The 127,287-nt window shown below is 45.6% G+C and overlaps 5 protein-coding genes and 3 long non-coding RNA genes across 9 annotated transcripts; 5 read left to right on the top strand and 3 right to left on the bottom strand.

Annotated features, from left to right (window-relative positions):
- Nucleotides 1-11,159: 11,159 nt before the first annotated feature.
- Nucleotides 11,160-17,766, top strand: LOC310711333 (arylacetamide deacetylase-like 4). 2 transcript variants are annotated; one of them, XM_083513172.1, is made up of 4 exons: nt 11,160-11,282; nt 13,792-14,008; nt 15,074-15,137; nt 16,866-17,766. In XM_083513172.1, exons 1-4 carry the CDS (start codon nt 11,163-11,165, stop codon nt 17,644-17,646), a joined length of 1,182 nt encoding a protein of 393 aa, XP_083369298.1. In that variant the 5' UTR covers nt 11,160-11,162; the 3' UTR covers nt 17,647-17,766. The 2 variants fall into 2 exon arrangements, with proteins under 2 accessions (XP_083369298.1, XP_083369297.1); XM_083513171.1 differs by having other exon boundaries at nt 11,191-11,439.
- Nucleotides 17,767-29,518: 11,752 nt separating this feature from the next.
- LOC310711341 (arylacetamide deacetylase-like 4) lies at nt 29,519-40,730 on the top strand. The gene is made up of 4 exons (XM_083513185.1): nt 29,519-30,027; nt 35,556-35,766; nt 38,443-38,506; nt 39,136-40,730. Exons 1-4 carry the CDS (start codon nt 29,851-29,853, stop codon nt 39,905-39,907), a joined length of 1,224 nt encoding a protein of 407 aa, XP_083369311.1. The 5' UTR covers nt 29,519-29,850; the 3' UTR covers nt 39,908-40,730.
- Nucleotides 40,731-41,660: 930 nt separating this feature from the next.
- Nucleotides 41,661-53,398, top strand: LOC310711336 (arylacetamide deacetylase-like 3). The gene is made up of 4 exons (XM_083513175.1): nt 41,661-42,399; nt 48,164-48,380; nt 50,027-50,090; nt 51,719-53,398. Exons 1-4 carry the CDS (start codon nt 42,223-42,225, stop codon nt 52,491-52,493), a joined length of 1,233 nt encoding a protein of 410 aa, XP_083369301.1. The 5' UTR covers nt 41,661-42,222; the 3' UTR covers nt 52,494-53,398.
- LOC310711487 lies at nt 45,810-48,213 on the bottom strand. The gene is made up of 2 exons (XR_014528493.1): nt 48,086-48,213; nt 45,810-46,639 (listed from the first exon to the last, which is right to left on the bottom strand). It is a non-coding gene; the product is annotated as an uncharacterized lncRNA (long non-coding RNA).
- A 1,342-nt stretch (nt 53,399-54,740) lies between the features above and the next one.
- On the top strand, nt 54,741-59,004 carry CFAP107 (cilia and flagella associated protein 107). The gene is made up of 4 exons (XM_083513332.1): nt 54,741-54,975; nt 56,949-57,062; nt 57,167-57,344; nt 58,738-59,004. The coding sequence occupies exons 1-4, from the start codon at nt 54,865-54,867 to the stop codon at nt 58,932-58,934; spliced, it is 600 nt and encodes a 199-aa protein (XP_083369458.1). The 5' UTR covers nt 54,741-54,864; the 3' UTR covers nt 58,935-59,004.
- Nucleotides 59,005-62,622: 3,618 nt separating this feature from the next.
- On the bottom strand, nt 62,623-65,204 carry LOC310710485. The gene is made up of 2 exons (XR_014528088.1): nt 65,046-65,204; nt 62,623-62,847 (listed from the first exon to the last, which is right to left on the bottom strand). It is a non-coding gene; the product is annotated as an uncharacterized lncRNA (long non-coding RNA).
- Nucleotides 65,205-74,304: 9,100 nt separating this feature from the next.
- On the top strand, nt 74,305-83,443 carry LOC310711477. The gene is made up of 2 exons (XR_014528482.1): nt 74,305-74,433; nt 80,271-83,443. It is a non-coding gene; the product is annotated as an uncharacterized lncRNA (long non-coding RNA).
- LRRC38 (leucine rich repeat containing 38) lies at nt 81,010-114,728 on the bottom strand. Its single transcript, XM_083513281.1, has 2 exons — nt 112,951-114,728; nt 81,010-84,081 (listed from the first exon to the last, which is right to left on the bottom strand). Exons 1-2 carry the CDS (start codon nt 113,576-113,578, stop codon nt 83,831-83,833), a joined length of 879 nt encoding a protein of 292 aa, XP_083369407.1. The 5' UTR covers nt 113,579-114,728; the 3' UTR covers nt 81,010-83,830.
- Between the last annotated feature and the right edge of the window lie 12,559 nt (nt 114,729-127,287).

A 127,287-nucleotide genomic window follows, 5' to 3' on the forward strand; every position in this document is an offset into this window, starting at 1 on the left:
TTGTAACCATTAAACACAGGAACAATCTGAACATTGTTTCCACATTTGCAAATTTTCACCTGGAATATTATTTGATACATATATTATGGGGCTGAAATTTTATTTTTCAGGTTGAGCTTGCTTGGTGTACAAGTGGAACTGCAAGAGTTCATCAGCCAGAACAAGGTCAACACCATTTGAATACTCTTGCATCAACATCTCGATGCAATTGTGAACCTGTTCCTTGGTTGTTGCAGGTTTATCAAAAATAAAAAACTGTCAGCCGCACTCCTTTACACTGTTGCTCTTCTGTCTAGGTTGGCTTCCAGAACTACCATGACAGGGATAAATGAATTTATCCTAAAATTGTCTCTTGCAGAAAATTTGTCTAAGGCTTCAGGTGCTGTCCAATCATTGGTGGGTGTTGTGTGTTGTTGTTGTTTTGTACTCCCTTCCTTCTTTTGATAGTTTTGTACTCTGCATCTGATAAGAGTAAATTTTGCTTGCTGTTCAATTTCAATCCTGTTCTCAAAATGGAACTGCCTATTGGTCTTGCAAATATTTCATGATGTCTTCTTTCTAACTATATCATTGTTTTTTGTGCTCATGAGAGAGGCATTGTATGTGGTTCATGGCGGCTTACTCTGCCAGATCGGAGCCCCATTTTCCATAAAACACTGAACAGTTGACGTTGCTTGAAATGCATTGAAAGTGACACGTTTCCTTTATAAAATAATAAGAATAAGTATAATTCTATTATTTATTCCCCAACATGCTATGTTTGACCTCACCCAGACAAACACCCCAGGTATCTGTGCTTTGGGTTGTCCCTTTTAAAAATAAAATTAAATGGGGGGGGGTTATTGGGTTGTTTTTGCTTTGATCATGGATTTTTTGTTTTTATATTTGTGATACAAAGCTCATTGTTGCATAGAAGCAGCTGTATAGTGGCATGCCACTCGTGGCTTTGTGTCGGAGGCTGTGGACAACTTAGGGTTGTCGGCCAAAAGTGGGAGTTCCTGCACCTCTTTTTCTAGAAAAAGAGCTCTGGCAATTAGTAATTACCAAGCAAACCAATGATGATGATGATGATGATGAAGATGATGATGATAATTGATTTGTACCTCGTGGCAATTAGTAATTACCAAGCAAACCAATGATGATGATGATGAAGATGATGATGATAATTGATTTGTACCTTGCCCATCTATGGGGTGGCCCCAGCCACTCTGGGCAGCTTCCAGCAAATATAAAAGCATTATAAACATCGAACATTAAAAAATACCTGAAGGGCTGTCTTTTGATGTCTTTGTTTGACATCTGATGGGAGGGCATTCCACAGGGCGGGCACCACTACCGAGAAGGCCCTCTGCCTAGTTCCCTGTAATCTCACATCTCACAGTGAGGGAACCACTAGAAGGCCCTCGGAGCTGGACCTCAGTGTCCGGACTGAATAACAAGGGTAGAGCCACTCCTTCAGGTATACAGAGCTGAGGCCATTTAGGCCTTTAAAGGTCAGCACATATATGAGCTGAGGGAGTGAGTTCCATGGTTTAACTTCTCATGGAATTCTACTCACTATTGATCCAGAGTAGATTCCAATATATAATTAGCAGTTGTTGTTGTTGTTTAGTCATTTAGTCGTGTCCGACTCTTCGTGACCCCATGGACCAGAGCACACAGGGCACTTCTGTCTTCCACTGCCTCCCGAAGTTTGGTCAAACTCATGCTGGTAGCTTCGAGAACACTATCCAACCATCTCGTCCTCTGTCGTCCCCTTGTCCTTGTGTCCTCCATCTTTCCCAGCATCAGGGTCTTTTCCAGGGAGTCTTCTCTTCTCATGAGGTGGCCAAAGTATTGGAGCCTCAGCTTCAGGATCTGTCCTTCCAGTGAGCACTCAGGGCTGATTTCCTTAAGAATGGATAGGTTTGTTCTTCTTGCAGTCCATGGGACTCTCAAGAGTCTCCTCCAGCACCATAATTAAAAAGCATCAATTCTTCAGCAATCAGCCTTCTTTATGGTCCAGCTCTCACTTCCATACATCACTACTGGGAAAATCATAGCTTTTACTATACGGACCTTTGTTGGCAAGGTGATGTCTTTACTTTTTAAGATGCTGTCTAGGTTTGTCATTGCTTTTCTCCCAAGAAGCAGGCGTCTTTTAATTTCGTGGCTGCTGTCACCATATGTAGTGATCATGGAGCCCAAGAAAGTAAATTCTCTCACTGCCTCCATTTCTTCCCCTTCTATTTGCCAGGAGGTATGGGACCAGTGGCCATGATCTTCGTTTTTTTGATGTTGAGCTTCAGACCATATTTTGCACTCTCCTCTTTCACCCTCATTAAAAGGTTCTTTAATTCCTCTTCACTTTCTGCCATCAAGGTTGTGTCATCTGCATATCTGAGGTTGTTGATATTTCTTTTGGCAATCTTAATTCCGGCATGGGATTCATCCCAGCCTTTCGCATGATGAATTCTGCATATAAGTTAAATAAGCAGGGAGACAATATACAGCCTTGTCGTACTCCTTTCCCAATTTTGAACCAATCAGTTGTTCCGTATCCAGTTCTAACTGTAGCTTCTTGTCCCACATAGAGATTTCTCAGGAGACAGATGAGGTGATCAGGCACTCCCATTTCTTAAAGAACTTGCCATAGTTTGCTGTGGTTGACACAGTCAAAGGCTTTTGCATAGTCAATGAAGCAAAAGTAGATGTCTTTCTGGAACTCTCTAGCTTTCTCCATAATCCAGTGCATGCTTGCAATTCGGTCTCTGGTTCCTCTGCCTCTTCTAAATCCAGCTTGCACTTCTGGGAGTTCTCGGTCCACATACTGATGAGCCTTCCTTGTAGAATTTTAAGCATAACCTTGTTAGCGTGTGAAATGAGTGCAATTGTGCAGTAGTTGGAGCATTCTTTGGCACTGCCCTTCTTTGGGATTGGGATGTAAACTGGTCTTCTCCAATCCTCTGGCCACTGCTGAGTTTTCCAAACTTGCTGGCATATTGAGTGTAGCACCTTAACAGCATCATCTTTTAAAATTTTAAATAGTTCAGCTGGAATACCATCACTTCCACTGGCCTTGTTATTTGCAGTGCTTTCTAAGGCAGAGTAACAACCTAAACATGTTGCAGGATTCCCAAACTATAGACCAGAGGCAATTGTGTTTCATCCAGCAGAGCTTTACTGCCACTGAAGGCAAATGAGCATAATGGTCACAAATCCAATACATTCAGGTTTGGCACTGTCCATAAGAAATCCAGTTGCAGCAGACTTTACTTAAACTGTGAGCTCCTAGCTATAGCAACCACAAATTAATTGCAGAGCTATCTTGAGTGCCAAGATGGTGTAAGCACAGCTTCCAGAACAGTTCACTTTTGGTGCAGCACACATTTCAACCGCCCGGCCTTCAACCACGAAGAGTTGAAATCACAGGTGTTAAACGTGTGTAAGTTGCGCACTACCTGTACTTTATCAACGTTGTCCACCATTGCTACTGAAGGCCACCTTCTGGACTGAACTCCATGAAGGTAGAGTGCCAATGACAGAGGTGAAAGATCTCATGGGGTTTAGAGAGGAGGGGACCGGGGACTAAGGAAAAGCAAACAGGTGCAATGGGTCAGTGCGTCTGATGGTTAGCCAGAAGTTTGGTGGTTTGAGCCCACCCAGGGACAGCTGTGGGCAGTATTCCTGCATTGCAGGGGTTGACCCTTGAGGTTCCTTCCAACTCTATGTCTATGATTCTATGAAAATATCAGCAAAGTGCTCTACAATGAATGACCCAATGCCCACATACACTCCTGCTATTTTTCTAACTTGACCATAAGGTGTTGGGGAGGAGATATGGGAGAAAGGGGACAGGAAAGGGTTGCATTCTTATCCCCTTATGTTCTCTAGGGTAATTGTTGATCACCCTAATACGCTGCTGATGGATAACAACAGAGTGCCTGAACAATGCCTTTCAGAACATTGTAATTGGAGTGCTATTTTGTATCATGCAGACTGATGAAGTGTGTAGCGAAACCTGTAATATATCCAGAGAACAGGCCTCCTTTTGCCCACTTGGGTTATTCTCACCAGGGTGGTGGCTTTGATTTGCCTTCCCGTGACTGATCCATGCACACGGCTTTGTGTTTCCAACTCAAGACCCATTGAAGAACATCTCATCCAGTTCAATCTTTGAAAAACAGCTTTGAAAAACTTTTTCATATTCTCCAGTGTGCTACCCTTGCCGTTGTGGCGACACGGGGTTGCCGTTCTGTGACTGGACTTACGCTACTTGTTGAACAGTTCATTTATCCAGTCTGTATAACGTTTACTGCACATGTAACTTGTTAAGATAGAGTTGTACATTTATCCCCTCCATGTTTACAGTATCTCCAGGCTTTGTCTTGCACATGGTACCTTAGGATGTTTGTTGTTTGAATGGTTATAAGTCTATCTCTAGTCTAGCTATTATTCTAGTAAATTTGGTTTTATACTTATAAGCCAGTTTGTGGTGGTGTTGTTTTGTTGTATTTCAGAACGATCTGCCTTTGAGAAGGGTACAAAGTTTTGATCGCTACTAACCGCTGAGGTCATCAGGGTCAACTAGGATTATCTGTTCTGTATTATATTGATTATGTCTTGTACGTGTCAGGTCAAAGCATAAGAGTGCTGGTGGAAGAATGAATGAGATTCAGATCTGGGATTGGGAGGTTCTGGATAGATGCTCTGATAGTGAAGATTCCTTATGCCTAGGTCACACTTGCTAGTTTACAACAGTGGAGGAAGTATTATTCTCCTTTGCCCAGGGCTAATATCCCAACCCTGCAACCAAGCCACAATGATGCCCAGGGAAATTTCTATAATGACCACATGTTAGTCATGCCCATTAATTTTTATAAACACCTTAGACAGGTCAGCTACATTAGGTGACAGGCCAGCTAAACCAAACCCTCGGTGAATTAGGGACTTCACCTGCATGAGAAGACAGGCTCCAGCGGATTGAGTAAACAATACCAATAGCGGGCCCAACGGTCAAGGAGCTGGTTTCTGCATGTGCTGTTGAAGGAAGTGAGAGGCAGGTGGGGCACATCAATCTAGGACGCTAACCCATCTAGTAGAAGGAAAACTCTGGGACTAAACCTAAGCTGCCTTTCAGGAAATCTTTGGGAGAAGAAAAGACTAAGGAGTAAACCCTACACAAATTCTGAGTGGAGTCCCTAAGATGGTCGTATGTCACCTTTTACACCTCCTTCCAGCAACTTAGAATCAGCTTGTTAAAATCAAGGTATCATTCATTATCAGAGTTTACAGCCAAGAGATTATTTATGGGAGGGAAAGCAGCGCCAGGAAGTTCCTGAGTGCAATGATATCAGGAAGTTCTATTTACCAGAAGCCTCACTTGTGCCAACTCTGTGTAATTCAACTGGGTTTTGCAAGAGTTTCTCCTTATGGCTTTCAACTTGTGATTAAAGTATCAGATGTGACCATGGTCATTAAGCATAGGTACGGAAACAGTAATTAACTATGAAACATACACGTGGGGAAGCTGTGATGACACATCTTGTTTTATTGATTTAGAGCCTACCGTATTTTTCGCTCTATTAGACGCACCGGACCATAAGACACACCTAGTTTTTAGGGGAGGATAACAAGAAATAAGAAAGCAACGCAAAGCCTCATGAGTGAAGAGGGAGCGCGCCTCCCTCTCCGCTCAGGAGGCTTTGCAGGGCTATCCCTGAAGCCAGGAGAGCAAGCAGGATCGCTGCACACCCATCCCTCTTGCCCTCCTGGCTTCAGCGAAAGCAAGCCTCCTGACTTCCCCCCCACCTCCCACAAGAGCCGCACGCTCTGTCCCTTCCCCCACCTTCCGCAAAAGCCAGTGATAGCCGCACAAAGCCTCCACGGGGTAGCGGGATGAAGGCTCCCTGCTGCCCTGTGGAGGCTTCACGCCGCTAAGGCAGAAGTTAGAACAACTAGAGGGAGCACTGCGCAGCACTCCCTCTAGCTGTTCTGGCTTCTGGGGTAGCCCACAAAGCCTCCGCAGGGCAGTGGGGAGCTTTCATCCCACTGCCCTGCAGAGGCTTCACGGGCTACCCCAGAGCTGCTCAGGAGTGCAGGGCATCTGCGCACAGCCTGCCCGCTGCTCCCAGGGCTCGAGGGGGAATCCCGGGTTTCCCCCGCCAGCCCCAAAGAGCAGCTCAGGAGCATGCCGCACTCTGGCAATTTAGCTCCAGGGACCACACATTCGCTCCATAAGATGCACAGACATTTCCCCTTAGTTTTTGAGTGCGTCTTATAGAGCGAAAAATAGTGCGTCTTATAGAGCGAAAAATACGGTACTTTTCTTCCAAGGTTCTTACCCTTCCCATTTTCATTCCCACAACAGTACTGTGTGTGAGGTATGAAAAGTTGGAAGGGACCCTAAAGGACCATCTAGTCCACCCCCCCTGGCAATGCTGGGATCTCAACTAATGCATCCCTGACAGGAGGCCATCCAACCTCTGCTTAAGAAAACCTCCAAGGAAGGAGATCCCATCACTTTCCGAGGGAATCTGTTAAAAGCTCTTACCATCAGAAAGTTCTTCCTAATATTAGACAGAATCTCCTGTTTTGTCCTTTGAGTCCATTGTTTCAGGTCCTAAGCTGTGCAGCAGCAGAAAACAAGCCTTCTCCATCTTCCATGTGGCAGCCCTTCAGATATTTGAAGAAAACCTCTGTCTTCCCTTCTCCAGACTAAACATACCCAACTCCCTCAATCATTCTTCACAAGGCTTGGTTGCCAGACTTTGTTTTGTTTTTTAAAGCACAACTTTGGCTGAAACTGAAATGATCTTGGAAAGGCACCAGAACAAATACTCATTAAAGGGTGTGTCCTACTCAGTGTAGACCCATTGAAATCATTAATTTCAAGGGGGCTACTCTGAGTAGATGAACCCTAAGAATGCAATGTGTCTAAACAGCAATAGGCAGCCTGTAGCCTTCTAAATGTGGTTGGATTCCAACTCTCATCGTCCCTACTCATTGACCATGCTGGCTGGGGATGATGGGACTTGCAAGTCAGACATCTGACAGAGCGGCTGACAGAGTGGTGCAGAGCTAACAACTTGCTCATAAATACAAGGAAGACAAAGGAGCTTGTGGTGGACTTCAGGAGACAGAAGAGCAACGTCCAGCCACTTTTGATTGATGGGGTCTGTGTGGAGAGGGTAACAACGTTCAGATTTTTGGGCATTGAATTACAAGAGGATCTGTCCTGGAGTGTCAACACAAGGGGGCTTGTGAAGAAGGCGCAGCAGAGACTGTACTTTTTGAGAATACTAAGGAAAAACCATCTTCCGCAGAAACTGCTGCTTGCCTTCTATCACTGTGCCATTGAGAGCGTGCTCACCTATGGCTTATGTGTGTGGTACGGAAGCTGTACTACCCAGGACAGGATGGGGTTGTGCAGGGTTGTTAAGGCAGCAGAGAGCATTGTTGGCTGCCCACTCTCCACCTTAGAGCAGATTTATGCCACAAGGTGCCATAGGAAGGCACTGGACATAGTAAAAGATCCATCGCATCCTGGTCACTGTCTCTTCGAGCTCCTGCCGTCGGGACGGAGATACAGGACGATGAAGACAAGAACGAGCCGTCTTAAGAACAGCTTCTTCTCCAGAGCCATCTTGGCCCTGAATGGGAAGCCCGGACTTTGAAAGTCATCTAATCTCCCTTGCTGTATTATACTGTATTGTTTAATTAGTGTTTTTATGGAGCAGTCAAGTAATTTCGTTGTCCCCGAAGGGGGCAATGACAATAAAGACATTATTATTATTATTATTATTATTATTATTATTATTATTATTATTATTATTATTATTATTATCTGGAGAGCCACAGGTTTCTGACCCCTGACTTAAAGACACTCACTGGTTTGTAGAACACGCTTGAACTCATTGTGGCTTTTGAGAGAGGACATGTTCATAGGACTGTAGTTCATCCTTGGCTTGTTTACGCATGGCCTCATTAATTAAGAACTGATAGGCACATATGCAAATACAACAGCTTTATAAGACTGTTTGGCCTGATAATGACATGGCTTGGTGTGTTTTGCAATCTAGGACTTCTTGTCATCTAATGGGAGCATGATATTAGTCTTCACATGTACGGTTCAGGAGGAGGGCAGTAGTACAGTTGCAGAACATCTGCTTTGTATATAGAAGGCCCCAGGTTCGATCCCCAGCATCTTCAGGTACACCACAGTTTCCCAGACTTGGGTCTTCAGCTGTTGTTGGACTACAACTCCCACCCTCCCTAGCTAGCAGCACCAGTGGTCAAGGATGATGGAAATTGTAGTCCAAAAGCAGTCTCCCTTCTTGTGGCTTCCAGCAGCTAGCATTCAGGCCATTGCTGACGCCAGCTATGGAGGCAAAGCACAGCCAATGTGGCTAGTAGCGGTTGTTAGTCTTCTCCTCCATGGATTTGCCTAATTCTCTTTTATAGCTATCCCTACCTCCTGAGGGAGCGAGTTCCATGATTTAACTTCTTGTGGAATTCTACTCAATATTGATCCAGAGTAGATTCCAATGTATAGTTAGCAGAGTAACAACCTAACCATGTTAAAGGATTCCCAAACTATAGACCAGAGGCAATTGCATTTCATCCTTGAGAGCTTTACTCGCACTGAAGGCAAATGAGAATAATGGTCACAAATCCAATACATTCAGGATTGACACTGTCCATAAGAAATCCAGTTGCAGCAGACTTTACTTAAACTTACAATAACTTATAATAAGTCTAAACCCTAACACTAAGCGTACTATGTACAGAACACCACACCAGAAGGAAAAAGATAGAAAGAGAAAGTGAAACCCAGGCTCCTTCTGGCCTTACTTTTATAGTCAGAATGACCTTGACAGAAAGAGATAAGGGAACCAGCTTAAGCCAGCTGTACTCAGCTTCTCTGAAGAAATAAGCCAAACATCACGAACCTTCTGCCTGCTTCTTTCACACAGAGAAGCTTCCAGAAGCTTCTAGAACCCTCTTGAATTAATTAGAATAGGAAAGATCTCTACACATCAGATCAATACTTTCTGTACTAAGACATGCAAACTGACATAACTAAGCACAGCATGAAGAAGGAAATCTTTTAATCCAGACAGTATTTTCCAACATCCAGTTTTCTTGGATGTTTCTGAATGTTTACAGCCAGCTCTATCAAACATTATGCTGTAGCTATATCAGATGGGCTCCATTCCTGGTACTGTTGAGCTAAGGAACATTCCACCAACAGAGCCTGCTCTTTGTCATGGTAATTATGTGGTGGGTGGACAGGACTCATCACCTGGTCATTCCACATCCAGAGGCAGGTTGTAGTTAGGAGAAATAAGCCAACTGCTCTAATACTACAGAAATGCTCCTTTGATCTGACTTGTCCTACATTCTATGGAGAATCCATTAGCTCACTAGCAGAGGTCTACTATTATTACTTTCTTTTGTAAACAACGAACACTGCCACACAGGCAGTATTTATTTATCGTTTTTTTCAGAAAATGCTTGTATTGTGTTTTAAACACACACGCCAACCTCAAAGCAGTTTGCAAAAAGATAAAAGAAGAAAATCAAGGCGTGGAGGGGGGGTACCTAATATTTTAAAACAATGCCGTGGTTAAAATACAATAGTTAATATACTAAAGCAGATTAAAATTACCTCAACTTCCTAAGCATCTAGGCAGGCTTGTCTAAAGAAGAAGGCAACTGAAATAGTACAGTGAAGGCACCTATAATCTCAATAGACAGGGAGTTCCAAAGTGTAGGTGCTGCAACACTCAACAATTGCAGACTGGGTATTATGTCACCCCCAAAGTGGTGTGGGGTTGCCATACGTCCAGATTTTCCCAGAGACGTCCTCTTTCTATGGGACTGTGCTTTGGGGGACTGAACTCCAGGTTCCCTGATCCTGGATTGGCTGCCGAGGCGGGTACCTGGCCTGACGTGGCTGGCTGTATTGAACCTGGACCTGTTAGACTGCTGGACCACTCACTAGCATTTGCTCTTGGGACTGTGTACATCAGTGGGACTGGTTGCCAGGTACGCTGGGGTTCAGGGCATGCAGGAACTTATCCGGTCCTTATGTAACCAGTGTGTGAACTCCTGTGGCAAGGCTTTACAGGTCCGGGAATGGCTGAAGCTGTCAAACCATCCACACTTGGTCAAAGGCACTTCTAGCCACGGAGACTACCTGAGCTTCCAGTGACAGAGCTGGATGCAGAAGCACCCCAAACTGCGAACCTGCTCCTTCAGGGTGGGTGCATCCTGCGTAGGCAAGATACCATGGTCGATGATATTGAATGCTGATGAGAGAGTAAGAAGCAGGAGCAAGGTTGCACTCCAGAAGTCCCGCTCTCTGCATCAGGGTGACCAAGGCCAATTCAGTTCTATGGCCAGGCTGGATTGGAATGGATCTAAACAGCACGACAGTGCCCATTTTAGGTTAGGATCCTACTAATTCCTCCTTAGATCTCACTTGACTTCACTAGGTCTACTCTGAATAGGACTACTGTTGACTGCAACCTATTATGCTGAAATGACCTCATGTGAAGGATCTGTTCTCTTGTCTTCTATAAAGCAACCTGCACACTAATGGTGATGTCTGTGTATAAATACAGAGAAACACACACTTTCTAGACCTGTGTTTCCCAAACCTGGGTCTCCAGCTGTTTTTGGACTACAACTTCCATCATCCCTAGCTAGCAAGACCAGTGAGCAAGGATGATGGGAATTGTATCCCAAAAACAGCTGGAGACCCAAGTCTGGGAAACACTCTTCTAGACTAAGCAGGGATGAGCAATATCTGTGTCCCTGCAGATGATTTTGGACTCCCATGAGCCCCAGCCAGCATGGCCAAGAGCGATGGGAGTTGTAGTCCAGCAACATCTGGAGGGCCACAGGTTCCCCATCCCTGCCCTCTTCATAACTCTGTCTATTTCTCTATATAAACATATGAGTGCAAATTTAATAAATAATAAAGTTTGGAATATTAATTTCCTTAGAAATGAAGTCCATTTTTCCTATCTAACTTGCTCCCCATTGCAACCTCCTTTGATTTATTGATGAGTAACTCTTTGTTGTCATATGGGTGTTTTGCATCATGGGCAGGGGTGGAGCCAGGCTGATACTGTCTATTCTAATTTGTCCATCAGACCTTTTGCCCTATGACAAATATGTGTCGAAGCTCTTTCATCGCCTACATAAAGAAACAACTGGTTGACACGGCAGGAGGAGCTGCCATAACCACAGCATTTGCTTTGTCCACAGCAAAGTGGAAGGATGTCCTTTGGCAGGTTCGTAGCATCTGCTCTTGTTACAGTTTGCATCTATCCAGCCTTGTTTCTGGTCTCCATTGTCGCCCACTTTGCTCAAGCTGTCTTGCCTCCTGGAATTGACCAGCCATTAAAGCTCCGTCTTTGTCATATTATATTCATCTCCTTGTTCCCTCTGGTAAGTGTTCCTTAATTCTGAGTACTCAGAAGCTCTTAATCTCAGAGTTATAGGTTCAAGCCCCATGTTGGGCAAAAGATTCCTGCACTCCTAAGCCTATTGCGGAATGGTATTATAGCCTCCAGGGTCAGGGAAAGTCTAGCAGTGCCTATTAACTATTTGAGAACATTAGCAGGGTAGGGTTGAACTAGATATACTCTTGGTCTGAACTGGAATGGGAGGAACTGTCAATTTTGTTTTCTCACCTTTCCAATCTTAACTTCACTCTACTTTTGCCTCAGTTTCTGGTGCATGTTTGCTTGTTCTTTTTAGAATTTTTTTCAAAAAACTTCATGCATATTTTTTAGCTCATTTGCTCATTCTTAGTGTCAGTGAAGTTAATCCTCTTTATTCAAAGAAGCTCAGGAGGCCAAGTGAGCACAGCAACTCTTCCCCAAAGAGGGGAAGTTCTTGCCCCAATGAAGCTGTTGTGAGGACTGAAGGTCCCTGCCTTCCCACAGATCCCTAAGTCTCTTCCCCCACCCAGGTCCTTCTCAAGCAATCTGAGACTCCATTGCCTTATCTGTCTCTGCTCTGCTCCCTTCATACCTCTTCTGCTCCTGGGAAACCAGGGGAGAAGGAAGCTGATTGCAGGAGGAGGAGAAGACTCGCTGTCTTCTTCAGCAGCCTGCTTGGCCTCCCTCCCTTGTAGCCTTTGCTTCTACCTCTGCTTCTGGACTCTTCCTGCTCACCAAACCCTGTTACCTCTTCAGCTCCCAACCTCTTCTGCTCCCTCTTCTCCCTCTGACCACGTATTGTGGTCCCACTACAACTCTCCAGTACATGACAGAGGACCGGATGAACCAGGGAGCTAGTCTTCTTGTGTCCTTACCTGTCTCCTTACCTGTTTAGTACAACCCCTATCATCTGCAACCTTCAGCCATGCTGGCTGCAACTGATCTGAGTTGAAATCCTGCCACTGGCTCCCCAAATTTGATTTGTATAATGGAAATGAAATGGAGGGCAAGTTGATGGCAAAACACAAACAGGATTCTGCTTGTTTCAGTTTTCCATTTATTGCAACTCTTTTTTATGCCTTATTGGTTGAAAACTTTATAATGGAAATATGCAATAGATGTTACAGGCAAAATGAGAAATACAAATAAACAATTATTCATTCTTTAACTAATATTTGCTTTGTAGATTTGACAAGACCTCCAATCTTCCCCTTGCGTTCCCAAATTAAGTTCCTTAAATACGCATTTAAACTTTACTTTCTCTATGTTATTTGACTTACTATAAATTTTATTTTATAAAATTAACCTAGTTACACACCAAAGCTCAAACAAGACCTGCCAATTGATTTTTTTTGACAGTGTTCTTTTACATATACTCTGTATGTATCCCACTCTTGGATACATTTTTCATCTGTAACATCTCTTAACCTTTCTGATCTCACCAGCTCAGTGTACTCTCTTATTTTGTTTTGCCATTCTAATTTAGATGGAATCTCTTCCTTCCAGCCTTTTGCAATTAGCATACTAGCAGCAGCTATAACATACATGAAGACTCTCCTGAACTTTTTGGGGATTTCATTACCCATAATTTCTAGCAGGAAGGCTTCAGGTTTTTTAGGGAAGGAGCAATTGAACATTTTCTTGAGCTCATTATAAATCATTTCCCAAAATTGTCTGATCTTTTTACAGTTCCACCACATGTGGATCCATGTGCCTTCAGCCTCCCTGCATTTCCAGCAAGCATTTGTCTTAGATCTGAACATTTTGGCAAGCTTAACAGGCATTAGATGCCACCTGGAAAGCATTTTCATGCGATTTTCTTTTAAATCATAGAAGGGTAAAGGTAAAGGGACCCCTGACCATTAGGTCCAGTAGTGGCTGACTCTGGGGTTGCGGCGCTAATCTCGCTTTATTGGCCGAGGGAGCCGGCATACATCTTCCAGGTCATGTGGCCAGAATGACTAAGCTGCTTCTGGTGAACCAGAGCAGCGCACGGAAACACCATTTACCTTCCTGCCAGAGCAGTACCTATTTATCTACTTGCACTTTGACGTGCTTTCGAACTGCTAGGTTGGCAGGAGCAGGGATTGAGCAACGGGAGCTCACCCTGTCGCGGGGATTTGAACCGCCGGCCTTCTGATCGGCAATTCCTAGGCTCTGTGGTTTAACCCACAGTGCCACCTGCATGTTAAATCATAACATGCTGTAATTTTGATGTCTTCCTTCCAGAGTCTCTCCCAACTTTCCATGTAGATGTTGCAGCAGTGGCGGTTCCATTTATTGCAACTCTATAGTCATCTGACCTTCTCAAACAAATAGTTCACATCTTTTTCTTTCTTTTTCTTTTTGCAAACAGGGAGCAATTGGGAAGAAACTGGGACTGTTCTCTGTTTTGGATCTTTGGAGACTTATAGCAAATGGAACCTCACTCTCCGCAGATGCATCCCTTCTAATTCAGAACCAGCAGTTTGACGAGGTGCCGGTCAGGGTTTATCAGCCTAAGAAAACAACTACTGGGAAAAGGAAAGCTTTTGTTTATATTCATGGAGGGTCTGGTGTCTTTGGAAGTCCTGGTAAGAAAAAAAGGCTTCTTTATATGCCGACTGAGCAAACAAAATTACAGAGTGATCTTTTTAGGTCAAAACGAAAATGAACCCCCATCAGTGCTGTGCTACATTTTTGGGTGATTTAGTTTTTTCAGCTGGGGGGGGGGGCTGCAGAGGTGTGCTGAAAAAGTTGCGACCTACCCTTAAGGTCCAACTCTTTCTTTCTCTCCACTGGAGGTTTTTAAACAGAGGTTAGATGGCCATCTGTCAGGGATTCTTTAGCTGTGATTCCAGCTTTTCAGGGGGTTGAACTAGTTGATCCCTGGGATCCCTTCCCGCTCCATGATTCTATTATTCATTCACACCCTGCATATTCTGCTTGTCTGCCCTGCTTTTGTAGAAGCATATTACTTATCGACTGCCTATCCCTAACCCACACCCCTTCTCCTTAGGCCACATCTTTCCCTTGCTCTGCTCCATGCTCTCCCCAAATATATGGGGATAGCTCACTCAGTAGAGCATGAGACTCTTAAGCTCAAGGTCACAGGTTCACGTCCCATGTTGGGCAAAAGATTCCTGCAGTGGGTTGGACTAGATGACACTCATGGTCCCTTCCAACTGCACAGTTCCATGATCCTAAGTGTCCTGAACTGTGATGAAGCTTTCTGCTTGACTATCTGCACGGACCTCTAGGTCTGTAGGCTACATTCCAGCCAGAGTTAGCCTACAGCAGTACAAATGTAAGATCTTTGTCCATTGCTCCATCTAATTTGTTTGTTTGTCTGGTTGTTGGATGTTTGCATCAGGCCCTCCCCACCACCCTTAGCCTGTGCCCTCTAATGATAATTACCCAGCCACTCTGGGCAGCTTCCAACAAAGATTAAACATACATTAAAACATGAGTCCTTAGTTCCCTAAACAGGGCTGCCTCCTAGAAAGTTTCCTAAGAGGGAATCTAGGACCTGGGCTGAGAATAAAAGATCCCCCTACCCCTCACTTTAGGAGATCACCTGGGCATCTCTCTGAAAACTCTTTAAGGGGCTATAGTTGGTTTGATTGACCTTGTATGTATTGCAACTGTCTCACTTTTAGAGGGCTACGAGAGATTATTGCGGTATATTGCCAAGGAATGTGGAGTGGTGGTTGTAGCTGTTAGGTAAGTGCCATTTCCATCTTGCCATTGCTCCCTGATTACGCTCTTAAAACCCAAGGCATTGCAGCACCTGTGGCAAAACATCCATTGCTGCACCTGCGATGGGAATGCAAGCTGCTAAAGGAGTCTCGCCTGCTCTCCTCAGCAATAGGGGAAGCTATTCCCCCTAGAGACAAGGAAGACCAGCGGCAAAGCTGCATGCAGGAATGGCTTTGCTGCCCCTTCAGGGTTGCCGCCTGAGGCAGCCATCTCACCCAGCCTCATGTATAGGTTGACTCTGGTGAGGTGGCCGATCAGATGTCTGTGGGAACCAGCAAGAAGGATTTGAGGATATAAAAGCACTCTGGCCTTCTATGGGTCTTCCAGCAAGTCCTATTCAGAAGCATTGCTACGTCCAACTATGGAAGCAGAGCGGAGACATCTTCAAGCGTAGCCCTCAATAGCCCCCTCCTCTATTAATTTGTGCAATCTTCTTTTAAAGCCATCCAAGATGGTGGCCATCACTGCCTCCTGTGGGATAGCATTCCGTAGATTAACTATGGACTGCGTGAAGAGCCCTTCCAACATTCAGCTTCATTGAATGTCTACGAGTTCTAGCGTCACAAGAGAGGGAGAAAAACCTTTCTCCATGTTTTACCTCTTACCTTGTAAGAGCCAGCTGTGACCATCAAACTCGCTCTCTAGCCTTCTGCATCTCCCTCCTCACACCAAGGTTTGCTATTTCATAGCTTAAAAATGGAACATGTGTGCCTTCGCCAGACCTTACTAGGGATGCGGGTGGTGCTGTGGTCCAAACCACTAAGCCTCTTGGGCTTGCTGATTGGAAGGTTGGCAGTTTGAATCCCCTTGACAGAGTGAGCTCCTGTTGCTCTATCCCAGTTCCTGCCAACCTAGCAGTTTGAAAGCACACCAGTGAAAGTAAATAAATAAGTACCACTGTGGCGGGAAGGTAAAGGGCGTTTCCGTGCCCTCTGGTTTCTGTCATAGTGTTCCGTTGCACCAGAAGCAGTTTAGTCATGCGGGACACATTACCCCAAAGGCTGTCTGTGGACAAACGCCAGCTCCCTCGGCCTGAAAGCAGAGATGAGCGCCGCACCCCACAGTTGCCTTTGATTGGACTTAATCATTCAGGGGTACTTTACCTCCCCCCCTTTATGGTTCATGGTATGTTTTCTGAACCAGGATGTTTATTTAAAAGAGAGACCAAATGTTTCTGAGTACTCAAGATCACCTCCATGTCCATGGCTGCACTGCTCTTGGAGGATCAGCCCCTAGTTCTAATTTCAGTACCTCTACCACCAATTGAAAGGCATGCAGGTGGCGCTGTGGGTTAAACCACAGAGCCTAGGACTTGCCGATCAGAAGGTCGGTGGTTCAAATCCCCACAACGGGGTGAGCTCCCGTTGCTTGGTCCCTGCTCCTGCCAACCTAGCAGTTCAAAAGCACATCAAAGTGCAAGTAGATAAATAGGTACCACTCCGGCGGGAAGGTAAACAGCGTTTCCGTGCTTTGGTTCGCCAGAAGTGGCTTAGTGATGCTGGCCACATGACCCGGAAGCTGTACGCCGGCTCCCTCGGCCAATAAAGCGAGATGAGCACCGCAACCCCAGAGTCGGCCATGACTGGACCTAATGGTCAGGGGTCCCTTTAACTTTACCACCAATTGAAACAGGATAATAATTCTTCTGCACATATGATAAGAAGCAATGACACCCCTTTTTCTTCTCTCCAGGTATGGGCTTGGTCCAGAGAACCCTTACCCAAACCAGTATGTCGAATGTCTCAGGGCCCTTGTCTACTTCATGAGGAATGTTGCTGATTATCATGTGGACTCCTCCCGTATTATTGTTGGGGGGGACAGCTGTGGGGCCAATTTTGCTGCCTGGCTTTGCCAGTTGCTGGTGGACAGAAAAGATCTCCCCAAGGTTCGTGCCCAGGTGTTGATTTATCCAGCACTGCAGGGAATGGACTTCAACCTGCCTTCCTATCAGCAGAACAGCCAGGTGCCTATCTTGTTCAGGCAGATGGTAGGCCATTTTGCATGCCTTTACCTGAATAAGAATACTTCCCTTGCGAATGACATCCTGGAAGGCTGCCATGTTCCTGAGCATATCAGACTGAAGTACCAGAAATGGGTAAATGGAGACCTCATTCCTGAAGAATTCAAAGTCAGGGGCTACAAACCGCAAGACCCCAAAATATGTAAATTTAAACCTAAGGTGTATGAAGAAATGAAACAACTATTGGAGTTGACGTTTTCACCACTTTTTGCTGAAGATGCTGTCATCTGCAAGCTTCCACAGACATACATTTTGACCTGTGAGTTTGATGTGCTTAGGGATGACGGGCTTCTGTACAAGAAGCGGTTAGAGGACAATGGTGTGTCTGTAAAATGGGTCCATCTTGCAAATGGCTTTCATGCGGTGGTCACTAGTTTCGGCTATGGGAATCTGTCATTTCCGACGGCAGATCAGATTGCGGAAAGTGTAGTGGAATTTGTCAAATCTTTATAAGGCAAAGGGACAAGGAAACAAATTGTCTTGTCCCACCCTCTCCTGAAATGTTGAGCCCACATTACATCTCTAAAGAAATGGTGTTGGCTAAGGCCCCCTGCCACTCACCAAACCCCCCCCCTAAACCAATGGTGTAGTACAAATGGTTGCATCCCATTAAATCCAACACAGAGTAGACCTATTGAGATGAATGTACCTAAGTTAGTCATGCTCACCAATTTCAGTGTGTCTACTCCGAGTAGGGCTATCATAATAGAAACCAAATTGTTGGCATACATCTGTCTCGGGAGACAATGGAAGAGTGTGCCTTTGATTGTGAGGTCAAACTGTTGGAAGGTCGCAGTGCCTGCTGTGGCTGTAGGGACCGATGCAGGAGAGACATGTTTTGTTGCATCTGGGGCAGATGGAGGCATCCGGCTGTGCTGCTGTAGATACACCATGGTGTTTCTTCTCTCTGAGCTCCTCCCAGGGAACATTCATCCTCTGGTCACTGCTATGGACACAACCTGACTGTCTGACTCCAGGCACTGTGGTTGTCTGCAAGGGATTATCACATGGCTGGGTTGATGTTGCCAACCTTCACAACTTTGTTTGGGACTGTCCTGCCATGTGATACCCCAAATCCTCCTGAGACAGTGCATGTGGAAGGTGTTGTAGCATTGCTTGACTCACTTCCATAAAGTAGCATGCTCAACACACAAGCGGTCTTGTATACGTGAAGGAGCGTCTCCACTCCCATCATTCAGCCTGGACACTGAGATCCAGCACCGAGGGACTTCTGGCAGTTCCCTCATTGTGAGAAGTGAGGTTACAGGGAACCAGGCAGAGGGCCTTCTCGGTAGTGGCACCCACCCTGTGGAGCGCCCTCCCATCAGATGTGAAAGAAATAAGCAGCTATCCTGTTTTTAAAAGACATCTGAAGGCAGCCCTGTTTAGGGAAGTTTTTAATATTTAATGCTTTAATGTTTTTAACACTCGGTTGGGAGCTGCTCAGAGTGGCTGGGGAAACTCAGCCATATGGGCGGGTTAATAAATTATTATTATTATTATTATTATTATTATTATTATTATTATTATTATTATTATTAGCTTGGTAGACCTTCATCTTGATATTGGATGCTAGTATCATATTCCCCCATACCCTTTTGGAGAGGTGCCATAATTGCCTTGCCAATATGCTTGTCCAGCTAAGCATCGATGGAGAGGTTGCTGGTTATGGTGGAACCCGGCTAGACAAATTTGTCTGCCATCTTGCCTACTCTGAGCTAACATAATATAAACCAAACAATGCATTATTTATTCAGGGACAAAACAAGGATTTCTTTCACCCAGGTCAAAAACTCAGATCAGCACCATCCCATGTGTGATTGCATGCACATGTACACACACACACACACACACACAGCTCAACAAGTTTGTTCTTGAAGGGCATAAAAAGTAGGTAATATGATATTTGAATACACACAAACACACACAATTTTTATTGGTTTCCAACATAATTTAAGCAACAAAATATCCAACAGGATATTTGGGGGTGAATAGGAGTCGCAGGGGAGGGTGCCTGGGAAGGGAGGACAGGGCAGAAGAGAAGCCCAGACAGTAAGATAGTTGGGAGGCTGAAAGCAGCTATGGCGCCTTCTGAAGGCTTCACTCCGGGCAAAATTCCTGGCTAAAATGCCCTTAGTTATGCCACCGATTTATTTCTTTAACATATTCCTATCTGCCTTTCTCCCAAACTGGGATTCAAGGAAGCTTCCAACATATGAGAAACATTATAAAATACAAAGCAATAAAAACAAGCTAGTTATAAGCAATAATTAAAATAATGTACATAAAGAACACATTTAGAACCAGCAATCAAATTATAACTTGCCCTGACAGCAGCCTGGCAGTTAGCATTGTCTGCTCCTTAGTTTCCAAAGGTTTCTTGGAACAAGGAGGTCTAAGCCTGCCAGCTGAAGAATAACAATGAGCAAACCAGTCTAAGAGCGTTTCGGGGAGGGGATTCTGCAACACAGGAGAGGCCTCAGAAAAAGCTTTCCTTTGTGTCACCACCCACTGTGCCTCTGATGTTGACTGGACTAAAAAAAGGTGATCACCTGGGCAGGTTCATACAGGGAATCTTTAAGGTAGCATGGGATAAGCTATTCATCCATCAGTCCTAAGCCTGGTGTGGCAAGAGAGGATGGCAAGTGTGGCAGGAATAATAATAACAACAATAATTTATTATTTATACCCCGCCCATCTGGCTGGGTTTCCCCAGCCACTCTGGGTGGCTTCCAACAAAATATTTAAATACAATAGTCTGTTAAACATTAAAAGCTTCCCTAAACAGGACTGCCTTCAGATGTCTTCTAAAAGTCTGGTAGTTGTTTTTCTCTTTGACATCTTGTGGGAGAGCGTTCCACAGGGTGGGTGCCACTACCGAGAAGGCCCTCTGCCTGGTTCCCTGTAACTTGGCTTCTCACAGCGAGGGAACCGCCAGAAGGCGCTCGGTGCTGGACCTCAGTGTCTGGGCAGAATAATAGGGGTGAAGAACGATCAAAGAAACATTTAAAGATTTCAGTGTAATATAGTGTAGTATCAAAATAATTTAGTTTAGCTGAAGAATATGGAGAGATGCTGTATCTTTTCGAAATCAAATACTGCTAGGAGATTTTTTTCTTTTTGTTTCCAGGATATTTCTTACCAATTAAAAAATTGGTTTTGCATGAGCAAATTCTTATTCTGAAAGTGCGACCCAGAGAAAAATGTCTGAGGACCAGTGATGTAATCCTTTCATTCCTGCATTACAGGGACTTGGACTAGATGACTCTCAGGGTCTGCAATTCTGTGAACCTTTCTGTTTTCAGACAACAGTGTGAAGAAACAAACGCCTGCCTTTGTTTGCAAATTAAATTAAATTAGTTGCACCATTGTTTGGGAAACATATGTGGGACTAGCATTGGGAAATGCAATTTAAACCAGTGATTAATAGGATGAGTAAGATTGCTACTTTGTGGGAACTGTGGGTTCTTAACTGCTGCAACAAATGCAGCAAATGAATGGACTAATTTGCTTGTATATCCATAAACACTTCATAATTCTTTAAATTGACCTTTTATCTTGCTTGATTTTATTTATTTGTTTGTTTGTTTGTTTCCCGCTTTTCGTCTGGGATAGCTCAGTCAGTAGGGCATGAGACTTCGTGTCAGGGTCACGGAATCGAGCCCCACGCTGGGCAGAAGATTCCTGCATTACAGGAGGTTGGACTAGATGACCTTGGTGGTCTCTTCCGACTCCATGATTGTAAAATAATCCCAAAGTGGATTACAATAAAGCAAAATGGGCCATATCCAACTCAGTCCCACTCAAACTAGACCCATCACAATTACTCAAATGGGTTAAGCTGGCATGCATTTTCAAATGTTATTTTCTTCTTTGGATAATGTATATTTTTAACTACTGGTTTTCTTTTTTTAAAAAATGTTTTTATTAATAATTTCAACATAACAAATTATCAAAACATATCATATTCATTATCCCCCCCCAAGACTTCCCTCAGCTCCTCTCTCTGATTTCTCAACACATATTATTCTCTGCATGTTATAAAATTATACATATCCTTACTGTTATCAACCAATAAATTTGTGTATTCAAAACCTGCCAAGGAGTCCAATTCATTTTGTTGTCTGTTTAGATAAATTGTAAAAAGCTCTTCCTTAAAGTCACAATTGTCCTTGTCCCGCAATTTGTATGTCAATTTAGCCAACTCTGAGTAGCTCATCAATTTTTCTTGCCACTGTTCTTTCGTTGGGATTTCCTCATTCTTCCATGCTATCAAAACTGTTGCCGCTGTTGTTGCATACATAAATAAGCTTCTGGTTTTTTTTACAAATGTCATTTTAAACATTTTTTTCAGCTCAAACTACTGGTTTTCTTCATATTTGGAATCAGCTTGCTTTTAGCTTCTTGTGAGATATAATTTCCAAGTGTATTTTATGCTTAATGTAAAATATGCTTAGTAGTTTCAACAATCAAGCATGGTACAAATCTTGTTAAATAGATAGCTGAACTTAAGTTACATGTGCCCATTCCTTTCAGTGGGTTGAAAGCATTTCTCTATAAGCAGGCCTTTGGCTAGTTAACATTCAATGGCCTTTTCAAATGCGGGGGGCGGGGGGAGAGAAGGATATTGGTTTATTTTAGTTTTAGTTTTAATATGTATTTTGTGTTCTCGTTTTGTATTTTTATGTTGTGAACTGCCCAGTGACCTTCAGATGAAGGATGACATACACATCATAATTGTAATCATAATCACAAACACAATCATAAACATATACAGTGGTACCTCAGGTTAAGTACTCAATTCGTTCCAGAGGTCTGTTCTTAACCTGAAACTGTACTTAACCTGAAGCACCACTTTAGCTAATGGGGCCTCCTGCTGCCACCACGCCGCCGGAGCACGATTTCTGTTCTCATCCTGAAGCAAAGTTCTTAACCCGAGGTACTATTTCTGGGTTAGCGGAGGCTGTAACCTGAAGCGTATGTAACCTGAAGCGTCTGTACCACTGTAGATGATTTAATGCTCAGGTCTGTGTGACACAATAATGCACCTCCAAACTTGGCAGCTAGTAAAAGTGTGCATGGTCAAACAGCCAGTTTGCCCTGTGCGGAGCTTCCTGTATACAGTGGTACCTGGGGTTAAGTACCGGTACTTACCGTAATTCATTCCAGAGGTCTGTACTTAACCTGAAACTGTTCTTAACCTGAAGCACCACTTTAGCTAATGGGGCCTCCTGCTGCTGCCGCGCCGCTGGAGCACGATTTCTGTTCTCATTCTGAAGCAAAGTTCTTAACCTGAAGCACTATTTCTGGGTTAGCGGAGTCTGTAACCTGAAGCGTATGTAACCTGAGGTACCACTGTATGTGAAAGTCTGGAGACACAGATATATTTGCCACTAGGTGCCGCCAAAGAACTAACAAAAGTTAAGCATGCTCCTTATATTCCGCCTACAAGCAAGCACGTGTGGGAACTACATTCTCATATTCAGGAAATGCAGAAATACAACCCATGAATTGTTGTTGGGGCCTGGGGTCTACTCCCTCTCCTTTTCCACTGTCCTCCAAAAGTTGGAGGACAACTGTAATGATAGTGTTTGTAACTTATTGACACTCCCTTAGTGTTAAGGACGTGGAGATTTGGGGACTTCCCTTGCATCAACATGACCTGGCCAGTTCCTTAGGCAGTTAGCTTCCATTCTTGCAGAAGGTCTTTGAGGCTCCTCTGAATAAAGCTCTTTATGAACCTATTCCTTGTTCTTGGTGCCTGTTATTGGACCCATGAACATCACATGGTGTCAGAAGGTGGAGAATAAGGGTTGCATTAACCGGCAGCCAGTTTCTGGTTGCAGGGCTACAAAGAGAAGATAAGAAGCTGCAGCAGCCATGCCCAGTGGCAGTAATAAAGCATTCATAGATACTGTCAGGTCTTTGCAAACATGGGAATGTTGTAGCCTTGCTCCAGCCTACAAGTGTCAAGGGCTATTGGACATAACTGGAAGAAGTCTGGACAAAGGTTTGAACTGCACCTGGCAGCAAAATGGTTAAGAGCATATCCTTCATGTGGTGGGAGAGCTGGCTCTAAACAGCTGTCAAAAGGTCTATCAAAACTGAGACCAGCAAATGTCAAAGTTACTGGTTATTGTGCAACACATATTCCAATACTGGTGAGATGCACTGCAAGTACACAAATGCCACATACAACTTGTTCCTTATTGTACTGAAGAAAGTGATACCCATCCTAGGTCTAGCAGCCTGTGGAAACATATATTTGCATTACAGGACCATACTGACCAGGGGTATGAGATTCTTATAGCTGAATGCCAGGACTTGTGTGTTGGTTAGGCTGCTTGCCAGGTGAACACTCCACCCAGATTAATAAGGCATTGCCCTCCAGTTGCTCAGCCATGCAGGAAAGTGCTATTTGCTCTTCAAGACAAAACTACAAACTGAGATTGTTGTTGTTGTTAAAATTTGTATACCGCCCTTCATCCATAGAGCTCAGGGCAGTTCACAGGGTAAGAGGACTTGGAAGTAATTAAGAAAATAAATGAACCAACTGGCTGGTCGAGACTTGTGGAAAAAGCATAATGGCCACGCGGGTATATGCTCAGATTCAAGAGATCTCAACAAGGCAATTGTAAGAGAACTCTTTGAACTGCCAACTTGAAGGGAGATAATGATGCAGTTTGCAAATGCACTTTTAAAAAAATGCAAACTGGGTGCTATTTCAGGATCCTGGCAACTGAAGTTAACAGCTCATAATTATGGGCAGTATAGATTTTTATTATTGCCATTTGCATTTGCACCCAAAGTCTATCATAAAACCATACATATTCTCTATGAGCACATCACTGGGGTGGCTATCTTTGTGGAGGCCATTATCATTTGGAGTGCAACTAAGGAAGAGCATGATCAACAGCTCTAGGTAAAGGTAAGGGGACCCCTGACCATTAGGTCCAGTTGTGACCGACTCTGGGGTTGCGGCGGTCATCTCGCTTTATTGGCCGAGGAGCCAGCGTACAGCTTCCGGGTTATGTGGCCAGCATGACTAAGCTGCTTCTGGCGAACCAGAGCAGCGCATGGAAATGCCGTTTACCTTCCCGCCGTAGTGGTACCTATTTATCTACTTGCACTTTGACGTGCTTTCAAACCGCTGGGTTGGCAGGAGCAGGGACCGAGCAATGGGAGCTCACCCCATCGCAGGGATTTGAACAGCCAACCTTCTGGTTGGCAAGTCCTAGGCTCAGTGGTTTAACCCACAGCACCACCCGCGTCCCTGCAACTAAGTGCAACTAAGTGCAATTAAGGAAGAGCATGATCAACAGCTCTAGCAAGTCCTCAATACTGTGAGAGCCTGAACCCTCAAGCTGAACAGGGATAAACGTATTTTTGGTGTTAGAAAATATGATATTTATAGGAGCCGTTTTTTTCTGATGAAGTTGTGAAACAAGCACAAATAAAATAATGGTTATAAACATGATGCATGTGTCTAGAGGACATTTGCCATTACTTACTACAATGTTCACTATATGCAGACCCAGGAAATCAATTCATAAAACCCATTTTCACGAAGGAAGCAAAACTAATAAGGGTGGGGTGGTTCAAATGGCTCTGTGACTTATAAGGTGGCTCTCTATGCCCTGGCAGCTAGGAAGATTAGGAAGGAAGAACTGGATGGGCTAGCAGTCAATTGCAAAGGGGACTCTGAGATCTAATCTGCACAGTTTATTTGTGTAATGAGAACTTTTGGTGGATTTGACCATGGGTTTTTTGCATATGTAGTGACTGCTGTTTCTTCCCCTCCCCCCCCCCATTTTGGCTAGTGCAATAAAATATCTGAAAATTATATATATATGCCATGCTCAACATTCAAAGAAGTATGTTCAAAGATTTGAGGGGGCAGAGATTACCTTGGGGGGGGGGATACCCCTAATTTATCCACGGCAACGAAACTTCTTTGGCAGCTTCTGGAAGTGAAAAATGTATGGTGCTGGGATGCAGAACAGAAGGCTTCCAGGAATGTTTTGAAGCAACACCATAGAAGACAGCTGGTGTTAAAGTTTACTGACCAACTAGACCTATCCAGATTTCAGCAGCTGTCTCACGGTCTAGTTTGGGTGCTGGGCTCTTACAAAAATATTGGCATATGATGTTTGGCAACCAGTAGCATATGCCTCAAGGTCCCTCGCTGATGCTGAAACTCAGTATGCACAGATTGAGAAAGAGCTACTTAGTATATTGTTTTCCCATGAAAGATTTACTGGATATATATTAATGTCAAGCGACTGTGGAAACAGATCACAATTCTCTCGCAGCTTTTTTCCACAATCCCTTGAATACTGTCCACTATGGATCCAACAAATGATGCTCAAACTGCAGAAGTATCACTTAGAGGTGACTTGCACAACAGTGAAAAAAATTGCTCACAGCAGGCACACTTCCAAGAGCTGTGCTCTGAACTAGTAGAAAACAAGAGGCAGGAATGGGAGCTCATTTAGATATGTTTATTGCTTCCCTTCCTGTGGCAAATGAAAAATTATAACAACTCAATCAGGAAACCGATAAAGACCCATCACTGTAGATCCGGAAACATGTGTGATTTGAGATTCTTCAAATTGCGGGCATGAACTCACAGTGATAGATGAAATTGTCTTCAGTCGAAACTAAGTGGTGATAACTAGTATCCTCTGTAAAGAAATGTTACAACTAATCCGTGAGAGTCATTGTGGCATTAGGAGGTGCACGAGAGGTGATGTATTAGCCTAGGATTAAGAAGGAATTAGCAGCCATTGTAGGAGGTTGTTCTACTTTCTTAAAGTGCAACTCACAGCAACAAGCAGAGCAAGATGATGAATTGGGGCCTACTAGAAGACAGGAACTGACTTATTCTCATGGCATTCCAAGGACTACCTGATAGTCACAGATCTCTCCAGAAATATGCACACTGCAAAGTACCAGCACTTAATCAGTGATTGCCAGCCAACCACATGCATGCCCTCCGACATTTCTCCGAAGAAAAGAGGAATGTCCTCTTCCATAATAATTCCACTCTGGGTGACTTCCAACATATATAAAAACATAATAAAACATTAAACATTTTTTTAAAAAACTTCCCTACACAGGGCTGCTTTCAGGTGTCTTCTAAATGTTGTATAGTTACTTATCTCCTTGACTTGGGGGTCACATAACTCCATACCCTCCAGTGAAAATAGGGACTTCCTACCATACCACCCAACATTTCTCTGATGAAAATAGGGATGTCCTAAGACAAAAGACCCTGATGTTGGGAAAGATGGAGGGCACAAGGAGAAGGTGACAACAGAGGACAAGATGGTTGGACAGTGTTCTCGAAGCTGCCAGCATGAGTTTGACCAAACTGCGGGAGGCAGTGGAAGACAGAAATGCCTGGCATGCTCTGGTCCATGGAGTCACGAAGAGTCAGACACGACTAAATGACTAAACAACAACAAGGCAAAGAGGAACATTCCAATATCAAATAAGAAACCAGGACAGCTTTTGTATATTCAGGAGTGACCCTGGAAAATAGGGACACTTGGAGGGTCTGCAGTTGCTTTCTTGACAGCATGAAAGCAAGACATCAGCTCTATACGCAATATCAGCTCTATGCTTCTGTAGTGGGGAAGGAGAACAGAAAAAACACACATCTGGCAACCAATGCACCCCTTTGGTTTCAAATAGTACATGGGTAGAAACGTATACTTGATTCTGACCAAACTAGACCCCCTAGAGCACAATATATAGCAGGAGGCTTAGTCTGGTCAGAACTGAGTACAGTGGTTCCTTTGCTGTCGAACGGCTTGGCTCCCAAACAAACTTGCTACTGAACGTCGCAAACTCGGAAGTGAGTGTTCCGGTTTGTGAACGTTTTTTGGAAGCCGAACATCCGACGCAGATTCTATGGCTTCCAGTTGAGTGTAGGAAGCTCCTGCAGCCAATCAGAAGCTGTGCCTTGGTTTTCGAATGGTTCTGGGAGTCGAACGGATTAAGTTTGACAACCAAGGTTCCACTGTATACACTTTTAGAGTTAATGCTAAATACATTACTTCTGGTAAATGAACCACCATAGCTGCTAGAGGGCTGTGGAAATTTGTGTCCTGGGCTTCTTAGACTCGACTACCCATGAACCATTTGAAACCAAAGGAGCACATTGGTTGCCAGATGTGAAATATGCAGTATACTGCCTCGGATAGTAAAAGTAGTACCCTTGTCCAGTAGGCGGCAGTCATTGTTGCTACTAGCCACTCATTCTTTTGAAAGAAAATCTGTGCATCCTTATTATTAACAGGCTGTTGAAGGATGATTGCTCAAACTATGCAGTGACAGAAGGAAAGGTTTGATAAGAGAATATACGGATACTGAAGACTGGAGGAGGATCCCAGAGGATCAACTGTAGGGGGAGCTCTTTGTGGTGCACCAAGGTCCAACTTGGACCCTGAAGTCCAAGGCTCAGATGGTGTGGGCCTCCCAGATGCATCAGGTAGGACACTGTGAGAAGCAGGATGCCTATGTAGTTTGGTCTTTGATGTTATTAAGCAGGGTGGCTCTTGGACTCATATGTCATCTGCAATAAGCCTTTGAGGAAATGCCCTTAGGAGACTCCTTGAACAGTTGCATAATTGGAAGCTAAACCTGCTGGGTCTCGTTTGGAGGTGAGGGTGGATGTGCATTGTATTCTTCCAGTCACTCCCAACATCCCTGCAATGTCACTGAAATGCAAGTATATTCCGGCATCACAAAGATTATAAACACTAATATTAATTATTACAATTTTATGAATGCAGGAATCATGTTTCAGATAAGTCCTGAGGCAACCTGCAAGCATGCAATAAAAACAGCTTAAATAAGTTTAAGAATAGTACGAACAAAATCTAAGATTGGCTTTAAAAAAATAACACAAAGAAACACTCAAGGCAGAGACCTAATCACACACACACCCCACACTGATGGAAAAGATAAATGATCTACATTTGTTTCCAGAAAGATCAGATAGTGGATCTCAAGAAGGATGCTGTTCCATTAGGGCTGTCAGGTCATGATCATCCTGAGAATTCAAGGGCTAAACCTGAAACCTGGGAGTTGCTGTGGGCAACAGAGGCAGCAGAACCTAACTCCTGCTGCCGCTCTTCACATATTCTGCTCACGTCTGCCACCCTGCACTAGATGCACAGTCAGACTCATAACCCCACCCTCCCTTTGAGCCTAGCTCAGTTCTTTTCCTTTCTCTGCACTCCCTCTGAGCCCTGGAGTCAGAGGTTAATTGGGGAAAGGGAGGAGGGCAGACTCCCTGGAGTATCTATGCAATAATTTGCAGAGGCGGAGATTAATTGGGAAAGAGAGTCTATGCAGTAATCTGCAGTTGACGCCTGCCAGGCTGAAGCTACATGCACGGTCTACTTTTTTTTTTTTTTAAATGGCATTATCATCCACTTGGAGAGTCAAGCCCTCCACCTGCGACCTGGAAAGGGACAGGCTAATTTTGAGACTTCAGCTCAGTCCTGGAGGTCTGGCAACCCTATGTTCCATAACACAGAGGAATGGGAATGTGGCGTGGACTTTTTCTATTTAAGGGACTGTGTTACAAGCATATGCTTTTGGGGACCACAGTCCACTTTCTCAGATGCATGGGATGCCATCCTAAATTGGCAAGTATATGAATGTGGCCCTCTTGGCTTCTCTGTGTGGCCCTTCGAACTCTCTCCAGACCACACATCTCACCAGCTCTGTTCCAGGTCCTCCATGAGTGACTAAGCTATGTCTCTGTACTGTGGAAATTCCTCTTCCATTTGTTTGTTTTCTGTCCTTTGCCCTAATATTAGAGGGCGGTTTACAGCATAAAATGTAATATTATCTTCTCAAACAAGGTTGCAAGTCCTTGCCTTTCCCCATAATCTGAATTACCCCTGGAGCTGGTTCTAGCTCGGTTCATGCCAAAAAGGCAGGCTTAAATTGCTGTTAGCTCCAAGAGGGTGGAGAGAGTGCAGCAGGGCAGCTCAAACTCTAATTTGGACCCAAATCATGAAAACAAAGAGGGGCATGCTCTGCTGGGTGCTATAAAACTTGAGGGATCTAAAGGAGCCTTCCTCAGAGGCAACCTTAGACACAGATCCCCTACCCACCTAAATCCAGGTAGTGGTTGTCTTGCTAGTTACAGAAATTAGGAGAGGGTTCTGCCCCTTTGCACCACTTGCTCCACCCCTCCGCATCCATTTTCGCAATCGCTCTTGGCATTGCAGTGCCTTTGAAGTGAGTAACCTGGGGACATGCTTGTGTTTAGCACTGGAATTTGCTCTTTCCCAAAAGAAAGCAACAGCACATGGATCACAGGACACGTGAGCTGGGATCAAAACAGTCATGTTTTCCTAACCTTCCTTAGTTGCCCGATTCTTCGACAGGGCTTGCACAACCTTAAAAGAACTCCAGCAGCTCGTTGGCCAACTTCTATTTTCAGACGCTCTTGGGCTTCCTGTGTGTTTGCTGCAACCGGAGCCTAAAAAAAGCCCAGCCACCCTCAGATACTACTACAGTGTTCCAAACAGTATGCAGCTTATAACATTGGGAAACTGCAGACACCGGAGATAACAAGCATCTGGAACCAGGAGATAACAAATAACTGGAAGCACCTGACCAACATTGGAGAACATGCTGCTAATCTTCAACTTTTTCATGATTCTCCTGCAAATACTGATCATTTCCTTTGCCCTGCTGATCACTTGGGTCATTTACTGTGATCTCTCCAAGTCTGAGATTCCTCCTGGCATTGACCAGCCTATGAAGCTTCGCATTGTTAACTGGATCTTGATCTTTGCATCATCCCTGGTAAGTTTTTCATGTGTTTTTTAACGATGGAACCTTTTTGTTTTTAAATTGCCTCTGTGATTAGGAATATAGCAAGCTGCCTTAGAATCACAGAATTGTAGAGCTGGAAGGGACCCCAAGGGCCATCTAGTCCACCCCCTGCAATGCAGGAATAGTGAATCAGACCATTGGACTATTTTGCTCGGTATGCTCCACATTGACTGGAAGGGTCTCTTCCAGGTTTCAGGCAGGAATCTTTCTCAGCCCTACCTGGAAGCGCCAGGGATTGAACTTGGGACTTGCACACAAGGGTGATGCTTTAACACTAAGCTATAGTCTGACTCAAGCTCACATCCATTAGGATATCAGGGTTGCATGTTATATGGAACAGGAATGGACCTTTAAAGCCCTAAAAGGCCTTGGTCCAGTATATCTGAGGAAGCGTCTCCACCCCATCGTTCTACCCGGACACTGAGGTCCAGCACTGAGGGCTTCTGGCGGTTCCCTCACTGCGAGAAGCCAAGTTACAGGGAACCAGGCAGAGGGCCTTCTCGGTAGTGGCGCCCGCCCTGTGGAACACCCTCCCACCAGATGTCAACTACCAGACTTTTAGAAGACATCTGAAGGCAGCCCTGCTTAGGGAAGCTTTTAATGTTTGATGTGTTACAGTATTTTAATATATTTTTTTGGAAGCCGCCCAGAGTGGCTGGGGAAGCCCAGCCAGATGGGCGGGGTATAAATAATAAATTATTATTATTTATTATTTATTATTTATTATTTATTATTTATTATTTATTATTTATTATTTATTATTTATTATTTATTATTTATTATTTATTATTATTTATTATTTATTATTTATTATTTATTAATTATTATTATTATTAATTATTATTATTAATTATTATTAATTATTATTAATTATTTATTTATTGTTATTTATTATTATTATTTATTATTTATTATTATTTATTATTATTTATTTATTTATTCATATTATTATTATTATTATTGTTATTGTTATTATTATTATTATTATTATTATTATTATTATTATTATTATTATTATTATTATGCTGGACTCCAGCTCCCACGAGAGCCAGCAGAGAACATGGGCACTGAAGCCCAACAACAGCTGGCGGTCTCAAGCCCCCCATCCCTAATACACGACAACTCTTTTAACTTCTTGCAAGTCAGTTTGGAAAGAGAGATGGTTTGGTATGAAGCAGTCTATGTCTATAGAATACCCATAGCCCAGTAGCTCAACAACTGCTTTGCATGCAGAAGGTCCCCAAATTCAATCCCAACCATCTCCAGGTCAGGTTGGACTGGGCTTGGGAATGTCCCCTGCCTGGAAAGCCACCCCCAATCAGTGTAGATACTGATGAGCCAGATAGACCAGTGGTCCGACTTAGTATAACAGAGCTTCCTGTTTTCAGATGGAATTAAATACAATAGGAAGGGGAAGTATGTAGGCTGAATGAAAGAACTATGTAAATACAGTTGTGCATGCGATCTTCCCTGGCATAATCTTGAAACTCATCGTGGAGTATTTGTGCTGCACGAAGAAGGTCCCAGATTCATACCCCAGCTTCTCCCACAGCCAAAGCAGGTGCAGGCAATAGTGAACTAGGTGGACTCCACAAAAGCAGCATCCCATGTGTCAATAGGAGGTCATAAAAATTGCGTGGCGCAGAGAAAGTGGATAGGGGAAAGATTTCTCCCCTTCTCTCATAAGACTAGAACTCATGGACCTCCAAGAAAGCTGAATGTTAGGAGATTCTGCACAAATAAAGGAAAGCACTTCTTCACGCAGTGTATAGTTAAGCTATGATACTGCCTCCCACAGGAGGCAGTGATGGCTACCAACTTGGATGGCTTTAGAATAAGATTAGACAGATTCATGGAGGATAAGGCTGTCACTGGCTACTAGCCACAGTGTCTATGTTCTGCCTCCATGGCCAGAGGCAGTAATGCTTCTGAGTACCAGTTTCTGGAAACCACAGGAGGGGAGGATGCTCTTCAATGCTCCTGTGTGTTCAAGTTTCCTTCAGGTCCACCATGGTGAGGCCAAAGTGCCAGACTAGATGGGCTCTTCTTATGTATGCCTGTTGACCATGTGGCTTTCTGGGCTCCATCAAGGGGGGAAAGGGTGACGTATGAGTTCAAAGAATCCATCCTTCCTGATTATACCCCAGCACAAAGGACCATGGCAGGGACTGTGGAGCAGATGGAAGGTTTGGTTCAGAAAGAAGCTACGGAGGAAACGGCAGCCCTAGCAAGGACTGCAGTGGGCAGTCTTGCTTTCCTAGGTTGATGGTTCCCTTGAGCCAGAAGGAGAACTACTGATGAAAGAGGTAGTGGTGGCAGGAAGAGAGCATGGCTGGAGAGCTGGAAGGTTGGAGAGGCTACGGCCGAAGGGGTGCTACAAAGGCCAGCCCTGTTCCATATATAGAGGTACCTCGGGTTACAGACGCTTCAGGTTACAGACTCCGCTAACCCGGAAGTAGTACCTCAGGTTAAGAACTTTGCTGCAGGATGAGAACAGAAATCGCGCAGCGGCAGCGGGAGGCCCCATTAGCTAAAGTGGTACCTCAGGTTAAGAAGAGTTTCAGGTTAAGAACGGACCTTCAGAATGAATTAAGTTCTTAACCAGAGGTACCACTGTAGAGAAGCCAACTAGACTCAACAACCTCGGTCCTGTATACCTGAAGGAGCATCTCCACCCCCATCGTACAGCCCGGACACTGAGATCCAGCACCGAGGGCCTTCTGGTGGTTCCCTCATTGCGAGAAGTGAGGTTACAGGGAACCAGACAGAGGGCCTTCTCAGTAGTGGCGCCCGCCCTGTGGAATGCCCTCCCTTCAGATGTGAAGGAAATAAGCAGCTATCTTATCTTTAAAAGATATCTGAAGGCAGCCCTGTTTAGGGAAGTTTTTAATATTTAATGCTGTATTGTTTTTAACACTCGATTGGAAGCTGCCCAGAGTGGCTGGGGAAACTCAGCCAGATGGGCTTGGTATAAATAATAAATTATTATTATTATTATTATTATTATTATTATTATTATTATTATTATTATTAAACAGGGACAACGTGGCAGTGTCCTCCATGGGACTTGGGGGCCACCCCCAAACACAGCACTCTTTGGAGCAATAGTAGATTATGGTTCACATTGTGTTTTTGTGTCTTCCCTGCTTCTTCAGTCGTGTTCTTGTGGGTGCTTTCAGGAACTACAACCCCAGGAGATATAAGACTTTCACCAAAGTACTGACCAGCACAAACAGAGCTTCCAGTGCAGCACAGTCTAAACAAACCCAGTTTAAACATAGGGGGGCAGTGTGTGTCCACACACCAGAAGTAAGGGAAAGGTCAATATCACAGGGTGCCACGCAAGGTATAACACACCAGAGCAGAGTAACTAGACTCGGGATATAAGACAGAGATCCGTGTTGCTTCCAGAACCAGGAAGGCATTATATACCCTGGCCTCCTGACAGGAGGAACACAAGAGCCTGCTGGAACAGGCCAATGGTCTAGCATCCTGTACACCCAGATGCCTGTGGGAAACCAGCAAGTGGCATTTGAGCACAAGAGCCTCTGCCCTTCTTTCGCTTCCCAGCAATTGGTATTCAGAAGCTTTGCTGCCTCCAACTGTGGCGGCAGAGCATAGCCGTTGACAGATTTATCCTCCATGAATTTGTCTAATCCTCTTTGAGAGCCACCCACGGCTGCTGTCAGTGAAGGAGTATTAGGTAGGCCTGAGGCCTGGGCGATGTACTGATGCATGAAGGGCAGGCCGTGAAGGCTGCTTCACCGGGCGATATATTACAGGCAAAACCGCCTCCGCTCCTGGGTCTCTCTGCTACCAGTGTTACTTTCAACACCAGGCCACTGGTAGCAGAGGGACTCGGGAGCAGTGGCTGCTTCACCCGAAAGTTACGGCCGGGTGAAGCCGCCATCGTTCTGCCCCTCACACCGCAGAGGGAGGAGCAAGCTGTATCACCAGGCTGATACAGCTTGTTCCTCCCTCCGCTGTTTTAAACTGCTCTCACCTGCCAGCTAAGCAAGCCCTGTGTGGTGTAGTGGTTAAGAGCAGTAGACTCGTAATCTGGTGAACCGGGTTCGCGACTCCGCTCCTTCACATGCAGCTGCTGGGTGACCTCGGGCTAGTCATACTTCTCTGAAGTCTCTCAGCCCCACTCACCTCACAGAGTGTTTGTTGTGGGGGAGGAAGGGAAATGAGAATGTTAGCCACTTTGAGACTCCTTCGGGTAGTGATAATGTTGGCTATCAAAGCCAAACTCTTCGTCTTCTGATGCCTCGCATGCAAGCTGGAGAGGCATGGGGCATGCTCAGTTGGGGGGCGAAACCAGTTTCATGCTCAGCTGGGGGGCAGGAGCCTTCCCTCCCCCTAGTTGAGCCTCAGAAAGAAGTCCCGAGGTCCCTGCAGGGGACTCGTGTAGCTGGGAGGAAGGAGCCCTCCCACTCCCCAGCTGAACCTCGCAAACAAGTTGCATTGTCCCGGCCCACGAGGCACTGTGGTGAAAAGTGCCTCAGCTCCCATAGTGAGAGCTGTGGCAGTTTCACCTAGCATCTCTTGGGCTGGGGCCATTGCAGCTTGTTGTTTCAGCCTCGCAGTGTATCGCCAGACCACAATGCTTGGCTGATGATACATCACGATGTTGAAAACCTGACATCTCCCAGCCCTAGTGTCAGGGATTGCTTACTTACGAAGAGACACCTCACTCACAAGTAGACTCAGTGTTGGCCTCAGGAGGCCCTGTCTGCTCCTCAGTCTGTGAGGTGTCTTGTTCATCCGCTAAGAACTCAGAATCTGGCACTCTGCTAGGGCTATACATGACAATGACAGAAATAGGGAATATAATAATCATCATCATCATAAATTTTATTTGTATCCCGCCCTCCCCAGCCAAAGCCAGGCTCAGAGCAGATAGCATTATATAAAGAAGAAGAAGAAGAGTTTGGATTTGATATCCCGCCTTTCACTCCCTTTAAGGAGTCTCAAAGTGGCTAACAATCTCCTTTTCCCTTCCTCCCCCACAACAAACACTCTGTGAGGTGAGTGAGGCTGAGAGACTTCAGAGAAGTGTGACTGGCCCAAGGTCACCCAGCAGCTGCATGTGGAGGAGCGGAGATGCGAACAAGACAATATGCATAATACAATATGCAATATGCAAATAAAACAACATTTATTAAAATAATATAGAGTAACATTAGATATTAGCATTTCAAGATTTAACAGAAATCCACTCCTAACAGTTACAATAAGTAACTGCAGTGGGGCAGAGTGGGAGAATGATAGCAGTTGCTGGAAACCACAGGAGGGGAGAGGACTCTTGTGCTCAGTTACCTCTTGAGGGCTTCCCAGAAGAGACATCTGGTTGGCCACTATGAGAACAGGATGCTGTGCTAGATGGTGCCATTGGACTCTTCTTATGAGAATGGAAACATCCAGCACAGGAGAGAACACGCTCTTTGGAATTCATATCACCTCCTCTCCTCTCACTGTATTTTTCTTCCAAACAGGGGAAGATTCTGGAGAATCTCCACCTGTGCACTGAGATCCACTTCTACCGCTGCATCCAAGAAGTAAGGAGAATGGGGGAGGACCCCAAGCTTGACACTAGGGACCTGGTGTTTGAGGACATCCCAGTAAGGGTTTACCAGCCACGGGGCCCAAGAGAAAGAAGAGGAGTCATCTACTTCCATGGAGGATCTTGGATGTTCGGCAGCATCAGTAAGGCATCCTGAAAAGTCAGCCACTTCCACTTGAGGAAGGCATGGAGCAGAGGTGTTGATGGGTGTGGCCTGGGGAAGAGGGTATCTCACCTGAGATGGCCAAGGGTCAAATAGAAAGGACTTGAGGGCTTCATTTTGTCCATGGACCTGAGGATCCATAACTCCATCTCCCTGAAATGCAACATTATAATAGTTCTCATCCTTATTAGACAGTCTTCATTTATTTCTATTTAGGATGATAGATGATGATGGTAATAATTAACTAATTATTTATTTTTATTCATAATTATATTGTAACATGGGGACAATTTTCAAGGCTAGGGAGGAAATTATTAAACTTCTCTTTCCCCACATGCTGTGGGATGGCATTTTTTGTATTACTTAAAAAGAAGCTAGTCATGGTTACTAATACTGAAATAAATGTAATACCTAGATCGTCACCAAGATACCGGTAAATACTGTCTGTAGCATTGAGAAACAACTGAATTTGTCTTGGATCAAATCTGCTTTTCCTATTTGATTTGTTATTCAGGTCAAAATCAGATCTCTGCAATCTGATGCTCTGCCCCCGGCCCCATCAGAAATCTAAAAAAAAGCTATATTTTTTTCCTGCAGAAGTGAATGAAAGTTGCAGGCAAATTTGCCCTTATAGACTCAAACTGGATAAACTGAAAGCAAATCCATCCAGGTTTTTTATTGTTATTTTTTTAGCAGCTTTTCTACAAGGAAAGATTTGACCATTTTGGTGTGGGCAGTCAGTCAAAAAAACCGGAGACATGAAGCCAAAGAACAAGGGAGATGGTCCTCCAATAGATGAGAAAAGGAGCAGGTGGAAAGAATTTTCAACAGGGGAAATGGCCCAACAGGAAAGAAGTTACTCCACTGTGTTGGTTGTTGACGTCAAAAAGTAACCTTAGCCAGGGAATCAGTAGTACGTACAGTTGGTTCCACATGTCAACAACATCATTGTTTATCAGTACCAGTTTGAACTGCTTATTTTTTAGCAAATAAGATAGAACCACCTACACAACTGCCCACCTAACTGTTCAAAAGCACGTCAAAGTTCAAGTAGATAAATAGGTACCGCTCCAGCGGGAAGGTAAACGGCATTTCTGTGCACAGCTCTGGTTTGCCAGTAGCGGCTTAGTCATGCTGGCCACATGACCCAGAAGCTGTATGCCGGCTCCCTCGGCCAGTAAAGCGAGATGAGCGCCGCAACCCCAGAGTCGTCTGTAACTGGACCTAACAGTCAGGGGTCTCTTTACCTTTACCTACACAGAACTTTAAAAAACAACAACAACACAACCTCACATTTGACCTTAGGCTTTGAGCTGCAACCTTAAGGGACAAAAATCAAGTCTGGGGCTCTACCTCTGGGACCAACCTCTGATTTGTCTGTGGCAATTTCCTCTGCAGCACTTGAGGGAGGATAGAGCAGTTGGGCTGGATGAAATGAGAAAGATTTTTGTAGTAATTGAGGGATGAATGCTATTCTGGTTGTGGATTTCTGTCCATCTAACTCAGTGTTGGTACCTGTGATGGTTGGTGCCTACTGGGACTGGTACGGTGGAAAGCAGGGAGGCCAACAGTAGCCAAAGCCAATGACAGGCAGACTCAACTAATTCTAGTTTTGTCTCCATCCTCCTCCTCCTCCTCTTCCTCCTTGCAAGGGAAACAATGAGACCAAGAAGGAGAAAGGTGATAGTCAGTGCCACTGGCTGAGATCAGACTGAGGATGAGTTTCTGATGCTACACACACACACACACACAGAGAGAGAGAGAGAGAGAGAGAGATGTCCTTATGGATGATTAGAGAGGGAGAAGTCTTCATGCCTTCAGATCCCAGAAGAGCTACAAGTGTTGTTTGTTTGTTTGTTTGTTTGTTTGTTTGTTTGTCTGTCTGTCTGTCTGTTTGTCTGTTTCCCCTTCTTCTTCTTTTTAACTTTATTTTTCAGTTTCTAAAAATACATATAACAGATCATCTCCGTATACCCCTATGCAACAAGTAACATTCCAGGTGTATATGATGTTAATAATGCAGCCAAACATTCAGCTTGCAAATAGTTTAGAACAGATTACATCAGTTGGGTATCTTCCTACTCTCCATCTTAACAGATTGCCCCAGAGTGAGCCGGGAATAGCTGGCGGTGAGGAGCTCACCTTGTCCTTTCAAGTGTACTGAAAAATGCATAACATACAGTTTGGGGTGGGGGTGGGGAGCATGGAATGGTCCTTGTGTCTCTGGGCATTCTAAGATGCTTTGTTGGTTTCCTCATGAAGGACTATAAATGAATAATCTTGAAGTGCTCAGGTGCACAAAGACCAAAGGTGAATCATATTTAGCTCATTTGGCAGATCATTAAATTCTTAACCTTAGAGTTGTGAGCAGGGCCGTCTTAAGTATATCTATGGGCAAGACGCCACTGGTTGAACAAAATGTTGAAGAAAAGATTCCTGCATTGCAGGGCTTGGACTAGACAAGCCTCGTGGTCTTTTCTAACTCTACCATTCTATGATTCTACTATTTTGAAACTGTATGGAACATGTTTGTTGCTTTGGTTGTTCTAATTGGAATCATTTGCCTTCATAACACCTGTATTAATCCCAACTTTCTGCTAGGATGAGACGGCCTCCAGAACTCTTCTAACATGGCCCACACATCTTGTCTTTCCAGATTCCTATGACCCCCTTTGCCGCTACATTGCCAAAGAAAGTGATTCGGTGGTGCTTTCTGTTGGGTAAGTAAACAGACCCTGGGAACTGACTAATAGCGTTATACGGCTGAATTTGCTAAACGCTGCAGGGATTCCACCACTGGCACCTGCCTGGTCACACATTCAGTGGACAGAATGTGGAGTTCCCAACTGGCATCACTTAATGGTGGACCCCAGCAGAAGGCTATCTCTTCCCAACTGAAACACACGCAGCCCAATGCAAAGTAAATTCAGATTGCAGTGCCTGATGGGAAAATGGCTATGAGTTTGGGGTTGGATCCTATTCAGAGTAGGCCCATTAATGTTAATGACCATGAGTAACTTAGGCTTATTAATTGTAATAGGTCTACTCAGAGCGGAACCTAGCTGGCTACAACCTTTCATTATGAGCAGGCATAGGCAAACTCAGCCCTCCAGGTGTTTTGGGACTACAATTCCCATCATCCCTGACCACTGGTCCTGATAGCTAGGGATCATGGGAGTTGTAGTCCCAAAACATCTGGAGGGCCGAGTTTGTCTATGCCTGATTATGAGCCACGTATGGTTGAAATCATGTGAGTTAAATGTGTATAAGAAGTGATCCTATTGTGCTGTTATTTTGGTTTGGTTATTCTGGCCAGATTTGTCTTATATACAAATAAATCGTATCCCAGGTATCATTTGGCCCCTGAGGAGAAATATCCATCCCAGTATAAGGACTGCCTGATTGCCAGCATACATTTTATGAAAACCGCCAAAGATTATGGAGTCGACCCGGCCTGCATCGTCATCAGCGGAGACAGCGCCGGAGGGAATATTGCCGCCTCTGTCTGCCAGGCATTAGTGACCAGATCTGGTATCCCGAGGCCACTTGCTCAGATTCTGATCTATCCTGGCCTCCAAGCAATAGATTTCAACCTGCCTTCGTACCAGCAAAACCGAGCCGTCCCCATCTTGTACCGGGAGAACGTCATTGGCGCAGCCTTGCGGTATCTCAATAAGGACTTGTCAGTGTTAGAAAGCGTTCTGCAGGGCTGCCATGTTCCCAGAGACATAAGAATGAGATTTGGGAAGTGGATCAGCTCAGAAAACATCCCTAGTGAGTTTAAGGTCAGAGGCTACAAGCCACCTACGGCCGCTTCCTATGAGGACCACCTCTACGAAGTGGTGAAGCAAGCTCTAGAGCCAACTTTCTCTCCGCTCATGGTAGATGACGTTGTGGTCAGCCAACTTCCAAAAACATGCATCGTAACTTGTGAGTATGATGTTCTACGGGACGATGGCATCCTCTACAAGAAAAGACTGGAGGACAATAGGGTACCGGTCACCTGGTACCACATTGAAAATGGATTTCATGGGGTGATAAGTCTATTTGATGGATTTCTATCATTTCCTTCTGGGAAAAAGGGGCTAAACAACATTATAACATTTCTAAAAGACTTATGAGCATTAAAAAAAAGTCATGATTTGTATCTCTGACTTCTTATGATCAACAGCAACTATCTTATTTATCTTCGAATAGAGATGAAAGGATCTGCTCATTTTGGCTTCTCCCATATTTTTAACTGCACTTCACACCATTTCCGCTTCAGGTGGTGGTTTTAAACAATGGCAGAAGTTATGAGGAACGCAGAGGTGCAGGGATACTTTTCTTATTGTAAAACGTGCTCTACAGATATTTAAAAATAAGACAGCTCCTGCTTGCAGGCTTGCAACCTTAAAAATGTGATATAAAAGGATAAAGGAATGAGGAGGGAAGAGGAAAGCAAGCATTGGGAGCAGCTGTCCCTTCACTGCCCAGTGGATGCAAGAAGGGTTGGTTTCTACTTTGCCCTGGTGTTTTTCTGGGAAGAAGAGGCTCAGCTGCTCACCTCCAGCCCAAAGAACCTTTTGGACAGCCTTGCTGCCATGGGCATTATGTGAACTTGCCTTTTAATGAACCAAATGAAAGATCTTGAATCATGGGGGTGGGGAGCGTGTGTGTATGAATTTGGCAGCACTTGGTTGTTATTTTGTTAATGTGGTTGGCGTTGTTTCATAGATGATGAATGCCATAGTACTTTGTGAATCCTATAATTTGACTTTTTACAATTGCGCTGTTTAGCTTATTTTTTTAGGTGTTTCGTCGATGGTGTTCTATGGGAGGCAATTGCTTTACTCATGCCGTTAATTGTGCTGTATTTGTGTTGTCATTGTTATTTATTGTTTGTAAGCTGCTTTGTGATTCATTGGAATGAGAAGCATATAACAAACAAATAAATAAAAGAAATCAGTGCCCCTGGGTCACCAGGCTGTTGGTAGCAGGGCCCAGAATATGTCTCCCTGAATTTCAGCAGCCCTGGGGAACTCTTATGCTATGATAAGACCTTTTGAGAGAACTTATGGAGTGGTTTACTAAACACACATATAGGGGGGCTGTGCCCACTAGTCTCCCCCTCCTTCAACACACATTTGTGCCAGTGGCGGACTTTGTTCTTTAACATTTCAGCAGCACCTTGTGCAAAGCTAAAATTTAGCACCCAGGTGCCTCTCGTCTTCTGTTCCACTCCATTCACTGCATTATAGTTGTGAAGCCCTGCAGCGCCCTCTAGTGTTGGCTCCCAGCGCAGCAGAGCCAGTCGCACCAAAACCTGCTTCTGTTTGTGCATACCTTCTTAAAAAAAAACCCTACACACATTCTGAAAGTACTGAGGGCTTGACCAGTGACTGTGATCCTGTCTTCCTACACACACACAGAGAGAGAGAGTTTAGTTTCAGAAAATGATTGTGTAGAATCTACATGGTTCTTGGTTCAAAACCCACCCACAACTCCAAATTTGTTGCATGTGTTTTTGTACATTTCAAGCATTCCAAAAAGTTGATGAGATGAACTTTGGAGAAGCTGTACCAGTTATTCTACTGGTATCCTTTATGACAGGAGTGGGCAACCTGGACTCCAACTCCCATCGGCCCCAGCAAGCGGGGCAAAGCTAGGCTTTATTTAGCAGGGGTCAAAGACCCAGTTTGGCACCCCACCCCATACGCATTTACGCGAGCCCACACACACACAAACACAGGTTGGGAGCGTCAATGGCGCCCCTCTGGAGCCTTCATCCGGGACAAAAAATCTGGGTAACCCTTCCCTCGCCCCCCTCGCCCCGGCCACCCCGCAGGTACGGCTCCGCCAGCAAGTATGGCCAACCGTCAGGGATGGTGGGAGTTGTGGTCCAATTGCACTTGGAGAGCCACAGGTTTTCCACCTCCGCTGCAGCTGTGTGGAGACTCCTAGATTTAATCATTCTCTCCACCCAATGAGGTGCAACAGAGACGAAATACTTGGCCCGGCCAGCTCCTGAACCTAAGTTAGTTTCACTTCGCCGTGCCTTCTGCAGCGCTTCCTGTTCGGGTGTCTCAGTAGTCTGTTCACCTGTTCAGCAACCTTGAGGGCGCGAAATCCTTTCGCTGGTTCTTTCTTTGCATGCGCAACAACACTTGCCTCTGCTCGGCTTGCATGGGAAAGGGGAGGGGGCGTTTGAATTTCTGGGGGTGGCAATCGAATCCTGCGAGGCTTCGGTCGGTCTCTCTGCTGCTCTGAAGGAACCCGCGCTCGCCTTTCGTTCCCTCCCGCGCGTGGGAGGGGATTAGGGACGCTCCTTCCAGCTGCCTGCAACCTGAGTATCGCAGCCACGGCAGAAAGCAGGAAATAAACGACAGCCCAAGCCAAGTTCGGTGAGGAGGAAAATCCAAGGGCGAAAGCAGGCGCTCTTCCGAGCCGCAGCGACATGGGCTTCCTGCACGCGTTTCTGGTGCTCCTGGTGGCTGCCCTCTTGGCAGCGTTCCTCCTGCTGGTTCTGGGAAGCATTTATTTCGATTACGCCAACTCGGAGATCCCTCCTGGAGTCGAGCACCCGGCCAGGTTGCGAATCATTCACGCCACGCTGATTGGGGCGTCTGTCCTGGTGAGTGGATCGCAGCGCCCCATCCAAAGGCGAGGCTGTAACTTGCGGGAAACCCACGAACTTAACCGCCTCCCCATTCGCCACGCGCCATTGCGCTCTCCTCCTGATTTTAACCTGTTTCTATCCGACATCGCGAATGGTAAAGTAGGCGCCCCCCTGTCGGAGAGGGAGAGATCTAACGAGAGACGAATTATCGGGTAGGAGGAGGGAAAAGGAAAGGAACGAGCCTGGCAGTGTTTAAAAACGCAACCCAGAAAAGTTTGGCTCTGGTGCTGAACTACTGGGCAGGATTAATCCTCCAGGTTCAGAGTATCTGCTGGGCGCTAGCATTTCGCTGAACTTTCTGCAGTAACTTGAGTGAGACTCTGGTCACATCCACGCTGCACGTGACTTTCCCCCAAAGTATCCTGAGAAGTAGGGACGCGGGTGGCGCTGTGGGCTATACCACAGAGCCTAGGACTTGCCGATCAGATGGTCGGCGGTTCGAATCCCCGCGACGGGGTGAGCTCCCGTTGCTCGGTCCCTGCTCCTGCCAACCTAGCAGTTCGAAAGCACCTCAAAGTGCAAGTAGATGAATAGGTACCGCTCTGGTGGGAAAGTAAACGGCATTTCTGTGCGCTGCTCTGGTTCGCCAGAAGCGGCTTAGTCATGCTGGCCACATGGCCCAGAAGCTGTACGCCGGCTCCCTCGGCCAATAAAGCGAGATGAGCGCCGCAACCCCAGAGTCGGCCACGACTGGACCTAATGGTCAGGGGTCCCTTTACCTTTATCCTGAGAAGTGCAGTTTGCTGGGACTTGTAGCTCTGTCAGGAGCAAACTACACTTCCCAGGATTCCTTGGGCTTTAAACAGGCTTTAAACAGTCTGGATGTGACAGCTATCTCTCTCTCTCTCTCTCTCTCTCTGTGTGTGTGTGTGTGTGTGTGTGTGTGTGAGAGAGAGAGAGAGAGAGAGAGAGAGAGAGAGAGAGAGAGAGAGAGAGAAAGTTTTAAAAATTATTAATGGTGTTTGACAGAACCTCTGGAACATTTTCATCCAAAGGCCAATTACTGCCTGCTGTGGGAGCAGTAATGTTTGTAGCAGGCTCACAGGCAGACTTCGAATGAGTAAATGAAAGAATGAGAAAGAAGAAACTTTGTGAGAAAGAAGGTCAACACAGATATTTTTTTTAAAAAATGCAATTACACAAGACCTTTATATCTGCTGCAATAGTATCACTAAAATTGCACTCCAAGGAAATGGTCTATCTCACGGGAGTCCAAAACTCTGGCCTGATAAAATGGTTTAAAGTCACCTCGTAAAACATATCTGAGGTGAGCACAGACTGAAGGGAGCTCCATTGGCAAGGTGCCGCCACAGAGAATGGTATGCAGTGAGGTGAAGGAGGCATGTTCAATCTTTTCCTGCTCACTCTCTTTTCTGCTGATGCATACCCACCCACACCTGGGCTGGTGTTTGCCCTTGAAAGTGTTGTTTACTACATATTGCCCTTTCAGGAGCAGATAACAGTTAATAGGCGGGCGGATTTCCTCCAGGCAATTAGTGTAGGCCCCGAGCCAGATTTGGAGAGGGATTCTGCAGCTCTGTGGTAGCTGCTACCCAGTGTTAAGGTGGAAATCAGAAAGGTGGCACCAGAGCTATTGAGAGGATATTTAAGAAGGATATTGACAAACTGGAATGTGTGCAGAGGAGGGCAAGCAAGATGATTGAGGGTCTGGAAACCAAGCCCTTGATGAGGAACAGTTGAGGGAGTTGGGGCTGTTTAGCCTGGTAAAGTAAAGAGGAGACTGAGAGGTGATAGGAGAGCTGTCCTCAAATTATCTGAAGAGCTGTGGCATGGAAGATGGAGCAAGCTGGCCTCCTAGTGGCGCAGCAATAAAACTGCTAGCACATTTGCAAAGTTAAGCAGGGTCCAGTATGGTTTCAAATTAGATGGGGGACTGAGGGTTGAGATGCCGGCATTGCGGAAGAGTGTGTGTCTGTGTGTTGGATTAGATGACCACCAAGATCCCAGCAGGTTGGTAGGACCCAAACCAGTGGATTCAAATTATAATGAAACCATTCTGATGATAAGAGCTGTTTGACAGTGGAACTGACTCCCTTGGAGAATTGTGGACTCTCTCTTTCATTGGAGGTTGGATCCCCTATAGGGGATTTTGTTGAATTTTTTGCATTGCAGGGTGGGACTGGATGACCCTGGATGGGGGGGGGGGGAGATCCCTTCCAGCTCCACAGTTCTACAATTGTACAGTTCTATGGAGCCAATGAATTCAACTTTTGCTGAGTTCAACAAGGACAACACTGAGATTAGGGTGGTGGTAGAGGAAGTTGATAAACAGGCACGACAGGCAGGCAGGCAGGCAGGCAGGCAGGGACTCGCTGAGGCTGGTGGAGCAGGGCCTCATTCCCTCCAGTGGATCAGCCTCCATTGCCACAGCTGCTTTTTCTTCAAAGCAATCAGCTGAAGCATGCCTTCCAAAAAACTAGTTTTTTCATCTAGCCCAGCAGTTCCCCAAAGGGGCAGTGGGATTACCGGGGGGGGGGGTGTGTGCTAAGAAGCAAGAGGGATGTAGTGTAGGTGCCAATGAGTATCAGACTTTCAAAAGCTCGATTGAATTCATCAGTGTTGTTGAATTAAATAGTTTTAATTTGATATTGGATAAATGTGCAATTAGCTGTTACTGTTTTGAATTTTGTTGCGTTGTCACCTTCCTTAGGAGGTTGCACAAACTGCTGTTTATGAATAAAGCTTGTTATAGAGTAGGGTACCGGGTGGGAACCAGTGGTCAAGTTCATTAGGTCTATATACCATACACATCATAACTAAAACTCCCAATATCAGCCCTAGCACAAATGGCTTCTAAATCCAGTCTGTGGACAGTCCAGGAATCAGTGTGTTTTTATATAAGTAGAGTGTGTCCTTTTATTTATAATGCATCTCTGGGTTATTTGTGGAGCATAGGAACTAATTCATTTCCCCCCAAAAAATATAGTCCGGCCCCCCACAAGATCTGAGGGACAGTGGACCAGCCCCCTGCTGAAAAAGTTTGCTGGCCCCTGGTTTTCTCCCAAATATATCCCAAGGCAGCAGAGATTTCCTTCTCCTAGTTGGGCTAGGTTTTTCTTCTTCTTCTTAATATTCTTTATTGAAAAATAGAAGAAAAATTATATATATATAGAGAGAGAGAAAATAACAATTGTTAATACACACCCATGTAAATAAATAAATAAGAAAAAAGAAAAGAAAAAAAGCATTTACAAGGTTGTTATTGTACTTATCCTAAACATAACCTAATGTCAGGATAAATTATTTAAATATCTTGAGCTGGCAAAAATGACAGAGACAATTAGGAGCCAGCCAAACCAAAAATTTTAAAAAGACCGGGAAACTTATAAAGAATATTTTTTAAAAAACAACAACAACAGTGTCCTCAAGTCAGAAGCTGGACATGGCTTTGATTAAGTTTTTGCACATTACAAGAAATATTGTAAGTATAACATTCAAATAATAAAAGAAATGGGAAAATGATCAAAGAAGCAGTTTAACAAAAAGATAAGACAGACTCGCTTTGAGGAAGACGGAAGTCTATTGGGAAGGATAATTGGGAATTAAGAATATGGTGGTGTAAGGGGGTTTTGTGGGGGTTGTAAGAACTTAGGGATTTATGGATGTAGGTATGTTTTTTCCTTTTGTTATTTTGTTAATTTTTGTGTGTGTTTGTTATTTAAGAAAACTAATAAAAAGCATATTAAAAAAGGAATCTCCTCTTATATCATCACCCTTCACGTCCACCACACAGGGCCAAATTTAGGTTTGATGAGGCCCTAAGCTACTGACGGTAATGGGGCCCTTTATATGTCCAGCTGTCCTTTGCCAACAACAAATTGTCACTGTTTTTTGTGTTGAATATTTTAGGGAGAAGGCTAGCAGGTGGGGCCCATTACTTACATCATAGGAGCCTACACAACTCAAAACATTGTTGCTGTATGTAGGTTTTATTTTATTTGTTTTTTATCTTATATTTTGGAAATGTACATCCAGGGGTTTTTTCCCCTTTATATTTTTGGGCCCCCCCAAAAGTGTGGGGCCCTCAGCTATAGCTTCCTTAGCTTATATCTAAATCTGGCATGTCCACCACATAACCCATAATGTTATAATTCTGAAATGATTTCCCCTGTCCTCATGCCGCAGCAGGTTTCATCCAAGCTGGGTAGCACTATGATCCTTAGATTTTGAACATCTAAATACAGTGGTGCCCCGCAAGACAAATGCCTCGCAAGACGGAAAACCCGCCAGACGAAAGGGTTTTCCGTTTTTGAGCTGCTTCGCAAGACGATTTTCCCTATGGGCTTTCTTTGCAAGACGAAAACGTCTTGCGAGTGTTCTGATTTTTTCTCGTTCCCCCCCCCTTTTTCTAAGCCGCTAAGCCGCTAATAGCCTTTTAGCCACCAATCCGCTAAGACTTTAATAGCCGCTAAGCCTTTAATAGCCGCTAAACTGCTAATAGCGCTAATCCGCTAAGCCAGTGTTTTTCAACCGCTGTTCCGCGGCACACTAGTGTGCCGCGAGATGTTGCCTGGTGTGCCGTGGGAGGGAGGCGGGCGAGTCGGGCGGCAAGAGGCGGGGCGGCGGCGGCGAGGAGAGGCCGCCCAGCGCGGGGCTCTTGCCATCTGCCTGCTTGGCTGCCTGCGTGGCGCTGACGTCACGGGGCTGTAACGTGCCCCACATAGGCACACGCGGGGCGGCAAGCGAGCTCCCTCCCACATCCCATCGCCGCTCTGCCGCACGCTAGCTCGCTTCGGCCGGCCTACTGGGCTGTCGCAGGCGGAAGGCCTGCGCATGCGCGAGGTTTTCGCGCCTTCGGGATTCCCTTCACGCCTTCCTCCTCCCGGGGCCTTGAGAGCGCGGGAAGCGGCAGCGCGAGACCGGCATTGAGCCTGGCAGGTATTGTGCGGTGCTGGTGCCAATATGGTAAATATCCTTTGCTTCATTCTTGTCACATCACTCCTCGTTCTGACTCAGTCTCTTATGATCCTCAGTGCAATGGCAAAGGTACCTAGTAAATAGTAAGAGTGGGAAGAATTGTTCTATTGGAAAAAGTGACCATTTTAAGTTTTAGAATGACAAGCTTCAAGATTTGTATTTATTTATTTATTCTGACATTTTTATACCTCAGTTTTTATTATCTTCTTAATAACAAAATATATAAAATAAAATGCAGAGAAATAAAAATCTCTCTCTCTCTCTCTCTCTCTCTCTCACACACACACACACACACACACACTGCACAGGAGTGGGACCAGGAGGAGGGACCCCTCCATAAATCTTAGCTGCCAGCCTGGCACATAGCAGGAGGGGTGCTCCAACAGGTATCTGAGTACCAAAAACACGCACAATCATTTCTGTTAAAAACAAAACCAGACAATGTAAAATACTTTCCTTGTGTTTACTTGATTCCTATTAAAGAGAATTACTTTATATATAGTCAATATAGGCACAGAGTTAATTTTTTAAACATTTTCTAATGGTGGTGTGCCTTGAGATTTTTTTCATGAAACAAGTGTGCCTTTGCCCAAAAAAGGTTGGGAAACACTGCGCTAAGCCGCTAATAGGGTTGCTTCGCAAGACGAAAAAACCGCTAGACGAAGAGACTCGCGGAACGGATTAATTTCGTCTTGTGAGGCACCACTGTAGTTGTTTGGATGAACTTGCCACGAGTTAATTCCTATATGACTTTTGTTTCTTCTTCCTGTTCTCTCAATAGGGAAGGATCTTGGAAAACCTACATATCTGCACACAAATCCAGTTTGTGCGGATTGTGCGAAACAGCCGGAAACTGGGGAAAGAAAATGCGCTCTTCATTAAAGACGCAAAGTTTAAGCATGTGCCTGTCCGGATTTACCAACCAAAGACTCCCTCTGCTGGTGGAAGGAGGGGGATCGTGTTCTTTCATGGAGGCGGCTGGGTGTTCGGAAGCATCCGTGAGTTATGTCCAAACTTAATCTGTGTCAACATCTGAATGAAGTGGGGTAACACATACACAGAGGGCATTTGCAGAGGGATCACCTCTGAATTAAGACCCAGTTCATAATAAGGTTTCTCCTCAAAATCATCAGCCATCTAACCACACCAAAGCATCCACAAAAATATCTCAAGCCAAAGGGGGCTTTCTGGAGTCAGGATGCTCCAGACATGCTGCAGCCATCATTTACTGATAAGTTTCAAAGTACCGTATTTTTCGCTCTATAAGATGCACCAGACCACAAGACGCACCTAGTTTTTGAAGGAGGAAAACAAGAAAAAAAATATTCTGAATCTCCGAAGCCAGAACAGCAAGAGGGATCACTGCGCAGTGAAAGCAGCGATCCCTCTTGCTGTTCTGGCTTCTGGGATAGCTGCACAGCCTGCATTCGCTCCATAAGACGCACACACATTTCCCCTTACTTTTTAGGAGGGAAAAAGTGAGTCTTATAGAGCAAAAAATACGGTAGTTGTTGATTCCTGTACATTGTTGTTGTTGCTGCTGTTTTGTGGTTTGTGTTTTGTGTTTTGTTTTTTGTGTTTTGTGTTTTGTGTTTTGTGTTTTGTGGTTGTGTTTTGTGTTTTGTGTTTTGTTGAGTTTTGTTTTGTTACCCCGCCATCCTTCCAACAAGCTCAAGTTGACCTGCACAGTTCTCCCTGCAATTATATCTTCCCAACAACCTTGTGAGATAGGTTAGACCAGTGTTTCTCAAACTTGGGACTCTAGCTATTATTGGATGCTGGGAGTTGTAGTCCAACAAAAGCTGCAGACCCAAGTTTGAGAAACATTGCTTTAGAGCATGGGGTGGGAAACCTTTAACTCTCTTGATGTTGCTGAACTCTAAGTCCCGTCAGTCCCACCTTGCATTATCAATGGTGATGAGGGATGATTGAGTCCAGCAACATCTGGAGGACCAAAGATTCCCCATCCTAGCTTTAGAGAAACAACATCAGCCTTCTAGTCCTCATGGGCTCTAGAGGAAAAACTTTGAAATCTTTTTGAAGAGACTTAAAAATCAGAAGGGGGTGGTCAAGGCTTTCCAGTATAAGGCTGGAGCTTTGCATCTTGGACCACTTTTCAGTGGGGTTATATTTATTTATTTGTTCCGCTTGTAATTAACCTGCTAATTTAGCCCACCTTAACTCTCTGTTCTTCCTTCAGTCACTGGAAAGTAATGGACAAAAAATCTTTTGGGAGGCGGGGCAGTGATCTGCATTTTGGAACTAGAAGAAACTGTAGGTTTGGGATTTATATATTTTTATGGTTTACAATAATGTAATTCTACCATTTTACTGTTCTCTCATCCACTCCCTGTTGGCCAAAGGAGATGGAGTCTGACTGGGGCAGGCCCTGATGGGATCTGTGCCTCCTCCCCTCCCTCTCTTCCTTATCATGGGGGGAAACATATTTATCTTCCCTATTTTGTCAAATGAATATAGTGCAATAACATCCCCAGGGAGTTTGTTCTCTGTTAATTTTGTTGGCATATATTTTTGGTGGTGATGAGGTTCTTCTCATTAACTGTTGCACCTGGGAAGTACATAATCAAATCATCACATCTTACTAATGAATAAATGGATAACTCTGGGAATATTTTTGTTTCAGAAACCCATGAAAATATCTGCCGCTATTTGGCCCGAGAGAGTGAATCCGTGGTTGTGTCTGTGGAGTAAGTCAATGTTTTCCGCCCCACCCCCAGCCCCCCGTGGTTGTGATGGACTCAACTACAGCATGGCAAAATGTTAAGAGCAGCTCACTTGCCAGCTGGAGAACGAAGCCTAATTGTGTGGTTGCCCCGTGAGCTGCAACTTACCCTGGCTCTCTGACCACTGAGCAAGTCGGGTAACCCACTGTAAATACATGAGAGGCTACTTTATACCATGCCAGACTTTTGTCTATCTAGCTCAGCATTGCTCACCTCAGGGAAAGAGCGCCCTTTGCAGCCCAAGGGGAACATTCCCTTTGTGGACCACCTTCCAGGTCTGCCTGACCATGGAGCAGTGGCGTAGCGTGGGTTGCCAGCACCCAGGGCCATGTGGAACAATGGAGTGGGAAGGAGGGAAACAGACGGAGCATGCATGAGCATTCAACTGCCTAATAGCATCTGTGTCAATGCCCCTGTGGCCCCCTCCCATGCTATGCCACTGCCATGGAGGGTAAAGCCATGTGCCTAAATGGCACATAGGGGGAAATGGGGCCCTGCACCACCAACCTTGGTCTTGATTCCTCCAAGCCCTGCTGCCTTATTATTTACAATCCAGTACCATCTTATCAGGAGGTCCATTCCACACAATGTAGGGAGCAGGTTATTGGTATTGTGGCATCTACCTCCTCTTGTTAAATATTACAGGTGCTGTGAAGATATTCCTCCTGCAACAAGCCTTTTGAGAGCCTGCATCTGTATTGCAGCTGCTCTTACGATGTTTTAATTGCTTTTTTCATTTGTGTGCTGGCCGCCCTTAGCTTCTTTGGGAGGTAGGGTAGAATATATTTTTATAGATGATAGATAGATAGATAGATAGATAGATAGATAGATAGATAGGGGTAAAGGGACCCCTGACCATTAGGTCCAGTCGTGACCGACTCTGGGGTTGCGGCGCTCATCTCGCTTTATTGGCCGAGGGAGCCAGCGTACAGCTTCCGGGTCACGTGGCCAGCATGACTAAGCCACTTCTGGCGAACCAGAGCAGTGCATGGAAACGCCGTTTACCTTCCCGCCTGAGCGTTACCTATTTATCTACTTGCACTGGCGTGCTTTCAAACTGCTAGGTGGGCAGGAGCTGGGACCGAACAACGGGAGCTCACCCCGTCGCGGGGATTTGAACCACCAACCTTCTGATCTGCAAGGCCTAGGCTCTGTGGTTTAACCCACAGGGCCACCCGCGTCCCTTTTTAGATAGATAGATAGATAGATAGATAGATAGATAGATGATAGATAGATAGATAGATAGATAGATAGATAGATAGATAGATGATAGATAGATAGATAGATAGATAGATAGATAGATAGATAGATATAGATGATAGATATAGATTGATAGATGATAGATAGATAGATGGTAGGTATGGTTTGTCTGCTTCCTCCTTAATCTCAGCATTGCTCCTGAAGAACTCAGCAGAGAGGAGATAAAGGGAAAGAGTAGAATTAGTTGCCTGTCATTGGCTCTGGCTCCACCTGCTGGTGGGCTTCCTGCCTTTCACCCTATGGGGACTGGCCGTTATTTGATCATTCAAAAGCAGCAGCATCATACACAATCTCAGATGGAAATGATTTACTGTGGATTGATTTTGCCTTAGGTACCGCCTGGCTCCTGAGCACAAGTATCCAGCCCCGCTCAACGACTGTCTTGCTGCCACCACCCACTTTCTGGAGACGGCAGAAGACTATGGTGTGGACAACACCCGTGTCATCATTGCTGGCGACAGCGCGGGTGGCTGCATGGCTGCCTGTATCTCCCAGAGTTTAGTGAATAGACCAGGCCTTGCAAAAGTGCGGGCACAGATCCTCATTTACCCGGGCCTCCAGGCTGTAGACTTCAACTTGCCTTCATACCAGCAAAACCACGGCGTGCCCATTTTATTCAGGGAACGGGCTGCTTTTTACATATTGCAACACGTGAATGGGGAAGCTTCGCTCCTCGAAGATATTTTGGAAGGCTCTCATGTTCCGGTAGACCTGAGATTGAAGTACAAGAAATGGCTCAGTGCAGAAAACATCCCGAGCGAATTTAAAACCAGAGGCTACAAGCCCGTGGCGACAGTTCCCTGTGATGATGAAGTCTACAACAAAGTGAAGGTCCTAAGTTCTTCAGAGTGTTCGCCCCTTCTTGCCGACGATGCCATTGTCCGCCTGCTTCCTGAGACCTGCATTGTGACCTGTGAATATGACGTCCTAAGGGATGATGGATTACTCTACAAGAAAAGATTGGAGGACAATGGCATAGCAGTGACTTGGTACCACATTGAAAGTGGGTTCCACGGGATTCTAACCTTCTTTGACAGAGACTGGTTGAATTTCCCTTCTGGTAAAAGAGGGCTGGACAAGATAGTCAATTTTATAAAGAGCTTATAAAACCAAAAAGCATCTTTCTAAATCGGGGATCTCCGACCATTTTGGACCGGTGGGAACATCCTGAACTTTGAGAGAGTGCTGGGGCACCAGTCATAAAATAGCTACCATGGTGGGGCTATGATGTGACACTAAATGGCTGCTAGGGGGTATGGCATAATGAAAAATGGCTGCTGTGGGAAGCATGGCATAACACACAGAGAGAAACACACCCAACCTTATGCCTTACGGGAATTGAGCTATGTTCTGCTGGAAATCTCTCTCTCTCTCTCTCTCACACACACACACACTGATGCCATCATGGTCTAATAATCATAGGGAGTTTTTCTCAGTATTGAGAACAATATACATATTGAGAACGATATACGCTGGCTAAGCTACAAGATCTTGGAGAAGGAGTCTGGTAGGGCAAGAGTTAACATCCCCCTGCCTTAAAGAGAGCTCATATGTACATGCTAAGCAGTTTAATAAATTGTTCTGTGCACACATATGTTCATGTGGCAACCCTAATACAGTGGTACCTCGGGTTACATACGCTTCAGGTTACATACGCTTCAGGTTACAGACTCCGCTAACCTGGAAATACCCAGGTTAAGAACTTTGCTTCAGGATGACCCGGGTTAAGAACTTTGCTTCAGGATGAGAACAGAAACTGTGCTCCAGAAGCACGGCAGCAGCGGGAGGCCCCATTAGCTAAAGTGGTGCTTCAGGTTAAGTACAGTTTCAGGTTAAGAACGGACCTCTAGAACGAATTAAGTACTTAACCCGAGGTACCACTGTAGTGCCTATGTTCCAAGGTTGTTGAACCCTTTTTAAAAAAATCTTCATATGGATGATATTCAGGAAAAGAAGCAACCTCAATAAATGTTTGAATGTTGCCAATTTAAGGACAAGGTAATTGGGAAACAGCTTTGTGTCTTTTGGCTTTTTGTGCCAACCTTTTTTCCTGTAGGGGAGCAGTCATGTGGCCATTCTTGGCAAACCATTCCTACAAACCCTCAAATGTTTAGATGCTTTTTTAGAGGAGCAAGACTGGAGTCTGTACCCAGTATCCCTGGGGAGCAACTAGAGCCCCAAATCCTTGGGAGGGCTCCCTACCCCGCCCCCACAATTTAACAAAATTAGAGTGGTGGTCAGAATGTTGGACTAGCATCAGACAGCAAAGAGAGAGAAAACAAAGGACAATAGTCCCACTTCACGGAACACAGTAACACAAACATCCTGTCTCCGTCACTTCCCGCTCTGTGGAGTCAAAACATACACGTCACGTGAAAGACAACAATCCCATGACTGCAATCACAGAGCAGGAATTCTAACAGGTGTTGGTGTGCCTGCATTCTGACCACCTGGTCCAAAACAATAGCCAGGTAGACACATCAGATTGTAGCCGATGTTAGCTCCACTCACAGCAGACCCATAGGAGTTAGCAGATTTGACATACCATAGATCTTTTAATTTCAATGGGTAAACTCTGAGCAGGACTTAGTTGGATACAACCCATTTTGTACCAACCGAAGCTTCTGAGACATCTTCAAAGATAGCCCCACACTAAATGCATTGCCTTGGCAAGTAACAAGTGCAAGGTAATTGCCATTACCTTGGCAAGTAACAAATGCATGAGTAAAGGAGGCCAAATCAGAGTTGCAGTTGGACTACTAGCCTAAATTGGGTAGGGGGTGGGGAGAGTGAGTTCCTAGCCACCACTGCAGCTGCCTGGGCTTCCCTAGAGGGCAATATAGGTTTGCTCTGGTGCATTGTGCTATTTGTGGTAGTGCTGTCTGCCACTAGGTAGAGCATGCTAATGGAAAATGAGGGAGCCTGGCTCCCTAAATAAAGCTCAACAACACTGTCAGTTCTTTAATACTGTGAGTAGATCGCAGTCTCTTCGGAGTTGGACGTGCCTGCTGTACACATTTAGCTAAGTGTAAGTTCCAGGTTAACCCAATGGGAGTAGTTTCTGAGTAGGCATGCATAGGATGGTGCCCTTTTCTGTCCAAACCCACACATCTTCACAGTGGTCAGATTGCAATCCAGTTGTGGGTAATCTTCATGTTGCTGGATTCCAGTTCCACCAGCCCCAGCCTATCATGCCTCTGGATTTGGATTCCTCATCTTTGGGGGGTAAGCAGCAAGCATTATCCCCTTATTCTGCGTCCATTCACAAACACGTGTTTTGTTGCCTTCAGTGGAATAGTAGAATTGATTTCACCACGGTAGAATCCCTTGTTGCCTGGAGTGTTACCATGGGGATGGTCAACAATAGGCAACCCGAGACCAAGGAACATCAGAGGTTAAATGTCCTGCTCTGCACATACAGAGATGGAAGTCTAGGACCTTTCGAGTTCACTCTTTGCCAAAGCATGTGAACGGGACCATGTTTACTCAGTGTAGAGATGCACAGGAATGGTACACTCCCGGCTGGAAGGTAGAACCCAAATATTCTACTAAAGTACTTATTGGAAACTGGCTGGAAGAAAGAAAAAAGGTAGGTTTGGGAAGGAAAGAAAGAAAGGGAACTAAATCCCAGGTGGTTGCAGTAGAGAGGGGAGGGAGAAGATTGTAATGAAGCATCACCCCACCCCCAACAGCTATAACATGGGATAAAATTGATGGGACACATTAATTTCCTGGTCCATTTCTAGGCACAGATCAAAGGGCTTGCATTCCTATAAAGTATACCTGAAGTATACCTGAAGGAGTGTCTCCACCCCCATTGTTCTGCCCAGACATTGAGGTCCAGCACCGAGGGCCTTCTGGTGGTTCCCTCACTGTGAGAAGCCTAGTTACAGGGAGCCAGGCACAGGGCCTTCTTGGTAGTGGCACCCGCCCTGTGGAACGCCCTCCCATCAGATGTCAAAGGAATAAACTACTACCAGACTTTTAGAAGACATCTGAAGGCAGCCCTGTTTAGGGAAGCCTTTAATGTTTAATAGACTATTGTATTTTATTATTCTGTTGGAAGCTGCCTACAGTGGCTGGGGAAACCCAGCCAGATGGGCAGTGTATAAATAATTATTTATTATTATTATTATTATTATTATTATTATTATTAAGCTCTGTGTGGTTTAGGAACCAACTACTGCAGCTCGACACAGGCAGAAAGTCCCAGGTTCAATCGCTGGTCTCCAGGTAGGGCTAAGGAGATAACTTTCTCTGAAACCCTGGGAAGCCACTTCTGGTCAGTGTAGACAATACTGCAGTAGATGGACCCATGGTCTGACTCAGGATGAGCTGGTAGAGCAGATGCTTGGCATGAAGGAGGAGTCCTTAGCATCTCCAGGCAAAACTGTCCTCTATCTGAAACCACAGAGAGCTGCTTCCAGTCAGTGTGGTGATGATAATAATAATAAATTTATTTTTTGTACTCTGCCTATCTGACTGGATTGCCCCAGCCCACTCTGGGTGGCTTCCAGGAGAATATACAAAAACACAGCAGAGCAACAAGGATTAAAAGTGTCCCAATAAAGGGCTGCCTTCAGATGTCTACAGAAGGTCATATGATTATGTACACAATTCTGAGCTACAAGGACCAATGGGGTGAATTAGTCCAAAACAACTTCCTGCATAACTGTATAAATTTCTCAGGGACCATTACGTTAGCGGTGAGGTGGGTGTGACTACTGGCAGGGTCTTCTCAATGGAGACCCCTGGATCTGACAGTTCACTTCCCAAAGTGGCAACCAGGGCTTGTTGGCACCACATGAAAACCCTTTTGAAAACGCCAGTCATTTTGGATCTCTGGTAATTTTGAAAGCCAGGTTTTGTCTGATTGTGTTAATTTGTTTTTGCGAGAATTTGTGTCTAACTTTACCAGGACTACCTTGGACTTCCTGTTGGGAGTTGCTCTGAAAATTGGGCTTTCCAGCTCATATCGTGGGGTGGTAACATGATAGAGGTGTATAAACATTTGCACAGTGTTTATGCATCCGATTATGTGCAATACCAGAACTTGGAGACACCCAGCGAATGTGAATGTCGGAGATCCAGGACAATAGCAAGCACTTCTTCAGAGCTAAACGATGGAATTCACTCGCAGAAGATGGGTGGCTTTAAGAAAGGATTAGACCAGGGTTTCCCAACCTTGGGTCTCCAGCTGTTTTTGGACTACAACTCCCATGTTCCTTGCTAGCAGGACCAGTGATCAGGGATGATGGGAGTTGTAGTCCAAAACAGCTGGAGACCCGAGATTGGGGAGCACAGGATTAGACAGACTCCAGAAGTTGATGAACTACAACTTCCACTACGCTGGCTGGGGTTTATGGGAGCTGGCATCTTATTACATCTAGAGAGTCACATGCTAGCCACTACTGGAGTCCAAGAAGATATGAAGGCCCATTTGTTCCTTACCCCTGCTGTGGAATCTGAGAGGCTCAGAATTTTGCTCCAGGACTCCAAGGTGCGTGAATAAACTATGCTTGCTTCCCAAAGAGTGACCGCCACTTGTCTGCATTTTCATAGTTCATACGTGACCATGAGGGAACCGGCGAAAGCACCTACGACCGAGATTACGTTCGTTACCCAGCTCAGATTCCAGACCGAATAGTGATGAAAAGAATTATGAAGCAGCTGGATGTAAGTAATAGGGAGGGTGGGAAGACAGATCCAGGTCTGGGGCTGCATGTCTCCAAAGGCAGAATGGATTCTTGTGCTAAAGCTTGGCATGTGTTATACTTTAGGGCCTGCCAAAGAAGTACATATTGACCCACCGTGAAGAACCGAGACACCATCACTTAGTATCGCAATATGACGATCAATATAATAGGCACGGCTACAACCCTTCGCTGCCTCCACTTCGCAAATGGAATAGACACAAAATGGCTTGGATCCCAGAGAAGACAGACTACCCGCTTGTTGGTATGTGGTAGCATCTCAAGAAAAGGAAAAAGAGACAAGGCAACCTTGAAGGTTGACAACAAGGGAGGTTGCTCTCATCATGCATACCAATCCATCATTTATTATATGGTCCTGTTAACCTATTAACATCCCATTGACCCATTAACATCCCAAGTATCTATTCCATGGGGATCCTGTGTGAATACTGTAGGAACAGCATTCAGATGTTGATGGCCTCCAACTCTGATCATCGTCAATAGTCAGAGATGAAGGGAGCTGTAGTTCAGCAACATCTGAACTATGTCCACACAGCTTCCCCATCCCTGAATTAAAAGAATATTGTAACTAGCAAACCTGTGGCCCTCCAGATGTTATTGGACGACAGTCCCAGCCAGCATGACCAATGGGCAGGGATGTTGGCAGCTGTAGTCCAGCAATGTTCACAGGTCCCCCATCTCTTCTACATGCTGTTTGGATTGCCCATCCCTTCCTCTCATTAAGGGCTTTGGTTTATTGCCAGGTTTATTCCATCATCATAATGCCAAGAAAGTCATCCAAAAACACAGATTTTAATTTTTATTTTTGCCCTATGCATCACAGTGGGTCACAGGTGGTGCTGTGGGTTAAACCACAGAGCCTAGGACTTGCCTAGGTTAGCGGTTCGAATCCCCGCGATGGGGTGAGCTCCCGTTGCTCGGTCCCAGCTCCTGCCAACCTAGCACTTCAAAAGCACATCAAAGTGCAAGTAGATAAATAGGGATCACTCCGGCGGGAAGGTAAACGGTGTTTCTGTGCACTGCTTTGGTTCGCCAGAAGCGGCTTAGTCATGCTGGCCACATGAGCCGAAAGCTGTATGCCGGCTCCCTCGGCCAATAAAGCGAGATGAGCGCCCCAACCCCAGAGTCGGCCACAACTGGACCTAATGGTCAGGGGTCCCTTTACCTATGCATCACAGTGCTTGTAATATTCTGCTCACTTGTGTTTCTGCCCGGATAATTCATTAGTTAGATACTTTGTTTGGAAAGATTTATATGCTGCTTAAGCAAAGCAAACCAAAGCATGAAGCAGTTTACATTAGTGGGGTAGGAGAGCTGAAAATAATGTCAATATATTTCAAAAATATAGAGAGCAAGGGCGGAGAAACTCAGATCCAAGGTCCTCTCTACCTGGTCCTCTCTACCTGGCCTTCATGACTCTCTCCAGGTCACACCTCCTCCTTAGTCACCCCGCTTTCCCAGACCACACCCTCTCACCTGCCTTGCTTTGCACCCTCCTTGAGCATTTTTGCCGGCCGTAATGTGGTCCTTGAATTCTGATGATGATTTGCCTGTGCAGAGGATCCAGAGGAATGGATGACTGTGTGTAGAAACTAGTACAGTTTCTCTGCCCACTTTTGCCTTTGTCCTCATTTCAGAACCACCAACCAACTATGGGCTTTTCGAGCACATTGTGAAAAAATGGGGCCAGAACGTGCCTGGAGTGATGAACAGCGTCTACATGGTCTCCTACGTCAAGCCACCTAGTACAGCCTATAGCGCTCGCCGGCGGCCTGTTGCATTTCACACCCTTGAGGCGAGTGTTCCTCAGTGGCTACCACGAAGTTCTGTTTAGTCTCTCTGAAAGGGTGCAGACCATCCATGTTTCGGCGCAGAGGTGAATTAAATGTTGTATCTTTACCCAACCAGCTGCAACAATGAGTGCTTTGTGTCAAGTTGTAAGGGTTTGGATAGAATCATAAAACTGCAAAGTTGGGTCAACTAGTCTAACTTCCTGCAATGCAGGAATCTCAGCTAAGGCATTTGTGACAGGTGGTCATCCAAACTCTGCTTAAAAACCTCCAAGGAATACCAAGTCATCTGCAAAGGCTTTCACTTTATATTCCTTCCAACCGACTGAAATTCCTTTTATTTTTTCATTTTTCCTTATAGTCCTTAGAAAGACTTCCAGTACCGAAATGAATAATAATGGTGATAGTGGACACCCTTGTCTTGTAGCTTTCGTAATTTCAATATTTTCTGTTATTATATTATTTACTATCAATTTTGCTTTTTGATCAGAATATACCGCTTTTATTTCCTTTTATAAATGATTGTCCAGTGTCCATTAATTCCAAATTTTTTAATCATAAATTCCCAATATATATTATCAAAGGCCTTTTCTTCATCCACAAAAACTAATATCACTTGCTTTTCATTCCTGGTCATCAAATATTCAATTATATTCACGACATTCCTTATATTATCTTTCATCTGTTGGCCAGGAAGAAAGCCTGCTTGGTCCTTGTACTGTCAGAACATTCTTCCTGATATTTAGTCAGAATCTCCTTTCTTGTCACTTGATTCCATTGGTTCAGGTCCTAGCCTCCAGAGCAGGAGAAAACAATGTTGGTGGCAGTCATTTAGATAATTGAAAATGGATATTGTATCTACTCTTAGTCTCCTCTTTTCCAGGCTAAACATGCCTGTTATTTGCAACAGGCCCCAGATCTTCTGCTGCTTTCCCTGCTTTCCCCCCCCCCCTTTCATTTGCATTTGCAGATTGTATGCAAATTTGCGTCATGAGCCTGGGCCACTGAGCCCTTGAGGTAACTATCAGTTCCCTGGTGGACATGCTTATGACAGCTTCATTGCCAAAGCAAGGATCAAGGAGTTAGAGCACACCCACCCCACCACCACATTTATGTCCATGGCCAAGTAAGCCCTACTCAGAGTAGACCCACTGGCCCAAAGAGAGGTGCCTCCTAGAGGCACCATTCGCCTAGGGAGCTTGTAGCCAGGGCTGCTGCAACAAACAGCTGTGTAAGCCTTTGGGAGGCAGAGACATGAGAGGCCATCAGAGGAGGCGGGGAAGGAAAGAGGGACAGAGGCCAGTGTTGTCCATGGCACCCCTGACCATCATTCAAGGTACCCCAGGGTGCCATGGCACACTGGTTGAAAACCACTGCTCGAGGCAGAGTGTGCCGATGCAGTTAAGCTAGCACTTGCAACTTGACTGATCTCAAGGTATCCCAGGACGCAGTAACCACGACACCTCCCTGGCTCTTAGGTTTATTCAGCAAGCCCTAAACTACCTGGGCCCAATGTACCTTAATTATTTGCTATTCTACATGCTACACTTTGATCACTGACATCTTCTGGCGGGGGCACTTTCATTGGTCATCCCATGGCCCTGAGATTTGGCCAGGCTCCACCAGGAACCAAGCCTTTGGAGTGCCAAGCTCCCCCTGCAGAACATCGCACCAATAGAAGTCCTGCCAGAATCAGTCATGCTTTCTTTGAGATATCTTTACAAACCTGTACCTGTTCAGATAGGCCCTTTGGGAGGCTTTTGTTGTTGTTACACAAACCATTCTTAGCTGATGATTTGGTAGTATTACATCTTTACGTTTTGCGCCGCCTTGGTTTTGCATATTCTTTATTTAAATGAATACAAAAACAACTCTTTAGGCTGGACTCAAACCAGACGACCTTCTTCAAACAGAGAGACGGTCGTTCTAAAGGCAAAACACAGAGCCACCCTAATGCAAATATGGTATGCATTCAAGGTGAACGAAAGTCACCGCATTCCTGCCAATTCTTTGGCTCTCAGTGCAACTTGCAAACAAACCTTTCTGTGCCCTTGGCTTCAGTAGACCTTTATACACCCTTGGCTTTGAAGGTGTGTACATCGCCCGGCGCTCTGGGAAGCACATTACGTACACAAAAGCAGTTGGTGATGCACTGAGCCAGCAGGTTTTGCCTTTGCTTTGTAGAAAATGAGGACACAACCTTCAAGTTAAGGCTGCCAGCCACCTGGTGGTGTGTGTGTTTGTGCGTGTGATAGAAATTACCTGGCCTTTACCTTTAAGTGCTGATGGAGCTGCAAAAACCTACAGTTGAAGTGTTTCATGGGATGCAGATAAAGCTTGCCGTTTGCTAATATTTGTAGGTCAAGCCACGGTTGAAAAGCACAAAGGCTGGCCACCAAGTTCTCTAAGGTAACCTTGCTCTTTTGTTCATTTGCAACAAAGGAAGCTGCCTTATACCAAATCAGCTCCACCTAGTTCAGTATTTGTCTCTGCTGGCTGGCAGGGGTGTCTCCTGGCCCTACCTGGGGATGCCAAGATTGAACATGGGAACTTCTGCTTGAAAAGCGGGTGTTGTGCCCTGATATGCTAGAACAACAGTCATGGCACAGCACATCCCCTGGCAGGGGTCCTGAACCTCTTACCATGCCAAAGTCTTACAGGTACAGTTCCACTCCTCCAATGGGGAAGAGAGTTAGTCTTTCTTTTTCTTTTCTTTTTTTTTTGCTCCTTGTCCAGAAGTTAAGTCACAAGATGGTCCTGCCCAGGGTGGGAGCAGGGCAGACAGAATAAAGCAGCTGACAACACTGAATATTCCTACTTAAATTATAAATCAACATAGGTGAACTTTGTGCAATTCTCTGGTTCTCTTTGTTGGTGAAGTGTTAGTGTCCACTCGAAACAGAATCCCCAGCCCCAGATATGCTACTCATAGTCCTGTTAACTTAGGAAAGTCAGGATCTGCCTTATACCAAGTCAGACCATTGCTCAGACCAACTCAGTATTTTCTACACTGATTGGCAGCAACCAGCGTGGTGTAGTGGTTAAGAGCGGTAGACTCGTAATCTGGTGAACCGGGTTTGCGTCCCCGCTCCTCCACATGCAGCTGCTGGGTGACCTTGGGCTAGTCACCCTTCTCTGAAGTCTCTCAGCCTCACTCACCTTGCAGAGTGTTTGTTGTGGGGGAGGAAAGGAAAGGAGAATGTTAGCCGCTTTGAGACTCCTTCAGGTAGTGATAAAGTGGGATATCAAATCCAACCCTGTATGATTTCAGAGTAGCATCTGTCCCAGCCCTGCCGGGAGATGCTGGAATTGAAACTATGTGGAAAGGCATATGTTTCATATGGAATTGAAACTATTCAATTCAATTTGAATTCAATTCAATTCAATTTGAATTCAATTCAACTCAGTTGGAATTCAATTCAATTCAATTGGAATTCAATTCAATTCAAATTCAATTCATATGGAATTGAAACTATGTGCAAAGGTAGCTGCCTACATTTCTAAGGACTAAGCGATTGATTAAATAACTGATTTTCCTACTCCCAAAGTGCAGCTTTCCCCAGCACTGACATCGAGTTAGCAGGGAGCTGCACCATTTGAACTTTGGCCTGCAACCAGCTGTCAACAGGAAGCGCAGCTAGGAGATGGAGCATCCGTGTCCTTAATGAAGCACGGTGTACCTTTTACACTAATTAGCAAGCTTCTTTTTCTGGGATCTGGATACTTCGCACAGGCTGGCTCGACAGTTTTTATTTATAGGAGAAGTGTCACCGAGCCACCTCTCCCAAACAGTATGTGCGCACCTCCTATCGTCTTGTTGCTGAGGCAGCATGATGCTCCACTTAGAACCCAACAAGATGGTGCTTTGATGATGCTCTTTGTTATATTTCCCCTCACCTGACTCTGTCACAGCTGCTAAGAAGCCCGAACTGTGTTTCCCACCAAAGCTGTTATCGCCTGGAAGGTGTTAAAAAAGAAAGACTAAGATTAAAACAAACACTGAAATAGCTCACCAGCTACATGGGAAGATGTCTTTTCTTCTTTTTTTAAAAAAAGAGGACTAGACAATTCCATGGAGGGTAGTGCTAGTAGTGGCTACTAGCCACAGAGTATTGTGGACTGGCTGGACGATGAGGAATGGTGGGAGGCTGCAGCCAGAAAACCCTTCAGGAAAGTCTCAGACGAGGAAGACTCAGAGCCAGGGGAGTGGTGGTGGGACAAGGAAGACAGGTCAGAGGATGAAGTGAGGGCAGAATGGATGGGTGCTGAAAAAGCAACAGGCTAGAGTGAGAGAGAGGAAGAAGAGACAGAGAGCACTGCAGACACAGGACAGGCAGCTGAAGAGGAGGTGGGGACTGAGATTCACAGGAGCCTGCCAGTCCTACTGTATTCAGCTCCCCTCCTCCCTTGTCTCCAAGGGCACAGAGAGCTTTGCAGAGCAAAGAGCACAGGCCCCCCTCCCCGATGGAGTTCAAGACTGCTGGGAAAGCAGCCGGACACGAAGGAGACTTAGAGGGAAGAGGGAGGCACAGACTGTCAGTTCTGGCTGTAGGTTTCTCTGTAGTCAAATTTATTGCTCGTCTCTGAGTTGCTATGCTGACCAGCAGCTGAACCAGTCCTGACCCAGACAGGGGCTGTGTTCTACCTCTACTTTCTGAGGCAGCACATGCCCCTGAATATCAGCTGGTGGGCATCACAAACGGAGAGAGGAGTGGTCCAGATATTGGGGAGGGGTGCATTAACCCCATTGCATGTTTTTAAGCGGTGGTTCTTGCTTTTAATTAATCAGCATATACGTTTTAGGGGGGAGGATTGTCATGGTCAGACCACTTCCTGGTGAAACTTGGACTTTGGGGAGTCCTGATCCCTGAGATCATTATCTTGAACTCCACAGGAGACATGCATTGTGGGCCCATTTCTGGCTGAGATCAGACAGGCTCTGTCCCTGTTGAATTTTTGGTGTGTGGTGAAGACTTTATTTATATCAGCAGGCATTTTAAGAAAGCTTTTCTAACTTTATTATTAACTTCAACTGAATTATCTCATTCATATACCCTCCAACAGTTCTTCAATGAAAATAGGGATGTCCTAAGGGAAAGCAGGATATTCTGGGGTCTAATCAGAAACAGGGGTGGCTTCTGTAAATCTAGGACTGTCCCTGGAAAATAGGGAAACTTGGAGGATATCTCTCTACAATCATTGTATGCTACTTAGAAGTTGTAGTGTTAACCAGTATAAAATTTGTTGAAATGATATAACTGCGGCCAGAATGATTATAGCAAAAAATTGGAAGGGAGAAAAAACTCCTTCAATAAGAGAATGGGAAATAAGATTTTGTGAATATATAGAATCAGCAAGACTTACAGCAGGGGTAAGAGGTCAATCAAAAATAAAAAACTGATAGAGGAGTGGACGTGTGTGAAGGAATACATCAAAAAACATTGTTCTGGTATTAATATATCAATATCAATATATCAATATGCAATGAATGAAACATAGAGTAAAAAATTGAGAAGAAATGGGTATAAGATGAGATAGTCAAAAATAAGATTGATAACACAGCAAAAATAAGAAAAGAAACAAAGGAAGCCACATATACAGAAGTCAAAATTTATGTCTGTATTTTTAGTTTGTATGTTTGTTGTTGTTTTTTTGTAATCTAAATTGAGAGGTGTATGTAAAGGTAAGGGTAAAGGGACCCCTGACCATTAGGTCCAGTCATGACCGACTCTGGGGTTGCGGCGCTCATCTCACTTTATTGGCCGAGGGAGCCGACGTACAGCTTCCGGGTCATGTGGCCAGCATGAGGTGTATGTATCTATGCATAATAAGTTTGTTTAGTGTTCTGGTTTGTGTTTGTAAGTATTGCATTTATCAATAAAAGTTTTTTTTGTTTTTTTTAAAAAAGAAATTATATAACTTAAGGGTTGTGTCCAATGTTAGTCCTACTCAGAGCAGGCTTATTAAAAATAATTTCAGGGGGTCTTCTCCAGGTAAGACTTAGTTGGACACAACCCTAAATAAATAAATAACTGCATTTAATTAGAGGGAGGGGAGAAAGACATGCTGCTTTTTTGTAGATGGATGGGGCAGATGTTAAACAATCCATGCAGGTGCCTGGTCATGTTTGGTTGCATTACAAATCCTGCACTAACCTGATCTAATGTGCAGCTGTTTCTCTGTGTCTGCCCGATTAACCTATTAAGAATGGAATTTAACCACAGGCATCATTTCTGCATAGCTGCTGGTTAATTTATTGACAAATTAAACACACAGTCCTTTCTCTCCAACCAGCCCACAGCAGGGTGTGTGCTCGTGTTACAGCAACAATCGCCTTGAAATGTAACTCCAGGACTTTCTGCAGAAATGATTCATATATGAGCTCACCACCGAGGTGTCCCTCAGAGTGACATGGGATGGTTGTAACAGAGAAGGTTGTCATGGAGATGCCTTCAAGCCTGTCTTTGAATTCCCCAGCAACTGAAAGCCTGGCCAGTTCTGATACACACTTCAGGCAAGCGGTGAAGAAGCCCCGTGGCCCTCCAGATGTTGTTGGAAGTAACCAATGCATGAACCAGTAATAGCTCAGTCGGCAGAGCATCAGACTCTTAATCTCAAGGTTGTGGGTTCAAGCTCCACGTTGAGCAAAAAGGTTCATGCATTGCAGGGGGTTGGACCAGACCACCCCTGTTGCCCCTTTCAACTCTACAATTCTATGAGTCTGCAAAACCAATTGCAGCTGGTAGAAGGCATGTCTAGCCACTGAGTCTCCAGTGACATGGCTGGATCCCAAAGTACTCCCAAAGAAGTCAGCCTGCTCCTTCATATAACATTTTAATGTACTTTTAATCTCTGTTGGAAGCCGCCCAGAGTGGCTGAGGAAGCTCAGCCAGATGGGTTGGGGTACAAATAATATATTATTATTATTATTATTATTACTACTACTACTACTACTACTACTACTACTATTTTTATTTTTATTATCATCATCATCCACAGTAGGCAATGGATCAATTTCTTAGACACGGGAACTACTCACCCACAGTGTTTCTATCATTCCAGGATTCAAGCTGAGATTGGTTTTCCTCCTCCATCTCACCACTGCATCCCTGATTTAGGGCTTTAAAGGCTAAAGCAGTGTTTCCCAAACTTGGTTTTCCAGCTGCTTTTGGACTACAACTCCCATCATCCCTAGCTAGCAAGACCAGTGGTCAGGGGTGATGGGAATTGTAGTCCCCAAACAGCTGGAGACCTGAGTTTGGGGGACACTGGGCTGAAGCCAGCGCCTTGAATTGCACCCAGACACAAACAAACAAAATTTTGATAAATTTGCCAAGTTGAACTGGAGGGGCAGGGGAGATTGAATCAGAAGAACATAAGAATCCACCTTAAACAAAAGCAGATTGGCTCAGTACTGAATGCGATGGCTGGCAGTGGCTTTCTGGGGGTTCCGACAGGAGTCTCTCCCAGCCCTACCTGGAAATGCCAGGGACTGAACCTTGGACCTTCTGCATGCAAAGCAGATGCTCTGCCACTGAGCTGTGAACGAGGAATTCAGTGGGGGAATTCCAATATCCCTGTGAGGCATTCTGTCTTTTATACAGCAGCCACAGTGTGTATTCAGAGGCAGGAAATGCAATCTCTCCTCGCTCTGCACATAGGCAGGTTGCCACCCTGAAAGCCTCAACCCTGCTTCCGTTTGAAGCTTCTTCATTTATATATATAATACGCATTTGGGAGTCTGATGCAGCAGGGGGAAGGAACAAATTGAATCAGATCACTAAAGCTGCTCATCAAGGAGATTACATGGAGCAAAACAATTACTTTCTGCCTTTAATTTTAATCCAAGGATCAGTAGCCTGGGGAGGGAAGTCACTCTCCCCCCCCCCCTCGCCTGCTCCACCGTCTATTCCATGAGTCATAGAGTTGGACAATCCTTTTGTCTGACCCATCCTCTGCAGAGATTAAGAATATGATCTGGGAGGCTCAAATGCATGGTACCACCCGATATCATCTGCCTCCAGTAAGGATGGAGAGAAATTCAACTCGCCTTCGCATTTAGAGGCTCACTCGACTAATTCACTCTTTCCAAAACGATATGCAAACTGAGACTCAACAATTTTTTTACTTCTCAGAATTTTGCAGGGCAGTTCTCCAGCATGTACAAAATTGCATTTCATGGGATGATATGTCCCCCACCCCCCAAAAAATGCACTTACGAGTGAAACTAAAGTATAAAAATCATTTGGGGGCAAATTGCTTTGCAAGAATGTGTCTATTGGCCAAGAATGCATACACAAATTTTGCACCAAAGTGCTGGCGAATTTTCATAATGACTTGGAACACTCTGGTCTGAAGCAAATGGAGCATTCTGGTCTGGAACAAACGAGGCTCAAAGCTGCTTACATACTGAGATCCACATGGAGGCTGGGATAACAAAAGCCTTGGTGCCCCTCATGGGCCAAATGAGAAGGCCTGAAGGACCATAGGATAGGCTGAAGGTCCCCACTCCCCCGAATTTAGGAGGTTTGGAGGAACAAGAAGACCCTGTTGGGGCTGGGGAAAACTACAGGTGGATCCTGCTCCAATTTTTAAAATTGAATTTTAATAACAGCTAGCAAGTCACAGAAAGAAAGGAATGAAAGAAAAAAATAGCTTTTCAAAAAAGGACAAGTTGTTGCAATTGCTAGTAAGGAGTATAGGATACAGCTATGTGATTTACTGAGTCAATAATAAAAATACCAAGAGGAAAAGGATGTGTGGCCTATCATTACAAAGAGTCATGTGGTCAGAATTAAAGCAATTGTATTTTTTTTTAATTCAAAAAAGAATATTAAAAAATAACCATGGACTGTATTGAATCCAGGCACTCACATAGAGCTGTAGCAACTGACACACCTGAGGCACCGTATCGGTGTATAAATTAGACAAAACGGCAAAGAAGCAATTTGCCCCTCGGACACTTTTAGCTTATGTGAGATTTTTAATTTTTTAAAAACAGTGATTTGCCAGTCTTGGATTGCCAAGTCACAGGTGTTTGAGGGAGAAAGCGTTTGGACCCATCTGTGCTCTGAATGACATCATCAGGAGCATGGCGTAATCTTAAAAAAAAAAAAATTAAGGAAAATGCAATGGAGGAAACAATTCTCATTCCTTGCGAGAGCCCTGCACAACAGCTGCAGAATTCTTTCACACATAGCTGATACCAGCACTCAGCAAAGCCAGGCCACTTCCTGCTGTTTAGAGATGGATGCAAGGCTCTATGAAAGGAAGAACGGGCAATGAACAAATACAGCAGACCAGGCTCCTAAGAGATCAGGGAGCATTGCAGACTCGACCACTGAGTTTCCCCTCTCTGTGTGTTGGAATCAGTGCTGATTTCCTGAACAAATCTCTGCACGAGCACCCCTTTCTAGTCTAGTTCTGATATGTGGAGGTCGAAGGGGTTATTCAAGGAGACGGAGACATAGCCCTGGGCCTTTTCACAGCTATATTTTAGCTCTGCACTCACAAAACTGTATCTAGGTCATGCTCATTGTTTTGTGTCCCCTCCCCCTCCTTGCAGCAGGTACAACATTTGCTCATTTCAGGGAGACAGCTTGAGAGAAGTGAAAACGCTTGCTCAGTACCCCAAAGAATTTGCAGGTGCCTACATTGGCCTTGGACGTGGGTGGCACTGTGGGTTAAACCGCAGAGCCTAGGACTTGCCAATCAGAAGTTCGGCAGTTTGAATCCCCGCGACAGGTGAGCTCCCGTTGCTTGGTCCTTGCTCCTGCCAACCTAGCAATTCTAAAGCACGTCAAAGTGCAAGTAGATAAATAGGTACAGCTCCAGAGGGTAGGAAAACGGTGTTTCCGTGCACTGCTCTGGTTCGCCAGAAGTGGCTTAGACATGCTGGCCACTTGACCCAGAAGCTGTACGCCGGCTCCCTCAGCCAATAAAGCGAGATGAGCACTGCAACCCCAGAGTCGGCCACGACTGGACCTAATGATCGGGGGTCCCTTTACCCTTTACATTGGCCTTACTTTGCTCAGATTCATTGTGAGATGTCTGGCCATGTGCTTGGGGATGCGTTTGTGCAGGGCTATCTTAAGCATATGCAGCGCCGAGGTGCAAAGATCCGCCCAGCGCCCTCCCCCCCAGATTGCCCAGCCCCAGGCACACAGAAGGGCAGAGCTGGCCAGCTGACTCAGTGTCTCACTGGCTTGCTCGCCCCGAACTCGTGGTACAGAGCCACCCGCAGCAGAAGAGCCCGCTGCGGCGCTCCAACTGACGGGCGGGCTCTTCCCCGGACTCAACTCTCCGGCCCCTGACTCTCGGCCTGGTCCCATGAGAGCCTGGCGCCCAGGTGCCCCGCACCCCTAGCTCCTATGAGTAAGACAGCCCTGGATCTGTGGCTCATCGATAAAGCACCTGCTTTGCATGCAGAAGGTCTCTGGTCCGATCATTGTTTTGTCTGGGAGGTCGAGCATAGGGTTGCTGCCGCCAGATGGAGAGAGAGTGGCTGTTGAAGCTTTTCTCCCTCCCCGATAATTCGGGAACTCAGTTATGTTTCCTATTTAGAAACTGCATGCCATTGAATATCAGGTGATGAGGAGCAGGAGCAATGAATGGTTGTTGCCTCCATATCCTGGTTTAGAGCTTCCCAGATGTAGCTGGTTAACACACAGGACTAGATAGATCTGTTGTCTGATCCAGCAGGGCCCTTCTTTAGGATTAGGGCTAGGATCAGAGAGACTGAGATGGTGTTTAGTAACTACAATGGTACCTCAGGTTACATACGCTTCAGGTTAAATACGCTTCAGGTTACACACTCCGCTAACCGCTAACCCAGAAATAGTGCTTCAGGTTAAGAACAGAAATCGGGCTCCAGCGGCGCAGCAGCAGCAGGAGGCCCCATTAGCTAAAGCGGTGCTTCAGGTTAAGAACAGTTTCAGGTTAAGTACGGACCTACGGGACGAATTAAGTACTTAAGCTGAGGTACCACTGTAGTGTGCTGCCAAAGATTTCTGTGGTTGTTATTGGGCAGGAGAGGTTAGTGTACCTGTGTGTTGTAAGTACCGTATTTTTCGCCCTATGGGACGCACTTTTTCCCCACGAAAAATGAAGGGGAAATGTGTGTGCGTCCTATGGGACGAATGCAGGCTTTCGCTGAAGGCTGGAGAGCGAGAGGGGTCGGTGCGCACCGGCCCCTGTCACTCTCCAGGCTTCAGGAAGCTATCCGCAAGTCTTGCAAGCCTGGCGGGATGTCCCGCGGGATGTCCTGCAGGTTCGCAAGGCTTGCGGGCAGCAGCCTGCAGCCCAAAAGCTCGGGGGACAGCGGGGAGGCGCAGCGCCGCCACCCCGTTATTCCCCGACCTGGTCTGGAGGCTGGCGGGGGGGAGAAGCAAGCTTGCTTCTCCCCCCCCCCCCGCCAGCCCCACAAGCTCGGGGGACAGCGGGGCAAGCCACTGCCCCACGGAGGCTAGAGAGACTGTCCCTGAAGGCAGAAGAGGGAGACAGAGCGCTCCATCTTCCTCTTCTAGCTTGGGGATGGCTGCGCAAACCTGGGGGGGGGAATAATTCCCCCCCTTGATTTCCCCCCCCAAAAAACTAGGTGCGTCCTATGGGCCGGTGCGTCCTATAGGGCAAAAAATACGGTAGCTTAGGGACCTATAGGTATCAAGCAGCTATCAAATCTAATAAATAATAAGAATGTTGAAACTTTCAATTTGCACACACAGCATAGTCTTCTTAATAATAATAATATGTATTAAAGCTGCTTTTACTTACCCTCCACCTGCTACCTGTAGGGCCAGGTAATCCTGGAGATCTGGCAACCTTATGTGGGAATGCCTCAAAATCTTTTTTAGCGGGTGAGGTACTTAAGGAATTTGGGTTGATCACAAACAAAAGAGATTCCCCCTCCTCACAAGTGATGTTACTGAGCCTATTTGGGGAAGAGGGCAAAGATTTGCTCCATAAAAAAATGGTCATTCACTTTCCCCCCAAAGATTCCCAAATGAATGACCTTGAATAGTGGTATCACAAGGTGTGGTTCAACTTATGCACAGAAAGTGAACATTTCCAGGGGACAAAGGACACAGGATACGTTTGCAGCTGTGTGACATTGCTTTATTTTTTTATTAACAACTTTTTATTGGGTTTTATAAATAAGGATCATAGGAATAATAAATCATACAAATAAATAGACTGAGTCTTCTCATGTCACAAAAATAGCATAATAAATTTGTAGTAATATCTACAATATATGGTGCATTATTAGTAGTCAGTGTATAGGTTCTTGGTTTGTGAATTGGTTTAACAAAAAACAAAGGAGCAACAGGATAGAACAGAATTATCAGATAACATTCAACATCGCATAGCTAAATGCCCAGTCAAGAGCCCTTGTGGTTGTGCTTAAGTATCAGTAATATTCATTTTTCCTCCTATGCTACCAGTGAAACAGTATAAAATGTTGGTATATTGATGAACAAGGGAGGGAGGGGTTCAGAGTGAAGGTAATATTTATGTTTAAATTTGGATTTAGATCAACCAGATTTAACCAAATGCTGATGGGAGGGATTGTTCATTTTCTGGCTGTGTATGTTATGTAATTAAACCAGGCTGGGATAAGACTGTCTTTCTTGATCTGTCCTCTTATCAACTGCAGTTTATTTGCTAATCTCTCAAGGAGGGCTGCTTCCCAAACTGTTTTGTACCAATTGTCTATCTCTGTGCCATAAAGGTATTTCCAGTGTCCTGTGGTTATTTTGCGTCTCACTACTTGTAATAAATTGTAAATCCAGATTGTTGTCTTGAAATATATGCAATAATAAAGAGAATTTTAGTTTGGCTTTCAATTGTTATTTCATTGTTTCATTAATTCCTTGGAATATAAAATTCCAGGAAGGCTGGATATTTGCACATTCCCATGACATGTGGCGATATGTACCCTGTGTGGGTCAGCCCCTTCAGCAACAAAGTGAAGTGCCAGGATGGAGCATTTCCAGCTTCATAGGGGTTAGGTGGGGACACGGGTGGTGCTGTGGGTTAAACCACAGAGCCTAGGACTTGCCGATCAGAAGGTCGGCAGTTCGAATCCCCGTGCTGGAGTGAGCTCCCATTGCTCAGTCCCTGCTCCTGCCAACCTAGCAGTTCGAAAGCACGTCAAAGTGCAAGTAGATAAATAGGTACCGCTCTGGCGGAAAGGTAAATGGCGTTTCCATGTGCTGCTCTGGTTCACCAGAAGCGGCTTAGTCATGCTGGCCACATGACCCGGAAGCTGTACGCCGGCTCCCTCAGCCAATAAAGCGAGATGAGCGCCGCAACCCCAGAGTCAGCCACAACTGGACCTAATGGTCAGGGGTCCCTTTACTTTTAGGGGTTAGGTATGACCTACATATGAGTTTAAAGGTTAATTCTCTATTGCTCAGTGAAAAGAAAAACTTAAAAGCTCCCCCCAAGCCTATTCCATTTCCCCTGGGTCAAGTTCATAGCTGAAATCGCCTTCCCATTGATGTTAAATAGGGTCAAGTGAACTCACCTATGCGCTGAGTAGAATTTTATAGACTGTGAGTGTTATACATAGGCCTTGTCCTTCTGTGGATATTACAAGTCTTTAAAATGTCCTCTCTGCATCTACAGCATATACTCACTTGTGATTCCAGTAATGGCTTTTGGTTTGGAAGGGAGGAAACTTTTAATCTTCAAGGAACATGCTTCTTAATTCGTAACGCTCAACCATCTATTTGTCTGCTCAGTTCTTCCAGTTGATTACATCAACAATAGATCATTCAGCTGTAACCACCCTTGACCCCAAAATTTGTTTCGCACAGAGTGAAATGGTTTGCTTTCATTTACCCCCACCCCACCTGCAGAATTGATAAAAGTTATTATTGTATTTATTTATTTATTAAAAAATCAAGAACAACATGGCTTGGGAAAGCTCTGAGAGAGATGAGACCTTCAAAGCTGTCAGAGCCCTTGACTGAGATTTGTACTGATGTCCCTACAAGGCACGCACAGAGAGCATATCATCTGGTTCAAGAGAGCCATGAATGAATCAACAACTCCCAATCCCTAGTCCAGGGGTTTCTGACCCCCAGTTTAAAGGACTGATCTATCCCACCCCCACCCCCATGAAATAAAAAACAACCCACCCATCCAAGACTCCACTGGTTTGGGTGGCTGCAAAATAAATGAATCAGAAGGAACGTTGCAGTGCTGGAGTAGGCTGAGCCCAGTGACCTGTTGGGGATGTAATTCAACCCTACCCGGCCATCTGATCAATCACTAGGTGAACAGAGAGTGGGTGACAAACCCCCTCTTCAGCTGATGTGCATGGAATAGCTGAGGAGAGTGGACTGTCCCTCTGTGTGTCCTGGGTCCAACTGTCCATGCAAATGTCCATGCAAGAATGTAGGGTGGATGCCATCTCTCTTGGTCATGGCCACCACTGGCATGTGAGCAATGGAGAGTTGGCCAATGATGAATGAAGATATATGGCCTAGTCCTGCCCATCAACTTACCCCATCACACTGGCTTAATGACAAAACAATTATATTACACTCATGCATGCATATTCATGCGCACCTAGACCATGCCTGGATGTGCCCGCCAACATTTCTCCGGTGAAAATAGCGACATCCTTAGGGTTGCCATATTTTGAAGAGAAAAAAGGAGGACACATTTACCAGCACCTGGGGAGGGTGGTGGTGGTACGGGAGCAAGCGCATTCTGCAATGTCCTTTCAAAATATGCAAAAACATACCCTGCATTGTGCAAAACTCACAGAGTATGTATAAGTTTTGTACTTGGTTTCCTAGTACTGCGCATGCAACATAAAAAGTAGTCTGCTCCAGCACCCCCAGACATTTTGGCAAATTCAAAAAATCCGCCTGGACAGATATTTTACCCCTGAAAAAGAGGACATGTCCTGGAAAAAGAGGACGTATGGCAACCCTGTAATTCAACAATAATAACAACAACAATAACAACTTTATTATTTATACCCCGTCCATCTGACTGGGTTGCCCCGGCCACTCTGTGCAGTTTCCAACATATATAAAGCCATAACAAAACATTAAATATTTTAAAACTTCTCTAAACCAGGCTGCCTGCAGATGTCTTCTAAAGGTTGTATAGTTACCTATCTCCTTGGCTCAGGGGTTGCATAACTCACCAACCCACCAACATTTCTCTGATGGAAATAGGGATGTTCTAAGGAAAAGTGGGACATTCTGGGATCAAATCAGAAACTGGGATGGCTTCTGTAAATCTGGGACTGCCCCTGGAAAATAGGGACACTTGGAGGGTCTGCCTGGATAATGAGAACACCCTAAAACAGGGGTGAGGAGCTTTTCTTAGCTCAAGGGCCAGATGAACATCTGGGCAACCTTCTGGGAGTCAAGTGGGAGTTAAGGGGCGAGGCCAGAGGCTAAGGTGGGCAGAGCATCAAATGTTAATTCCACCTTTGTATAGTTAGGCTAGTTTCTAATCTCACTCATGTCCCTCTCTAACCAGACAAGCAAGAGGCATTTATCAAGGATACATTCCCACCAGGCATTCATTCATTCATTTATTTATTTACGGCTATTAGCCCATAAAATATGTACAAACATAAAAAAGCACAAAAGCTTAAAAACCAAAATATCTGACAACAGAAGGTGAACACTGCGATGCAAGGGTGGGTCATTGGGCAGAGCCAAATAGCAGGATGTGGCCCGGAGAGCTCCAAGGGACGGTTCACAGAAAAAGGAAAACTGAAGACGAGATCCGACATGCACTCTCATCATAACTGTCCGATTAGATTTTGATGTTGTTGTTGTTGTTTGGTGGTTTTTGCGTGTGAGATAACCGCATTCAGGAATCTCGCCACCTGCAGAGTAACAGAAGGATCTGTATCCTGCAAAAGCAGTGCGGCGTGTGACTCAACAGGCCTGCCAACCAAGCGCAGTAAAGCAGGGCCCAGGAATTTAGTCCTGGCTATGCTATGTAGGGGACAGTTGAACATTATATGTGGAAGAGATTCAACAGTTTTCCCATCACACACGCATAGCGGAGACACCAAACCCTTGGAAAATCTGTGGCTCAGCAGGTTCGATGGAAGGACATTGAACCTTGCACGAATAAATGCAAGTCGGTGTGGTACTGATGAAAGAGATGACATGTATGATGGAAGGTCAAGTGGTGGGGTTATTCCGTGATACCTGGGGGAGCAGACACCCCCACCTCTGGCAAGGTTGTTTTGATTTTCAATGTCTGCTAATCTTTGCTCAATGAGGCTTTTAGCTGAGCGTAAGTTCATCTTTAGGGAGTCCGCTGGGGAAATTCCGATGCTCAGAAGTTTGGCATGGATTTTTCCTACCCACGGATTAACAAATTCGTCCCGCCAGAGGCACTGAAAAAGGTAATGGTCGGGAAGCCTATGCCAGCTGGACAGCCAATAGCCAAAGACTCGCTTCCAGATGACAGTCTCCAATGTTGCAATCCTTAACTCCAGACGTATGGCTGCGTTGCTCACACACATGGGGAGTTTCAGGAGGCGACGGAGAAACTGATTCTGCAATGTCTCCAGCAATGTTAAATTGGACCCAGGGGCCCAGAGCGGGGCAGCATAGCAGAGGGTGGAAACCACTTTTGCGTGGTATACCTTCAATGCAGAGGGGATGTGGGAGGCTCCGTCAGCCGCAAAAAATTGGAGTAGAGCATAAAGTATTGTTTTCCCTTTGTTTAGTAAATACTGTATCTGTGGCTTCCAGCTTAGGTTGTAGTGAAAAAAGACTCCCAGGTATTTAAATTTAAAAACCTGTTCTAATTGGACTCCATCTAACTTCCAGCTGTAAGTTTTCCGAGACCTGGTAAAGACCAGGACTTTAGATTTCCCATGATTAATTGTCAGATGGTTGAGTTTGCAATAAGCCGCAAAAATCTTTAGAGCTCTGCATAAACCGACTCTAGAGTAGGAAAGGATCGCTGCATCATCGGCGTATAGGAGCAAAGGGCAGCGAAAATCGGCTAGGCGGGGGGCATGAATGTTGGTTTGAGACTCATTCAGAAAGAGCTTCATATCGCTAATAAACAGGTTGAAGAGGAGTGGGGCCAAAATGCAGCCTTGGCGCACACCTCTATTTATTGGGACCTCGTTGGATAGGTTTCCCGCAGGTGTGAGTCTCACTCTAGCCGACGACCCGTGGTGTAATTGGGTTATAAGCCATAACAGTCTTCTATCTATGCCCCATCTCTCTAGTTTCTTCCATAGACAGTTTCTTGGGATACTGTCGAAGGCGGCCTTTAGGTCTATGAAAGCGACGCATAGGCGCCCCCGCCTTGGGGCAGAATATTTTCTGGCAAGATGATACATAATCACCATATGGTCAGAGGTCGAGTAATTGTTCCTAAAGCCCGCTTGCTCATGGCCAATCAGATTTGAGTCGTTTGCCCAATGAGACAGCTTAGACAGCAAAAATTTTGCATAGATTTTCCCGATGATAGACAAAAGGCTGATGTTCCGATAGTTCTCCGGGTCAGCAGGGGGACCCTTTTTATGGACTGGCACGATCACGGCCTCCTTCCATGACCTAGGGATAAGCCCCGTAGAATTAATTGCGTCAAAGACTTTGGCCAGAATTTCAGCCCACCACCTCGGTTGCGCAACAATAGCCTCAGCAGGGACTAGATCTGGCCCGGGGGCTTTGCCCGTTTTCAGATCTAATATCAAGTCCATTATCAGGTCTGGGTCGGTAGAGGGCCACAAAGGTAGATGGTCGGCTCGGAATTCCGTGGATGAGTTGGATTCCTCTGCCAAGGAGAAATATTTACTCAAGAATTTTTCCCATGTGGGCGCAGGGATAATCGTCAGTGGGTACTTCCTTCCTCTTATGTTTATCAGAGCCCAAAATTCCTGTGGTCTGTGGGATCTAGAGGCCGCTATCAAGGCTCGCCAACGCTTTTGATGCCACTCGCGTTTGGCCAGCTTTAAAGTCTGTTTGTATGCTCTTTTGGCTTGTAAATAGGAGGATGGTAGAGCTTGGGCGTTAGAGTTTTTGTATTCATTATAGATGGAACGAAGAAGGGATCTTGCTTGTTTGCAAGAGGTGTTAAACCAAGGGGCCCCAGCACTGCAATGCGCCACTTTCGCCTTTTGAGGAGGTGATGTAAAAAAAGTGGTAAGGTTTATTGTAAGAAGGTTAAAAAGTTTCAAAACCGAATTGGAATCTTGTAAATCAGTAGTTATTTGAGGTAGATAGGCAGTGATTTCCCTATGGAAAAAATCCTGGTATTTTTGGGCCACAGCCTCCGACCATTTGATCCCTCTTATTTGGACCGATGATGAGGTTTCCAGAAGGACTGAGTGTTTATAGTCCTTCTGGCGCCGGAACAATGACAAAGTGGTCACTACTGGGAGGTGATCACTGAAATGTTGATTTTCAACTTGGAAGGAAAGTACATTAACGGCCAAATTTGCGGAGATCAAGCAGTAATCGATAACACTGTTAGATGTTGGTCCCAGGTGAGTGAACTCCCCCGGTATATCGGGGGGGAAGGTGCCGTTCAAGAATACTAGATTCAAGCGAATGGCCATTTGGTAAAGGGTCACTCCTGCTTTGTTTACTCTGTTGTCCTTTGAAGTTCTAATTCTGGTATGTTCCAAGTCAAAGTTGTCCAAACATGGGGGAGTCCACCATTTGGACTTGGTTAGTAGGTCCCAATTAGTGGCAATACGAGCATTAAAATCTCCCCCAATTAAGGAATACGAGTTAGGGCATTTGGTATGACATGACAATAGGTGATTTTCAAATGATTCCCATCTCCAATCAAGATCAGGTGCTGAGCCTTCGGGGGGGAGATAAACATTAGTAATTAGTAATGAGGACTTCCCTTCTATGATCAGTCCAGATAGAGCAAAAGGCGGGGAAGCCCGTACCAGAGTGAATTTGGCGCGAAGTTGGAGTGAGATCCCAATCAAAAGACCCCCTTTGGGGCGACCTCCTTTCAAGGAAGGGGAGGCCGGAAGTGTTAGAAGATCGAAGCCATCTATGATAATCTCTTCCTCATCCCACGTTTCTTGGAATAGAATGATATTAAATGAGTTTATGTACTTCCTGAATTCGGGGTCTGATTTTTTGGTTCTCCAACCAGCGATGTTCCAGCTAAGTATTGATAATGTCGGGTCCTTGTGCTGTCCCGGTAATTGTCACTTTGAGTTGTTTAATAGGTTCTTGGAGGTAGAACGAGGACCTATAAGAAAATCGGTAATTTTAGTTTGTGTGGATAAGGTCTTCTTCTGTGTTGACTGAATCCATGATTTGGTAACATTAACAGGCAGGAAGGGTTTTGCCGGGGAGGAAGAATTAGGCAAAGTTGATGAGGTTGGATGCTGTTCATTGAGGTGAGTAGTAGCAAGTCTTTGATGGGCTATACTAGTAGATCCGTCGGAGTTGTCAGTCTTAACCAGGGTAGCGCTAAGAGGTGTTCCAGCCATCACTTGTAGTTGCTGCGCAGATGGGGAAGAATTATCACGCAGATGTATAAAAGGACGTGAACGTGGGGATGGTGCATGCGTAGTCATTTCCTGGTGATCTTCAGGCAGGGATGATTCTAGTTCAGGCATTGAGGCAAAGGAATCATCAACCTCCATATTTTGATTGGACATAAGGTCTGAAACGGGAGTATTGAGTTTATCAACTTCCTCCACGGTAGAATGGTGCTGTTGGTCAACAGGTGACTGCTGATTCAGATCAATAGGGGGTAACAAAGTAACAGGTTGAGAGATTATCAAGGTATTTGATGGAGACGCCTTGTGGGACGTGGAGCACCTGCTCTCCTCTCTCATCGGCATAGAGGGGTCCCCTTGCGATAGGAGTCTTTGTTTGAGTAGATCCAATCTATCGAGAATAGCCTGCTGTTCTTCCGAAGGGAGTTTTCCATAAGAGGAGATAAGATTTCTCTCTTCAGGGATATTCCAATCTCCGCTTGCAATTGGATCACTCCTCAGCTTAGCTAGATGGTCACTTGCGGTCGCAGGTGGAACAGGGGGTACCCGGCTAGGTGTTTTTCCCTTTATTATAGGGACAGAGGAAGGAAACGGGCGTTCATTGCCGGTTAAAATGTTGGGAAAAAGAGGTTTAACACTCGTGTCCTTAAAGACTCTTGTTGTTACAATCTCCCAGGGTGCCAGCCGATCTTTTTGTCTTGCAAGAAGATGTGGGATCCTTGCAGACTGGAAGGAGAGCATAAATTTCCTTGGCCAGGGCGTGGCATTTAGGGGTACTACAGATAGAAGATCTATCCGGGAAAAAGGAATATTTAACAAATCACGTAGGTACCCTTTAGCCATCATCAGGTTATTCCACCTAAGTCTGGGGGCGTCACGGGAAAAAATGGATAGACATATTTTATTAGGTTGAAAAATCAAGGATTGCTTATTCCTTTGGGGCAGTGGTAGCCTGCATCTTGAGCCCTTAAGGAGAGATTTCTGGTTAAGTTGTCTCTTTAAGGTACTCACAAGCTGCACAGGAGATTGATGCAAATTAGATAGCTCAGTTGAGGAAGGTAGATGAGCTAGAAAGGCCCGTGTAAGTTTATTCAATGACGAAGAAATCCCCTCCAATTTCTTGAAGATGAAGCTTAAAGTCCTGATTACCAGTTGTATTTGATCAGGTACTAATTCATGGGCAGTTTGCCCTAATGCTTCTCGTTTCAGTGACGGAGGTGTAATTAAGGTATCAGGAAGGAGGGTTTCCCTATGGCTTCCATCCCCCGCTGGATCAGCTAGCTTTTCCAACTCTCCTTGATCATGCAGAGGCCAAAAGCGGTTGTATGTTTCGACCGCAGAAACAATTACTTGCTCCGTTTTGCTGTTATTGTTAGTAGATGGTGGGGGAGATTCAAGCTTTGACTGCTTTGCTCTTGGAGGTGAACAACTTTTCTCAGCAGATCTTGGTCGCTTGCCATGACCCATTTGTCGCTGTCTCACTAACTACGAAGGTTCAAAGTAGAGGTAAACGGAGATAAAAGAGATAAAAGAGAACTTATCTTTATGGACGCAACTCCTCTGCTACTCCTCGTCCACTGCCCAACATAACCCAGTCTTCAAGGCGGCGTTACTAATCAGCAGCAGGCTTTCTCAGCAGGGGGTTTGAATATCCTTGTTGATACGTATATGGCCCCGACAGGCCAACCATAGAAGTAAAACGATTAAAAACTTCCAACAGAGGTAAAATAATTTAAAAGTCAAATAAAAACAGCTATAAAGACGGCTGTAAAAGGCTATAAAAGGCTATAAAAGGCAATAAAAGGTTTGTAATCCGGAGGGTTCACGAAGGAGAAGTTGTTACAGCCGCCATCTTCTTTGACTCCACATCCATGTAGTGTCCGGATCCAAAATCTCCCACCAGGCAAAAACACTCAAGGATTGTTGAGGCTGCAGTGCATAGAGGATCCTAAGAGCCAGATGAAGAAGCTTGAGGGCCACATTAGGCCTATTCTCTCCACTGCTCTAAAATGATAACAGTTTTTCTGTGTGATGATAGTGTGGAGAATGGACTTAACAATAAATGCACACTGGGGAGTTAGCTGCACAATCCTTTGCAGCTTTACTCATAAGTAAGCCCTGCAAAGTTCAATGGGGCAAATTCCTAGGTCAGTGTGGAAGGGGCTGCTGGCCAATTTGCTACATCCAGGTTTGCATTTTCGGTGCTAGTCCTCTCATCTACAATACGAGAACAAATAACACTGAAGACAGTAGAACTGAGCATATAGAAAGTGCTCATCATAGTTTGGAAGGCAAGGCTTCCAGTCCACATGAAGTGGCTTCCATTTACAAAGAAGCCTTCAGCCCCCAAACAAAATTAAACGTCAAGAAATAAGAGATGTATCATGTTGATAACAGATGGCCAAATTTTATCATGATCACAATCATAACACACCAGAGAGTCCAGAAATAAAGCAAAAATAGTAAAGCAAAAATTAAAAAGAGAGAGATTTGGCTTTCCAACTCTTCTCTGATTGTCCTAAAGTTATAACCCACCCACCCTGTTTTGCAAGATATTCTTTTAAGCTACAGATATATAGCATTTTCTAAATTACTAAAATAATTTCTCCTTTAAAAAAAGTGTCCTTGCTGCAGTATTAAAAAAAAAAAACACACAAGCAAGCAATTACAACTTAATGAAACATAACTTGTAATAAAATCTGTTTCAAAGTATGTATTTCTTCTGTGAACAGAGACATAGATCTCCTGCATGGATGACACACAGTCGAAATTTGTCTCTCTGTATGTGTACCGAGTTTTACTTTATTTATTTTCTGTCGTCATCATCATAGTTTCATTCCTACCTCACTTTTCCTCCAAAGAGCTGAAGGTGACATACACAATTTTCCTCCCCCCGGTGTAATCCTCAGAACAACCCTTTGCAATTAGACTGAGAGGCAGTGAAACCACCCAGTGGGCTTGATGGTCAAATAAAGATTTGAACCCTGGTCTCCCTGGTCTTGGGGCAACACTCTAACCACTGCATCTTGAGACCTGCTCTCTTTCGTTGGGTGGTTAGTTTGGGATGCTGGATGACTTCTGCATTTCCTGACAGTGTGACCACTTCACAATGCCTTCTCAGCCAAGAAAACTCACTGGGTTAAGCTCAGGCCAGTTCCCGTCCCTCAGCCTAACCTATCTCTCAGGGTTGTTGTGATGATAAAGTGGGTCAGGGGAGAATGATGCGCCCCATCTTGAGCTCCTGGGAGGAAAGGTGGGGGCATGAATGCAATCAATCAACGATGTTACAGCAAAGAGCAGGATGGAAACGTTCTAAATAAATATAATAAATTTTCATTTTGAACTGTTGGAGTATCTCATGGAGTTAAAGATTCCTCAGCTTGCTTTGCCCTGCTTTCCTCCCCTCCCGAACTCTCATTTAGCTAGGAGTATTCCCTGTTTATGAAACTGAACCATGCACAGTTCTCTTCAGCTTTATACATTACTTATTCACAATGCTATCCAGGGTTGTAAAGACTGCAGAGAGAATAATTGGGTGCACTCTTCCCACCTCAGATCAAATCTATGCTGCCAGGTGCCATAAGAAAGCAGCAGAGATAGCGCAGGATAATACGCACCCCGGAAATTATCTCTTTCAGCTTCTGCCTTCTGGAAGAAGGTATAGGGTTATAAAGGCCAGGACTAGCCGTCTGAGAAATGCAATTCTGGTTCTAAACGCAGCATAAGGGGTCTCTATAGTATAGTGCATTTAAAAATGGGGTTTCAAAGTTTTTAGGGGTTTTTGAATGTTTTATGTAGTTTTTCAATTTCATTGTTCTGCATGGGACAATGACAATAAAGATATTGTATCGTGTGCATTGACTGTATTTATTTTTTTAAAATACTAGTCCTTCCCCCCACAAGAAACAATGTTGATGTGACCGTGACCCTTCTTGTGTGGCATTTTACTGAGGCAGACATGCAAACAGATCTCATTGTGCTGAATGTACAATCATATCAGGGATGCTTTTTCTTTGCTGTGTTTTATCATTAATGATACGCAGGGTATGAAGGATCAGAATACTACGGCAAATGGTGCCTGCACAGTGCTATGACTATGATTCAGAAAGAGGGTGTTTTTTAAAAAAGCAGAGTGACAGAGGCTGTCGGTGTATTCGGGCCACATTCATGTTAAGCTATCATAGCTCCCTCCAAAGAATTCTGGGAGCTGTAGTTCATTAACTGTGCTGAGGGTCATTAGGAGAACCCTATTCTCCTCCCAGAGCTACAATTTCCAGAGTTCCCTGTGAAGAGGGATTGATTTAGTGGGCTTATTCCACACTTCCTCTTGTCCCACTGCTTCCCCTTGGGGGGAACAACTCTTTAGTGCTCAATCGGAGCAAACAGCAATTCAGGTTTTCTCTGGGTTGACATTTGCTCCGATTGAGCAGTAAAGAGCAGGCTTTCCCTTAGAAAGGAATGGGGCAAGAGGAAAACCACTCAGACCCATGCCTAGAAAGTGTGGTTCAAGCAGAAAACTACTCAGACCCGTGTTTTCTGGGTACAGGACAAGCAGAAGTGCGGACGAGCCCCAGGCCCAGCAAGACTTTCTGTTGTTTGTCCAAATGCATCCCAAATGTGATCTTGCTGCAAGCAAGAAGTCGGGTGCCCCAAAACCAAGAAAACATGCTTTTCCTTTCTGTGATTCTGCAGGGTCAGCAGAGCTTAATGTTTCCTCAGACACCAAGGGATGAAACACTTTGATACACATGTAAATTTTGAAACAGGTGGAGGAAATAAACTTCATGAGAACAATGATGCAGGTATCCATAAGAAGGCTTCCTTCCATACCAGGAACACACTGTGATTTACAGTGCAGCTGGGCTAATAATGTTTTACTTCTCTTCCTTGCTGCTCATCTGTTAATCGAAATAACTCTGCTATCTGAAATTGCATCTCACATAATCATAGAATGATAGAAACTCAGAGCTAGAGGATCTTTTGAAGGTCATCAGGGCTAACTGTTTGATGCAGGAAATCCAGAACTGGAACATCTCCAACAGATGGCTGCCTTTATTCCTTTAAAAACATTGTGAATTTTTTTAAAAATAAAGACTATTAAAAAATAAAACTCAGAGAGAGAGAGAGAGAGAGAGAGAGAGAGAGAGAGAGAGAGGCCAGAACGAAATCCTAGCCTTCTCCAATATTGGCGATCTCTGATCTTCTTTATTTTCTTCCCTCCTAGTAAATCTATTTTAAGATTAATTTTAAACTCTGGACTGGATCAAGAGACCTAACCAGGAAAGGTTCCATAAAACTTAAAGCATTTCCCAGGGATATATAAATGGGGAAATACCATTGAGACTTTGATAGGAGTACTGAGCCCTTAGACATTTGTTTAGTTGTGATGCACTTTTAAATGGTTCTTGTCCCTTCCTACCCTGGTCTTTGGACTTATTCCGTGACACGCCAAGAGAAGGGGGTTCAGTCATCATCATCTTCATCTTCATCATCATCCTTACTGGGTGCACATCTTTGGAAGCAGTTCACAATCAGCGCCAAAACGAAGCTTGACACGATAGCAGCGATGGAGACGGCGACGCCAGAGAAGATTATGATTATAAGGTCTGTGAGTGACAAACTAAATTTGCAGTCCCTGAAACTGGCCTCTGATAATTCACTGAGAAAGACGGTGATTTCTTCCACAGGGACAGTACACTGGATTTCATCGAGACCTGCACGGAGAGAGAGAGGGAAGAAGGAGAATTTTTTTCCAAAAAAAGTAGCAATGTTATTATTTATCCAGTTATAAATGACCTCTTCCATGCAAAATGAAGCACGGCAGCTCATTCAAGGAAGGCAAAGATTTTTGATGGTAAGATGAAATCATCCATATAGCAATACAGAAATATAACTTTTGTAAGCATATCCAATCCATTTAGCATGTTTGTAAATTGGGCTTTATTTTATTTTGGTTTTTTGGTTTTGGTTTTGGTTTTTTTAGTTCAGTGTGAAGGCCAAATAACAAGGCAAATCAAGTTGATCTGGGAGACTTCCGTACCCCTACCCCTTGAGATGAAGTGCCGTGGCAATACCCCTGCAACTGGATCAGTCCCCACCCAAACCTCTAGAATCATAGAGTTGGAAGGGACCTTGACGATCATCTAGTCCAGCCCACTGCAATGCAGGAATAGGCAGCTTCTGCCACCACAAGCTACATATGTCCCAAGGTTTTATTTCTTTTGAGAAGAAGCTGCGTGCTTTAAATACACTTTCAATTTATGGTTTTGGAAGTGACATTAGGGCTCATCTAGACTTCCACATGTCCTGCTCCTTTCTCCTGGGAAAACCTGATCTTTGCTACTGAATCGGAGCAAAAGTCAATAGAGTTTTACACGGATTGCTGCCGATAAAGTGTGCGACAAGCAGAAAACTACTCAGACTCATGCTTTCTAGGCACAGGAGAAATGGGAGAGTGGGTGAGCCCAAGTAAGTGTGCCTAGGATCACAGGCTAAAGCAACCCTTGTGTTTAAAAAGACTAGGAGGCACACACACACACACACAGAGAGAGAGAGAGAGAGAGAGAGAGAGAGAGAGAGAGAGAGAGAGAGAGATGAGCATTTAATTAGAGATTTAACCAGAAGTGAATCATTGCAGCATATTGCAGATTAAAATGAACAGGAAGACCGGAGTTACAGCAGAGAGGAGACGGATCACTCTGAGATTAATCGTAGAACAGGAGACAGGAGGCCTGGAAAAAATCCAGTTCCCTGCGGAGAGGGCAGAAATTCACCCAGATCAGGGAGCGGCATGCAATCCCCAGGGTCAATGCTCAATCCATGTGCAAGCCTCTCCCCTTGCGAGTGAAGAGACAGATTGGGGGCAAGAGCTACTTTGCAATATGAAGTTGCCCAGCTGGTGATGCTCAGCTTTATCCCAAACCCAGTGCTATCCTTCCCCTCTCTGGGTTCTTCTTCAGCTTCCATTGCAACCAAAGCCAGAGAAGGACTCATTGGACCCATCCTGCCCACTTTTCTGGCAGAGGTAGGGTGGTCGTGTGTCATCTACTCTATATTTTGGGAAATGGTTTGTATGTTCTCTCTATGTTTGCCTGCCTCTAGAGATATCACCACCCAACTTGGCGTGAGGATTCCCAAGGTGGGACAGTGGTCTTTGTTGGTGTTTGGACTCTGGGCACTATTTTCAATCAAGACGGTTGGTACTGGGTCTGTCTGCCATTTTCAATGCCCATAATGGGCAATGAATCACAACAGAATAGCAGTTAGACTCCCAAATTTCAGTTGTGCTCCCCTGACAATGAAGGAGAGAAACCACTTGATGAGAACACTTTGCTTAGGGACCATTCAAACCCTGATGGTGATGATGATGATGATGATGATGATGATGATGATGATAATTACTACTATTATTATGGAGAGCCACTGTGGTATAGAGGTTAGAGTGTTTTGCTAGGACCTTGGAGACCAGAAGTCCAAATCTCCTCTCAGCCATGAAGCTTGGGGTCCAGTCACTGCCTCTCAGCCTAACCAACCTCACAGATGTGGAGAAGCATGGGTAAAACCTTGAGTTAACCTTGAGTTAATTGGAGGAAAAGTTGGATAGAACGAAATGCATAAAATAGTTATTCCACTTAATGACTAAGTAGGATGGTGAGCAGTTTAGAAAGTATAAAAAACAGTTACTCAAACATTAAAATATAAGCACTCACGACTGAAAGAAAATGAAAACAACATAGAGGTGTAAACAAGAGAGCCAGGATGGATCCTAATCATAGAATTGTAAAGTTGGAAGGGACCCTGGGGGTCATTTAGTCCAAACCCCAGCATTGTAGGAATCATGACTGACAGATGACCATCCAACCTCTCTCTGATTGAAAACCTCCAATGAAGGAGAGTCTACCACCTTCTGAGCGAGCCGCTCCACTGTTGAATAGCTCTTACTGTCATAAAGTTCTTCCTAATGTTTGGTCCTTTCTTGTGTGTGATCGGGGGGATGCCTCTGTAAACAGGTGTGTCTTCAGAAGCTGGTGGAATTCCAATACCAATGGGGCCTCTTGTATCTGAGAAGGGAGTACACTCCATTGCATTGGTGCTACCAGGGGAAAAGCCTGCCTCTGTGTAACCACAAGCTGATGATCATCATTTCATGACAAGACCAACCAGGTTCCCTTTGTCAATCCCAGAGTCCTTACCAAGCAACAGAGGGGAGGTCTGCCTTTGTTTAAGGCTTCATGTGTAAGTAACAAGACCTTGATACAGGCTCAGTGTCTTATCAGTCAACTAGTGCAAGTCTCTCAATGTTGCTGTGATATGTGACTGGTACAGACCCTCCAAGGGACAGTTCGAAATTTGCAGAAGCCATCCCAGTTTCTGATTTGATCCCAGAATGTCCCTCTTTTCCTTAGGATGTCCCTATTTTCATCAGAGAAATGCTGGAGGGTATTAAGTTATCCAACCCCCTAAGCCATCAGAGACATCACCTTGCCAAAAAAGGTCCGTATAGTTAAAGCTATGGTTTCCCAGTAGTGATGTATGGAAGTGAGAGCTGGACCATAAAGAAGGCTGATTGCTGAAGAACTGATGCTTTTGAATTATGGTGCTGGAGGAGACTCTTGAGAGTCCCATGAACTGCAAGAAGGTCAAACCTATCCATTCTTAAGGAAATCAGCCCTGAGTGCTCACTGGAAGGACAGATCCTGAAGCTGAGGCTCCAGTACTTTGGCCACCTCATGAGAAGAGAAAACTCCCTGGAAAAGACCCTGATGTTGGGAAAGATTGAGGGCACAAGGAGGAGGGGATGACAGAGGACGAGATGGTTGGACAGTGTTCGAAGCTACCAGCATGAGTTTGACCAAACTGCGGGAGGCAGTGGAAGACAGGAGTGCCTGGTGTGCTCTGGTCCATGGGGTCACGGAGAGTCGGACACGACTAAACGATTAAACAACAACAAAGCCATCTGAAGGCAGCCTTGTATAGCGAAGTTTTTAAATATTGAATGTTTTTATATATGTTGGAAGCTGCCCAGAGTGGCTAGGGCAACCTAGTCAGATGGGCAGGGTATAAATAATAAAATTGTTGTTGTTGTTGAAGAAGAAGAAGAATAAAGGTAAAGGTAAAGGGACCCCTGACCATTAGGTCCAGTCGTGACTGACTCTGGGGTTGCGGTGCTCATCTTGTTTTATTGGCTGAGGGAGCCGGCGTACAGCTCCCGGGTCATGTGGCATGACTAAGCCGCTTCTGGCGAACCAGAGCAGCGCACGGAAACACCATTTACCTTCCCGCTGGAGCGGTACCTATTTATCTACTTGCACTTTGATGTGCTTTCGAACTGCTAGGATGGCAGGAGCAGGGACCGAGAAATGGGAGCTCACCCCGTTGCGGGGATTCAAACTGCCGGCCTTCTGATTGGCAAGTCCTTGGCTCTGTGGTTTAACCCACAGCACCACCCGCATCCCCCTGCCATCCATCCCTATTTTCATCAGAGAAATGTTGGAGTAATATTAGCTGGTAATATTAGCTAGCAAAACCAAGGATTGGATGAAAGATCTTCTGCCTATAGAGCATCTCCTCTGCCACTGATCGCCTTTCCTGATTGCGCAGAGCATCCTATGGTAGCAGGAGTGGTGTCAGACCTCATGCTCTTGCCCGATCCCAAGGACAACCAGAGGGATCAGAAGAACATAAGGCAGATGCTGCCTCAGCTTAGCCGCCTGCTTTGCTGACAGATGCTGCTGGAGTTTATTGGGGTTTCAGCTTCGCTCTTCCTATCTGCAGAAATAATCAAATTGGCACATTGCCTCCGGAGGCCCATTGCCCCTGCCATTGACAGGAAGCTATGGAAAGAGCTTCCTATTGGGTGCATTGCCAGCAGAGGAGCCGACTTGCCCCCGCTATAGAGGGGGCCCAAGTCATGTGACTTGCTGACGTGGCACACATGACATTACCACTCAATATTGAGGGGGCCCAGCGCTCTTCTTATGATGGGGGGGTGGGGCAAATTGTCTCAGCCCCCCTAGCTGGCACGCCTGCTTCCTGACACACCTTGGGAGCAACAGAATGTGAAGTAATCTGGCCTCCATTCCAAGTAGTGATGGGTGGGAGATTTGGTTCAGCTTGCACTTAAAGCCAAACTTACGTAATTCACACTTTCTGAAACAATACAGGAACCAAACCACAGCCATCCTTTGAAATTTACACTTCTCCAAATTTTGCAATGCGGTTCTCCAGTCAAATAATGAATACACTAGGGCAGAGGCAGAGTTAGCTGCTCTGGCACCCAGAGCGGCGCACATGATGTGCACCTAGGGGTGAGGCCATGGGGCGGGGCAAGCATCCCAGGGGGGTGGCACCCACAGCAAGCATCCCAGGGGACGAGACGCCCATTTGGGGTGGAGCGAGCAGCCCATGGCAGGCTGCTTCCTGGGTGGGGTGGGATGAGCCACACCACTTTGCCAGCAGCCTTCCTCCCTTCCCTCTTCTTTTTGACAGCTCTGGGGAGGCTTCCCCCCTCCACAGGAAGCAGCCTGGAAGCAGGGGCCAATGGTGTGCCACCCACCTGCGACTCCCAAGCCTCCCCCGAGCTGTCAAAATGAAGGGGGAAGGCTGCCGGTAAGGCGGCGCAGCTCCGCCCCTCCCCCCGATGGCTCGGGGTAGGCTTGGGAGTCGCAGGTGGGTAGTGCACCGAATGTCACCCCCCTCAGTGAGGGCACCCAGGGCAGACTGCCTCCACCGTCCCCCCTTCCTCCACCCCTGCACTAGGGTAAAGCATGCATAGAAATGCACATGTTTGTGAAAATATGGAAGTCCTCTCCTCCCCCACAAAAAAAACCCCTATGGCTTTAGAGTGGCCCTGACGCAACCCATATCTAGGCCCCAAACCAATTCGGGAGCTTTGCACAGCGTTTAATTAGAGCTTAATACCCATTTAGAGGGATGCGGGTGGCGCTTTGGGTTAAACCACAGAGCCTAGGACTTGCTGATCAGAAGGTCGGTGGTTCTAATCCCCGCGATGGGGTGAGCTCCCGTTGCTCTGTCCCTGCTCCTGCCCACCTAGCAGTTTGAAAGCACGTCAAAGTGCAAGTAGATAAATAGGTACCACTCCCACGGGAAGGTAAATGGCGTTTTCGTGCGCTACTCTGGTTCGCCAGAAGCGGCTTAGTCATGCTGGCCACATGACCCAGAAGCTGTACACCGGCTCCCTTGGCCAATAAAGTGAGATGGGCGCCGCAACCCCAGAGTCGGTCACGACTGGACCTAATGGTCAGGGGTCCCTTTACCCTTTTAAAGATATTAAAGGCATTTTAAGCCCCTTCAACACACATTTAAAGCATGTGATTTATCCTAATGAGTACTGGGATCAGTAGCTTCCCCCTCGCAGAATTACAATTCCCAGCACCCTTAACAGACTACAGATTACAGGATTCTATGGGGTAAGTCATGTGCTTTAAATATGCATCAAATGGGTTTTAATTGCATTAATAACCCTCTCTAGTTAAATGTGGTTTGGAAGGAGCCTGTATCTCTCCCCTCCTGCCCTCTTGCCTTGCCATCAGACATCCATTCATGGGTGTGTGTGTGTGTGTGTGTGTGTAAAATGAATACTTTTTCAGTGCGTTGGTTCAACTTAAGAAAGAAGCGCAGTTACTCCCAAATCCAGCGAGTGATTCAGCCGAGCATTTCAGAAACGTTCCTGGTGGTAGAGGTCACATACTTCTTTCAATTTTTTCCCAATTAGCTGCATGCATTTGGGTGTCCTACCTCCCGGAATTTTGGCATCACCCCCAGTCCCAGCCTCAAATTTCAAACAGTTGCAGTTTGTATTGCAACTCTAGCAAAGGTCCTGAAAATCTAATTACAAGGAATTTTGGTGCTGGCTAAGTAAAGCATCTGGGACATGACGTTTCAGCCACTGCAGAGACACCGGGATTTGGGAGGCCCTTTGAAGCGAAGCCACACTATCCTGGAGTTAATAATGTCATTTCCTGGCCGGACAGATTCGTGAAACATTACATGGGACAGAAAGTCACCCGCTTTCCAAATTGATGGGGGCCAGTTCTCCAAGGGCAGAAGAAAAGACTTCCTCTTTCCTTTAGAGCCAACACAAGGGCATAAAGCTAAGGACGGAAACCGCAAGAGGGGAAAGTTTGCCAGGCATCTGATTGGCCACTGTGAGAACAGGAAGCTGGACCAGATGGGCCTGATCCGGCAGGCTCATCTTACATTCTTAAGGATGCTTCATTTCCCTCCTCTAAATTGCTATCAGGATTTTAGAGTTGTAAACTCACCAGGATGATTTCTGAAGTGATTACATTGTTCTACTTTTCTTTTCTCTTTTTAATTCATAAATTTTTATTCATATTTGCACATATATACAGGAAAAACATAAACAAAAAATCCACCACATACCTTATACAAATTATATCCACTTCACAAATCATAAATAAAATACATAACTGACTTAGTCTCAACTGAGCCTTGGACTTCCCTCCACTCCTTTGGTAAGTATCGAATAAATTATATAGTCACGTACTTTTTAACTCTTTTACATTGTTCTGCTTTTCTTTTCTTTTCTTTTCTTTTCTTTGCTTTTTATTTACTTCTCCAGAGACCCCCAAAATGCGTTACGAAAACCTGTATTTCCCATAGATGCACCACAAGTTAGTATAAAACTTTGGAACCGGTCTTAAGAATTTGTAAACAAAACGAAGTGCCAGCAGAAACAAAGTCCAGTCTGGAGAGATTCACAAATCAATCCCTTTACTAAAGTACAGTGGTACCTCGGGCTACATACGCATCAGGTTACATACGCTTCAGGTTACAGATGCCGCTAACCCAGAAATAGTGCTTCAGGTTAAGAACTTTGCTTCAGGATGAGAACAGAAATCGTGCTCCAGTGGCGCGGCAGCAGCAGGAGGCCCCATTAGCTAAAGTGGTGCTTCAGGTTAAGAACAGGTTCAGGTTAAGTACAGACCTCCGGAACAAATTAAGTACTTAACCCAAGGTACCACTGTATTACCTTAAAAAGGGGGGGGGGAGCAGTACAGCGAAAGTTGCAGTCAACTAAGTCCTACTCAAAGTAAACTCATTGAATTAACAAACCATGTGTCAGGGCTTCTTTAGCGGTGATTCCTGTATAGCAGGGGATTTGATGAACTGCATAATTCTATGATTCTGTCTTTGTGCTTTGTGGGAGAAAGAGGAGGCACAGAGCTGCCCTCTTTCCTCACTCCCTGACCACATGCTCAGCCATCCTTAAACCCAGATTAAACATATGGTACTGGGGTGGACAGGTCTCACCTCTTTCTCCCTTTCCCCAACAACATGAGCATGCGAACAATCAGTTATACTGTTTCCTGCTGCTTGGGGGGGGGGCGGACCCAAACAAATGGATTCAAATTACGAGAAAGAAGATTGCGAATAATTTTCTGATAGTTAAGAGCTGTTGGATAGTGGAACAGACTACAGTGGTACCTTGGTTCGCAAACTTAATCCGTTCCGGAAGTCTGTTCCAAAACCAAAGTGCTGCAAAACCAAGGCGAGCTTTCCCATAGGAAGTAATGCAAAACAGATTGATCTGTTCCAGACTTTTAAAAACAATCACTAAAACAGCAATTTAACATGAATTTTACTCTCTAACGAGACCATGGATCCATAAAATGAAAGCAATACTCAATGTACTGTACTATAAAATAAATAAGACAGGATTGTAGATTATAAAAATTAAAATTATTTTTTTTCTTAATTGCACTGATGATAGTCGTTGTCTGGATGGGGGGCTTTTATCCATTTCCGCAGTCACACAATCAATCAATCAATCAATCAATCAGTAGCTGAACTGGGTTCCATCCAGACACAAAAACAAATTAACCGAAAAAGCCTCAAAAACAAATAGCAAAACAAATAGCAAAAACGAAAGTGCCAAATACAGTGGTACCTCGGTTCTCAAACGCAATCCATTCCAGAAGTCTGTTTGACTTCCAAAATGTTCAGAAACCAAGGCGCAGCTTCTGATTGGTGCAGGGATCCCGGAAACAATAGCCGCAAGCTGCATCAGACATTTGGGTTCCGAAAAACTTTCGAAAACCGGGACATCTACTTCCAGGTTTTCGGTGTTTGGGAACCAAGGTACTACTGTACCTCAGAAGGTGATGGACTCTCTATCAATGGTTTTCAAACAGCAGATGGATTGCCATCTGCCAGGGATTCTCTAGCTGCGATTCTTGCATTGCATGGGGTTGGACTAGACGACCGTTGGCAGTACCTTCCAACTCTACAAGTCCATGATTCTATCAATTCAGTGCTCTTATCTAGGTCAGCCCCAGAGTTTGAGGGCCACTCTAGATTGGGGGTACCCATGAACAGTCCTACCAATGGCCCCAACTGCAGGGAGCCCTGGGGGCCCAGGCACCCACAATCTTTGGTCGCTCCAATTCGCCACTGCTGCCATGTATTCCCACCACCCCTGCCACATGCCATCCCACTGCTACCCTGCTGCTGATACCCCCCCTCGCTTTCCACCTCACCATGAAATAGCATCTGCCTTGGGGCCTCTGAGGCCCTGCGGTGGAAGCACAGGTCCCAGAAGTGCAGGCCCAGACCAGTTTTTTTTTAATGGCACTTGCACGCCCACACGCAGCGCAATGTCATGGCATCCTGTCACCCACAGTCAAGAGTCCAAGTGGTGCCCCTGAGTCCTACAGCAACCCCTTGTTTTGCCTCAAGCACACTTTTAACTGGCCCATCCAAAATGGCTCCACAAACCAAATGGAGAGGCCTAGTGGATCTCATTAGGTCTCCTGTGCCACTGAACACTTTGCAAACAAAATAAATACTGGGGGTTTGGATTTTTGTTTTTTGACTATGTTATATAACTTTGTGGTTTTGTATTGTGGTTCTCGGATGAAGAGCAGTATAGAAATTTAATCTAAAAATACGTGCATAAATAAAAGCAAACAGCTTGCAGGTCTGTCAGCTCGCTTGCACCCACAAAATTCGCATCACACATTGTGCACATTGGTGAAAACAAGTGCAGGAAAAGCAACCTTCATTTATTTCTCTCTCTTTTTTAAAAAAAAAATGTGAGGGATATATAATCCGCTTTTTGAGGAAGCCCTCTACAAAGAGGCTTTGCGACACATGTTACAAATCCCAGTCCAGCTCACTTAGAAATGCAGCCAACAGTAATGATAAAATCCAAAGCATACAAGAGCGATCGTACAGTATTTCACTGCAATAAGCCTCACAAGCAGGGAAACTTTCTTTAGCTCAAGGGCCCATTCCTTTTTGGAAACACCTCCAAGGGCCACATGTCAGTGGTGGGGTTAGGCCAAAGTGGGTGGAGTGATGCCAACTCACAGCCTCTTCTCTACCCTCTGTTCAGGCAAGGAAGAAGCCTGTTGAGAGTTCAAGGACACATTCCACCCACGTAAAAATACTCAAGAAGGATGTAAAGCAGGGCCAGTGAGGAGGCGGAGCCTGGGAAGAGAGGGCGGGGCTCCAGAGAGGGTGGTGTCTGGGGACAATCCCAATGGCCAGAGAGTGAGGCCTGGAGAACAGCATTTGACACTGGAAAGTACTGAAATCTCCTTCATTGGAGGTTTTTAAACAGAAGTTGCATCACCTCCAACATTTCTCTGGTGAAAATAGGGACATCCTAATACTATCCCCCTTCCATGAAAGTAGGGACGTCCTACTCTACCCCCTCCAACATTTCTCAGGTGAAAAATAAGGTAAAGGGTAAAGGGACCCCTGACCATTAGATCCAGTCATGACCGACTCTGGGGTTGCGGCCTCATCTCGCTTTATTGGCTGAGGAAGCCGGCGTACAACTTCCAGGTCATGTGGCCAGCATGACTACGCCGCTTCTGGCGAACCAGAGCAGCGCACGGAAACGCCGTTTACCTCCCCACCGGAGTGGTACCTATTTATCTGAGAGCCAGTGTGGTGTAGTGGTTAAGAGCGGTAGTCACGTAATCTGGGAAACCGGGTTCGTGTCTCCACTCCTCCACATGCAGCTGCTGGGTGACCTTGGGCCAGTCACACTTCTTTGAAGTCTCTCAGCCCCACTCACCTCACAGAGTGTTTGTTGTGGGGGAGGAAGGGAAAGGAGAATGTTAGCCGCTTTGAGACTCCTGAAGGGGAGTGAAAGGCGGGATATCAAATCCAAACTCTTCTTCTTCTTCTTATCTACTTGCACTTTGACGTGCTTTCGAACTGCTAGGTTGCCAGAAGCAAGGACCAAGCAACGGGAGCTCACCCCATCGCGGGGATTCGAACTGCCAACCTTCTGATCGACAAGTCCTAGACTTTGTTGTTTAACCCACAGCGCCACCCGTGTCCCAGGTGAAAAATAGGGATGTCCTATTACCATCCCCTCCATTTCTCAGGTGAAAATAGGACATCCTGTTCCATCCCCTCCAATGAAAATAGGGACATCTTATTCTATCCCCTCCGACATTTCTCCAGCAAAAAGAAGGATGACCTATTCCATATCCTCCAACATTTATTTAGTAGAAATAGGGGCACCAAAAACGGGAGCTTCTGGAATCAAATCAGAAACCAAGATGGCTTCTGTGATTCTGGGACTGTCCCTAGGAATCGGAACACTTTGGGGGGGGGGAGGGAGAGGTCTGAAGTTGGATGGCCATCTGTCAGGGATTCTTCAGCTGTGATTCCTGCATCCAACTCTACAGTTCTATGATTCTATGACATTAGGAGAATGCACAAATAACACTTCTAAATAGGGCTGGAACAGCTGACTCTATGGACCGTGATAGCAGGGTCATGTGTGGCCTCACAGAAATGGAAACACATGACCACCATCTTGTCCCAGGGCCTCACCAAAGCTTCTACTAGCTCTGCACGCCACAGAACCACGGTCTTCCAAAAGGGAATTTTGGAAGCTATGGACAGCCCCGCCAACACTGGGTGGGCGACACAGTGTTCAGTGTCCTTCAAACAAGGCCACACAAAAAAAGTGAGGGGAGGAGATTTGCACAGCACAAGCGTGTGACTGTGCCCTCTGGGCTGAAATCATTAGATAATGTGCAACCCAGGACCAAAATAACAGAAGTGACCTATCTGTAATGCTCTCGCCACTTGTGTGTTCGTTTACAGGAGGGTTTTCTGCACCAAAAAGGCAGCGCCTCAGAAAACCTGGAGGGCACCGACTCAGCTTGAACTTTAATTGGCAACAGCTAAGATTGGAAGTGCAAATTCCTGTCCTATAAAGAACGGGATTTCTTTAGAAGAAGGAGAAGGGAGAAGGGGCATGGGCATGGGCATGGGCAAAGTGCACTTTCTTCACATTCCTGAATTGCCTTTCTAGTGAAACTGAAATTTGTGAGGAATGGAAAGCAGAGCAAAGCAAAGCAAGTGAAAGGAAAGATAAGCATGGAACTGGTGGTGGTGGGAAAGACCATTCATCTCTACTTCTGTGTAAGGGGCAGGAATTGTGAGTGATCTGCTCGCTGAATCTGGCTGAGCCTTCCACAAACTGCTGCCTCCACCAAAACCCCACATTGACGCCTCCAGCATTTCTGCTGAAGGCATTGGAGCCCAGGGAACTGAGAAACATGGGGATTTCAGAAGCAGCCTTATAGAGTGTTACCTCAGGTTACATACGCTTCAGGTTACAGACTCCGCTAACCCAGAAATAGTGCTTCAGGTTAAGAACTTTGCTTCAGGATGAGAACAGAAATCAGGCTCCGGCGGCCCGGCGGCAGCAGGAGGCCCCATTAGCTAAAGTGGTGCTTCAGGTTAAGAACAGTTTCAGGTTAAGTACGGACCTCCGGAAGGAATTAAGTACTTAACCCAAGGTACCACTGTACTGAGTCAGACCTTTGCTCCATCTAGCTGGCAGCAGCTTTCTGGGGTTTCAAAAAGGGGGCTCTCTCAGCCCTACTTGGAGATGTCGAGTATGAAACCTGGGACCTTCTGAATTCAAATCAGATGCTCTGCTCAGAGCCATGGTGTTTCCCCTTAAAAATAAAGCAAGATTTCACTCTTCATTGTTCTGAGGAGCTTTTTAAAAAGGAGCTAAAGAACACGCCTTTTACTGAGTCACCACGCTAGTCTATCTATCTCAGTAATCAACTGAAGATCTCCAGGATCTTCAGGCTAAGGTCCCTTACCTAGCATGTAGCCACTGGCAACCCTCTCCTCCATGAAACTTGCCTAATCCTCTTTCAAGCCATCTGCGTTGACGGCCATTGCTGCCTCCTGTGGAAGAGAGTTCTGTAGATTTATATGCTGCATGTTTTAGTATTTTAACTTCTTCATGCTTTGAAGTACAGTGGTACCTCAGGTTAAGTACTTAATTCGTTCTGGAGGTCCGTTCTTAACCTGAAACTGTTCTTAACCTGAAGCACCACTTTAGCTAATGGGGCCTCCTGCTGCTGCTGTGCCGCCGGAGCACGATTTCTGTTCTCATCCTGAAGCAAATTTCTTAACCCGAGGTATTATTTCTGAGTTAGCAGAGTCTGTAACCTGAAGCATATGTAACCCGAGGTACCACTGTACTGTTGTAAAAAATAATAATAATTTTAAAAAATCTTGGTTTTCTCGTTTTATCTTTTTGAAAAACCACTTTGGGGTGTGTTTTTTAAATCAAGTGGTGTGTTTTCTTTATGAAATATAGAACAAATTAACCACTATCCTGACTCTTCCAACATTGAGCTTCCTTGGATGAGAGAGAGATAGTTCAGTCGGTTCAGCATGCATCTCTTCATCTCAGGGTTGTGGGTTTGAGCCCCACGTTGGGCAAAAGATTCCTGCTTTGCAGGGGGTTGAGGTAGATGACCCTCATGGTCCCTTCCAACTCCACAATTCTATGATACTATGATTCTATTCTAGAATGTCCATGAGCTCTAGTGCTATAAGAAAGGGAGAAGAATATTTCTCTAGCCCCTCTCTCCTTGCATGCATAATTTTATAAACTTCTATCATGTTGCCTCTTAAGGGCTTGTCCGCACTATTGCATGCCCCATGTCTGAGCCAGTTCCCCCTTGCACCTCTCCTTTCTCAAAGAAAACCGGCTCTTGAGTGATAAATCAAGCAAATGCCAATTCGGAAAAAACCCAAATTGCCGTCTGTCCCAATTAAGTCCATGAGGAAGTGTGGACAAGCCCTTACTAAAAAATCCCAAATGCTTCAACCTTTCTTTCTTCAACCTTGCTCCATCCATTTGATCTGTAGCCATTTATGGACAAACCCGGGCACCCCTGCTAGCAGTTTACAAACAAAATGCATCCTGCTTAGTGCTTTCATGGCTGTAGTTTTGCCTGCAGTGGCTATCTCCTTCCTCCAGCCCCACCATCTGGGATATATTTGGCTATGTAGCAATAAAGGCCTGAATTCTTGAGCGGGAGAGGAAGCAGCTCTCAAATCCTGCCTGCAGCTACCTGAACAAGGAAACATGGAAAGCACACATCAAAACTAAGTGCCTAACAGAAGACAACCCAGGAACCTGTGCTTTGACAGCTAAATGGAGCAGATGAATGTCTTGGGGGGAGGTGGATGACCGTGATTTTCTCGTCTTTAGTGGGTGTGTTTGAGGTTTGTGCATTTTCAGAATGCAGCATGAGAGAGTGTGTGTTTATTGAAGGCTGGATTTGGGGGGCTCCCAAATGCCTGAAGGGTTGTCAAGAAGGCACCTTCTGGGACCAGTGTGACCACCAGCACTTCCTATGGCGCCTGGAAAAGGTCTTGGTATATATGTCCACTCAAAAACCCACAAAGTTCAAACCTTTGATCATATTCCTCCTGCTCAAAGTCCATCCAGCTATAACTGAGGACTGGAAGGATTCCTCGACCTTTACACTGACCGTGTGGTATAAAAAGACTCTGTATATTGTTTCCTTGGAGAAGCTAACTAATGAGCTGAAAGTCACCAAGGGCTTTGCTGCACTGCAAGATTAAGTGGCCATATCTGGCGCGGTGGGGTGGAGATCTTTATTTACGTACAGGAGGTACTCTGAAAGACCACTTAACCATTTTCCCCCGCCTGTTTTCTGCAAATCGTGTCCTCCATCATGGAGGGCACATGTTGTAGTGAGATCACTGTAAACTGCCTCCCTGCTGTGGGGCGGGAGAGCTTGAATGGCCACAACTCCCCATTGGTTGCCCCTCTGTTGCTGGGGCAGAAATATGGCTGGTTGGGATGGCTATTGGCTGCTGAGGGGCTATTTAAGCTGCTGCACGTCTCTGGAGAGTTTCTCTTTCTTGCGACGTGAAGCGGATCACCCGCCCTCCTCTCCCTTTATTTAGGGGTGTTCTTTCGGCCTTGCTATGCCTGTCTAAGGGTCATCTGTTTTGGAGCAGGGGCCCGGTAGGAATCTTGCCATTTGGTTGATTGGCTTGTGCCACTTGGTTTTTGCCTAAAGGTAGAGTAAAGGGACCCCTGACTATTAGGTCCAGTCGTGGCCGACTCTGGGGTTGCAGCGCTCATCTCGCTTTATTGGCCGAGGGAGAGATACTACACTTGATCTTAGCCAAAAGGCCGAGAAGCGATGCACAAAACGGTAGTAAGAAAGAGGATCGCTCAGGGGAGTATACCCATTTTTCAAAGATGGGAGGAAGTGTGATAGACTATATTCTGATATCAAGATTCGCCAATAACTCTGTGTCGAAGTTTCAAGTGGGACATAACACCGAAAGCGACCATCTCCCACTAATTTTAGCGCTCAATGGCCCATCGTTTAAGAAACCCACGGCTAACCTTTACTACACCCCCATCGTTAATCTGGGATCACTGGCCCCCAGAAGAATTAAATGGACCCCCAAGCTCAATACAGAGCTAACTTATCTCCTCCATTTGGAAGACGTGAAGACCATCTACACAGCCATTGTATCAGCTAATACCGGGGAAAAGACCATGGACTTGTTCAACGAGTTATTAGCAAGACTAAAGACCTTCTTAACAACTGAGATACTTAATTCTGTTACAAAGCGGGCAAAGGATCAAGAGAGATGGTTTGATTTGGAGTGTAGACAAGCAAGGAAACGTCTGAGATCAACCTATCGGAATTACAGAAACACCGGAGCACCCTCGCTATTTATGGCTTACATCTATTTAAGACGAAACTACAAACAGCTATTAAAGGTAAAAAAACAAAAAGCTGAGAGTTTGGCCTGGTGTAATTTAGTGAAGGCCTGGAATGAGAAAGACTCAACCTCCTTCTGGCGTACCATTATGGGCCTCCTGGGCCAGGAGCGGATTGGTCCCACATGTACTGTAGAACCCCAGGAGTAGATGAAATATTTTCAAACACTCTTCTATGACGACAAAGCTCAGCACAATGATCCAAGTGCTTACTCCGAGAATTTACCATATTGGCCTCCTGTCTCCATAGAGGAGGTGGGGAAACTAATTGCCCAACTGAAAAACAACAAAGCCCCGGGCATAGACCACATTCCAGCAGAGCTCATGAAGAACAATATCAGTTGGTGGGCTCCTATAATGGCACCAATATTTACATACATTGATTCAACAGGCATAATCCCTGGTTGCTGGACAGAGGCAGTAATCATTCCAATCTATAAAAAGGGTCCTATGGCAGATCCAGTGAGCTATAGACCCATTAGCCTCCTTACTATCCCCAGCAAATTGTATGCCAAACACCTCCACATCAAACTAATTGACTGGATGGAAACTGAGGCAGTTCTGGCAGAGGAGCAAGCCGGCTTCAGACAGGGCAGAACAACAATAGACCATTGCTTCGTATTAGCACACCTCATTGACAAATACGTCAATAAAACACGTGGCATTCTATACGCAGCATTTATTGACCTGAAGGCGGCCTTTGACTTGATCTCACGAGTCAAACTTTGGGCTAAACTCAATGCTACCAACATTGACAAAAGATTACTATTCTTGATAAAAAGCCTATATAAAGACTCCAAGTTATATGTAAGAACCTCAGTAAATGGGCAACTAATTGGCCCTGTACCAGCCACCAAAGGAGTCAAGCAGGGCTGTATTTTAGCCCCGGCCTTATTCAACCTATATATAAATGACATGGTCAAATACCTAACATCCCTGGAGTTTCATGCCCCCAAACTGGCCGAAAAATCAATTTCAGCGCTCCTCTATGCGGACGACGCGGTTCTCTTATCACGAACTAAAGTAGGCCTCAAAAGGCTACTAAGAGAATTCTCAGCCTACTGCAGGAGAGATCAACTGGTGGTTAATCACCTAAAAACCAAAGTCATGGTCTTCGCTAGGAGACACAGACATCACAGATGGGAGATGGACAATCAGCCAATAGAACAGGTCAAAATTTTCAAATACCTCGGAGTAGTTTTCCAGTCAACAGGGGTCTGGGAGGCCCATCATAAATATGCTAGAGAAAAAGCATCTCAAATTGCCAAAATACTGTCTCGCTTTTACTTTACGAAGGGGGGCAGACATATCCCAGCAGCTCTGGAGGTCTTTCAAGCAAAACCCTTGGCGCAATTACTCTACGGGGCCCAAATCTGGGCGGGAAATCACTGCCGCACACTTGAAATGGTCCAGTCTAAATTCTTTAGACAGATTCTAGCCGTTCCACCATGCGCACCAAATGCGGCCGTACGGCTGGAGACTGACCTCCTCTCCATCGAAACCTGAACCTGGTTAAGAACATTCAACTATTGGCTTCGCTTAAATTTAAACCCATCCGGACTACTACCTCTAGTAGCACGAGATGCTCATAGAAGTTGGTGGTCCAAAGTAGTGCATCAAAAACTACTTATATGTGGCCTCCAAGCACAGCATCTCCTGAAAATGGGTCTCCCCAAGGCAAAAACCATTATTAACCAGCACATGAAGGATATTGAGCAGCAGAATAATCTGGCCTATATTAAGAAATTTAGTGCTTAGTACGCTTATCTGCCCCCCTCCCACTTTGATTTTCGGGCACCTTATTTGTCTACCTTAACCATTCCAAAACTCAGGTGGGCCTTTACACTGGCCAGACTAAATATGTTACCCTCAGCTGTTCTTGAAGATAGATATCAAAAAATTTCATTCGAGAACCGGCTCTGCCCCTGTGGAGCTGGCTACGTAGAGACTGTGTTACACGTTCTCCTGTCTTGCTCCCTATATAAAGATCTCAGGGACGAGACCATCACGCCGCTCCTATCTGCCATCCCGGGCCGCTCTTGTGAAGCCAAATTGTTCTCACTCCTAGCCAACTAGAACAGCTCGACAACAGAGAAGGTTGCCAAATTTATCGAGAGAGCAATGAGACTGAGAGCTGCTATCTGAATGACATCAGTGTCATCACCCAGATTCCTCGCCTAGGATCTTATTATTATTATCATTATGTTTTACTATTATTATTTTATTACCTCTGCCAAGTTTTAAGTACTGAGATTATTAATTTATCTGCATCTGGTTATTATTATCTTTCTCCCTGTCCTGACCATCCCTCCGAGGTTATATTTATATTTATAATCTTGCAATCTGGCTGGTCTATTTACTTAACCGACCTGGAACAATCTATCAGAGAAAAGGCCGCCGCCCATGGGACAGAGGGTCATTGATGAATGATAATCCAGCTTTTACCTAGGGTTTTAATAGGTCATAAGATTTTATGGTATCTATAATTGTAATGTAATTTGTCGGTGTTTGTCCTTTGATGCTATGACCTGTCTGCTATGCAAATAAAGTCTATTGATTGATTGATTGATTGATTGGCCGAGGGAGCTGGCGTACAGCTTCCGGGTCATGTGGCCAGCATGACTAAGCCACTTCTGGCGAACCAGAGCAGCACATGGAAATGCCGTTTACCTTCCCGCTGGAGTGGTACCTATTTATCTACTTGCACCTTGACGTGCTTTCGAACTGCTAGGTTGGCAGGAGCAGGGAACGAGCAACAGGAGCTCACCCCGTTGTGGGGATTCGAACCGCTGACCTTCTGATCGGCAAGTCCTAGGCTCTGTGGTTTAACCCACAGTGCCACCCGCATCCCTTTAAAAAATATTTTTGCCTACCGTGTAGCAAATCGTCACAACTTTGTAAGGTTGGTGGTTAGGCATTTTGTTCAATGTTTTGAGGAGGGGATGTGGTTGGTTGTGCCTGCCCCTCCATCGCTGCTGCTAGGGAATTCCATTAAAGGAATCCAGGGGCTTGCGTTGCTTTTGTCCGAACCCTGTCAAGGGGCTAGGGCCATGCCAGAGCCTCTGGGAGCATCTGGGGTGAGCTGTGAGATTGAATCCAGTTTCTTGCTCACCCAGGATGCTTTCCCTTACTGACATATGGTGGTGCCCAGTGTCAGTCCTGCTCCTGCCACCGTGCAGGTTCAGGTAGTCTGGAACCAATGCCTAAGCAACCACTCACATGCTGTAATCAATAAAGTTGTGGCCAAAATTAATGCCAAAAACCTTAAACTAAAATCTGTGTCTATTGTGTCTTTACAGTTACAGACGCTTCAGGTTACAGATGCTTCAGGTTACAAACTCCACTAACCCAGAAATAGTACCTCAGGTTAAGAACTTTGCTTCAGGATGAGAACAAAAATCATGCTCTGGCGGCGCAGCGGCAGCGGGAGGCCCCATTAGCCAAAGTGGTACCTCAGGTTAAGAACAGTTTCAGGTTAAGAACGGACCTCCAGAACGAATTAAGTTCTTAACCTGAGGTACCATTGCATTTTGGGGGTGGTTTGGGGGGGTCTTCACAAGCAATAGCAATTTCACAGAATTTGAATTTTAATACAATTTGTATTGCAATTTGAAGTTACGAGATTGCAATTAAAGTCAATATGGATACTCAGCGAGACAGGTGCCCCAGCCTCCCATCTTCAGCCACAGACACACAGGCATGCCAGGTCTGTTCTTGTACCCAAGAAATTGCTTCGGCGAGATGCAGATAAATTACCAAGGGCAAGCCCAGCACTTCAGCCCAGCCATATTTATTTAAGTGGTTTGTAGAGGTGACCATTTAGAGCCTTTTATGGGAATGTCTTGAGTCGCCGCAAGAGTGACCTTGTTTACTAATGGCTGATGCATTTTTAACATTACTTTTAATTAGAGTTTAAGTAGTCCTCGAAGTGTGACAGCGGTGTCTCCTTTCCCTCATCCTTGACCTTCTTTCGCTTATCTCTCCCCACCACCACCGTCACCACCATCTCTGCTGCCTTACAGTGCCTTGGGAGACATTTTCTTTCCAGGTAAGGAGAAAAGAAAAGAGAAGACTCTCTCGTAGCACCACAGCTGAGTCCATCAAATGAAGGCTCTCCTCAGAGACTTTGCCAATGAAGTACTTGTTTGGATACCATGCTAATGGTTCCTCTGAGCCAAAGCCCTCGCTCCACAACACACGAAACACACACAGTGGAGACTAAGGATGGGCAAATCTGTACAGTCTGATTTCACACAGTTCCTCATTTTCCCCATAATCCTCTTCAGTTTCCCGTGTTCACACATCAGTTAGTTTGCGAATTATTATTATCCTTGTGAAAATTCATCAGCATTTTGGTGCGAATTTCTCCCGATATACATTCTTGTATATGGTGCATATTTGTCTAATATACACAGTTGTGCAAAGCAATTGCCTGTAACATAATGCAATTGTGTATGTTGTTTTCCCCAGTACAGTAGTACCTTGGTTTTCAAACAGCTTAGTTCTCGAACGTACTGACTCCCAAACACCGCAAACCCGGAAGTGACTGTTCCGGTTTGTGAACTATTTTTGGAAGCCGAACGTCCAACAGGGCTTCTGCAGCTTCTGATTGGCTGCAGGAGCTTTCTTCAGCCAATCAGAAGCTGCGCTTTGGTTTCCGAATGTTTTGGAAGTCTTCCAAGGTACAACTGTACAGTGGTACCTCTGGATGCGAAAGGGATCCGTTCCGGAGCCCCGTTCGGATCCTGAAGCAAACGCAACCCACGTCTGCACATCTGCACATGCACAGGTTGTGATTTGCTGCTTCCGTGCATGTGCATGACGTCATTTTGAGCATCTGCGCATGTGCAAGCGGCGAAACCCAGAAGTAACACGCTCCGTTACTTCCTGGTCGCTGCGGAGCGCAACCCGAAAATGCTTAACCCGAAGCGTATTCATCCCAAAATACTGTATCTGTATTTTGGAGGGCACATTTACCCTAGTAAATAAATGCAGCTTGTAGAGGATAATGGGTGTATCTACATTCAAACTTTAAACGTTCTTTTTACATTTAAAAGTAAGAGGCTAGGGCACCATCACCAAAAGGAAACATCAAATATTATTTTGAGTGGGGGCTAATAATAATAATAATAATAATTTATTATTTATACCCTGCCCATCTGGTTGAGTTCTCGCAGCCACTCCGGGCGGCTCCCAATCGAGTATTGAAAACAGTACAGCATTAAATATTAAAAACTTCCCAAAACAGGGCTGCCTTCAGTGTCTTTTAAAAATAGGATAGTTGCTTATTTCCTTTACATCTGATGGGAGGGCGTTCTCATATATATATCTATGAGAGATCCATTATTTTTATAACACTGCCAATGGTCTGGAAAGGCATTTGGGTTGAAATCTTATTCATTATCATTATCCTCTGAAGCAGTTAACACATATTTATGGTTCTGAACCTGGCTGGATAAATCCCACTCACAGCTGAATCCTAGTTGGGAACTCGGACTAAACCAAAACATGATTCCCTGGTTCTGGTTCTGTGTTGGGCTGGGGAGTCAATGCATCCCTGCAGGGGGCGGGGAGCCTCCTAGTGTGAACTTCTGTGCAAGGATAACAGCATTTTCCTCTACAGAGCATTGCTTCCCAGCAAACACACAGTTACGACTCCCTGGTTCCGTATGAAGACTATTGGAAGGCACCCCAGCTCCGGGGCTGGGGGGGGGCAGGAAATCCTGTATTAAAACACAATCGAACTAGACCAGATTGCTGGCATTTTTAGTCCTGCCAGACATCCTGCCATCAGCTGCTGTTCTTCTTTGGGGAACTGAGCACACAGAGGAGCAAATGGTTTCACACTGGAATGGATCTGCAACCCCATTCAAAACATATTCCAAGAAGTCTTCTTTAAAAAAAAAAAAAAAAGGTGTTAGCATCCAGCCAAGGAACCATAATAATCTTATCCCCAAGTGGAATTAAGCTTAGGTATATGTAACTACATTTGCTGTGTCCTTGAAATACCCTCAAACTCGTCCTTTTTTATTCTCAAAATTTAGATTGGGAGATCCTCATGGTGGAGTATCAAGGGAATACTAATTCCAGAGAGATTGCTGAATATAATGTTCTTTCTGAGAGGAGAAAGGCGATTGGGGTTCCTTCTTTCTGGTGGCATAAGAAAAGACCTGCTGCAGGATCAGGCCAGAGGCCTGTCTAGTCCAGTGTTTCCCAACCGGTGTTCCGCGGCACACTAGTGTGCCGCGAGAGATTGCCTGGTGTGCCGTGGGAGGGAGGCGGGCGAGTCGGGCGGCGAGAGGCAGGGCGGCGGCGGCGAGGATCCGCGTCGAGCCGGGGGCGGCTCCGCGGTGGTGGTGCCGAGGTTTATCTCTCCATTCTCCCCTCACACACACACACAGGAAATAACACAGGATCAGCTGACAGGACCCGGCCAATGGGGCGGCGGCGGGGCAGCGCGCGCAAAAGGGAGGAGCGCGAGACAGCGGACGAGGAGGAGGCCGGCATGTCCGGGCAGCAGCAGCAACAACAGCAGCAGCAACTCCCGGCGACGGCTCCTCAAGCCCCGGGCAACCCTACTCCCTCACCGGCCTCGGCCGCCCTCCTGCTCCACCCGCCACCGCCTCCCCCGCCGCCGCCGGCCACCTCGGCCCCGCCCCCGCCCCCTCCTCCACCCGCTATCGCCGCCACCACCACAACAGCCGCCGCTGCCTCAGCTGGGCCTATGCCTGCCGGGAGCAGCGGCGGCAGCAGCAGCAGCAGCAGCGCCCCGGCGCCCTTCCCTCACGGCGGCGACCCGGCCCTGCAGTGGCGTAGCGTGGGGGGTGCAGGGGGGGCCGGCCGCACCAGGCGCAACATCTGCGGGGGGGCACACTCGCAGCTCTCTGCCCCTCCCGAGGTACTATTTCTGGGTTAGCGGAGTCTGTAACCTGAAGCGTATGTAACCCGAGGTACCACTGTACTTCCAAGTCAGCGTGCAAGGGATTGCAGGACCGGCGGACTTGGCGGTGGGGGTGGTTGCTGGAGCCTTGTCTGTCCTTTCAGCCCCGCACCCACCGCAGACCCCTTCCTATGCCACTGGTAGCTAGGCGAGGCGGGGGGCACTGGGCGCCACACCTCGGCGCCTGCAGCGTGCCTGAGCCATGCGTCTGCGGGCGAACTGCCCGCAAGCTCCGCTCTGGCCTCTGCCCACCGCCTCAGCCTCCCTACAGCTGAGGGGGGGGGCTGCAGCGAGGCTCCACACAGCGCGCCCTGCCATGCCTCGCCCCATGGCACTCGCCCCTGGCTGCAGGACGCGCGCGCCGCCCCGGGCCCCTGAGCGGCTAGCTGCGCCACTGCGCTGAGCGCAAGGAATACGTCCTCTCCGAGTTCGGCGTCCTCTTCGTGGGCAGCGCGAACTGCATCTCCAGCTTCGGGTGGAACTTTGGCCAGGTAGGGGGAAGCCTTTGGGCGGGGGGGGGGCTGGAGACCGGGGTGGGGAGGGGTTAGGAGAGACGCTACCGGCGCCGTCCAGAAATGCCCAGAGCAACTGGAGCTCAGCTACGCGCACACATGCGCCCTCCAAATCCCGTTTCCCACCCCTTTCTCAAAAGAAGAGAGAAAAAATGGGTCCTGGGTGTGAAACCAAAGGACCTTTCCAGCTCCTCCTCAATTCCAGGTGTGGATGGCAATGCCTCGTGTCTCCTCCCCCGCGACCAGAGCACACTTCCTAGGCTGGTTGGACGGTCCCTGGGGGTCTTCGGGTTGCCATATTTTGAAGAGCAAAAAACAGGACACATTTGTCGACTTCTGCTTTTAGCTATGGATCAGTGGCCTAGCGTGGGGGGTGCAGGGGGGGCCGGCCACACCGGGCGCAACATCTGGGGGTTAGTGTTAGGGGGCGCAAATCCACGGGTTAGGGGGCGCAAATTACTTGCATTGCCCCGGGTGCTAACAACCCACGCTACGCCACTGCGGTCCTGAACGAGCAGGAGAAGGAGCTCAAGTGACGCTGCGCGCTGACGTCACGGGGCTGTAATGGTGGTGTGCCTCGAGATTTTTTTCATCAAACAAGTGTGCCTTTGCCCAAAAAAGGTTGGGAAACACTGGTCTAGTCAAACATCCTGTTCTCACAGTGGCCAAACTAGATGCACCATTGGAAAGCCCACAGGTCACCACACAAACTTCCTAAGAGCTATTTCCTTGATAAAGAGGAGCTGTGAACATTTAGAAAACGGAACAACACCTCAGTGTGTTGGTGTGTGTCTGCCGTTTTCAAATACAAGAAGGAACAAAACGTAACCGGGATGTGAATGGTTCTGGGAGTTTTTGTTATGGTGGTGGTGGTTCTGTCTGTCAAGGGTAAGAATGAGAGGAGACAGACTGATATCTAAGGAGAGAAAATCTAGAACGAATCGAATCAAAGACAGTGCTCCAAAATATAATATTCGTTGGGCAGCAGGGCTCATTACCAATTGAGACTGCGTCATTACCAGTTGAGACTGCGTTGCTGGAATCATTTAAGCTTGGTCAGATAAACATCGTAAGGTTAGATAGATGGTTTAGGTGACACAGGGCTGGATAAAGGGGAAAGAGACGGAGTCCAACAGCACCAGATCCCATCTGGTTTGCTCTGTGGACCAAACATGCAGATTCCCAGTGGCTGGTTTTTAGGTGCATAATGCCTCTTGACAACGGAAGGCAGAGCATAGCCATCCTGGTTAGTAGTCATTCATAGCCCCGTGATCTGCGATTTTCTCTGCCCTGAGCCTTCCAAGTTTAGAAAGTTGAATTGCTTCATTCAGAAGTGTCCATGTGTCTTTCTAAAAATCATTTTTGAAATGTAGACATGAGTGATGGTGCTTATGTAGCCAAATTGGTGGGTGTGGTCAGGGGGAAAAAGTGGACAGAGCAGTGGCCGTAACTTATATTTTTCTAGGGTAGGCTATACATTTCAACCATACGAAAGTTGGGGGATTCCCTTCTTATATACCTCTCTTCATCCTCCATTGATAAAGAGACATTATTCCAGTACTGGGAGAGAATTCAGGCAGGCAGAAGCACTTGGGAAGGGTGTGGATGAGAGAAGTGACCTGGAATATAAATTTCATCAGCATATTTTCCTTCCTTTAAAAGGCCCCATACAGATGTCAGCCCCAGAAGATCGAGTAATTTTCTAATTTGCAAGAACCAGTGAGACACTAGTGAATGCGGAAAGGCATTTCCATCATTTTCCCAGTTTCACTGAAGTCTGGAGATGAGGAGGAGGAAGTGTGTCACCAAAAATACAATGATGAAAGATTGCATCTGCTGCATCAGTGGCTGCATCAGTTTCTCACTTTTCCAATTTCAAGTTCATTTCTCCACATTTTCACATCAGTTTGTAATTATTATTACTTTTTAAAAAGAAGTTCTCATGAAAATTCACCAGCATTTCTGTGCAAATTTCTCCCAATATAAATCTTTTTTTTGTATGCAATTTTGTACACATTTTTGCAAAACAATTATCCTCCATATAATTCATTTTTGTATGTTATTTCCACTAATATATGCATTTTATACATACACACTTTTTAATGTATTTATCTTGGAGAACTGCATTTCAAAATGCGGAGAAGTGCAAATTCCAAAAGGCAGCTGTGCTTTGGCTTGAATCTTGCTTTAAGAAGTGTGGTAAGTTCACCTTTAAATGTGAACTGAATTGAATTTTTCCTTGATCCCTAACCAGAAACCTCTCACAAGCCACTGTCATTCAACATCTGGGGCAGGCAGGTGACAGTGTGCCTTCCATCACATCCTTTTGGATGGATCTACTGCAGGGAGAAGGGACGCGGGTGGTGCTGTGGGTTAACCCACAGAGCCTAGGACTTGCCGATCAGAAGGTTGGCGGTTCGAATCCCCACAACGGGGTGAGCTCCCATTGCTCAGTCCCTGCTCCTGCCAACCTAGCAGTTCGAAAGCGCGTCAAAGTGCAAGTAGATAAATAGGTACCACTCCAGCGGGAAGGTAAGCGGCGTTTCCGTGCGCTGCTCTGGTTCACCAGAAACAGCTTAGTCATGCTGGCCACATGACCTGGAAGCTGTACGCCGGCTCCCTTGGCCAATAAAGCGAGATGAGCGCCGCAACCCCAGAGTCAGCCACTACTGGACCTAATGGTCAGGGGTCCATTTAGCTTTACTGCAGGAAGTACCAAATATTTTGGACCAGTGGCCAAAATTAGATTTTTGAGAAAGTGCTGCAGGTGGCAGTAGTGGTAGCATTACCCAAAATCGCTACCATTTGGGGGTGGTATGTTACATAGAACAAATTGATTGCCACTTCTAAACAGGCAGAAAAGGAGACAGAGCCACAAAATAGTGTGGGCATGGTCATTGGTCAGTGAGGAAAAGGCATCTACATCAGCTGCACCCAGGCACACTCCTAGAGAGAAGCTCTTTGGAGCTTTCATAGGGTTGGCGTCATATCCTGGTATCCAAGAAAAAGTGGACATGGAACCCATGCATGTCCAGTGTAGGAGAGGCCAAGTCAATCGGAACAGGAATGGGGCAAGAAGAACAAACAATCACTTGTGCATTGTAGATTTTTGAGATCTTTTGAGGAGACCTTTTGCAGGGAACCATAGGAGGTGCAGATGGCCACAGTGGGCACCATGTCAGTGACCCCGATCTGGTGACATTTAGGCTGCAATCTTACACTCACTGACTTTGAAGTGAACCTCTTCCTTGTGCCTTGTGGTCCTGATCCTGATGATGACCCAACAATGATGCAATTTAAATTTTAAAAATGAAGCCCATTTCTTGCATTCACATAATTAATGTGCCCTGTTTAGGGAAGTTTTTAATGGCTGGTGCTTTAATGTATTTTTAAACTTCTGTTGGGAGCTGCCCAGAGTGGCTGGGGAAACCCAACCAGATGGGTGGGGTAGAAATATATTGTTGTTGTTGTTGTTGTTGTTGTTGTTGTTGTTGTTGTTGTTGTTGTTGTTGTTGTTGTTGTTGTTATTATTATTATTATTAATGGGATTTACTTCTCAGTAGACCCGCATAGGATTGTACTGCTAAACAGGAGAAGTGTGATCTGCGAGCTTTGGTGAGTAGCATGAATTTAACAGGAGACAGGTCCCTGAGTGATTATTATACTGTTAGAAAATCTGTGGAATGCTCTCCCCAGGGAAGTTCGCCTGGTGCCTTCACTATACACCTTTAGGCGCCAGGCAAAAACATTTACCACCAGACCTTTGCCTGACTTGATCTATGTCCTATACCCTGTTTAAAGATGCTGGCTCTTTGGGTTGTTTTTTTTTAATTGGGTTGCTAGTTTTGTTTTGATTTTATGTATTTTATATTTTATGTGAACCGCCCTGAGACCTTCGGGTATAGGGTGGAATAATAATGATAATATTAGTAATAGAAAATGAACATGGAAGTCACAGCCTGCATCATCTTCCCCAACCTGGTCCCTCCAGATAACTCTTCTGAATGATGTTGATGCGCGCACGCACACACATACAATAGGGGCTGCACCCCTGCTTGCTCCACTCACCAACCCCTTGCCATCCCTCCACCCTTTACTCTCAGGAGCTTCCCTTTCACACCCCATGCAATTACTAAGTTTTCCTTTGCCTCTTGAGTTTATAAATCCAGCATTGTGACAAGGCACTACAAATCCTCCAATGAGGCCGTGGTGACAGACTTCACATTTTCAATGTATACAGAAATATATGCGAAGAGGGTCATTGTTTTTTCAGCGTTGAATTTTAAAAGACATCCATGAAATCCAAAGGAAAAAATGGGGACATGGGATTCTCCTAGGGAAAAGTAGCAGGAATCAGAAACTTTCTCTGCTAGAAAAAAGAATATCCCGTAGAATACTATAGAAATACTACAGTATACTATAGAAACAATTGGAGCTTATGACTTTGAGGAATTCTACCTAAAATGGAAACAGAAGCAGAAATTGCCAGCTTTCATTTAATTGTTCCTTGGAAACCAATAATGAACCCAACACCTAGTCACTTTTGTTGCTTCAAGTGTGCAGGTGATATACTATTATGTTCCCCCAATACCATTGTATTTGCATTGCATTTCCTTTGCACTGAAATGTATGGGATGGAATAACATGATGGTATAATTTATATAAGTAATTATGTAAATTACATCACAGCCGATGTTGAAATGAATGGTGCTTTTTGCTGTAAACGAACTGCAGCAGAATGGAAACAGTGCTGCATGGATGAATGCAGGGAAGAATGGAAAATGTTGCCTCCTTACATCTCTAAGGGAACCCAGCACCCATGGAACATTACAGGGGGGACTGGAGTCCATGGCCTAATTGCAGCTCTTAACATACTGAAGCGAGGCGAGTGTCTATATAGGAGCAGGTGCTTCAGAAAAGGGGGGGGGGAGATGCAATGCTAGATGCTTTGGCAGTGCTTTGTTAAAAGCTCTCTGATGGCCTCGGGGAGAGGCCGGCTTGCTGTGTCATAAGGCTTTGTCCTCCATCAGCTGATCCAAAGTGGCAGAAAGATCTGGTGTAGTTCTAGAGATGTGGAAACTGCTGAACTACACACACACACACACACCAATTCTTACAGTTCTTTCACTGGAGCAGCAAACCTGCCTCTGATATCACTTCAGGCAAAAATGCAGTGACAAATCAAGTTATTGTTTTTCAAACTATCCACACCACTCCAATCCACTTGGAACTTCTAGTTGTCAGGAAATTGTGGTACTTGACCCAGCCTAGCAATTCAGTAGTGCACCCCCTGTTTCTATCAATTCATGGAACCCATCCCCCCACTTACACTTGTCTTGTAGAATTAATGTGCCCTTCCCTGACAAACGGGATGCACAATTGCATATTATTATTATTATTATTATTATTATTATTATTATTATTATTATTCAAAATGGATAAATACGCAGAAACTATTGAAGTGCCTCTAGACAACTTCACACGATTTCCCAAATCCATGTTATCTACAAAAGCTGGAGTTTGGGGAAGGGGGGTCACAACGATTATGTCGCTTTTTAAACAAATAACCTAAAAGAATCTCCCCTGCTGTTCCATGCGTGAACTGAAGTAGCCCAAATAAAGTGGATATTCCCAGCACATTGTCACAAACCATTCAGTATTCAGAGGGCTTATTGCATGTGGCGGCGGCGCTCCTTATTTATGTATACAACCTCCAAGAGTCTCTATTCTGCGTTATCCTATTTGACAAGGCCCCCTGTTTCCCTATGTAGTTAAAGAGCATAAGAAGCTCTCATTATTAGGAGTTCTTAATTGCATGCAGGAGGAGTCCCCCCCCTCCCTCCTGCCAGTGGAGAAACTCACCATCAACCTGCCTTAGACGGCATAGATTTTGCTCTCACGGAATCAACAGACCCAAGAAAGAGACCATCTGTCCGCGAAGAACAGCCTGTACACAGACAGGAAGACAGACAAAACAAGACAAAGCTGGGTGGCAGGCAGCATGCCCTGGGAAGCTTTGGAAAAGATTTACCTTTCTGGAGCTTGGGCGCATTAGCCTCCAGCCAGCTGAAGAGGCTGGCAAAGTCACAATCGCAAAGCCAAGGGTTGCCCTCCAAGCGGATGGTCCGGAGGTTGGGCAACGCGTCAAAGGTGGCCACATTCAACGTCTGCAAGTTGTTGTCGTTCAGCTCCAGGACCTGGAGCTGCTTCAGGCTCTCAAAAGCGGCCTCATCCACCTCGGCCAGGTTATTGTTCCCCAGGCTCAGCTTGATCAACTTCTCCGCCGACTTGAAGATGCCGGCATCCAGCTGCGTCAAGTTGTTGTAGCTCAGATCCAAGTAGACCAGCTTGCTGGAGCTGCTAAAGGTGCCGTCCTGCAGGGTGGCGATGGAGTTGTTCCTGAAGTCCAGGTAGACCAGGTCGCTGTAGAAGATGAAGAAGTCTCCTGGGATCTCCTGGATGTTGTTGTCGGCGATGAGAAGTTTCCGCACGTCCAGCGGGAACGGGCTGGGGACTCGGGGAAGCCCTTGGTCCCGGCAGTCAATGGTGTGGTAGTCCATGCAGCTACAGACGGAGGGGCAGAGGTGCCCCGAGGGTAAGAAGAGCAGACAGAGAAAGAGCAAAGGAGGTAGGCAGCAGAGCGGGGGACATGGCCACATCGTCAGGCACAAGCCAAGTGGGGGGAAGCTCCTGCTGCTAGGAGAACGGCATTTTTCGTCGCCGCCGCTGTTCAGTAGCAGTACCCGTGTGTTGAAGAGACGGAGCGTGCGTGCGTGGCTTGGAAGTGTGTTGTTTTATCCGAGAGATCACATATCGTAGATCAGATAGCAGCAGGCTAAAGAGGAGGCGGGGAAGAGAGAGAAAGAGAGAGACAGAGGGAGACTAGTGGAGAGGGGGGAGGAGGAGATGAACGAGATGATTTGTGCAGGCAGGGGAATGAGAGTACCATCGAACGGAGGGGGGAATGAAAGGCGACCGAGCAAACGGATGAGCCTCTTAAGGGTTCAGCGCTAAAGGAAATGAGGGTTTTGCTGCCAAAAAAAGGCCTTGTCAGCAGCAACAGGGTTTCCAATAAGGGAGCGGATAATAAAAACGAGGCTGGCTGTGTCTGTCATTGAATGTATTTTTGAACACATTGGCTGACGCTGCAAAGGCAGAAGGAGGCAGAGGGCAGGGCTGGACGTGGCGTTATTGCTCCTCAGTGCCTCTTTCTCCATCTCTGTGTGTTGCACATTGAATGTAGGCTCTTGCAGGGGAGTTTTGTTAAGGGCTCCCCTTTGGAAAGGGAAAGCTGCCCCTCCCCACAAAAGCTAATCTCTCTCCCCCCATCAAGAAGGAGATGATGTAGGGCTTAACTTGTGCCTCCGTAAACACCATGCTAGTTCACAGCAAGGCCGCTTTTATGGGGCTGTCCTTGGAGACCCTTCAGAAACCAGTGCAGGAAGTTGTGGCGATGCACCCAGTGAGAGAAGGTCACTGGGAACCACAGTGTCTGCCTATGAGTTGCTGGCAATCACATGTGAGGAGAGCTGCTATCACTCCCAGGTCCTGTTTGCAAGCTCTGACTTGAGACATCCACCTGACCTAATGGGGGAAGAGGGTGCTGGACCAGATGGGCCCGCTTTGGCCTGATCCAGCCCCAACACTCTTCCTGTGCTCATTCATTCTTTCCCTCTTGAGGTCAGCCAAGCTCCCACTTCCATTCAGCTTCGACAGCAGATGGGGGGGGAGTTTGTTTCACTGGCCCCAGGGGAGGTGGAAGGCTATCAAAGTGAATGGAGCAGTTGATAAAATAATGTGCACTCAGCTGGTTTCTACCCACACTGACACACCCCTCTTCACCTCCATCTAGTGAAGAAAGGGGCATTATCAGAGTTCAAGGACACATTCCACCCAGGCTAAAATACCCAAGGAGGATATGGTGGAAGAGTAATGAGGGGCGTTGACTGGGGTGAGTCCCAGGGGCCTGATCGGGGGTGGTATGTCCCATTTCACTGCTCAAAGCAAAGCAGGAAGTGCTGCCTCACTCTGTCCCACAGACCTCCCTGCCACCGTGCCTCCTGCCACCTCCATGCCATATCTCACAAGATCTTGCCAGAAATCAGTGACGATGCCAGTGGCAGAGGTGGTGGGTTGGGTCTTTTGCTGTTTGAGGAAACTGCTTCACCCTGCCTCATGGGTGAGCCGGCCCTTGGCCAGATAGAGAGGCCTAGAAGGCCACATTTAGCCCTGGGTCTGAGGTTCTCTACTCTTACCTTGAAGACCCATTCAGTTTCAGCGGCAAATTGAAACATGCATGATTCACTAGGCCTCCGTGGGTGATGGGAGAAGATCCTTCCTATTTTATTCTCAGATGCAAGAAGTCATTTTGTACTGGGTTTTTTATCCACTAGGTTGTGTACTTGGTATTCTCTGTTGTATATTGTGCTGAAACTCACCCTGCAAACTTTGAGTGAAGGGCAGGATATAAATACTGCAGACAAACCCAGAGGACATTTGCAAAACATGAGTTGACTCTCAACTCCTCTCTCGCTATTTACATACAGTAGTGTTATCTACGTTTCCAAATTGCTCCTCATCTGAACTTTGCCGTGGATTTTGGAGTTCTGAATCACCTTGGGAAGGGTCATAGGCCAGTGGCAGAGAATCTGCTTTGCATGCAAAAGGTTCCCAGTTTCAATCCCTGGCGTCCCCAGGTAGGGCTGGGAGAGAACCCCACCTGGAACCCTGGAAAGCCACTGAATAGAAGTGTGGACAATGCTGAACTGGATGGATCCATGGTCTAACTCAGCATAAGACAGCTTCCTACATTTCTGTGTTAACAGTTGCTCTCCCACTGTTCCCCATGGGAGACAAAGGTCACTCACTCTGGGCCAGCTCAGGACTTCATGGCTGCCCTGTTGATGACCATGGAGCTCCCCCAACATATCATCAAACTAACCCATGTGGCATGCCATTCTCTGGGTCTGGTTATCTCAACCAGGCCAGAAGAGGGTGATCTGAGAGTGGGGGGGGATATTAACATCAGCTGCTTTTTTTCATGGTCAGATCACCTCTTGATGAGATTTAGACTTCCAGTGGCTTTTCCCTTCTGCAGAGTTTGGGAAACCTATTAGGGTGGTCCACCTATGGAGGCTAATGAGTCCAGGTGGCTTTGGGGCATATTCCAGCTAATACAACTCATGTTCCTGTTGAAGCTCTGTTCTAATAGTAGAATACTTGGATGGACTGGGTTGTTGATACAATGACCCCTGAGCGCCCTCTCCCAATTGATAGGGACTGGCTGGCTCCTTGGTGTGCACCAGAGCTAAAGGGGATGAAAGAAGCTTGGAGATGGCTTGAAAGCAAATAGACAAACACTCCAGGTTCCCCTTTCCTGATGCAACAACCTTGCAGAGTGTAAAAGAGAAAAGGAAGCTTGTTTTCTGTCGTACATGGACCAAAGGTCCCATTCTACTTTCCCACCTGGCAAAGGTGTTGGATACAAAAAGATGAGATGTAATTAGTTTCCTGTTGGCTGTTGACATATGGTAGCAGGTAACTTCAGATGCTGCCTAAGTGCGGAGCTAAAGTTTCAAAGGGAATTAAGGTAATGGATAGTCATGGAGGGGGTGCAGCCTGGTTGCTCCACGGAAAAGTAAAACCCAAGATCCACTGATTGCAATACTTTTGCCAGGACAGTAGGTAGCTCTTCACCATTCCCTCCTGAGCAATTTTCTAGGGACCATGTGCCACTGGTGAGCGAGACCAGAGGGAAAGATGGGTGGAGCAAGGACTGAATGTAAATTTCACCTTTACAGATGCTGTGCCACTAAGTTAGCACTGAGATTCAAGTCCTAGACCAGCAAATTAGGACGCCCTGCTGTAAAAAGCAGGCACAATCAATTTTGCCTCCCCCCTAGTGAAGAATTACAAATGTGACAATGAATTGACTGACTACTCCACCTGTAGTTCCAGCTACTCTTTCAGAAATAATCATTTCAGAGTGCCGTTTCCCTCCAGAGCAATTACCTTTTTTCAGGTAGTCTGCAATATTTCTTTGGTCCATTATTTCAATTGTCATTGAGTTTCAGACTCAAAATGGTCTGGCCATTAATAAATTGCTTCAAGTATGCTTTTGAGGTCTACACTTGCCTTGGTTCTGAAAAACAGCTGAGATGAACTTCAAAATATGGACAGCTGTTCATGAGAACAGATTCCTTGAAAGATGCATTTTACTCACACGTTTTTTGAATGTTAAGATTCATGGCAGCAGTCATCCTTATTTTTCTCACCCGCCACTCTGAATGTAAAGATGGGGGAGAACTTTGATTTGGGTCACATTTCGGTGCAAACTTACATATTTCACAACTTCCTGAAATGATGTACCAACAGAAACATAGCTATCCTTTGAAATTCTCAACTCTCCAGTCCAGAAAAGTGTAAAGAAATAATGTATATCAGGGGTAAACGTGCATAGAAATACACAAACTAATGAACATGATGTACAAATATATATATATATATATTATTGGGGAAGTTTCTTGCAAAAATGTGCACATTGCAGGAAATGGGCCATAAAATGATGGCAAATATTCGCGAGGACTTTTTTTTTTAAGGCAAAGTGTTGTGGAAATGTGGAGAACTGAACTAGTTTGGTTTTTTGATATTCTGCTGCACACTTCACTTGAGGTCCTGTTAGTTTGAGAATCAAGGTCAGGAGGAAGAAAAGGTAGAGTATATAAAAGGATCCCGCTGTGCTCAAAGGAAGCTGCTGGGTACCAAAGCTCACTTTCAAACCTCACATTTTAAAGAATGGTATCTGGACAATTCAAGCTCCCCAGATGTCAATAACTTGGTGGACTGGGTTTTAGTTTTAACAGGAAGGAGACGAACAGACACTTGAATCTACAAGTTCTCTCGGCTCTCCTTCAGGATTCCTTGTTAATGGATGGCAAGACTTGTTATTCTATATGCTTGATTATCTTTAATGAAGCTTTCCACCAATTACCCAGAGTGGATGTGAAGCTCACTGGCCTGTAATATTCTGTATTCTCTCGCCCCCACCACTTCCATTCCCATATAACTTTAAAAAATTCATGTTATGTTAGCCACGTCAGAAACGAGTAGCATGTTTTTGCTCTGAGAGCATGCAGTTCTAAGAACATAAGAAGAGCCAAAGGCCAGGGCCAGCCCAATAAATTTTGTCACCTGAGGCAAACCACAAAATGGTGTCTCTTTCTCCCCACCAGGAAAGAAGGTGTGAGTGAAGATCTATATCAGGAGCAAGGGGGAAATAAAGCAAGGAGCAAGGGGGATCTCTTGGCCCCATGGAACTTGCCACCTGAGGCAGTCACCTCACCTTGCTTCATGCGTGGGCCAGCCTTGCCGAAGGCCCATCTGTTCTAACATCCTGTTTTCACAGTGGCCAGTCAGATGAAGACATAGGAAGATTCACAGAGGACCAGGCTATCAACAGCCACTAGTCACTGCAGCTTTGTTCTACCTCCACTGCCAGAGTCATTATGCCTCTGAATACCAGTTGCTGGAAACTGAAGGTGGGCAATATGCTGTTGTGCTTTGGTCCAGCTTGTTGGCTTCCTAGAGGCATCTGGTTAGCCACAGTGAGAACAGGATCGTGGACCTGATGGGCCATTGGCCTGATCCAGCAGGCTCATCTTACCTTCTTGGGCTTGTAGCCAACTAGGTCCAACTAGTGAGTAGACCCACTGAATTTAATGGACCTATGCTAAGCATGTTCAATGGGTCTATTCCGAGTAGGACTAGCATGCGACACAACCATATATAAATCATAGGAGTCCACATGCAGCCCCTAGGAGGAAAGAGCCCCGATGGAAAGAGAAGGTCAAATCATCTCAGGAATGCCCTCTTGAATCCATGAATCCAGGAACATGGAAATCTTGGAATGCAAGGTCCGGGAGTGACCAGAGCTTGGCTGGGGGATATGCTGGGCACATCTAGTGGGGATTCTGTATAGGGCTAGGAAGGGAATCAGCCAGAACATGCAATAAAGGTGGAGAGTGCATTAACATAACTAGAATCTAGAAATTGTAGCCGACTTAGACCTACTCAAAGTAAACTCATTTAAATTAAGGGACCTAAGTTAGTTAGACCCATAAACATCAATGGATCTACTGCAAATAAGACTGGCATGGGATAAAACCCCAGCTGTTCACCAAGTGAACCATTGAATCATAGGATTTTAGGGTTGGAAGGGACAAAATGGATCATCTAGTCTAACCTCCTGCATTGCAGAAATAAAGATGCCAGCTGTCTTGAAAATATGTAAGTCCTAGCTAGGCCAGAAGCAGAAGAATACCTGCCTGCCTGCCTGCCTGCCTGCCTGCCTGCCTGCCTGCCTGGTGGGGGCAGGAGCTATTTTCTGGAACCAGGGATAATAACAGACCTGCTTCAACCTTAATTCTGCAGCCTTGGCCTGTCTTCTCCAACAAAGCTCCAGAGCCCCTGGTCCTAGCCCTCGTGAAGCCAATTCCTATCAGAAGTGCTTTTCTTAAATGTAAACCGTGACATTCATTTGTCCATAGGATGCTGGCTAAAGAGGAAACTGCTGGAAGGACTGATATTGCGGAAGCTCAAAGGGCATTTTTGATGCTCTCCGACAAGCTGCTAACTTTGCAAGAAAGACGACTGTCAGTTCATATGAATCTGCACACAGCATCTCAAAAGGGCACCGGAGGCTTCAAGTCCAGGAAGTGGGTCTAACAGGTAGATCAGGGCGGGCACAGTATTCGCTTCTCCAGCAGATATTGCTCTGACAGATATATTGTCTTTTCCAGATTGCCAGCCCATAGCGCTGTGGTGCTCCTATGAGCGTTCTGGGCTTTTCAGCTTAGGGAAATGACACGTAAGAGGTGACATGAGAGAAGCTTATAAAATTATGCTAGGCAGGGAGAGAGTGGATAGAGAAAGGTTTTCCTCCCTCAATCATAACACTAGAATTTGCGGGCATCCAAGGAAGCTGAATTTTGGAAGTTTCAGAAGGGAGAAAAATAATAGACGTAGTTAAACTACGGAACTTGCTCCTACAGGAAGCAGTGATGGCCACCAACTTAAAGGTAAAGGTACCCCTAACCATTAGGTCCAGTGGCGGATGACTCTGGGGTTGCGGCGCTTATCTCGCTTTACTGGCCAAGGGAGCCGGTGTTTGTCCACAGACAGCTTCCGGGTCATGTGACCAGCATGACTAAGCCGCTTCTGGCGAACCAGAGCAGCACACGGAAACACCGTTTACCTTCCCGCCGGAGCGGTACCTATTTATCTACTTGCACTTTGATGTGCTTTTGAACTGCTAGGTGGGCAGGGGCTGGGACCGAACAATGGGAGCTCACCCCATCACGGGGATTCAAACCACCGACCTTCTGATTGGCAAGCCCTAGGCTCTGTGGTTCAGACCACAGTGCCACCCGCACACCTGGCCACCAACTTAGATGCCTTTAAAAGAGGATTGGACAAATTCGAGGAGAGGGCTGCCAACGGCTGCTAGACATGACGGCTGGGCTCTGCCTCCACAATCAGAGGCAGTGATGCTCCTGAATGACAGCTGCTAGAAACAGCAGCTCTTGCACTCTGGTCCTGCTTGTTGGTTTCCCACAGACCTCTGGTTTGCCACTGTGAGAAGAGGATGCTAGGCTAGATGGGCCATTGGCCTCATCCAGCAGAGGGCTCTTCTGGTGTCTTTATAACAGCCAGGATCCCCCTACATTCCAACTCACTGCCATCACTTAGATCCAGACGCAGATTGCCATGCTGCTATCTTACCTGGCTGGTGGGTCATTGATACTTCCCAGGAGGGAAGGAAAGGTGACAGAGATGCAAATGCACCAGGAGGAACATTGGGCAGGTTCTGCCACCACACTTGCACCACACCGCCCTCACTGCTAATTTGCCCCTCCCAATAAGCGACAACGACTCATCTTGCTGGGAAGCTTGCGGAGAGACTCCCTTCCACCCAGTGAGTCGCTTCTGCTCAGATCCGTGGGTGGAAATTTGTGGATGGTGCCCAGGGCCAGATTTAGGTTTGATGAGGCCCTAAGCTACTGAAGGTAAAGGGGCCCTTTATATGTCCAGCTGTCCTTTGTCAACAACAAATTGTCACTGTTTTTTGTGTTGAATATATGCTATATGGTAATTTATGGACCTAATAGATATCTACAGGATGCGAGTGGCGCTGTGGTCTAAACCACTGAGCTTAGGACTTGCCGATCAGAAGGTCGGCGGTTTGAATCCCTGTGACGGGGTGAGCTCCCGTTGCTCAGTCCCTACTTCTGCCAACCTAGCAGTTCAAAAGCACCTCAAAGTGCAAGTAGATAAATAGGTACCGCTCTGGCGGGAAGGCAAACTGCGTTTCCATTCGCTGCTCTAGTTTCACCAGAAGTGGCTTAGTCATGCTGGCCACATGACCCGGAAAAACTGTCTGTGGACAAACGTTGGCTCCCTCAGCGAGTAAAGTGAGATGAGTGCCACAACCCGAGAGTCGTTCATGACTGGACTTAACTGCCAGGGGTCCTTTACCTTTATCTAAGGCCATTTTTACATGACAAAATATGTATTTTATCAAAGTAATTTTTGAACTTATATTTTGGAAATGTACATCCAGGGTTTTTTCCTTTAAATTTTTTGGGGGCCCTAAGCTACAGCTTGTTTAGCTTATACGTAAATCCAGCACTGATGGGGCCACAGGCCCCTGCATTAAAAGCATGTTGCCACTTGAGCACATTCCTTTAGTGGTATTCCATCAGCTCTCTTGAATTCTCTTTTGTTAAGACATGAGGCGAGCCCCAGCGTCGTTCCATTTTCCACATTCGTCGAAGCCTTTCCTTTTCTTCCAAGCATTCCTAAACTGGGTTGCAATCCAAACCTTACTTACCTGGGAGTAAGGGTGGGGGAAGAAATTGTTAGCATTTTAAGGAGAAGCTACCTAATTTGCACTTCTCAAAGCAATACATGGGCTGAAACATAGCCATCCTACAACATTCACACTCCTCCGAACTTTGCAATGCAGTTCTCCAACCAAAATAATGTGCACAAAAAATACATATATTAAGAGAAAGTGTGCATAATGATGAATTAACCAGTGAAAAAGCATTAGAAGATGCACTATATTAAGGAAAAATATTTGCAAAAAATGTATGTATTAGTCAATGATTCATGCACAAATGGTTTTATTGGGAGAAATTTGCACTAAATGTTGATGAGCGTTCATGAGGATTAAAAAACAAATAAACAGAAAATAGCTGCAGAAATGTAGAGAACGGATTTTAGGCTGGCAAACAGAGGAACTGAGAAAAGCCAAAATTGACAGATATGCCCATCCCTATCTGAGATTAAGGCCTATTGCATTCAATGAGACTTACTTCCGAGAATATGGGTTGTATTACAGCTTTAGTCCGTTTTATTTTTGCAGGTTTCAATTCCTGATGGATTTTTAATGTTTTAATACCGTTCTGAGGATCAGTATTAGAGCGGTTTATAAATCCTTATGTAAAAATAAGCAAATTTGTGACATAACACTGCATCAAACCACCCAAAAAGGGTAGCTGGGCACTCTGGATTGGATTAAATTATCAGCACTGGAATCTCTGAATAGTCTGTCTGAACTGGTGTGATGACCCATTTACTTTCCCAGCTCTATTGTAAAACAGAGCTCTGTCGTAAACAGATAGATGCAAAGGGAGAGAATGCTTGAAGCTGAGAGTCGTGTTGCCTAATTAGGTGAATGGTGCACTAATTGTTGGGGTTGCGAGTTGCTGTTGGGTGTGGGCGAGCACACACATTCTGCCCAGGTGATTACACTTCAGCTAAAACCCAGGGGAAGATGTGATGAGGTAACTCCTCCGAAGGAGCTTCTGTTGGCAGAGTAGCAGAATTGCAGCTAGGAAGCCACATCATGTGCAATACTTCCCCTTTCCTTGAAATTAAAACAATGTCCAAACATTTTTTAAAATATTCAAAAGCTTGAAGAACATATAGCTAAAGAAAAATATATGCAGAGTTTTTGCATTTGCGTGCTTCTCCAAGCATGGCCTTGGTTTTTCTTAGTTGAAGATTACAGTTTCTTCCTTAAACATTCAAACAAACTGCATCTTTCTCTCTTTCCGGTACTTGCATCCAGCCTTCTCCACATGCAGCCAGGCCATGAAGTTCCTTCTTGAAGGTTTCTACTTGCTCCTTCCAGCAGATTACTGCTTATTGCTTCTTTGGGAGAACATCAAATTCTGTACCTCTTTCTGTCACATACACTCACACAGAAACATTAGAACTCCTCTCCTCTATTGTATTGAGAGTGAGAGAGTTATCTAACATTGTCTCTTCAGTGTTCATGGAGATGCAGCCATTAAAAGTCCCTCACACACAAAACAAAATGGAGGATGCAATAAGATGCCTCCCATGTGACCAGAGTTAACCTATCACACGAGAGTTCCTGGGGAACATTCCAGAATCAAACACACAGTAATATATTCAAGCAACCCCAATTTCAGCAAATGAAATTATGGCTTCTTCCCACCCTTCAAAGTTCAGGAAGTGCAGGCAACTGAAGAGGCTGCACAGAGTCGGAGGAGTATTTAACAAAAAAAGAGAAAAGGACAGAGTGCCAAGTGGTGTAGTGGTTAAGAGCGGTAGCCATGTAATCTGGGAAACCGGGTTCGCGTCTCCGCTCCTCCACATGCAGCTGCTGGGTGACCTTGGGCCAGTCACACTTCTGTGAAGTCTCTCAGCCCCACTCACCTCACAGAGTGTTTGTTGTGGGGGAGGAAGGGAAAGGAGAATGTTAGCCGCTTTGAGACTCCTGAAAGGGAGTGAAAGGCGGGATATCAAATCCAAACTCTTCTTCTTCTTCTTCAAGTCTAGCATCATTCTAGAGAAATTCTAAAGCACCCTGAAAAGGAGGCTTTTTAAAAAATTTAATTTGGACATTTCTTTTGCAGGAAGAGAAAACCTATGGGAAATGGGAGGACAGATTTCAGCACTGCACAAGTCCTTATCCAGTCAACACTAGATGTCAAATTGATGTTTCTTTGTGGAAATGGACCACTTGCTTCCGCCCTCCCCTCTCCCTTCTGCTGCCCCTGAAGGAATTATTTGTGGGTTAGTTTGCTTGTTTTTGACAGAGAGGCCCATACAAATCGATTCATTAATTCAGTTACAGCTCTCTGGGTTAGCCTGAAATTGATATACTGCCCTGGACTTAGCATGCTGTGCTAATCGATCAAGCAAGTTCAACGTGAGGCAACTGTTACTGCTCAGAATGGGTTTCTCTGGCGTGTCAACGTGTAGCATCCTATCCCCACCCCAAATACCCCCCAGGACTAGAATGCAGCCTATTTATGACTTGATGTTTTTTGACATTTCACTTGCCTTGCTAATAAGATGGGTGAGATGTCAGGACGGATTAAATCAGTGTGCACAGCAAATCCCCAAAGGCCAATACTGGGAGAATTGAATGTGGTTTATCTCTCTCTCTCTCTCTCTCTCTCGTGTGTGTGTGTGTTTTAAAATAAAACAGAATTCGCTACCCAAATCTAACAGCTTGCAATCACAGCGTTTTGAAAGGCTTGGAGAAATCATGCAGTCTGGAAAGAGGCTCTGCTTTTGTGCAAAACGAAAACCCCGTGTCTCAGTAGAAATCCATTTGGATCTTTGCTTCGGAGAAAGAAAAGCCACTCAGGTGCCAGAGGAAAGAGAGGGAGTGGCCAATCGTCAGCCTCCTCAAGCTCCTGACGCGATCCAAAGGCTGTAGCTCAGTGGCAGAGGACCTGCTTTTTATGTCCACAGGTTCGATCCCCACCGTCTCCAGGTAGGGAGGGGAAAGTCTCCTGTGTGGAAACCCCTGAGAGCTACTGCCAACCTGTGCAGATGACAGGTGGGGAACCTCAGGCCTGGGGTCTGAATGTGGCCCTCGTGTTTCTATGTCTGGCCCTTGGGCCACATGAACACTGGCTTTGCCTCGCACCACCTTGAGGTGTGTTGGCTGCAATGTGTCCTTGAACATTAGGCCAATATTCGGTCATCATTATCCAACTCTGCCTAAATGTACTAAGTATATGAACGCCTTCTTTCACTCTTAAGTAACTTTTACACAGTTGCCATTTTCTTACATTTTCACTTCCTATTCTGTAATGAGTGAGATATTATTATTATTATTATTATTATTATTATTATTATTATTATTATTATTACTATTACTATTACAGTGGTACCTCGGGTTACATATGCTTCAGGTTAAATACGCTTCAGGTTACAGATTCCGCTAACCCAGAAATAGTACCTTGGGTTAAGAACTTTGCTTCAGCATGAGAACAGAAATTGTGCTCTGGCGGCGCGGCAGCAGTGGGAGACCCCATTAGCTAAAGTGGTGCTTCAGGTTAAGAACAGTTTCAGGTTAAGAACGGACCTCCAGAATGAATTAAGTACTTAACCCAAGGTACCACTGTATTATTATGCCTTTTCCCAATATCTAGCCTCATTGTGCTGATGGAAATTGTAATCCAACAACATTTTGATGCCACCCGGCTGTGGAAGTGTGATCTTGTGTTATATAAACTTGCTGCAACAGCGGTTTGTTAACTCTACTTTTGCAGGTCCTTTTTCTTTGTGAATTGGTTAATAATGGAAATTAGTCACAAGCTAGATCTAAGTGTACTTCTTATTATTACATTTAATAATCACCTTCTAAACCACCATCTCAAGGCAATTTACACATAAGATCATTAAAACAGTTAAAACCACAAAAACAACAAACACCTGTGAAACAAGGCTAAAAGCCTAAAAACATTCCTTCTTTGCAACCAAAATCATTTTGCTTTGTTATGGAGCCACCATAAATGGACAAAGCTTCCAGTCACTGTTCCACATTTTCCAGCACTGACTTGGTCAAAATTCCAGGAGCAGAGGAGGGATAAAAAGGCATTGACTCATCACCACCATTTTTGCAGTACCAAACCCCTCAGAGTCTGGGGCAGCTGCTTCTTGTTTCCTTAGTCTCAGACTGCAGTTTGTCTTCTTGACAGACCAGACCTCAGCACAGCGGGAAGAAGATAAACCCCACCCCACCACGTCCTTTAACCTATCTTGTGGTGCTCCAAGTTTTGCTAGACCACATCTGCTGCCAACATCTTTGACATCTGGCCATGTTGGCTGGGTCTGATGGGAATAGCAATCTAACAGAAGGGGAATGGGCACCAGGTTCCTTATCCTTGTTTTTTACTTCCTTCAAGAGGCATCCTTAGGTTTCTCCTCCTCTCTCTTCCCTGGGATTCCCTTCAAAGCTTATTATAAGCCTTGAGGAGGTGTCTAGAGTAAGGTTACCAGACGTCCCCATTTCCTGGGGACAGTTCCCGGATTTACAAATCAGTCCCCTGACAAAATCCATCTACAGTGGTACCTCGGGTTACAGACGCTTCAGGTTACAGACTCCGCAAACCCAGAAATAGTACCTCGGGTTAAGAACTTTGCTTCAGGATGAGAACAGAAATTGTGTGGCAGCGGTGCGGCGGCAGCGGGAGGCCCCATTAGCTAAAGTGGTGCCTCAGGTTAAGAACAGTTTCAGGTTAAGAACGGACCTTCAGAACGAATTAAGTTCTTAAACCGAGGTACCACTGTATTTAGTAGGAAGTTGAAAAGTGTTCCCGGATTCATTGAAAAAATATGGTAACCTTAGTCTAGAGGCCTGATGCCAACCTTCAATCCTACTCATACCCACCTGAGCTAATCACTACTCAGGCAGCTCATGAGCAGCGGCGGAGCAAGCTGATTGGGTGCCTGTGGTGGCATGCATGCCCTGCGCCCAGGGGCGGAGCCAGCTGCCCATGGGAGTGGGGCGAGCCACTCGTGGGGTGGGGCAAGCCAGGGCAGGATACTCCACAGGGCCTCCAAGGAGTCTGCCTGCCTCCTCTCACTCAGCCACCCTACAGCTGAAGGGGAGGCGACGGGCGGACCATTTGGTGCAATGCAGAGCCTGTGGTCCCGCGGTGAGTGCCGCCCGGCATTTTGTCACCCCGCTCAGTGGTGACACCCGGGGCGGACCACCCCACCGCACCCCCCTTCCTCCACCCCTGCTCATGAGCAATCAGGTAGCCTAGCAGATTCTTCCCCACATTTATTCCCCATCAAAGAAGATCCTGACAGATTTCAGTTGAACTGATCAGGAACTTTATTAAAAGAATATAGCCTCAGCCATGCCAAAGAAAAAGGACTTAATCTGTTTCTGTTAATCTAAGGTTGCCAGACGTCCCCGTTTCCCAGGGACGGTCCCCGGATTTACAAATCAGTCCCCATACAAAATCCATTGAAGTTGAAAAGTGTCCCCGGATTCATTAAAAAAAAATCTGGTAACCTTATGTTAATCTGG

The sequence above is a fragment of the Podarcis liolepis genome (assembly GCF_965112155.1).
Source record: "Podarcis liolepis genome assembly, chromosome: 7".
Lineage (NCBI taxonomy): Eukaryota > Metazoa > Chordata > Lepidosauria > Squamata > Lacertidae > Podarcis > Podarcis liolepis.

Bases quoted from the DNA above. Each gene is read 5' to 3' on its own strand.
- LOC310711333 (XM_083513171.1), top strand. From the start codon at position 11,269: ATGTCCTTTGGCAGGTTCGTAGCATCTGCTCTTGTTACAGTTTGCATC. The intron at 11,440-13,791 runs GTAAGTGTTCCT...TTTTGCAAACAG, and splicing joins TCATCTCCTTGTTCCCTCTG to GGAGCAATTGGGAAGAAACT. The intron at 15,138-16,865 runs GTAAGTGCCATT...TCTTCTCTCCAG, and splicing joins GTGGTGGTTGTAGCTGTTAG to GTATGGGCTTGGTCCAGAGA.
- CFAP107 (XM_083513332.1), top strand. From the start codon at position 54,865: ATGTTTACTCAGTGTAGAGATGCACAGGAATGGTACACTCCCGGCTGG. The intron at 54,976-56,948 runs GTAGGTTTGGGA...GCATTTTCATAG, and splicing joins GGCTGGAAGAAAGAAAAAAG to TTCATACGTGACCATGAGGG. The intron at 57,345-58,737 runs GTATGTGGTAGC...TCCTCATTTCAG, and splicing joins GACAGACTACCCGCTTGTTG to AACCACCAACCAACTATGGG.
- LOC310711336 (XM_083513175.1), top strand. From the start codon at position 42,223: ATGGGCTTCCTGCACGCGTTTCTGGTGCTCCTGGTGGCTGCCCTCTTG. The intron at 42,400-48,163 runs GTGAGTGGATCG...TTCTCTCAATAG, and splicing joins TGATTGGGGCGTCTGTCCTG to GGAAGGATCTTGGAAAACCT. The intron at 48,381-50,026 runs GTGAGTTATGTC...TTTTTGTTTCAG, and splicing joins CTGGGTGTTCGGAAGCATCC to AAACCCATGAAAATATCTGC.
- LRRC38 (XM_083513281.1), bottom strand. From the start codon at position 113,578: ATGTGGCCATGTCCCCCGCTCTGCTGCCTACCTCCTTTGCTCTTTCTC. The intron at 84,082-112,950 runs GTAAATCTTTTC...CTCTCCGTGCAG, and splicing joins TGCGCCCAAGCTCCAGAAAG to GTCTCGATGAAATCCAGTGT.
- LOC310711341 (XM_083513185.1), top strand. From the start codon at position 29,851: ATGCTGCTAATCTTCAACTTTTTCATGATTCTCCTGCAAATACTGATC. The intron at 30,028-35,555 runs GTAAGTTTTTCA...TCTTCCAAACAG, and splicing joins TGATCTTTGCATCATCCCTG to GGGAAGATTCTGGAGAATCT. The intron at 38,507-39,135 runs GTAAGTAAACAG...ATCGTATCCCAG, and splicing joins TCGGTGGTGCTTTCTGTTGG to GTATCATTTGGCCCCTGAGG.